Here is a 143,837-nt window from a genome sequence, read left to right as displayed (position 1 = left end):
CCTGATAGTAAAGAATTACAATAGTCCAGCCTTGAAATAACAAATGCATGGACTAGTTTCTCAGCAGCATCCCTGGATAGGATATTTCTATCTTTTGCAATATTCCACAGATGAAATAAGGAAATTCTAGAAACCTCTTTGATATGGGATTTAAATGACAGGTCCTGTCATTTTATTATCCGAGATCAATTTAATCCCTTCCGAATTAAGTGACTGATTAATCAGCTTCTTTTTCAAAGACTCTGGTCCAAAGACTATAACTTCTGTTTTTTTCTTTGTTCTGGAGCAGGAAGTTAAGAGTAGGCAACTTCTTTGATTTTATTTAATTTTCTCAGGCCACTCGTAAACCCACAGCCCGCCAAATGTTGAAAGGGCCATTACCGTTATTGCCATTACTGTTAATATACTACTCAAAAAAATTAAAGGAACACTTTGTAATCAGAGTATAGCATCAAGTTAATTAAACTTCAGAGGGACACTAATATGCTTTATTGAAACATATAACTACTAATTTCTCCTTCAAATCACAAGTTGAAAATGTAAAGAAGTTAAAGATAAAACTATGGGCTTTCTATAGAAATCTTACTTTTATTTCTGTGGGAGAAGACATCTTGTTTTGATAACATTCCTGCCTTTGTTACACTACTACAATATTTGTAAAAAGAGTTGTCACCTCTTTCCATATGATAGATACTGTCTATCATGGAGCATTAAGGTTTATAACAAAATATAGATCTCTTATTCACCAATGTCTTGGGTGAATTGGCCTCCATTATTAAACCATAGACTTGTTTAGTGGCAATGTTTAATGTGCATTTTATAATGGGATATGTGAAACAAACGCTTTTCTTTTGGTTGCCTTACTGACACTTGAACAACATCCTTTTATAAGGATGGGAATGGGACTTTATATGTTTCACTTGGATCAAACTAAGATTCTGTCTTGAAAATAACTGCAGGCTTTCTGCATTAGATTTAAAATATATAACTAGAATCTTGTGGTTTACTCAAATCCCGCCCAAGCTTCGCTTTCTAAATATCAATGAAAGATAAAGACACATTTGAACTCCATTAGATGCTGTCTGTCTGCGTGTGTGTGTGTGTGTGTGTGTGTGTGTGAGAGTGGGGGTGCGTGTGCACAACATGCATCACTGTAAATAAGTAAAATACTGTTCTGGCGAGGCTTTGTTGTTTCTTCTCTCTCAGGCTCAAATATCAGTTCCCATATGGTTCCTTAATCTGCAGGTCCCACTCAGGTCAACTCAAACAGAGCCAGGTAACACGAGCCAAACTCATAACTCAACCATCCTCCGAAGTGCATCCACAGAGACCACGACGGATGACTTTAATGCATTTGCTTCTTCTGAAAACCAATTCACTGGGAGCTATTATCATGGGGTGGCCTATCTGAAAACCATTATCTGCAAAAACAGCTGCAGCAAAGCCAGATCTTCGTGGCACGTGATAAAATACCGTCTTACTTGATGGAAAACAGTTTGAATAAGACAGTGGTCAGCTCATGTGTCTTTGACGCAGCTAACCTCCCTTATTTTTTTTTTTTTTTTACCATAAGTTTCATTAAGCCTTTCACATGTTTATTTAGCACTCTTGAAGACAGCTGGACATGGCTTGTCAAAGCCAATTCGAGAAATTAGAGCACTCTCCAGAAGGTTTGATCTTCGGCCAGATAAGGAACCCCTTCATGAGACTGGAGCCCCCCCTCAAACCCCCCCACCAACAACTCTGTGAGAAAAGCCACAGCAGGACCGGAGTGTGATAAAATGCCTCTCAGAATTATCCCATCTTATCTGGCGTGTGATCTCTAATAATTCCCATGCTTTAACATCAGTTAACTTTAGAGTTTGGATGCGTTTCCTGCAACATCACTGCAGCTGGAAAGCTTTAGCTGCCTAACCTGAGCAGTAAGGACAAGCAATTGACCTACAATTTAGCCCAAATTAGTCTTTTGAACTCTTTGGGATAAATCTGTATTTCCCTCAAATGTTTCACATTTGAACAGTGATTTTTAGCTTTCACATTTTGGCCTATTTTGTTTTGGATTGTTATTTTTGCCTTTCTCATCTGATGAAAGCATATAGACTGATCAGACTTTTGCTGCCGTTAGCACTGATTATGAATTAACACATTTCATTATATTTTTTGTAATAGGCCAAAGTTACCCTATGTAAAGGCTGTACTATTAGTTCATGAATGAACCTTTGATGTTGCATGAAGCAAAAAAAAACGGGCAAAGTATTCAAATATATTAAAAGAGCTTCATGAGGGGAAATTTCTTCAATTAGGTTTAATTAAAATTATATGTCTTCTAACTGAAAATATTTATTTTTGGCTCAAAAATGTTGATTTGTATTGTTGTTAAAATTAAAATAAAAATCCCTTAGCATAGCAAAAAAACAACTCAGGAAATTGTAGCTAAATAAAAAAAAGATAAAATAAAGCTATTATTTGGAGTATTAGGTCAATATACATTCATCATTTAGGAATTTTATATATTTTTAACTTAATTTAAGTTAAAATTATAGTTTTCTATGAAATCAGAATTAGAACTCAAGCTAAACTGATCAATTTAGCTGTAAAAGTTAGAGTATTTATTTTGAAAAAACAACAGATAAAAACTTTAATCCTATCTCATTATCACTAAAGCTATCACCTTATTGTTTTTTTAAATAATTAGTAAAAAAGAATAAAAAAAAAATTTAAAAATTAAATAGATCCAAAGGACCTATCAGAAACCATATCTGCTCCAGCACATATATCAACATTAGAATTTGTTTTAGTAGTATGTCTTTAGTACAGGGGCCACAACAGGGGCCAGGACATGGTCTACAGGGGCATTGGCCCCCGTTGGCCCCTGTCTAGAACCGTCCAAGCGCAGGGGAACAACCTCCTCAGTCTGCCAATCTAGGGGCACTGTCCCCGACCTCCACGAGATGTTGAAGAGGCCTGTCAGCCATGACAGCCCATCAACCATGCTACCATGGAGTCTTTTTGAGAACCTCTGTGACTACAGCCAAGGTGATGGGCAAATCTAGCCCAGAGCCCTCCATCTCTTCTTCCACTGTGGAAGAGGCCTAACGCATGAAGGACTCTCAGACTATTAGAAGATTCTCTGGTCTGATGAGACCAAGATTCAACTTTTTGATGTTAATGCTAGGCATTATGTGTGAAGAAAACCAGGCACTGCTTATAACCTGCCCAATACAATCCCAACAGTGAAACATGGTGGTGGCAGTATCATGCTATTGGGGTGTTTTTCAGCTGCAGGGACAGGACAACTGGTTGTGATTTAAGGAAAGATGAATGCAGCCAAGTACAGAGATATCCTGAAAGAAAACCTCTTACAGAGTGCTCAGGAACTCAGACTGGGCCAAAGGTTCTCCTTCCAACAAGACAATGACCCTAAGAAGACAGCTGAAATGACAAAAGAGTGGCTCGGGAACAACTCTGACCATTCTTTACTGGCCCAGCCAGAACCCTGACCCAATTGAGCATCTCTGGAGAGACCTGAAAATTGCTGGCCACCAATGCTCACCATCCAACCCCACAGAACTGGAGAGGATCTGCAAGGGAGAATGGCAGAGGATCCCCAAATCCAGGTGTGAAAAACTTATTGCATCATTCCCAAGAAGACTCATGGCTGCACTAGCTCAAAGGGGTGCTTCTACGCAATATACTCAATAGTAAGCAAAGGGTCTGAATACTTATGACAATGTGATCAAGATCAATGTAAAATGGCAGAATGAAAAATGAAATAATTAATTAGTAGTTCCCTATATGTACATGGATCTTATTTGATAATTAGATGATTTTTTTTTAAGGTAATTTGTTGCATTTGATTTAGGACAGAGGAGCTAAACACAAATATTTACCAAACTTTTTAGAGGTTTTTAATGTATAGAAGTACAGTAGAACGCTCAATGTTTATCTAAGATATTGAAATTCTTCACATGTATTTTAGAGGGATTTAAATGGTATGACTCATTTTGCTAGGCACTGTAAATGGTTACTTTTCCGCTCTCTCCCTCTTGACACCTTTTAAGATATTTTTTTGGGAGCAAATTGCTACACACAGCACTCTGCCTCACTTTTGACAACATATAAACCACACACGCCAGTTTCTAGTGTGAGAGTAGTTTTTCTTCAGTGCTTCCATTTTTTTTTCAGGTAATTTTGAGTTGATGTCTAAATAAGTGGAGGGAACAAGGGCTTTAAGTATTGTGAAAGTTATTGAAGCTGATGTTTATAGAAAAACACAGATTTTCATTTTTTTTTTCTCTACTAGCCTTCAAAGGATTTCAGTAATCTTAATGAAACCAATGTTTAAATAAAGACGTCTTTTAGTCTCAGGATGCATGAAGGCAGGAACAGTTTGGATGTAGCCGCCAGGAAGAGGTCGGACCTTTGAAGTAGCCTCTGGTTATTTTTCAGCTTGACAGATCAGAGCAACTGTGCTGCAATCTAAAGGGAAGTACCCTGCCGGCTCAGGTAAATGGTAACTGAGGACAGAGCTGTGACATTTGGGAAAGCCAATATGGCTACTGCTGAGTTTAGGGCCATCTGGACATTTTGCACTCCGTCCAAATACTTCAAATTGTAGCGATAAATAGTCAGAGTAAGGGGTGCACTTGCAGGAAGATTCGTGCCAGTAGTTTAGTGTCACTCATCAAATAATGCTGTACCTAAGAGAAAGTGCTTCTGAGTCATGGCTTGGTGCTGGTAAGGTGTTGATAGAAGCTATACAGACATGTCTGACCAGTCTCCACCTTTGCACCAGTAATGTGTGAGTGGATTGAGTGGAAGACATTAAGAGAATTCTTAGGACTCTACAAACCCTAAATGCACCCAGTGGAGTTCATCTTCCCCATGGGAACATTAGGTATTGAGGGATGAGACACGGTCAATTTAGCTAAGTGAGATTTGCTTCCCCACCCTGAGCCGTATACTCTCTCTAAGAAGGGCAATGTGGGAAAGGGGGAAGGTTTGACAGTGCTTGCATTTCATTTTTCAATACCCCCTGTTCTCAAAAAAAAAAAAAAAAAAAAAAAAAAAAGGGAAAAGGACCCCAAAAAATCTTTGGGGTTAAAAGGAAATCACTGAGAGCTGTTAGAAAACAACTGGTGCCAAGAGAAATCTGCTTCTCATTGGCAGACGTTTTAGGCCAGGGAGAGGGCTTACAAGGAAGAGTGCATGAACTGCTAACATTTGTGTCCCACAAGTTTGATAAATACTGCCAGCCAGAAGGCCATGATGAATAAATACTGTAAAGATCTTTAGCGTTTTGTGCATTTTTCCAGTTGGCCTTGGGTTTAAATTTGTTTTTAGTGGATTCCTTTTAACAAGATCTTCTTTTTACCAATATAATTTATATTTACCAACCTTGCAATATAATCTATACCCAAAGAACTAGATTACATTTTATGTTGCTGCCAAAAATTTATTTTTTAGATTTAATGTGCTTTGGACCAACACAGTAACAATACAGAACATGATCTATAACATGGATTTTTGCAGATATTGTTAAACTTTATGTTCTTTTAACACACCAATACGAAGTTGAACATTAAAGTAAACTGTTTGAAATCAGTTTGCTGATTTTTGTACCATTGTTAGTAACTTTCAGACCAGTTTTTTCCACAAGATTATAGAATAGTCGAGAGAAATTTAAATGTGAATGTGTGTGGGCCCTTGCTTAAAAAACCCTCCAATCATTTATCAACTCTAACCCATAAAAGTAGTCTTGGCCATAAAAAACAGCCATTGTTCTTTCATGCATTACGTTAGATAAAAAATTGTCTTATTTCCCTAAATAAATTTATGCAAGAATTAATAAAACGTTCAGCAAACTTTAAATGGAAAATTTAAAGCTTAAGGATGTACCAATTTCAGTATGAGCAAAAATAAGATGTAAATTGGACAAGATTCTCAAACAAAGCGGTCTGTCACAAGCGTTTTTATGGTTTACTGACATAGTTTATCATTATGTCGTGTTTATCTTTTGCCAGATTGTTTTTCTAGACCAGGGGTGGACATGATTTAGTGTTATTTCAACACAACAGCTTTCAGCTTTGCTGGATTCAAAGAAACTGGGAGGTATAGAGGAATGAAAGGAACTTGGGCTACAGATAAATCAGCTTTCACACAATTCATCATCTTACTCTACGTCAAGTTTTCTGCCAGACTTCTCATCTCCCAAGAAGAAAGCCCATAACACTACATCGCCACGAAGAGTAATATGAGGATATAACCTTCTGGAATTTCAGCACACAATTATTCTCCATTTTTCCTTTCTTCCGTGTAAAGCTTTATTAAGGGACCCTGACAATGCAAGGTACAAATTGAATTTGTTTAACCTAATGCAATTTTTTTTTTCTTGATGCAGTTATTTCTCTTCTGTTTTGAAAATTTTCTCTTTAAAAAGATTTAATTTTACTTTTTCTTTCAAACTGGGGTCTGTTGAAGCTAATCTAATCTGAAATGTCACATTATGACCCCCGATCATACCAAAATTATTTTAAGCAACAAACTTTTACTTGTGTAAGTAAGGGAGGAAGAGAATTTTAAGTAAATTTTAAAAATAAAAAATGCCCTGAATGGTATAAAACTGCTCAAAACAAAAAACATTGAATTACGATTCCCAAAAAAAAAAAAAAGTGTTTTGAAATTGTATTAAACTCTACTTTACGCATGATATACGAGTTTAAGTAAGCAGCTGTTTTCCTTTAGCCCTCTGTATACGTATTTCTCATGCATGGTATCTTATCTTCCCTATTTGGAAGAGAATCTTAGAGTAAAGAACTTATATCACATGCTATCTATGCTCAAAGGCAACAGGAAGTCATGGGTTATTAATTAAAGTTTCCCCTACGTGATGAACAAGACTCTTCAGTTACAGCTTTCATAAGAATTTTTTAGTGCCTAATAGGCAATTGGGATATATATGGTTTTGTTATAAAATCTTTTTTTCTTAATTCTTTTTTTTTTATTTTTATGTCAAATGGCTGTACACACACAGTATGAGATTAAGAGACTAAAATAAATGACTTTAACACCATATACACATCTTTTATATAGAATATAAGTGTATATTTGCCTTACCGTCATGGAATAAAATTTTGTCTTTTGCAATAAATATAAGAAAAACTTTACCTTCACGAGTATCTTGTAACAGCTCTCAGTTTTAAATATCAGTGGTGGGTTTTAGATCCTTTGAAAATATTAAAACAGATAATAAAAATCATCATACGACAAAAAACAACTTACCAACAGAAGGAGTTGGTTGTTGTTCCTTTTTACAGTGGTGAAAATGAATTTCCCCTTCATGATTTGTTTCTAGTGTGCATTCATGTTTCGGATCAAGCAATTTAAAAATCTACAATAAGATAACTCATGTAAACTAAATATGCAGTATTTATATAGTAATATGTGACTGTAGTCTAATAAAGAGGGTTAACAAAACAAAACAACTTTAAGCCCTCTATCTATAAAGGTTTAAATACACACCCTAATGAAATTGAGTTTTAATATGTGAAGTAGAAAACTGTTTTAAATATTGATATTTGAAATCTATACTCCTGAATTTACTTTATTAACTGTCAAAAATATTCTGACAATTTCTCTGATGATAAAAGCAGGCTGTAACATTTTTTTACACTATAGATATTGTTGATTATCTGAAATGGCAAATGTGGCAAAGAGGTAGAAGAGTTACACTTAACAGTTTTCTGTCTCTATCAACAATTGATTTCACACTATAGAAACAGACATTATGAGCAAGTATGTTTGGACAGATGTGGCTAAAAGGTCCTCAGTGTATCTGTCCAGGATAGATGAGATTAACTGATTAATTAAAGCTATAGTGGAGGATTTGCATGAATTTTTTAAAAGACCTGCCCTCTCCATTTAAAATAAAAATGCACATGCACAACCCTGTAACTGAGAGGGAACGCCTATTATTATGCACAAGCCCATTTGTCCTCATGCACGCTCTGTTTAAAAGTTGCTGTTTGCATCGCTCATACAAACTTACTTTCCAAAAGAAGTTTTGCAATTTTTTCACTATGTCCGACTCACCACTGGTAAGTAAAAATATCACCAGTAAGATTGACAATTAGGAGGACCACTTATTTTGATGATCCACCCGGAAAAAGAGCATCCTTCACTATACCTTTCATTGTACGGTTAAAACATGCACAAGCACATGTACTCGTACTCGTCGTCTCCTGCTTTATCCGGAACCGGGTCGCGGGGGCAGCAGACTAAGCAGAGACTCCCAGACTTCCCTCTCCGCAGACACCTCCTCCAGCTCTGCTGGGGGAAGCCCTAGGCGCTCCCAGGCCAGCCGAGAGACGTAGTCTCTCCAGCGTGTCCTGGGTCGTCCCCTGGGCCTCCTCCCAGTGGGACGTGCCTGGAACACCTCCCGAGGGAGGCGTCCAGGGGGCATCCGAAGAAGATATCCGAGCCACCTCAACTGACTCCTCTCGATGTGGAGGAGAACCGGCTCTACACTGAGCCTCTCCCGAATGACCGAGCTCCTCACCCTATCTCTGAGGGAGAGCCCAGCCACCCTGCGGAGGAAGCTCATTTCAGCCGCTTGTATCCGGGATCTCGTTCTTTCGGTCATGATCCAGATTTCATGACCAAGCACATGTGAATAAAGTAATTGGACTTAAGTTAGAGTATTAATACCTTAACATATTTAGAATCAAGTAAAAATGACAATTCAAGAAATTAGTTGTGGTAAAAAATACAACCAAAAAAATAAAAAAAAAGGTAGGATTTTATATTTAAATATGATATACCTAACAGATAAAGTATAAAGTTTTGTGCAAATTATTACATTGTTATTACTTAAAAAGACAATAATAAAAAAAGTGATTTCAAAATAAATGTCTCGTTAGAAACACTTCAACAAATCTAAGTTATTCAACATAAAGCATACAAAACCAAAACTTTCCCTTGCTGCTGAAAACACCCGAATTTTCCCACCATGGGACAATAAATAAGTTGCCGTACTGATAAATGTATATATGCTAGACCAGAGCAAAGTACCTCCAGTATAGGTATAAATGTTTAACTATATATAACTTTATCTGAAACTGCCACAGCAGGAGCAGCAGAACCTGCTGTGCCACATAATTAACACATCAAAGCTGCCTCTAACATAAACCCTTACTGTTTGTATGCCTATTACATTTTTGGTTGAAACATGTCTGTCCCCCTTTCGTTAAAGTTATTTACAGTGGAAAGAGTTGTAATAATGTAACTCAATTGCTGAAAATCAATACTTCATGAAATATTACTCAAGTAAAAGTATATAGCATTAAAACAAATCCTAAAAGTATAAAAGTGATCTCAAACAATAGTAGTTTTTGCTGCTAATGGTTCCAAAACTAGTTATTAGATTTAGAGGTATTCTTTTTTACACAGGGCCATGTATGTAGGATAATCCTTCCCTAGTTCATAATATGCACTTTTATGTTGTCGATAGTAGCATATCTGGAAAAAAGATATAGATTCGAGTTTAAGTTTGCTGTGTTAAATGTGACAGACATGATAACAGATTTTCAACACTTCATGGAAAGGTTGTACTCTAGGGTTACACCAATATAAATGATCAAAAATTTTACTAGAATTTTGAATCTGTTGTATTACTTCTTTTTTTTTGGGAGGGGGGGCAGATCCTAAAGAAAATTTGGAAAATATTTCTTTGAAATATGCCTTTAGTAGCAATAGCTGCAGATGTGCTACGATCTACATGTTTAACCAGAATAGAACATTTTTATGTAAGTGGTTCAAATGTTAGATAGTGGAATTATTTTCACTACTGATTCTTTTCTCCCTCTCTCTACTACTTTTTGCTGAAATGTAGACCGAGAACCATTGATTCTCCAACTTTTCAGGATCTTCACTGAGAAATCCACTCATTTTTTTTAGCTTCTAAATAATTTTTAATACAATGTCTGCATCATTTTTTCAAAACTAATTCAATCTAAACTTTTTACTTCCGCAATTAGAGGTTATCATAACTTATAATTTGTTATAATGGCATGATTGAGAGTTGAAAATGCACAAGTTCAATTTATGTTTAGACTTGAAGGACAGAGCATCAGATGATTTTGTTCACAAGACAATGAGGGACTGATGACCTACAACTTTTTAATAGGCTGCCAGATGGAACTTGTCTATAACGATTGTAAGATGAAAATTAAAGGGAAAAAAAAATCAAAATTGAAGTGTTTCAGGTTCTAACAATTTGCTAACAAACATTTGGGTAGATTTAAGCTACTTTTTTGTTGCTCCTTTTACTTGCAGGCAGACAATTTTTAGGAATAGATTTGGATGTTAAATTATTTTCCTCAATTAATGCATTAAATCTTAACCATCTATAAAGCTGAAACAGATTTCCTTTTTAAAGGGACCTTTTTGGAAGATATTCTTTTATTCATGTTGTCTCAGAAGATGGATAACAAATAATCCATGAGTAAAATGCTGAAAAATCCCGAAAGCCTTAGAAAATCGTTTCCAGCTGCACGGTAATGCAAAAACTATGATGAAGGTAATGAATGTTTTCATCAAACTGAGAGGCTTTTACTCTAAATTGTCTGAAATGGCTTGCCTTTCATTTTCTCACAATTGTCTGTTTATTGAAGACTTGGTACCTTTTTTGCTCCCCTGTGCTTAAATGCTCTTGCTTTCTGTGTTTAAATGTTGGGGAATTTGACTTGACTTTGTTTAAACAGGAAGTAATAAAGGCTCATACATTTCACCACATGTCAAGCAAGAAAGATAAAACACAATACCACAGAGAAAAAAAGACTTTAGGGTCGATTGGCTTTACAAGCTCTACTTTAAAAAAAAAAAAAGTGCGATGTATTTGTGTAAATAGAGCTAGTGACAACCGTTGCCAGGTAAGAAATTATGCATCCCTTTTCATTTATCTTCAACAAAAGGACATCTGGGGAGATAAAGGCTCGCATTTAACATACAAATTTCTGTTTTACTGCTAACAAAACATGTCACACTAAAGTCACTTAAATTAATCCAATCTGTTTTTATTTAAGAGCTTTGTTAGTGGGAAAAAGTTGGTTTATAAGTAAATCTAAATGACAAGATTATGTACACTATCATTACATTCCTCTGCCTCCTCCTTACAATTCATACTCTTGCAGAGAGAGATGTTTGAATTTAGTATTTCAGTTTTTCATCCCTGACCTTTGCCTCCTTACGTTAAGGTCAAAGGTCCTGTCTACCATCACTCAAAATACAGTAAAGGTACTTGGGGTCAGCAATAGTGTGATTGTTGGGTGGAACAGGATGTTTTTCTCAGAGTCTCACTGGGAAATGGTTTGTAATGCCACAAAGCCACTACATTGTTGAGGGATTATCACTCTGATTGTGAGCCTTATTTGTTCTATTTTTAGCCTTAAAAAGAGGCCTTTCTACTCCTTTCCAGATGTTTTTTGTGGGTAAGACTTGCATGTTCTTAACAATTGACTCCAAACGTTTGGCTCTTGTACAATCTACTTGCCATACGAACACATCTAAGCCAAGCGCTCCTTTTTCCTACTGCGTGTCTGCTAGTAATTTGAAACATAGCAGCCTTGTCAGTCAAGTGCAGTGCAAAAGGGCTCACTTTTAGGTGTTTTATGCACTGGGATGAATTTATGATGCCTTAACTGGGGTCGCAACAACAGAAATGAAAGCCCTTTGACTTTGCATTGATCTAGATTTCTGTATTTGCAGTGCCAGCAGCCAAGTTTTCCTTTGCCTTCTTGGCTATAAAACCTTCATATTGTGATTTGTTTTTGGCTGCTGATGCAAGAACACCAGCTTAATGTTTGACATGGAACACCATTGTTTAATATCGCAATGGAAGATGCCAGGAACACAGGGTTCAAACCTGATGCGATTCGGAAGGGCATGGAGCATAATTTACCGGCAATCTGAGGTTTTTAGACTCCATACAAACCTGGACTTCATAAATTTATTTTATTATCCATACTCAAGCCTTCTCGTATTTCTCCATGTCAGGATCAAAACCTCAGCATATTATTGAGATTGAATGTGATATAGCAATACAAATCGTTACATAGTTGTGATCTGGGCAAAATAAATTATGTATTAATTTGTTTTTGGGGTGGGGTTTAAGAAAAAAAAAAAAACAATTTTGCAGCTGCAAATCTTTTTGGGGATGTCTTGATCAGCTTCACATCTCTGAAACTGAGACCTTTATGTCATTAGATTAGTTTTCACAATCTTCCCCGTTACTACTAACGCATTTCCACAAGGCTATTGAAAAACTAGTTAGGAAGGGACCACCCAACAGGTTCTGCTGGAGGTGATGGTATAGAAATTGAGAGAAAGCACAAAGGAAAGCGCAGACAGACTGCAGTAAAAGGGCAGGAGATGCTTTCTTAAGAGCAGGGTCCTAAAGAGACAGGAACACATGACTCTGGCACATTCCATTATGGTGTAACCCACAGTGCCACCATGGGTCCAGATCCCATTCAGTGGTACTGCATGCTCCCATCTGGATGCACATCTTTAATAAACTGCTTTCTAAAAGGTGCATTTTTTGTGTCTGTGAAGTTTGGACAAAGCCCAGTTCTATGGAAACATATTGCATTCACCAAAGAAAAAAAATCTGACAGCTTATCTCATAATTACGAGATAAAGATCTCGTAATTATGAGATCCTGATCTGAGTGATCTCAATGTTATGAGATCTTATCTCATAATTACAAGATCTTTTCTCATAATTACGAGAAAAGATCTCATTATTATGAGAAAAGGTCTTGTAATTATGAGATAAATTTTTTCACTTTTTCCACATTTTTATAGAAATAAAAATGACAGCTAATTGTTGTGAAAAAAGAGAAAAATTCTCCCACCTAGTGTAAGCTGTGGATCTGTGCTGTTAGTCCAAATTAACCACAGAACTCTTGGCTGCTTCTCTGATTAAATATTGTCCTTAGTGAGAGTGCAAGGTGTATAGGTATGTCTTGGCCAGCTTGCAGTTGTTTTGCTTATTTAATGCACTGAACTGTAAACTTTCCCACAACCCACTGGTCTCTTTTGTGTTCTTGTATTTAAAAAAAAAAAAATTTTTATTTGTTAAATAGTCATTTTTTACAAGAATTACAAAAAATTTTCGGGGGTGGGGGGTGTTCATACCCCTTTCCCACCGGCCAGAAATCCCCTTTAAACCTGCAAACAACCCACTTTTAGTGGAAGTGAGAACGGCTCATTGCATTAACCCACGCCACACAATCTGGGAAGCAATCTGGATCAAAACTGCCTCCAAGCTCAGCCATTGTAATGGCATACAGTGGGTACACCAGACCTGGGTTGACCTGCTAATTTACATGATAAGTCACAACGTTGCACCAGACCTGTCTGATATAACAAGCCAAAACAACTCGCATTACATTTGATAAACATGGCGCAGCACGTTAAAGAGAGATTCGGAGAGGTATAAGAGCCAAATAATAAAGCAAACTACTACTGTAAGACATGGCTGCTTTTTCATTATTTACTTTTCGGATTATTGTCACACTGATGACATCATGAACACTAACCCAGTGTGATGACGTCACCAGACACTCAGCAGTTGGCACTACAAAGACCACGCAGCTTGCAAGCAGTGGTCAGACCCGCCATTTTTTGCTAATGGGAAGGGAGCCAAATGCTGGCCCACTAATTTCAGTGCAATAGAGGCTATAGCATACCTCCCTGCTCCCAGGTTGTTGTTTTTTTTCATCATTGTTTTTTCAGCGTTTATGCTGCTTCAACAAACGATAATCTATTTAAGGATTTTTCCACATCTTTACCGGGGTTGCCTATAAATGTGACCAGCACTGTATGCCTTCTTCTAGTCAAGAGGACGAGGCCTGCTAAAGAGTATTGAATAGATCAGAAGGCCCCTTACTCCTCTCATGCATATTCATCCACGTGTACGCTCACTCTCACACCCTGTGAAAGGCATTCTGGCTCTAGGTCAGGGGAGCCTTTCTAAAACCTTCAACAAAGACCTAATTATCTACCAAACAGTACAGTCACAAAGTGAGGCAAAGGACCCTGGACATGTTTGCAGAGATCTGAAAGCTTTCTCTTTTAAAGCTTTGTCTAAATTTTGCTCTATGCAGCCGCCGAGCACCACACAGAAAAAAAGAACTTCTGTCCACTTTCTTTTTACTTTTTCTGACTGGCTTGCTTTCTGACAGTCCCTGAGCACTGAAGGAAATTGTGTTCCTTAACTGGATTATTGGGAATTTTCTTTAAATGAATGGTCACCACCCACACAGCCTCTGACTATGAATATAATTTAGGAATGACCGTGTTTTGGCCAAAAGCTTTGAGACTGAAAGGAAAATGTGCCTTTCACAAGCACACTTACGGATTTGCTAGCATCATTATAGTTTATATATATATATATCTTTTTTGTGGGGGCTCAATGGACCCATGCATCATTGGGCAAAGTTATAAAGAATTCAAGCTTTCCCTTTTTTTTTTTTTTTTTGTCAAGGAGAAAGGAATTTATTATAATACTGTCACAAACTTTAAGTTTGATGTTTTCAATACAAAATAGTGCATGACATTTTTTACTCATGTTTGACAACATTTTTTTTATTTTTTTACTATTAAAGCTGCTAGTTTTGTTAGTTATACTTTCTTGAACCTTACAGCTCTAGCCATGGCTGTACAGTCGGCTGACTAAGCATAATAGAACCACTGAATGTGTCACCATTTGTACTATGTTCAGGGATCTACAAAGTCTCAATGTTCATAGATACACACATGTAATTTACACATGGACAGGACAAGATTAAAACATGCACACAACATTCAAAAATGTATTTTCAGGTCTCAGAATATACTTCTAATTCCTGGTGTACAAACTACTTCCAGTTTGGGAAATTTGCTGCATTGGAGTGTGGATTTTTGACATTTTTTCTGTTTTTACTCAAAATATTTTTAAATTATTTGCAACCAATCAGAACATACCCCACATTCAATGATTTATTTATGATCCATTCTCATAAACATGTTCAGACTGCTTTAAATGCATGTAATCACAGCTGGGCCAGTGATTTCCAGCTGTTGACAGCTCAACATTTAAGATTAGATCCAGAAAGAGTGCGGTCTAACCTTTCCAATGATGTTAAACTTGTGGAAGTTAAAAAGCAGAATATACATTTGACCATTTGATTTTTGGCCATCTCCATAATTACTTGATGAAAAATCACCATTCAAACTTTTCCTTGAGTCAGACTGGAGCCTTCTGGGAATTAACAAATGCTGTTTATTTAAACAATTTTGTATAGCTTACTGCAACATCTCTCCCAAAAATGGTTGTCAACATAAGCTTCAAAGCAACTTACTGAATAGTCATTATAACTCACAGTACAATTTTATGTAAAGAGCGCTACACTACAATATATGCGTGTATTTCTGTTGCTTTTCATTCCTGCTATTTTTTATAATTAAACGTTTTATAGTGTCATAATTAAGTGTTTTATAGTGTCATGATTCTCTTGAGCCTGTATTGAGAGCATTTCAGCGTTATCTTATTGTTTCTGATTTCCTATTCTACCTCTCAACCACTGAGCCCTCCTGTTTCTGTCTGAGGGCCGGGTTATTTTCGAGCTAATGGCGAGAGTGTTTCAGCGTTACCTTAGTGTTACAGATTACCTGAACCTGACCTGTTCTGTCTCTCGACTACTGAGCCTGCCTGTTCCCATCTGACCTGTTTGCCTGACCTGTCTTAGGACTCCTGCTGGATTCTGCCTTTTGGGTTAACTTGGAGCTGCTTTCTGTCAATGATCTGGATATCCCTTTGGATTCTCTTCGGACTTCTGATCTCCTGGTTCTGAATCCTGAGCACGTCCTCAACACCGGCTTTGGCTTTGCCCTCTGGATTATGCTGCCTTCCTTTGTCTACCCAAATCTGATCTCCTGCTTGTTATACGTCCTCTGGGACTACAGCATCTGGGACTCTATGGACTCTATAAAACCAAGTTAGTGACTCAGGCATTCATAATCATCCTCTGTCAGATTAACATGATCACTAACCCGTGTTTTCCCTCTGCAGAGGTTCCTGCCTTAGACGCCTTTGTTGTTACTACAGATCCACTGTTTTTAATGAAATAGTTTTGAATTATCCAACTGTCTCTCTCTCTTGCATACTGGGTCCCCTGTTCTAAACCGCAACACATAAGCCTTTTAAAAATAGTAAGACATCAGTATGGGGATTGGTGATTGTGTTTCTGATCAGAATACAGGTATAAATGGGCCATTACTCGAAAAAAGTTTAAGGAATTAAGAAGACAAAGCAGAATTTTGTCACTTGATTATTTACGTACATCTTTTGGTTGAGGCCTTTCCCCCAGCTTTTTTTTTTTTTTTTTACTTAGCCACTGACAGTTTCGTGGCTCCATCGATATCTTGTGTACAATTTTGAATCCTACTTGACATGTGGTTTTACTACTATCCATGTATTAATTTTGCCCTGTGCAAGTATGAAACATAGTACTATTTGCAAATGGTGTGACTCTTCTAGCTCCATAGGAGTCCTCAAGCCCCTGTCTGCACACCTGACATATTCCCACACACAAACCTTCGGTTCATGCAAAATGAAAATAATTTCTCTTGGTGAATGAAAGCAGGTGTACCTGTCAGACCTCTCTGCTTGGTTTCACCTTCAATGCACTGCCTGGCTGAGTTATACAGACACAATAGTGTCCAAGTGTGTGCTGGCATTACTGGAATTTGCACCTGTTTGAGACCCGACTCTTTCAGTCTTTCAACTTGAAATTTGTATTATCGGGTCTTACAGTTAAAAAAAAACAACAAAAACTTGAACAGTCCTCACAGCGAATGAATGTCGAAATAAATCAAACGACTGATGGTGAAAGAGCTCAGTTTATGAGGTAAAGGCTCAGAGAAATAAAAGTAGTAAGATGAGAAAGCCTAGTTCAGAAGACAGCTGCACTAGGGTCTATTTCTTGACAAATTATCTGTGGTGCTGTGTGGCCCTTTAGTTGTGTCATAAACATCTCAGTGGTTATACCCATACGTGTTCCTGATTTTCTCTTAGTAAGTGGAAACGGACTCCGGGGCACAGATTCCCTCCCTTGTGCAAATCACAAATCACACACAGCCTTGCTGCTTTCCCCGTGTCCAGGAACCCAACAAACACCCTGTTAAAAGCCACAGCCACATCTCTGTGTTTCATCTTACTGGCCATGGAAAACATGGTTTGTATTCTAATGAAAGTGGCCTGTGTGCCAAGTTTGCCATGTGGACATCAGTGCTGCTGCTAAGTTTGTGTAACAGCCATTACATGTTTATTTATTGAAACTGTGGATTTTTGTGAGGCTGTCTTGCAAGCTACTGACAGATGAAGGTTTTGCCTTCATCGTGGCCTGGAGTGATTCAGGGCCTCTAAGGAGACGACAGAATAGCCAGTCTACTCAAAGCAAATCCTCATATTCCCTCTCAACAGGCTACTGGCGGTGTCTTTTATAGGATTATTTTCAACCAGGCATTTTAAATGTAGTAGTTTACATAGCTCCTTCCGTCCCGGTGAATGCCCCCTTCTTTTTCTTCTTGTCCTTGCCTTTCACCTTCTATCCTGAGAGGATTAGAAAGTTAGGCTTCCGGAAACGGGGCAAAACCCCGTCGAGGATGAGACTGCAACAGGAAGGGTCTGGACTGTGGCTTTATGGCAACAATTACTGCTTTTTTTCTCTTGAAGTCTGCCAGTGGTCAAAGTTTTTAGCGGCCAGAAAGAGAGTTTGCTTGTATTTCATGGGGTGTATCAGAGTAAACAAACCCTTTAAAGGCAGATTTCTTTGTTTGGATTCTCTCAAGATCACTTGGACTGTGAAGTAAAGGCTGTGCAGAGAAAATTATTTGTTGAATGCTTCATTGTTTGATGTTGAGGAGAATGTTAAGTAGTTGCTCTTTGAGATGGTCAGTGATTTCCTTTTCCACTGCATTTTGTTTTTTTGTTCTTTTGCGCTTTTTCACTATTGAACTTTTGATGAGGGGGGAAGGCTATTCAAAGAGATCCAACTCAATCCTTGTTCTCTATCTGAAGATTTTAGATCCATATGTAATAATGTCCTACAAATAAGCAAGATAAGCTTTCATTTTAATGTTAAAGACTGCTATGAGGAACCTGGAAACTAATAAAGAGCAAACTTAACTTAAAGACCTGGTTATTGTTATGTAAGACTTTAACTGTGGCGACAGAGGGTTCTCCAGTGCTACGGTAATGTTTCAAGAAAATTATGAGGTTGTGTTTTACAAATTTTGTTTAGTATCCTGACTTCATGTAATTGTGGCTTGACTTGCTTGGATTGATTGTTTGGGGCTTTTTAATTATTTGCCCTGAGTTTTTCTTTTTTAAAAGGGTCTTGACTAAAACCTCATTGCCAAATATTCTGACTTAATGGAAAATAGATTTCATAGCCACTTTTAGACTTGACACAAATGGCCTTCATCAACATGTTACTGCGGTTAAATTTGGTCTGTTTAAAGTTTTTTTAAAACAAAAATGAGAAAATTATAAACAGATTAAATCATTACCATTATAAAGTTTTTATGGTTGGCATCACCACCGCTTTGAATATAATTACCAAATACAAAAAAATACTTTTAACCACAGTATTAAGGTTTTTGCCTGGCTTCCTAATGCAGCAAGATTTCAAACAATATGAGTAACCCTGATCAAATTGCTGTAATTTGGTTATATCATCATCAATGAAGGCCTTAAAAAGTATTGTTTTGTTCCATAACTTACAGAAGGAAACTGTTAAAAGTATAGTGGAGGATGTTCTTTTTTTCCGGGTGGATCATCAAAATAAGTGGTCCTCCTATTGTAATTGTCAGTCATTCTGGTGATATGTTTACGTAAGGCCGTCCAAGGTGCTCCTCCCTGTTTTCACTTACCGGTGGTAAGTCTGACAAAGCGGGAAAATTGCAAATCTTCTTTTGGAAAGCAAGCTTGTATGAGCGATGTAAACAGCAACTTTTAAACAGAGCATGCACGAGGAGAAATGGGCTCGTGCACGCTCTCGCACGCGTTTAATAGGCGTTCCCTCTCAGGAGCTGGTACAGGCTTGTGGATGTCCCTTTTTTTTGTAAAGAGGAGATGGTGGGTCTTTTAAAAAAATTCCTCCACTACACCTTTAACCACCTATGAGGTAGTTTGAAGGAAGATAATGTTAAGTTTTACATTTGTAGAATTCAGAAATATCTGGTTTGATTTTCTTACTTTTTTCTGAATTCTCAGATTTGATAGTCTACTAGCATTACCAGAAAGAAATAACAGTTGATTATTTGATATCATTGTTGGTTTCAAAATGTGGTTTTATCAGCAGTTCTGTTAATGTTGCACTAAATATAGTGATCAAAAACACAAACCACGATTCTCTATCTCTGGTTTATACTGCTATCCCCTTTCTGAATTCAGATATTGAATGAACATATTGCTTGGGGGGTAAACAGAAATGCATTCTACACTAGCCGTGTCTAACTTAAACATTTAGTCATCTTTTTTAATATTCAAAATGTATCATTATTTTGTGGGTTTTTTTTTTCGTTTGTTTCTATCACCCCCCAGTGAACTAGGTTTGTTTTTGTAATTTAGCGAAAATGTGTAGCAAAGAATTGGTAACTTTTAAGTATTTTGTGTGGAGTGTGTGTTTTCAAGCACCTCTAAATATACATGCCTTTTATCCTCTATTACATAACGTCTGTGTTAATTATTTTTTGACCTATTGTCATTTTTTCTCAAACCCCCTTCCTCTCTCTTCTTTATGACATACCTCCTCCCAGTCATCTTATAGAAATTACAGAGCCTGATCCTCAACATGCAGCATACAAGACTGTCACTCACTCATGCTGTGGCGGCATCACAAAACCTCAGCTCTGGCATGACATATTGGCACTGCCGCAGAATCACAGCTATGACAGCCCTATGTATCTCATTCAGCCGTGGAAAATGGGGCTAGTGAACCGAGAAGCCCCCCAACATTGGCCTCTGTCTGCACCTGCAAGCCCAACCGATGGCTGCTGGAGAGCTGTGGGGGGAAGTATTTGGAGGGTGAGAGTGAGACTGGGGTCAGTGAAAGCCTGGATTGAGTTTAATAGTAAAGCATGTAAGAGACAAATGAGCTACTAAATGAGAGATCCAATCAGAGTAATATTAAGTACAGGAAATCATTCAATTCAATGGCCATTAATGTCAATGTTATAAAACCACATGGTAGGCTTCTTGGCAAACTCTTTGAAGTAAGCATGCAGAGAGGAGAGTGGATGGGGGTACTACTGAACCCCTGCAGGTCATTCATAAGGTCCAGTTTCATAGACCACCTTCTGCTTTGGTGCCCATCAACAAAGGAGAAAACAGAAAAAGATTAAACCAGAAGAAGAATATGTGCTACATCCGAATGCTAGATGATAGTACAATCTTTAAAAAGGCATGAACAACCCTTTGGATGTTTACTTCACTGAAGCTTATTTAGTTTTTTTGTGTGCGCATGTAAGATGTTTACAGATGTGCCCCTCACCCTCTATGATCCAGCCTTCTTTAATCCAGTAAAGATAGCCGAGATCTTGTTCTCCTGGACAGCCTGAAGGCCCTTTAGGAAACCTCTCGGCCGTGAGAATGGGGGTTGGAGGTGTGGGGAAGGCTGCGTGTAGCTGTGCAGGAGGGACAGAGGGGATGGTCTTTGTGAATTTAGCTAATCTAATTTAAGCACTTTTTTTTTTCTCCCTAAGGGCCTAACTCATTCTCACTGCTGCCTCTGTTTCCAACATCAGTACAAGCTGGTGAAAGTTTCATGTGGTCTTGTTCAGTTTAATGTACGCCTTGGGGGAATGTGACTGTGAGCATCTACTGAAAAGGAGGCCTGTATCTTTCTGCTTTTTCATGTCTTATTTTCCAATAAAGCAACAAAGCTGATCCACATGTGAAATCTTAGGGGTATTACTGCGCAACTTTGGTCTTTCCTGTAAGACTCATCAAATGTTTTTAAGGGTGGTGCATATATGCAATCGGGATATAACCAAATACTTTTCAAAAAGATATTAGAAGGAATTAACTGTCAATCTGAATGTAATATTTTTAGATTCACGCAGAAATATTGTAGGAACTGTGATCAAAGGAAATACATTGAATTAAAGTTTTTACAACACATGCTTTTATCTTTATATGAACATATGTTAAATAACATTCTTAATACATTGGGTTTAATATGTTCCACCTTTGGATTGTCTTTATTTTTTGTCATTGTAAACCTAATACATTATGGAAAGAAAACAAGAGTGTTCTAATATTTTTTTTCTAAGATTATCTATATAAAATGCTTAACGCAGAAGTAAACCTTTTGAACTCTGTGAAATTACAGATCTTCAAAACAATTTAACTAGGCTAGAAGTGATATTTATAGGTCAGTACATTATAAGAAGTTAAAAACAGCCTTAAATCTGATTGCTTTATTAGTAAAGAATTCATCTTCAAAGACTTGAAACTCTGATTTCTTCCTCTTCCAGTATTCATCGTAGAACAGCAACAGGGGCCATTGTGTTAAAACAATGTAAACAAACCACTTAAAGGGTCTTTTCTCATGTTAGACACCTGATTAACTCACTGCTGATGCTATTGCTTATCAGAGGGAAATGACCTCATTAGCGTTTTCCTTTAAAGTCACTCCTGAATACCATCAGGTTCTCGTAATCATCTTTTAATGGATCTATGAATTACTAAGTGTTTTTACTAAATGATTAAGGAAACAGCTTTTCTCATCTAATGTTTCCCTTTTGTTTCCCACAAAACTCTCTAAAATGGACTGCATGATGAAGCAGTGATGGAGCTGGGAATAATCTATCAGACTGTGACTGCTTAACTCTGATCATCTGTCTCTCCGTCATAACCTTACTTTACTTTATTGATTTCATGGTGTCCTACTGCAGCCTTCTTTTAAACTTGAGGCAAATGGTGGGAAGGGTAGGAATGCTGCCTGGGGACTTTTAACAATTTATCACACTAAGGTGCGAGTGCTCCTGTGCCTGCAGATGTAACAGTTTAGTGCCAACAGCATTCCCACTGTGGAGCCAATGAGGTTTTTATAGCCTTTGTAACTTTCATTCTCAGGACCACATACAGGGCTGCTGCAGAGAGGTGGAAAGGTTGATAAATTAGGCGGGGGGGTGAAATAGTTTGTGTGTGTGTTCCACTCTGAGATCATCATCAAGATGATTTGGATATAGTTTGTATATCTTTTTCCTCCTCTGCATTTGAATGTGTCCCTTTTTTTTTGTTTTTCTTCAACTCTTGCTCCCCTCCCATTGCTCCTGTTTCCACTCCTCATTCTTCCTGTTGGTCTACTCTGCCTCTCGGGTTACTATGACTTGGGGGGGTTTTCTTGCTCTCAGTTCATAGTGTCCATAAGAGGTGGGGTTGGGTGTGAGTGTGTATGCGCGCGCGCGCGTGTCTCCCCCCTCTGCGCTGTCCCGTGTCCTTGTCCCTGCCTCCTGGCAGCGAGGAGCCACCCAGCAGCCGGGTTGTGATTGGGCAGGGGGAGTGGGGTTCCTGACACAAGCGTGGTGCTGCCTTCTCTGGGACGTGTTTCAACAGATGGTCGAGGTTAGAGAGTGTCATCACATCGGAGCGAGGATTAGAGGAGAGAGGTTGTCTTCCAGGAGCTGTGTGGTCCCCCTCCCCACCCGCCTCTACACTTGAAACTTAAATCCCAGCACCAGGGGCCAAACTCCTCTATCAGGAAAAGGAAGATCCTGTGAAGAACGTAGGGATAAAGGTACTACACAACTTTTCCTCTATTTTCTCATCTATTTTTTTTTAAACATTCCTCCTTTTTTAGAGAATTTAAATGATTGTATATCTGTTAACAGACAGGAGAGATTCTATAAATGGGGATCTGTAGAGGCGCTGCGCTGCGCTGTTTTCTGCAGCCAGTGGCTGTAGCGCAGCTATAGTGCGCGTATCTGTGCGCGCAGGTTTTCACTGTTTTCCCTCTGAATGACAGGAATTCCCTCCATCGCAAATTCCTCGGTCTCAAGGGATTAGAGGGCACCACATTCCATTAATGTCATTTTTTTCCCTTCCTCAATGCCGATGCATTCACCTGTTAGATTTACGCAGCTGGAATAAAGGCTAAATGACAGGCGGTTGGAAATGTTTATCTAAAAAAAAGAGTTCTTTAATGTTGGATTTGACTCATCCTGTAAATGTGAAGTCATTCTTTCATAATGAGCAGGATTAACCATATAATCATAATATCAAAGTAAATGTATTATCTAATCAGATGATTCTGATTCCCAGCCTGAAATGTTCATTATTGGGATTGGAGAGAGAAAATGGGCCATTAAATTAATTAAATGAAATTCTATTAAAAATATATAGTTATACATTCAAAAAAGGAGAATCTTGATCATGTTTTCTTGGATTCTTTACCTTTAAGCGCATTTGTTTCCCTCTAAGGCATTATATACCAAATAATGAGACAGTTTACATCTTGAAGAAAACTAGTAAATGGTATCAGATGGAAAAAGGTTGATTCTTGTTTTATATTTTATACTCAATATTCATTGTTTTTCTAGTATTTAGCATTAATATCCAGAAACTGTATCATTATATTGACTTCTTTTAGGTAGAATTTTCCCCCCCAAACTCTTCTTCGCTTCCCTTCTTTTCAGTCCTGATTAGTTTGTAAAAAAAGAAAAAAAAAGTGTGTGTGTGTGTGTGTGTGCGTATATATATATATATATATATATATATATAAGTTCACTTCTGGCAGATCATGTCAGCAAACACTAAAAAGATGTGCTGCTGGAGAGCTTTTTTCAGGGGGACTGTCAAAGGTGCGAAAAGAGGCATAAAGTTGGGGGAATGTACTACTCACTTTGGCTATTTAAGTCAAGTCAAGTGAGAAGGGTGACCTGCCAGCAGAGTGGGAATATGATGTATAGTATTTATACCCAGCTCTAGGCACCGTGCATGAGGTGTTTTGTAAATGGAGATTGTGCAGCTGTGAAAGTTTGAGAGGAGCGGAGTGTTGTATGGGTGAAAGCTGGTGTTGTGTGAAACTGTGTGTTTATCTTGGTAAACCAGCCGTAGCTACACGCGCTGCTTGATATTTGGATTTTTAAAAGTATCACCATGAGATGCTCTTGTGGTTTAAGATTCATTTTGCAAATAGTCTTGAAAGGCGCATCATTTAAAATAAAATGTAAAATGTCTCTGAAATTTCAAAGAGATCCACCTTAAAGGTATGGAACAAAATATGCCTGATTAATATTTTTTTCTTGTTTGAGTAAAAGTTTGATCGTTGTTTGAGTAAAAGTTTGAGTACTGCGTGTGGTAAAGATTTAATTGATCAAGTAAAATGTTTCTTTGTTCTTGACTGTGTTTGATCAGTCACTGGTGCATAAAAGCCCAAAGCATTTATCCCCTGACCTAGATTTCCTAAATGCTAAAATGATGGTGTGGCTCTATTCAGAGTCGGTAGCTTGTATCAGACACAATAACTGTAAAACCATTGGCTTACATTTCAGTGCATTGGCACTGTCAATGCACGTTACTGAAAGGCAACTGTGGAAAATGATGGAGAGTTCTTTTTTTTTATCTGAAACCTTTAGTCATGACAAGACTGATCTGCAAATCCAACACCTATCTCAAGTTTCACCAGGCAGTGTTTGGATTCGATGTCTGATTAGCCTTCCCAGGGCACAGAGAAGCTGCTTCAGGGGGGTTTCAAAACACAGAGCTTCCTGCCAGCTCAGAGGAGAGGAGAAGAGAGATCCTTTAAAGAGTTTTTAGCTCTGCGGAGCTACAAACAAGAGCACAAGCAGCTGCTGCAAATAATTAGATTCTGAGGGGGAAACGCGCTTGCCAAGACAAACGTTGTCCCAGTAGCAGCTTTGCCATCGTTTGGATCTACTTAGAAATGTATGTGCGTATGTGTGGGTCAATGTGCGTGGGATGGTAATAAGTGGAGTAATTTGTTCTTCTGATAAGGATGCTGAGTGACTGAGTGCAATGGAAGGAGAAGACTTGGCCGTGTATGTGGTTTTAACTGTTTCCACAAACAACAGCGGGCATGTGTCCTTTAAATGCCAGCAGCAGTGATTCAGGATTTCCTCAACGTCGAGCACCAATCCCATCGCTTATGTACCAGATTAAAGGAATTCATTCCTGTCGTCAACTAAACTTCAAAATTTCACTCGAGCTTTATTTTGTCTTTTCAAAAGGAGATTTTACAATAGCAAATTTTACATTCAGCCTCTAAAATTGTTCAGCAAAGTTGTTTGGTTGGTTGCAATAAAGCCAAATGATTTGTAGATTACTTTTGTTTTTCTTAAAGCAAAAAAAGTTTGGATGTTTGTAGTGGGAATGCAATGCATTAGTTTTGGATAATGAGAATAAAACTGTTTGGGACTAAGGCATCTTTGCTCTAGGAGTGGTTTGCATTGTGGATATTTGTTCCTGATAGACTTTCTGGTTTCAAATAAAAAAATATCACATTACAATTTTCACATTTTTTTTTAGCTAAGTTCTGTTTTACTGTAAAGTTTGTTCCTTTCCTTTTGGCTTTTCTCTTATTCATAGGTCACCAAATTAAGTCGCTGCAACTTTAGGCAGAGTTTTTACTTTGGATCCCTTTCCTGATGTAACCGGGATTTGAACTCCAGTCCCTCTATCAAAGCCACTGGCTTACCCCCCACCACAAAGGAGCACCGTCTAACAATAAAGTCTGTCTACAATAAATGTTAGACAGTACAATGGTTTGCAGATGACATTCTGTTGTTCCTGAAAGTCAGGTTTGGCTAATTTTGAAAGGGACAAATTGAATCCAGGATATGAAGTGCACTTTATTCAGGCCATCTTCTGCTTTATGTATTTAGCCACACTAAATCAGATCTTAGTAAAATACCGTTGCAAATAAACTGACATTTTCATTTAAAATATCAGAATAACAGACCTCATAACTAAAAACAAATAAAAGTAAAGAGAGGCAGCAATAACCTCTGAATAAGGCCACATTTTACCCTCTCAAGTTGACAGTTTTATAGCAAGACGTTTTTCAGATGCTTTTCTGTTGTTTGAGAAAGAATTTGCAGAGTTTTGAAATCAAAATAAAATAACCCAGAACTGGAGCAACACATTTTTTGTGTTACAGTCTGGAGTATATTTGGATCAAATACACTTAACTGGTTGATGACAGTAGCACTTTGATTAACTACATCTTTGCTTCAAAGGGTCCTGTATAACATGTCTCGCAACCTAATAAAAACGTCCATAAAACAGAATAATGGTTAGTTCATCTTAAGAATCCAATTATTTAACTATATCATGATCAGTTTAAAAGATTTTTGGTAAGTTTTCCTGTGTTGTGCCTGTTTAGTAGAAAGCATTGTATACAATTGGTCGTTCATGATGGATAAGGTAGGAGAATTTGACATTGAAATTAAATGATCAAGAGCAGTTGCATCTGATTAGAATATTTTTAAGCCAAGTACACTAGTTTAGTTGGTTACTATAACATTGTCACACTGTCTTTACTTTGAAGATATCTCATGCTTGCGTGGATGTAGAAGTGAAGAAAATGTTTGATCAAGAACATTATCTGCAACCTTCTTTGTGCCAATACTAGTTGCCAAGATGGGGTAATTGCTTTTAAAGTTCTCTGAAAACTATTTATTAAATAATCAGAATAAAATATATATAGGGAGGCTGGGGACGCTTGGAACTTTTTTTTTTCTCCAATCAGAAACATTCTATGTTGATGACATTCATACTGCAAATGCTCAGTAGGACCCTCATGTTTTCAAGGTGTCAATACATTTTTTGTGTTCTGACTTTATGAATTAATTACAACTTCCTCCGAATTCAGGGAAGTGTGGTTTCCATGCTGGATGTGCAAATCCTGGACACATAGATTTCACAGATGGAGGGGATTTTTACGCATGCCACAACTGTAAATCTGACTGATGAGGCAGAGAGGGGTTTTTTTTTTTAGATTATTATTACTTAAATCTCCATTAAAAAGCGTATATACAATTGAAAAGAAAAGTTTAGTTATTAATTAAGTCATTATTATCTTAAGATATTAATTTTTTTTTTTTTTTTTATAAAAAATAGTATCTGAAACGGTTTAAAAATGTCTTTGTTTCATTTTGTGATGTCTTTGTATGTACAGTTTCTAAAGAGGCCAAGGTAGCAGTTTAGATGATAAGTTTTATAAACAATAACATTTCTAGGAATAATTGAGATTTATTGTAAAAAAAATCTTTCCCATGTAGTCATATTCAAAGTTAGGATATACATAAATGGTTGGTGTAGGCCAAAAAAGAAAAGTGCTGCAGCTGTCCCCAATCTTCTCTTCTTTATATCTACTTTATAATCTGAAATTTTCTTTTTAGATGGTTTAATCTGTCAAAAGTTATTTTTTAATAGGTTTTGATAAAAATTCAAATTACATTTTGACTGTTAACTATTATAATCTCTGAATCAAGTTCACACTAGCTCCACAAAGCTTTGGTTTGTGTGTGTTCTATGTGCCAGAATATAAAGGGGGGAAAAAAAACTGTTCTATTTATCTCCTCAGCATAATGATAGTCTTCCTGGCCTTGACGTGATTGTATGGTAGCAGTGGCATAGATTGCAGCATCCTATCACAACTAACGACTAGTGTTTAAACAAAGAGCTTTTGGCATGCTGCAATTTCTGTACGATCAAGAAACACTGTTTAGACGAGTCTGAAACTTTCTCAGTTTCCTTCTTGATCTCATTGATCAAACTCTGCTTTTGACTTCCTGCCACTTAATGGCCTCCAAATCATACCGGCCTTGCCTTTTAAGAGCGATCCCAAAGCCATGTGTATCTGGATGTGCAGAGTCGTATAGGGGTATTTGGGTGCTGAAAATAACACCACAGTATGTTTATTCAGCCTGTCACTTGAGCGAGAAAGGTCAGGGCAAGCAAACATTGCATCCAGCTCATCTTTGGAGGGAATCCTACTCCTCCAGACCCTGATCCAGCCCTGAGCACACCATAAAAACAGTCTAAAGCACATATTTAGAGTGGCGTAGCTTCTTGTTTCTTCTTAGCTGACACGGAATAACCCTGACCCTTTTCTCAATTGGACATTACATTTTTGCAGTATTTTGATTAGTACTATTTGAGAGAAAGGAAGTGTCTTGAGGAGGAGAAAGCTTTGTCCAGAGTGGAAGGGTAAACAGCTGAAATAAAGAGGGTAAGATTAAAGAGGCAATGGTGAAGAAGGTAAAGAGTTTTACGGAGAGTCATTTCCGGTGAGCCATGTTGTGCACACACCTATACTTGCCTTGATTTAAACAGCACATAAAAACTAGACATCTCTTTTGGATACACACGTGTATATGGACAAACCTGAATAAAGCCATGTATAAAAACCCACTTTACAAAAGCTTACCTCTCTCTGTCTCCTACCTCCCAGAGGCCTGGACTGTCCTCGTGTCTCTTGTCCAATAATCCCTTCCCCAGAGAGAGGCAATCTGTTTTAGATTTGAAAGAGAAAGGAGCATGGCCTGTTTCACGTACAATTAAGCACCCGTCAGAATCCGTCCGCGTGAGCTTGGAGGGAGAAGTGCTGTTTAACATGGGGGGGGGGGGATTGTCGGGTTGTCCCTTTCATCTGCCGCCTTTCCAGAAGAGATAATGGGGAGGGATTGTGGGAGGGGGGCCGTAAAGAAGAGATGAATGTTTCCTTACCCCTCCATCCAGCTTCTCAACCTGACTAATAGAAGCCAGCATGTGTTTGTTTCAGCTTCCCTGCTCCCTTTCTTTCATTCTCCCCCTGCAGCAGAGAAACACATTCAGCCTCCACCAGCGTTTTCACTCGGGTGCTGTAAGTGTGCGTACGTGCACAACTGTTGATAAGTGTGGACTCGGCCATGTGCTTCAGCTGGACACTGGGCTGCTTGCACTCACATAATCAACCCAATTTGGCTATGTCGACATAGAGCCGGTATGTTCTTAAAAGCCGCCCTGTTTATTAGGTGTAGCATTGCCTTGCACGTTATCTTTACTTTCCTCCAGCTGACTCTGGTAGCTTAAACTGGCACTAAGTGGTATCTCTTTTACATTTTGTGATAGTGTGTTAACTACATTTAAACCTGGCTTAAATTCAAAGCATATTTAAGATTCCTATTTGATATCTTTTAGACTAATTGGGCATCATGCAGATGCTGTTCTGTACATTAATTTTTTTTGCAAAAATGTGAAACCTGGCGAAGAGTGAAGTTAATTGAATTACAAATGATGTTACTGCGTGCCTCAGAAAGCCACACACAAAGCCAGGGGCAATGGAAAGCTAAGCTCCTGGTGAACAAATTGCAGGTTATGTGTCCGTCTGTGTTGAAGTCTGACAAATGACTCATGATGTCTGTTAGTGAAACTGCAGCAACTGACGCAGAGCTCGTGATATCCAAATTTGCTCATGCATTATGTGCCTGAAGGCATCGGCAGCAGAAGCGGGACAGAGGCACAGGTGCAATTAAAAACCAATATACATTTTTATGAGTGGTATCACGTTTGGGTGACAGTCATGCAGGGTCATGTAATGCTTGGTTCTCATGGTCTATGTCTGTCTATAGTTCCTGTTGAATCTGCCCGCACATGCTCCAAACTTTGGGGGTGTTCAGTTTCATCTGCCAGCAGCAGTTCTACACCCATCAGCCACTGTCTGACTGAAGCTTTTAGGACCTGGAATGTGCAGCATGTTTAAGAATATATTTATTAGATCTATGGTAGCTTGCTTTACTATAGTGATTGTTGTTATAAATTTTTGACACCCCTAATTTAATAACCAGACTTAAAATGAATAAAGACCCATGGCCACATATGTAGTTTTAAGTGATTTTTACACAGAATAGTAAACCGTCACCCTGCTGTTTGAGTAACAGTGATAGTATAAAATGTTAGCAAGTTAGTGGGAATATCTGTCCAGGTAACTAGCCTCCAGCTGGCTGTTAAACAGACACATTATGTAGTTTATTAGCTGCATTAACAGAGATGAACTGACCATCTTTGCTTTCCACACCTTCACTGTATTTTTCCAGAAATAGTTGAAGATGTATATCTTTCTTGTACTTAAAGCGACAGTGTAGGAATCTTTCAGCTATATGAAAGCTTCCAGCATCATGTGGGAGACATACCAAAACCGGGATTTTCAAAGAAACAAAGCCCAGATAACACAGGGACGGGTAATACTTGGGTTTTAAAAACTGCATGTTTGAAAAGCCAAACAAAAAGAACCATATCTTGATGCAGGACTTCACCCATCCCTCTTTCACAAAGCTGTTTTTTCTTTATCCGCTTTTGCATTATTATTTGTTTTTTTTTTTACTTTCAGTGCATTACAAAGCAAATGTCACTGAAAAAGACAAAATTAAGAGATGATTAATGTTTTCTTTAAAAAATAAGTAAAAGAAGTTATCAAGGCGGAACAACCTGAAATTAATAACTAAGAAAAGCTACAGTTGAAATGTAGTCCTTTACATTTAGAAACTGCGTAAACGTTGATAACACACAGACATTTTTGTACATTTTGACACTGTCTAATAAAAATAAAAAAAACTGTCAGACTATCTGGCTCTAGATTAGGTCAGTTTTATTCACGGATATCTGTTACAGCCAGTCTTTAGGTTGACATGAAAATATCTTAATATCTGATAAGCACAAACTGCTGGTCAATTCTAGTTAATCAAATCATTAAAGACTTTTATGCTTAAGCAGAAGTGCATCAATAGATGCTATACATTACTTTTGAACGGTGCTGGCAATAAGGAAGACCTCCTGACATTTGTGTCTGTTGCTTAGGGGTGATATGGATTCCCACTATCTTTTTACAGGCGCATAGGCACAGCTAAGCTCACAAAGTATAACGAAAATACACTTATTTATTCCAGCATACCCTGTGTGGCACATGCAAATGTGCAGCAGACCGGAGTTCCCCTCCTATCCACAAAAGTGTTCTTACTGTTGATTTTAAAAAGACCAAAAAAACAATATCTTACATATATTCCCAGAATGACTCTTAAATGTTGAAACTCTGTGCTTTTAAAGAAGCATTACAGTCGTTGGCTTTCTAGTTTTCTTGAACTGAGCTATTGTATTTCAATGATTCCAGCTTTTTTCAACAACACTGGTTAGGTCATTTGTTATTCCTAGCATAACCTTATTGTTTAGACACATAGAACTAAACAAAATTTGTGCCTGATTTATTTCAAATACTTACTACCTAAAGACCAAGGGCACACACACATACATACACACACACACACACACACACACACACACACACACACACACACAAATAAAGCTCCTTTTCATTTCTGTAAGGACCCATTGAGGTTTTAATGATTTCCCTTCTACAGTACCTAAACCCTCTTATGATTTCAAAACAAGCCAAATTGTATTCCCACTTTGAAGTATTTAAAACTAGGATTTATTTAATTATATATAAAGATGCAAACACGATATTTATGGGGAAGGTTTGCAGCTTTGACACTACAATGAGTTTCTTACTGGGACTGAAAGAAACAATCGGGCTTAGATGAATGGCGGTGAATGCACTCACCACAGGCTCACCTTTCACTGAATCAAGACCATTCTTCCTTAATGAACACACCACACACCAGTCAGCGGGAAGCTCCAACATCTCATCTCCATCTGTACAACTTCAGTCTAGAGTACAGACTCGTGATAAAATCAATGAAGAAAACGTATCAACAGTGAAACAATGGATTTCATTTACATCAGTTAGCAGTTGTGTTGCCATAAACCTATTTGAACCAGAATTGGGGGATGTCATCTTGTACTTAGTTTACTTACTGAAAGTTTGACAGACATCTGGAATCAGATTTGGTCAAACAAGTCAGTAGAGTTAAGCGTCTGAAAACGGCAAGGTTTGGGTGTTTTTTTTTTTTTTTTTCTTTTTTCCCCAAGTTCACTCATTCAGCCAAATTAGTGCACAGAGTCACAGAGCCTCCCTTCAGTCGTTCATGTGGCTAACAGACAGGGCTTGGTAGGTACAATATGCTACCCTTGGCTTACATAGCACAGCAGGTCCTGACACAGGCACCCCTTAGTGTAAAGTGCCCCCATGAGCCCTTGTGGCAGTAGACCAACTGAATTCCATTAGATTAGAGAAATATTTGAACAAACCTCTTTACAAATTTAACACCTAATTTTTCTTCTTGGAGAGGGATCCTTCAAGCTTGACTAAAATCTTACAAGTTTAAAGCAAAAATGAAAATTTTCCTCAATTTAACCTAATTAGCAGCGTTTCAAAGCTTCTTTATTGCTACTACATATTTCTTTTTTTGCTTTCCTTCTCTCTGGTATGTCACACTGGATGAACTAAATTGTTAAAGCTTCTACTTGCTTGCACAACCTGTGCTCAAACTTTAAGTAGCGTGGAGTCTGTAAATGTTTTAGCATCTGTAGTCCCTACATTTCTAATAAAAAATTTAATTTCCCACACTCCCATGGTGTCATTAAAGATATTTGCCTACTAGATTTGAAACGACAAAAAAAAAAACATGTACTGTCTCTTCTCCACCAGGCACCCACTGCACACTTGGCGCAGAGTGTCTGTGCAAGTCATTGAATTCGACTAATCTTAGTATTGTGCCACTTTCAAATCCATTTTCTATCACGCTTACTCCCAAGTGGGGTCGCAAGGGGTGCTGGTGCCTAACTCCAGCTGTCAATGGGCGAGAGGCGGGGTCCACCCTGGACAGGTCGCCAGTCGCAAGGCCAATTAAAACCATTCAAATTTAAAATGTATTTCTCCCACAAAATATTATCCCACTGAGCAGCGTCTAGTCGGACACCTTTTTTTTTTCTTGGGATAGTTCTTCACAGATTGAAAATAGTTTCACTTAAAATAACTTTGTGTTCTTCCTGGGATTTGATATTTAGACACCCCCAGGCAATAAAATGTTGATGTTCATCCTTCAGTAATCACATCTGCTCTAAAGAGTGTTTTTGCAACATGATAGCAGGCGGTATGAGCTGCTCAGTCCTACCGGGTGGTCGCATGTAGAAAATTGGCCAACCCCACTTAAAACAAGAGGTTTTAGTTTAGGTTTTAGGAGGAGTGCCAAAATATTCTCGTGACCCAAATCATCAGTGGGAATACAACAACATTCTAAAAACCTATAAACTGTAGGTATGATAGTAATTTAAAAAAAAGGCATCAACAACAATTTTATTTGGTTCTGTCTTTAAGTGATTTTTCATACCTTTAAACACACAAGTAGGCTATATTCCTATTATTTTTTATCTTTTAGTCTTATTTCTGTTGAGGATCTTAAGACCACAATTCATGTTGATGCAAGACCTAAGGTTTGAGCATTAGTGGTATAAACTACCACTTCTTAGCAGTTCTGCCCAGTTTGTAGAGTCAAAACTGTGGTACCGTATCTTGTTTTATTTAATAATTGGAATGATTGATATTCAAAAATGGACATGCCTATTATTGGCAGAAAAAGAGAATATTTGTTAATGAATGGTTTACTGTGTAAAAAAAAACAAAAAAAAAAAAAAACATCTGTTTTTAGCTAGACTTGCATCTTGTTTTGAGAATGTGAACTCCTAAACCCCAGAAAACTCTCCAGTTTAGCTGGGTCCTCCTCTGTGGACAGATATATTATCAGCCATTGGACAAACATGCTGCGTGTCAGTTGTTCAGTGTCATTGTACTTGAACTCTTTCATGTTTCTTCTGCTGTTTTTCAGTGACAGCTGATAAATGTACAGCCTGTCACGGCTGTATGTTTAGAACCTAAGCCAGACATCACCTGTTCTCCATTGCTTGGGGGAAAAAAGTGCAGACCAATCACAGACAGATATTTTACAAGACGTAATACCTCTATACAGAACCCCTTGCATTTTCCCCTTTTAACCCCTGTGTGTGGCTATCCTCTGGTTGCTGAGGTTAGGTTAAACAAGCCACCATCAAAGCCAATTCGCCACTGGGGTTGGAAGAGGGTCAGGGCGCAGCAGAGTGTGTGGTTTAAGTCTCTTTCTGGAGGGCACAACTTCCAGCCTGACAAAAACTGGGGGCCCAGCTTGGTTATACAAGTTTTGACTTTTTAAAATTCATCAATAAGCAAAAGTGCAGATGTCTGCCTATGCATAGCAAATTACAGAGCACAGCTTTATAATATCTAAAAGTGAGACCTCTTTGCTATAGTATAGTAGGAAAGAAATGCAGCGATTATGAAAGAATGGATCAGATGGGTGTTGAGGTGTGCTAAAACTCCTAGTGTTGATGGCCATTAATCTGAAAATTGCACATATTTTTAGCATCAGGCAGCTGGGTGCCTGAAACCCCATAGTGGCCTTGTTGTTTCAGGCCTTTGAACCCCTGACCATCCATCGTCTCATATTCTAGCTATGTGGAATAGAGAATAGGTCTAATTTTAAGGGTCATTACCACTAATCCTCTAAAATGTTAAGAAAGCAGAGAAAATGTGTTTCTAGTTTTCTACCACTCTGCAGCAATAAAGACTCCTGGTCTGTTGGGTCATAGATAATGTACTTATGACTCCTTTACAAATAAGGTCATATTTAGTTTTTTTCAGCCTTTAAAAAGGTTTGGCAGCATAATAGATGTGAATGAATTAGAACCAAACTTCTTATAACTTTTGTAATTCACACCGTTTTCTAACATTTTTGTTTAGATTTCCAGTTGGGAAAGGTTAGTCCTGTATACATACAGTTGTGTTTAACACGATTTTAAAGAGTTTGACTTCAATGTAATCATTTATACTAAATTTGACTGGAGAATATTTAGGTTTTATGAGGAACTTCCAATATTTCTTTGGACTTCAGCCCTTTTTTCCACTTATCTTTTATCAGGTCCTTGCACCTGACTAGTTTCTGAAATTTATTTTAAAATTATTCTAAGAAAATCCAGCAAATACCGGATCAACGACATTGAAGTTCAGGTGTCCTCCAGTGATGTCTACTCAGGGGGGTTCAGGAGACATTTGAGGTGACTCCGGCATCTGGTTACGATGCCTCCTGGCGCCTCCCTGGTGAGGTGTTCCAGGCACCTCCCACTAGGAGGAGACCCAGAGTAGGACACAGGACATGCAGGAAGGACTATGTCTTTTGACTGGCCAGGGAATGCCTTGGTGTTCCCCCAGAGGAGCTGGCCCAAGTGGCTGGGGAGATGGATGTCTGGACCTCCTTACTGAAGCTGCTACCCCCGACCCGACCCCTTATAAGAGAAAGAGGATGGATCGATGGATGGATGGATGGACGGATGGATGGACAAAGAGTGAAGACAAAGTTTAAGGGATCTAAGGAAACCCAACAGATTTCATTAACTTGAGATTTTACTCCTCCTGGGTGAGCATGTAACCACAGTGGACAGTTGCTTGCCTTGTGTCTTTGATTTTGCCAAAGCACATCTCTTGTTGCACTGCTGTTTGGATTAGTTGGTTCAAGTGAAATTTGTAATCAGCCTGGAGAAGGTTCTTGGCAGTCATGGCAGATAATACATTTGTTTTCCAAGTCTCAGGAATTGTCTAAGAATATCAGCTGTTAGAAATATTTTTTTAAATAAAAGATAAAATTGATTTCATTATGTAAAAATTAGCTAATTTTGCTTTTAGATTTTGTGCCCTCATCCTGTTATTTGCCTGTTTTCTACTATGTCAGGATCTAAGTTTCAACCAATGGAGATATTGATTGCTTTGTAACTAACCTCATCAGCAGCACACGTTTCAACCAGAAAGCTCAACTGACCCTTTTTGAGTGGCATGAGCCATTGCTTTGTAGCACTTGAATTTAAAACTGGTTTGGGATGTGTGCTAGGATTACACTAGCTGGCTGGCTTACAGCTCATTTCCGACCTTCCACAACCTAAACCAAAACACAGCCTTGAGTTTTCTCCAGAGATGAGTTGTCTGTTGTTTCTGGGAAAGTTTCTCATATAATGTAGGAAGACTTGGACCCAAACAGCAATGGATATTGTTTTTGTGGGAAAAGGACTGTTGTCTGGATATCATTTTAGTGTCTGCATGTGTTTGTGGACTAGTTTGTGTAAGGTTGTGTCCGCTCCACCACCCTGTACTTTGGGGGGGGTGTGTTTGGCCAAATGGCGCCAATGTTTGTACAGAGCTGTCACGATAACTGGCTCCCTCAGACACAGCTCATCTAAAACAGAGATCAGAACAGTAACACACTGTTTAAACTCGGCTTATCGTGTCGAAGATCTCATGAGAGACGTGAAAGATAAACAACACCAGATCTAGGTCAGTGAAAATGACTTTTCCCACTTATTTAGACTTTTTTTTGTTTTGTTTTGTTTTTTAAACGTAATACATGTCTTTAGTGAGAAACATTTGTTTGATGCATCACTTGGCAAAGGGTGTTTATGATCTGGGTTTAACCTGTTAGCACAGGTAGTATGATGCAAAAGTCTTAAGTTATCCCTAATTTGTCTGCTCACTAGAAACCAGACACTGTTGTAATCTTTCTCTAGGCCTAAATAGTAGCAGTGTTCCTTTCATATTTGCCTTTTCACTTAAGTCTTTGCCTAGTGGTTAGAACGGTGTGCTTGTGATCTGAGAAGGTTGCAAATATCCGGTTCGATCCCCACAGCCTTCCCTCTGGGTTCCTGAGCAAAACCCTTAACCCCACGCTGCTCCCCGGGTGCCACACAATGGCAGCCATCTGCTCCCCAAGGGGATGGGTTAAATGCAAAAAGTGAATTTCAACATTATGGGACAATAAAGGGATTTACATTTTAAAATTATTACCAATCTATTTTTACTGGTCTGTTTTAATTAAATAATTTAGCTATGATCTCACTCTTCAGAGAAGTGACAGAATTGCATTTGTCCTTGACAACAGCACACAGTGGACAAACACCATCATAAGACATGTATCCCCAAATAAATGTTGACTTCAGAAACTTTACTTACTGTAAGCTCTATAGATGATGTGCTTCTTCAGTAGCTCATGTCCTAGAGACATACCGGTGTGTGTGTGTGTGTGTGTGTGTGTGTGTGTGTGTGTGTGTGTGTGTGTGTGTGTGTGCGCGTGCGCGTGCGTGCTCTGACTACAGCTGTAGTCTATACTTTATAATATCTCCCAAACCCCTGAATGAACTTCGGTTCTAAATCCTGTCAAGGCTGCAGTATTACTTTTTCTTGTTTGTTTTTTTTAGAAACGGGATTTTGGGTTAATACTAGCAGTGGACAAAAGCAATTATTGTGACACTGGAGAGAAACAACCGAAGGCAGGAAGGCATTTGAATCTATGTGGAATAAATCTAAATAATTTCACTTTGAATTGAATTACTGACATAATTTCAATGCACCTGCACACTTTTGTACAGTAATGATACATTAAATTTGTTTTCTGTGACAGCATATACCTTTGCTAAAAGAATAAAAAATAAAAAACAACGGTGAAAAGGAAATTAAGACATTGTTCAAATTACAGCAAAATAGATGTTACCTGTATTCCATTGATTTGGAAAACCTTCCTTTATAAACCACTGACATTTATACATTTGAATGGAATGGTGAGGGATAAATGAGGATAAGGTCCTGAGCTGGTCCAGGCGTCACAGACCTGCCCTTTGTCTTCAGGTTATTAACTCATAATTGGGAACAGCATGGTCCAACTCGATAGTATTGCTTGCTATTGATTTCTCATCAAGCAGTAATGGTGAACTCATTATTACAGAGCCATGCTTCATTTCCCAGCCACAATCAATATTTATTTATTTATTTTTTGTATTACCATCAATATAAATCAGTTATTTGGTTTTAGGCATGAAGCTCACTGATTTTAGGGTTAGGGCTAAATTAACATGGAAGGACTATAAAAATCATTCAGATTATGGCTGATTGGTATGCCATACATGTTCTATATACAGTTTTACTCATTTATTTTTATTTAGATATTTTCTAGAAATGTAAGCTTTCTATTCCAATTATTTTTACTTCTTTAAGTCAGGCTGAATGGTTGTTTATGGTCAAGCATGATGTTTTTAGAACCAATCAAGAGAGTGTTGATGACTCGGTGGTCATCTGTGATTGGCGACAAAGCCACTAGAGTTAATGTGGTGGAACCATCTACTCCGCCTCCTGTGCCAGAACTTCCTCCCCCCACTAAAAGTCTGTCATGCTTGACTCACCAGGAGAAGTGGTGGGGGATGTTGAGGGATGGTTAGTCAAACTGTTGAGTGACAGGTGGAAGGTAGGCTTTGATTGGCTCCCACTAAACAACAGTTGTGGGTGCTCCAGGGCATCCAGCCAATCATGTAATCTCTGTGCATTTAGTTGAAGAACAGCTCTGCAGTGAGCGAGGTTGTCTTAAGAGAGTGACCACGTTCAAGGATATTTTCAGAAAGAGAAATAGGACTCAGTGGGAATCTCTGTTGGGCATTTTTGTCTGGACCTTCACACTTTAAAGGTAGTTTAAGTTGAGCTGGTTGGTATGCTTTCTTGGACTGCTGGAGCATATTTGGACCTTCAAGAACTCATCATCAAGGAATCAGTCATACTTTGTGGCTAGACTGTTAAGTTTGCCTTAAAGATTGTCAATCTTTTCCTTGATTATTTTAAAACTAATATTTCATGCTTCCTTTTTTTCTTTCAGTCAACTTGGCCCTCAACATCTTCCAAGGTGTGAGAGAAATTCCTCGTCCATCCTCTCCCTCCTCCCATCTCTCCAGTGATCCTCCCATTAAGTCATCTTAGTTGCCTGATTCTCTTGGTCACCATGCTGATTCACTGGGTTTCCTGGATGGTTCTACTGTCTATAGACTTGATTCCAGGCACCTGGGCCTTTACCACCACGAAGGCTCAGGGGCTTAGGGGTCGCATGCAACGGGACCGCCGAAATATCCGGCCCAACATCATCCTCATCATGACCGATGACCAGGATGTTGAGTTGGGTAAGCAATGTTTGCAAAATTACATAGATTTCCCCTCTTAGCTGTCAATAGATCATTTTAACATATTTGATCTTTCACTGCTGTCTGGCTGTTATTTATGGCTAGCTGCCCTCAAGATTCATATGGCCTCACACTTAACATTAAATATTAAACACAAACTATAACCCAGCAGGGAATGGCCATCTGGTTTTCAATTTACTGAATTTTAATTACTTTTACCCCAAAAAACCTTAGCCACAAAGGAGTATGCTACATGGTAAATTAAACTCTAATTGTAAAAGGGAAATAAATGCTAAACTGTGTTTTTCCCTTTCAGGCTCCATGCAGGTAATGAATAAAACCAGAAAGATAATGGAAGAAGGCGGCATGAGTTTTATCAATGCCTTTGTCACCACGCCAATGTGTTGCCCATCACGGTCATCCATGCTGACGGGAAAGTATGTCCATAACCATAACACCTACACCAACAATGAAAACTGCTCCTCTCCATCTTGGCAAGCACAGCATGAGCCCCGCTCCTTTGCAGTCTACCTTAACAACACAGGCTACAGGACAGGTTGGTACTCCTGGATTCTGATTCCCTTAAATTTTGGATATTGTTTAGTTTTTATGGTTCTTATTTTATTATTGTTTGAATCTCATAAATGTTATTGGTAAGTGTTTAAGCTGCTCTCTGTGCAGCTCTGCTCACCACTGACCGCTCTCTAATAACATACTTGATAGTTCAACAGACAAATGGGAAGCTGCAGGAGCCAAAACAGTCTCCTGCGAAATGAATAGTCAATTTAAAGTATAAAAATATAAATATATTTTTTTTAGGCAAAGGCTTAACTTGTGTTGAAATCAAAGTATGTCCTACCTTTTGTAGGAGGGTAAACGTGCGGGTAAAACAAGATTCCATATTGTTTAAGTACTAACAGAATATATTTTAATGCATGTATGCCAATGCTGGGGGTGACTCAATGGGAATGAACTGCAACATTTTCTTAGGAGCCCAGCTTGGTCTTAAATACAATGGATTTGGCCTTAATTCTGATTTGATACTTTAGAAAAGCTAGTCAGCAGTTTTCTCATCAAATTATTCATTTTAAAGAGGGGTCGTATTGATGTAGGCAGCTTATTGCCCTCCCATTGACTGGCTGCAACACAACTTGTTGTTTTCAAGCTGATGTTTAGTTCTTGTTTTGAAGAAATTGAAGGAAAATAAAAAGCAACTCTCTCCTCTGTTCCACCCCTATGCAGCCTTCTTTGGCAAATACCTCAACGAGTACAACGGCAGCTACATCCCACCCGGGTGGCGTGAATGGGTCGGATTGATTAAAAATTCCCGCTTCTATAATTACACTGTCTGTCGGAATGGTATCAAGGAGAAACATGGTGCCGACTACGCCAAGGTATGTCCTCCCATAATTTTGCACCAATTTCTGTTCACTTTACGACCTAGAATTAAGGCTTCACTTGACAAATTCTAGGTTCTACTCTCTTATAAATACAGTGAAGATCTTAATAATGTGTGGTGTTTCAGACTCAAGGGAATTTTGTGTTAAGAATTATAGGGAATTAGAATGGATGAGTTGGTGTCTCATCTTTCTGTGGTATGCCTTTAACATGATGCACCTTTTCTTAATTTGTAGACAGTGTAAAACAGTTTGACAAATAGACAAAATTGCTTGCAATTACTACCTCTTTGGTCAGAGCTTTGTTTCTTCTTTTTTTTTAATCTTTTTTCACTGTTTCCTATTGTGCCGTTTGCAAAATTACATTACAGGAAAATACTAAAGTAAGGAATTTTCAATTTAATAGCGTTTGGTCACAGGAAAAGCTGTGGTTAATGTCCCAACTGCCTCCTGCAACCCCCGTAAAAATGTTCTAGGAGCTTTCAGTTTGTTTTCACACATCCACACTACTATGTACTTACGTTGAATAGTTCCTGATAAACAAAAAAGGATGGGTAGGTCAGTATTTGAACTGCCATTCCTCAGCCAACTTTTTGACCTAGGTGTAAAACAGAAACCATTGAGTTTACATAACATTTATATGGTCATCAGTTTGTGGTTTAGAACCAAATGGACTTCATATTTGGGATTTACTGCTCACACCCACAACCTGGCAACGCTTCTCTTTTTAGGGCATTGAGGGAATCAAAACAGGATGGCTCGCCTATAAAGGTGACTCACTGCATGTTCATCCTTGGTAGTTTGAATCATTTACACCCCATCTGAGTTTCTGCCTCTTGGAAAAGGAGTTCATTTAAGTTGAGCTGTCCTGGTGGGAATGTTTGCTTTGTCAATGTTTCCTGTGGATTTCTTTTATTCAGATTTCATGATAGTGGAACAACAGCCATAAAAACAGACGGGCTCCCCAGCCAGATGTGGCACGCTGATCTCATAAGGGCTTACACAAGTCTTGCTTTGTACCCCTCCTGTGCAAATCTTGTAAAATTTTGTGCAATAACACTCTCCTGCATTGATTGTCCTGGTTGGTACCGAGGAGTACTGCTAACAAATTCCTTCTATGTGACTGCCAGCCCCAAATGGGAAGAGGGATAATCAACACCCGTGTGACTATTTTATTGCTCTTGGCTAGGCCTTCTTCATGACACCCTCACTTCCTGTTGACCTGCTCGAGCCCTTTAGCACCAAGGGCTCAGATTCTAGTATTTGGCAGTGTTGAAGGGCAATGGCAATGCTTATTCCATGTGCATCTAATCATCATCCTCTATAGGCATGTGTAGCTGCCAGGATTTAAACACTGGACTGACTATAAAATTAGACTAATGAAAAGAAGGTACTTCTGACATGTCAAGGAAATTTCCTTTTAATCTTTCTTCTTAGCTGAGTGGTCTCCTTTTTTGGAACCATGTTAGGCAACAACTGCAGCATGACAAAACTGCAGGTAAGACTGTTAGTTGTCTATTGGAATCTCTGCTAATCCTATTTTATTTTAGCTCAGGGTGTTGCCGAAAGTAGAGGTAAAAATAAGACTGGACTCCACCCTAACTGGAATAAAGGTTCTAGTAAAATGGCACACCTTTGACTTGTTTGTGTTACAATTTCAGATTTTGAAGCTCTTCAATACGTACGTTTCCTCTCTTTCAGCATCTTCTGTCAATATATTTACTTTTTTTTTGTTGTTGTCCTTAACCACATTTTATAAGTGTAGGTAGGTGTTCCTATTTAGTTGAAAAAAGGATAGAAATTTCATTCAAATAATCACCTCTCCCAAACACCACCCCCCTCCATCTTTTTTTCCAAAATTCATTGTGATACTTGTAGTTGTGTCTACAAAAGCATGGAACTTTGACATGAAAAACATGTAGAACTCTATGATAGATGTTTCTTAAGAATTTTCACAGGTAATCATTTAAAGGCATGACTGAAATAGAAATGGAATAAAATGAAATTAAAAGGCAAGGAGAAGTGAACTGGATGGAGCAAAAACAACCTAAGTAGAAGCAGAATGAAAAGCCCAGAGTGGAATGGAGGGTGGTAGCTGTCATAACAACATACCATTGAAAAGCACCAAGCTTCGCTCACCATCAAGTGGTGTCACATTTGATAGCGCAGAGATTCACTGATGAGGCAGCGGCCCGTATGCAGTGTACACATGCTCACACAGACTCCAGCCCACATACTTACTCATTTACACACACACAGGCAGGCTGCCAGCTGTTGACTCGACAGATTGGTGCTGTACTGCACTCAATGGCCCCACTTCATATCCCTACTGCCTCCTTTTAATTTATTTGAAAGTGACTGGACCAGGAAAAGCAACATGTCATGTTGATTGAACTGCAAATGAGATTTATAAAAGCTTGTGCTGTTTAGAATTTTGCATCAATCCCCCCCTTTATTTTCTAGAATATGCTTCTATCCTTGTTGCACCTGGTAACCTTACTGGCTTTTCTTTTTTTTCAAGGATTATTTCACAGATCTGATCACCAATGACAGCATCAGCTTTTTCCGCATGTCGAAGAAGGTATACCCCCATCGTCCCGTGATGATGGTCATCAGCCATGCTGCACCTCATGGTCCAGAAGACTCAGCCCCACAATATGCTGAGCTTTTCTCCAATGCTTCACAGCACATGTAAGTAATGCTTACCCTCGTATATCAATTACTGCACTAAACAAGGCCACTTCAGATCTTATTTCTCAAAACTCTGATTAATCAAAGCTCTTTAAAAGCCCAGTCCACCCTAACAGATATTTTAGCAAACGTTCTAATGCATTGGGACCTCTTTTTTTTAGTGGGTTAAATAGCTCAGTTTTTAAAGTAGATGTCTTCTTTTTTTAAATAATTGGCAGGGGTTTTGAGAAATGATGATACATTGGTCTAATTTTACATTTTCCTTTCTATGCATGACACCACAACATCAGTTGCAATTGTTTTCAGTGCTTTTCTTCTACTCTTACTTTGTCTGGACTCTGTTGCTATTTAACTTTCAACACATGCAGAGAACGTTAATGACCTAAAGTAAATAATAAACAATGTTTGATTAAACATGGATTGTAATTGTTTAAACCTAATTGTAATGTCACAGTTGAGACCAAAGAAGGATCAGTATGGAGTTTCCAAAGGCTTGATGGTGTTTGGGCTCCACTTAAAATCATGAAAACTGTCCTCTATCATTAAATAGTGGAATAAATAATTCAATTTGAATTAAGCAATTTCCCAAATCATTAGATGGTTTATTATAGAGGGCAAATAAACTAAGTATATTTGTGTAAATATTTACTGCACCTATGGTTGTCAACTGCTTGATCAGAAAATTGCAACTAACAGTCTTACCTGAAACATGAGATGATTGTTGTCACTTATATAGAAGCAAACTCAAGAAAAAAAGGCTTTAATCAGCATACTGTCTGTAGAACATTTTGCCATGCCAACCATGTTCCTTTTTTGTGTTTTCATTTTTGTTTATGTCAACACTGTTGAGGTGGGTGGGGTATTTCTACCTATCTTGGAAATGTTCCTGATCAGATGAGTGTATTTATTTCCAAGTGGAGATAAAAATAAGCAATTATGTGGGTGGTAGGAATTTTATAGCAGTGTTTCCTCAGATATAGATGGGATTCCGTGATGTCTGCAGCATCATGTTTGCCTAATTGCCTCTCAGAGTTTTCTCTTTAACACCTTGTGGCTATTTTACATAATGAGCTATGTCTGCCATTATGACGGCAGGAGAGCCTTCAATCTATCGGAGATGACAGGTTGCTTTGGAAGTCTCACAAGTGGAGATGTGGAAGGCTTGAAATCAAAATGATTTATCACTGGAGAACACCAGTGGGGAATACCAGTGGAGCAGATCAGGGACACCATGTTCGTGCCAAGTCAGCAACTCCTTGGTTTAGTCCAGGCTATGCAATGATCCCTGTCTCAGTGGCCCTTTGGCCTACCTTTTTAAAGTTGGAAGATCTAAATTTCCTGAAGATTAATACAATTTCCTGTCCCTTTCTTTCTCCTCTCTGTTTGCCTTACTCTCACTTTGTGTTCCTACTTTACCCACATTTATCTTGCCACAGATATCTCTGTGTGTGTGTCACTCTGTTTACCTCTCTCTCCATATTTCCACCCCTTGTCATCTTGTTGTCTACCCCCACGGTTATCCCAAAAGAACTTCCTGACCTTGTCCATATCAATCAGTCGTCTCTTCCCGTAGCTCCTGGGATGTAAGGAATGCATTGTGTGCTTCGGAACACCCTTTGTGACCGCATTAATTTATTTTTAGCGGGTGCCTCCTTGTGATGGGGTGGAGCTCAGGGGTCACGGGTGACTGAAAAGGTTGTCCCAGTGATTGTGTGTAGGTGTTGTGTATGTGGTAAGGTTGCTATGGAGACCACAGGTGGTTTACGTGGGGTGGGTGTTTGTTGACTTTCTGTTTTCATTAGACGAGGCAAATCATTCTTTCCATTCTTGGGAATTCTTTTGAACAAAAATAATAATTTTTGACATCGTTCCAGTTCGGTTTGCCTTAAAGGAATCATGCCCCTCTCCACAAATGCAGAGGTATTTAATGCTTGCAGCAGATGCATGATCCAGCCAATGTGTTTTGATCTCACGGTTGGGAACAGACTGCGTGGCAGTAAAGGAGGAACTGCCTCGTAAATCAAACTAGTGTCTGTACTTCTGACAGCTGCAATAGTAGTGGAGGGTTCAACGTTAATGTTATTAACATTCCTCACTTAAGGTGTTGTTGCCTAATTCTTTAGATGTAGCCAAGTTGAGACCCATTTAAATACAAGACATGTAATGTGGTTTCTGAATTGCACGTTTTGTAATGGCAGGGAGGGACAGAAAATTTAATCATAGAACAAATTGCTCTACTAAGACGGCCCCAATCTTCTTGTTGGATGTGTACAATTTAGTTTTTCCACAAAATTGGCCCACCGTATTTTATATGAATTTACACCCCTAAATCCATTTCAGCCACATTATACCCATACATTTCATTGGATTTTATTGGAATTATGTTTGATAAACAAATATCTAATTCTGAGGTGCAAAAAGAGCAAAAACATTTTTTGTTGTTTGTTTTTCCTTATGAAATTGGAAATGATTTTATCAGTTTTTTTATTCACCATTCATGACTCAGCTCATTGTAGAACAACATTTATGTCAATTAACAGCATCATATCTTTCTGGATTAAAACACACATTTTGTGCTAATTTATTTTCACAAAATTGATACAACCTCAATCATATTCAATGGAGAAAACATGGGATCAATATTTACGTTTCAGCACAGATTATGCTTTGCATTTTGATCTGGATCTTTGTAACACATGAAAATACTTCTACTCCATTGTAGCTCTGGCTGTATTATTGGGAGGTATTTCCTGCTAGGAAGGGAATCTCTACTATAAACTCAAATTTTAATTAATTTTTTGGCCTTCAACAGATTTTCATCCTGTTTTGCCCTTTATTTAGCTTTTTATCTGATGTGTTTTATCCTGTTTCAAACTGGTAAACTGTATCTATTTATTAGATGACAGAGGTGCTATCATACTGTAAAGTGATGGTAAATGAGCTGAATACCAATATTTTAGACACTAGATTACTTGTAAATTAATTTAAATCTGTGTAGTTAAATTCTTTCAACTACAAAGTTATAAGTAATTTTCTTGATCCATCAAATAAAATCCAATTAAGACATATGAAAGTGTGTGGTAGTAATGTAATGAAATGCGATAACCTATGAGCAAGGCACTGTATTTATGTGCCTTTGGTGGCAGGTGTGACCTCCCCTGCAGATTTACTTCAATCCACTGACCTCTGCATTCCTGGTTCCCTGGTGCTCAGGGCCCCATACCTTGGTGGCCCATTGCCCAGAGACAAGCCTCTTTGTGGGGCTTATTATACTGCCTGCTAAGTGGGTGAAGAGTTCACCCATCTCACAAAGCAGGCCCAAGGAGAGGAGGACAGAAAGCAGCTCAGCCAGTGAGAGCATGGGGGCCCTCATAACTGAGCTTCATTAAGTATAAGAGATTTTATATTCAGGATTGATACTTCAGAGGTGAAAACATACAAAAGTAGAACAAATTAATCAAACAGTAGACTGTACTTTAAGGTTTCTTTTTATGCATCCGCTTATATCGATGTGCTTTATCATTCTTTCTTCCTAACTTAATGCTTAACCCATAACAAATATTTGCATCTTTTACTAAATAAATCTTAGCAACGCTCACTCTTTGCTTTTTATCCCATCCTGTTATGCACTGCCCCTTCAAATGGCCTTGACTTATGGAGTTCTTGCTCCAGAACTTGTTGTAAACTTGACTTTGGGGCCTATTATTTTCATAAGCATGTGCCAGCCCTCAAATGACCCATCTGTGCCAAGAGCGCAGTGGAGTAAGGAGACTATCGTCTCTGTGTGAGAGGAGAGATGTTCATAGGAGGGTGTGGAAAAACTGGGATGGTGAAGGCTGCAGAAGTGCGAAGACATTTCCGTCAACAAACAGCGTGTCAACCCATGCGTGTCGACACAGTGGACGACTGTGGCACCTGTTGCTTAACAGGAGTGTGTGAAAAGCTGCAGACAGGTGTTTGTTGGCATCACTAAATATTCCCTTACTGGTCCTGTGTCGATACCTGCTTAATTTTTAATGTAAGGTGGTAGTTGGTTATTTACACGGTATTCTTTGTAAAAAAAATTCTCTTGTGTGTTCTCCCAGTACCCCCAGCTATAACTACGCCCCAAATATGGACAAACATTGGATCATGCAGTACACAGGGCCCATGAAACCGATCCACATGGAGTTCACAAACTTTCTGCATCGGAAAAGGTTGCAGACACTTCTGTCTGTGGACGACTCTGTCCAGAAGGTGAGTGTGATTCTTAACCGTTCGTCAGAAACATGGCTTCCTCTCACCATCTCTTCTTTACAGATTTATGAAATGCTGGAGGAAACCGGAGAACTGGAGAACACCTATATAATCTACACAGCAGACCACGGCTACCATATTGGTCAGTTTGGGTTAGTCAAGGGAAAATCAATGCCGTATGATTTTGATATCCGGGTGCCATTCTTCCTAAGAGGACCAAATGTGGATCCAGGGGCCATGTGAGTACCACGGTTTTTCTCTTTTTCTTTAAACCTCAAGATATTTTGGTTTCAGAAACTGTTGCTCTAATACTGTAAACTCTGTGTTTACGTACTGGTTCAGAAACCCACATGTGGTCCTGAATATCGACCTAGCTCCCACTATTCTTCACATTGCTGGCCTCGACACCCCCCCAGACATGGATGGAAAGTCCATTCTTAAATTGCTGGAACAGGAGCGGACTGGCAACAGGTTTGTACGCATCAATCATGCCGTGCTGTAATGGCCGTTTAAAAGGCAGATATACAGTTTGCATGATCTACGTAGCTATTCTCTTCATCGGTCATTACCTACTAAATGTAAATTTTCGCAGCATGGATGACTGCATTAGCTGTGGCTGAACACAAAAGCTAACAATTTGGAGGATTTTTGTTTGTTTGTTTTTGCTTTTTTCTTGCCTAAGGGATTTTTCTTTCCAAGCCGCTGTGGTCTCAGTTTAAGATTTCTTCAGAATTTGTTTGCAAACTCAATTATGTGTTTCTCTTCAAAATCCACGGTACTAACAGCATGCAATATTAGGGCGAAAATAGCTGTCCAGTACAAAGCCTCTTTTGTTGATAGAACTGCACCAAATGGCTTCAAGAAATGCAGAAAACTTGAGAGAATTAACCCCCAAAAGCCTGCGCGGTTCAGCTTTCACAAAATCCTGCTTAGCTATGTGTTCAAATGGCTGCTGCTGATGAATATTTAAAAAAAAAAAACAACAACAAAAAAAACTGTCTGTTAACTTTTATCTACTTCTTTTTAACAGATTTAAACCAAACCGGAAACCCAAAGCTTGGAGAGATACATTCCTGGTGGAGCGAGGGTAAGCTGTGGTCTTTGAGTCCTGTCCCGTCTCTACCACAGGCACATTGTGTGTCAAATAAAGCTAACAATGTGATTAAATAAAAAAGGCTTGGTAGATGTTCCAATATTCCAAAGCAATACATCTGCTTCTCTGGGTTATCTATTAGCAATTTCCTGACCACAATCTTTTTGGAAGGCAACAACGTGGAGTCGCTGGGTTTTTATGGTTAATCCTGACAGTTCATGCAGGGGGTGATGACTTGTATGTGTATAATGCACTGGATTGTTTCCATGAAAACAAATAACAGCTTTTTGCTAAAGTTTCCATTACTCTTAAATTTTTTTTTTGCATTTTCTCACGTTGCAGCTATTAAATGTATATCATTTGTGGAACTGTGTGGTGGGAGAAAAATGGTTACTTTTGTCTATGTGTTTATCTGTGCAGCATCCTGGGTGCTGCTGCCCATCTGCAGTGGTTCCCCCCTGCATAGGTCACCAACCTTGCAGAAAATGATAGATTTTTTTTTACAGAATGTATTTTTATTAATTTTTTTAAGAAATCTGAAAAGTATTAAAAGCATTTCTGTGCTTTGATCAGTGCTTCAAGGTTTTTGGGATGTTTATACTTTTTTTTCACTGGAGATGGGAATTTCTGATCATCCTTTATTCCTTTTTTTTTTGAGCTAATTAGATGTTTAGGTTCGTATTGCATTTTAGGTACCCTTTAGCTCACCTTTAGCTTGTTCCATTGAGCAGGTTTTCTGCTAATAACAAGAGCGTTCCCAAAGCGTGATGCTTCCACCAATACGTTTCACTGGGCAGGAAAGTGCATTCTGGGTAAGTGCAGAATGTGGGTAAAGCAGTTTTCCTGCTCCTATATTTTTTATGCTTGACTAGAGAGTCAAGGAGTATTTTGTCTGCTCTTAATTGAAAAGCAGAAATTTTTCCCACATTTCTAGAAATTGTATAGTCCCTACATGTCGTTTGTCGGTGTTTAAAGCATTACCATTGCTGAGGAAGATCAAATTTCGACTTTTTTCCACTTTTAAAAGGTTTGCATTTAAATCTACCAACAACAGAGATGGACTATTTAACAAAATACAGTCAAAATATGTCTGTTTGTGGATTTTTTTTGTAATTTCTTACAAAAAGAAATGCATTCAACTAAACCCCGCAAACATACTCTCTCCGTATCATGAAACACAACAGTAATACACTTAAGCGAATGCAAATACATCCATTGTATGTACATAAGCAATGGAACTAGAAGTCTAACTGACACTAACAGCATCTGAAATATTAACTCTAATAAACTTGAACCTCACTTAATTTCCATAAATTCAAATTGGGCTATAAACACTGTATTCAGTGTATTTTATGTCATCTAACCATTGCAGACACAGCACAATCCTGTGCGCTGCTGATTTAAAGGGACGGAAACACTGGGCAGGCAGCAAGGTAGAAGCGACTGCAGCAACAGTGTTGTGTTGTAAATTATACATTTAGTATTGGCAGGTCACGTCGTATTATCTGTAGGGACAGGTAAGGGGGTCCAAAATCTGGGTACAGATGTGTTCCTATGGAAACCAATGTCTATGGCAAGAAAGCTTTATTGGTTCCATCTGACTAAATTCTCTTCTCTTCTTACTTGCGGCCATGTATTACTAGTTGGCAAATTGACTTTTGCATGGCCTTTTTGATTTATTTTTTTTCATATTCGGTGAAGTAACTTTGCCACAAAGCTATGACTATTCTTTATCTAACCCTCACTCCATCAATAGTGATTTGATGAAAACAATGCCTTGCATTGTGCATTCAGAGACAAACGTCTTTATTAGGCTACTTTTTGCCATTTTTAATGAATTTTAGTCTTAGAGAGTCTGCATTTAGTTTTGTTGAGATACATGGAGGGGGTGTATGTACAGAGCTGCGGTGACCTTTATCTTTTTTATTTTCTTTTTTTAAGCCATTCCATTAATCCCCCCACTGTTTGTGAAGGCTGCCTACTGGAATACTTGTAGCTAAAGGCTGAGATTAACCTTGCTCTGTAAGAGTAAGCTCACAGTAGCTGCTGTTTTCTGTGAGGCTCTGTTCATGTGACGCGCTCCATGATTCAACACCCTCACATGACCTTACAGTACTACCACAGACAGCTGGAGCTGACTGAAATCTCATCATCTGCATAACGCAGTCGTCCGGGGAGTGACTTCAACAACTGTTTGCTCTCTAATCACCCCAGGGTGAATTTAAGAGACGAAAGCCAAGCTTGTGTGGGAAAGCTGGCTGTTCTTTCCATGGAGTGTTTTGGAGAAAATTGACAAGAAACTAGTGGTAACTTTTTCAGCAATGGGTTCTTGTCATTGTCGTTCTGTCCTACTGCCCAGAAAATGTTGGCTGGAAATCTGGTTTATTGAAAAAGGTGCTGTTTGCATTGGAGATGGCTGAGGCTAAGCTTTATACATACGGATTTAGGTGGACCTAATCCCCAAGTCTAGACTCTCTAGCACATGGAGTCAAGAGTGTTTTACTCTCTAGAAGCAGAGAGAGTGGCAAGATTGTTCAGATGTTGTATTAAGACCCCTTCAACTTATAAAGTTTTGAAAAGCTCCAAAATTCAAGGCATCTTATTTTTTTCAAGAGGGAAGTAGTTTTAAAGCATGCTCTGTGGAATTAGCTTTTTATCATATCCAAGTCAGTATGAGTATGGTTATGGGAAGTAGTTTTCTTGGATTTTATTCTAAATGCTATTATTCTGATTATTACTACTATCGTGCTTTGTTCTGTTCAGACTTCCTTGTATCTTCCATCAATTCCAGGAAGATTTGCTTATTTGTAGCAGCTTGAATAAAACGTAAATATTTCCTGGCACGGGAACATTTTTTTGTAACACTTTAGTAAATATTGAAAATGGTTCTTCTATAAACTTCAGCAGCAACATGTTTTTTGTTGTCAGCACAGCTTGTTTTTGCTTGGTGCATTCCGTGCCTGGGAAGAGATTAGATTTAGTGTTTTCTTACCAGCCAGTTATTCGTCAGGCTATGGGGTTATTTTAAGCTTAAAAAGAACAACTTCTGGCAACAATGAATTTCTCTGTTGATCTCATTTGCAGGAATTGAAAACTGAATAGCTTTCTTGAACCTTGAAGTTTAACATATTGTAACTTTCCTTTTTTTTCCAGGCCAAAGGGTTTTAGCAAAGTTAAATTTAACCTAAAAACAAATGCCATTTGATTAAAAAGACTGAATTTCTGTTAAATTCAGTCCTTCAAAAAGGCTCTGAAACTTTTCATATGTTATTTAATTTTTTTTTAAAGCTGGATTTAAGATGCAAAAAGAAGGGAAGCTTGCATTCAGCTAACTTTGTATAAGCAGGATTGCATCACCCATTTTAGATTTGACAAGTCTTAAGGTGCCTTCACACCAATTGTGAATAATGTGAATGGGGCAAGTGGCTTAGATGTTGTCACTATTTAAAGGTACAAGCAGATTAAAAGTTTAAGATGTGAAGGACAGAACCTGGGCTCATACAGTGAAGCAAAACTGCAAATGGTAGGGTAAATTTGCCAGTAGACTGAAGTGAAAATTCCCTCAACATCAACAATCTGAACTCAAGTCAGTTTGCTTGAGAAAGATCAGTCTGAAACTGGTTTTGACTTAGTTTGAAGGAGCACAGCAGAGACAATAAAAACAGAGGGTGAAATGTCTTTCGATGAGGGACAGTAGGTCCTCGTACTGAGCTCTGGACAGGCAGAGGTACTGCTGGAAGCGACCATCACAGAGCTCCAGTTTCTAGAGCAGGCGGTGGTCCTGACTTAGCAGAGAGCACCTCTGGATCTCATGGATCCCCGTTAAGTAGAGCATTTTGACTTGCTTGGTAAACTGAGGTCTGTCATTTGTGGTCAGTAAACTTACCAAGAAGAACAATAGAAGAAGTGAGCTGGGTGAAACTTCACCATGTTGCAAATTCTTTGCAAGAGAAGCAAGATGTCAGGCGACAAATGGGAGGGAAGCGAGACACAAAATGTGCATTGTTTGGTTCGAACACCTTCATAGTTGTAAGTTCTAAAATGGAGCGGATATGAGTTGCGCCAGATGGCTACTGAAAGAGAAATTTCCTTTAGCTTGCCGTCCAACCAGATGAAAACCTCTTTGTTTCCTCCTGATCTGTGGAACATGTAGTTAACAAACCCAAAATAGGTTACTGTTCTAAAATGTCCAGACTACTGAGAAACCTGTGGAAGTTGTCTTAGCCTGAACATGTATGTAATTTGGAAATGGAAAATTTGTAGAAACCCTGGACAGTACTCACTTTTATGGTTCTCTTTTACAGTAAGATGCTGCGGAAAAAGGACGACTCTACGAGCACTCAACACACCAACAGCCTCCCAAAATACAAGAAGGTCAGAGAAACGTGCCAGCTGGCTGAACTCCAGACGCCATGCGAGCAGCCAGGACAGGTGAAGCAATGCATCAAGAACTTGCTACAAATAATAAGAAAGAATGGTTTAGAGACTTGAAACTCCACTGTTGTCCAGCAGAGACCTTTTTCTCAATCTTTATGGGCCTTTTTTTTTGTCTTTCCGTGAATATCTGCCGGCCCCTCTTGAAGCAGCTACTAATAAGTGCATCACTTGTTTATAATTGGTCTGTTTTGCTTCGTTTTGTGGTCCATTAATTGGTAGGGGCTTGCTTTTCATCTTGTGGCCATTCATTTTCTGGCAGACCAAGCAGCCAGATGGTACAGTAAGTGGCCCTGGAACAGACAGACCAGAGAAATACAAATTGTTACAAATTTCAGGTACTGTTTAAAGGACGGGCAGACTTTCTGAGGAGCCAACTAATTTGAACCAGATCCGCTTTATGACCACATAAATGTGTGTATGTAACAATCACTTAATAAAGGCAGTGATGGAGCAGCTAGGGCTGAGCTCTGGAGCGTGTGGGTGCAACATTTCAGCTGTATGTAATAAACCTTTTTCAATTTTTCTGTGTTGTAGAGGTTAATGGCAGGTTTGAGTCACCGCACCGCTTGCCGCTCGCGCCTCAGGTTGCATTATCATTCTTTCTGTTCCAAACAAAATAAAACCAGGAAGCATCCTGTGGAGTAAATCTTGGATTGCAAACCCAGATGGCTGTAAAATAACATTAGATGCAAGCCAAAAAGTCACTAACTCTGTCGGCAAATCGGACTCGCTCTCGTCCTCCTTCGTTTCTCTTCATCTTCTGCTTGCCTGCTGCTACACACGCACATGTTGCATAGCCTGCTCAGTGAAAGCCCTCACAGCGGGACGGATAAAGAAAGACGGATTGTTTTCGTCCCCTGGCAACATTACGTGCTTCTCCCTCGCATCTTTTCTGACATGACCGTTCCGCTGGCCCCCTGTAAGCTCCTCCAGAAGAAACCTGATCTACCTTACATGTCTTTGTTTAGGCCCTTGTTCCCACACTACACAGAGATCCTCTGCGCTGCACTCTACAGACGTCTGGGTCCAGTTTTATCCAAGGTCCAAGAGTGCTTTCAGCAATCACACTTTACAGCTTTATTTCCTGGCTGGAATGCGTGTTAGTAAAGGTGGAGCTGATGTAGCCAAATGTGTGGGAGTTTATTTACACAATTACGTAGCTGACGCACGGACACGGCCGGTGTCAGGGTGATTGGGGTTGCCTCTTTGTCTAACAGGCACCAGACAGGCCTAATTCATCTCATGTGGTGGTCTTGGTTTATCTTTGTTACGGTACAAGGATGCCAATATCAACAAATACAGAGGAATACAAAAACCCTCTTAAATTGTTGCAGATTGTTAAAAATCTGAAATTTTACAATGAAAAGTGAAACGGATTGTATTAAATGAGTTTTTCCTCTTTGGATGTTGACAGAAATGGCACTGTGTGGAGGAGATAACGGGGAAGTGGAGGATCCAGAAGTGTAAAGGTGGCTCTAAGGAAGGATCCAGGAAGCGGGTTCGCAGCCTGAGACCTCCCAGCAGCTACGACAACAGGGAAATGGTGTGCGACTGTGACGACCCTTTATACAAACCATCCAGGGCTGATCGGCGTTCCCAACGGCGCTTCTCTTCAGGACAGCGTAAGCATTACATACTTTTTCTCCAGTTTGAATAAATCAAAGGGACATATTATCATGTTGATAATCAAGCACATGTATTAAGGATGTTTAATTGAGTAGTTTAGATTGAAATTAACCTTCTTTGTTACACTTAAATCGCTGTTATTACTGCTTTAGTAGATCTGGAAACGAAACTCTATAAATTCAGGACTTAATTTTCTTGCTTTTAAAATGATTGTTTGGGCTTTAAAATGAATCAGATGCTTCTGAGGCCAACATCCCGTTATGGGCCTGGTTTGTTCTTTTGCATGCAAGTTCTGCACATTGCATTTGATAGATATGGTGCCCTCTAGTGTTCCTTGAACAAAATCTAAGCTATGTCTAAATTACTCATTTTCAACTTACTAATTATTTTAATAAAGTTCTACTTTGTGATCTCTTTACAATGTGTCTTTACAGCACCCAGTTTGCAGGTGTTGGTTATCATTTGCTTTCTCAAAGCAGAACAATGCCTTCAGAAACACACAGACTTATTCGTTGACCAGCTCTAATTAGAAAGCTAGATATTCAGCTCTAAACTGCGTTTTTGTTCCTCTAATACAGATAATGCACACTCATGTATTAATAAAAAAAAATGTATTTTAGCATTGATGGAAGAAAAAAACAAACAAAAAAACAACCATGCTTGTTGCAAACTGAAAAAAAAAACTTTTGTTTCCAAAAATCGAATAAAACCAAAACCGTTTTAAAGATTGAATGCTCAAAGTAAAGCAGTTTGATTTAGGCTGCAATGGATGAGGTATAACAGGTTTGGAGCTAAAGATGACCGCTGCCCTGGGTCCCGGCTTAACTCCAATTTCTCGGTTCTTGTCAGGTTTTCACCCCCGCTTTGTCCACACTCGGCCTGCTCGATCACTGTCTGTGGAGTTCGAGGGCCAGATATACGACATTGACCTGCAAGCGGATGACCAGTCCGGCATACGCCGCCGCAGCATCTCAAAGCGGCACTACGACTCTGAGGACCCCAATTACGAATTTGGATCCGATGACGGTTCAGAGGAAATGCTGGCGGATGATACCAATGCGGTGGGATACCCAAACTCTTTGAAAGTTACCCACAAGTAAGCCTTGTTTATACTGTTAGGGGATTTCAAATTGATGTAACTTGCTTTAATACAGTTGTTGACACATTTTCAGATGTTACATCCTGATGAATGACAGCGTTCACTGTGAGAGGGAGATCTACCAATCCTCCAGAGCCTGGAAAGATCATAAGAGTTATATTGATCAGGAGGTGAGCTCTTTTTTTTTGGGTTTGTTTTATCTCATACCGACCGGCAATGACAGGCTGTATAAAAAAACTGGTTACCTTTTTTTCCCCTCTTAGATTGAAGCCCTTCAAGACAAAATCAAGAACCTTAGAGAAGTCAGAGGCCATCTGAAAAGGACAAGACCAGATGATTGCGATTGTGGAAAAAGGTTTGTGGAATATTTTATCTTGCTTAAAAATGACCTGTTGCAAATATTAATATTGTTGAATCTGTAAATTAAGGCAGTCCTCATCTTTAGTGCCACCTGAGTGCATTTTCTCTGACGTTCTTACTCTCCTCTGCTTGTAAATCCAGCTTATTTAACAAAGGCATCAGAAACAAGGGAGAAAGACTGAAGGGCAGGAATGATCAGCTCCATCCATTCAAGTGAGTTTCAATTATTAGTTTGCAGTTGATATTAAAACAAAAAGGGAAACTTGTTTTACCAGGTTGTAGATGACTTCATCCAGTGTGTTTGTATTTGATATAATTTATGACTCTCCTGTTTGTGAACCATCATCCTCTTTCTTAAGTTTATTAAAAGTTTGGTCCCTGAATGGAATTTAAATCACAAAGCATGTTTTACTGTGGATAGATTTGTGTATGTCTGTGTTTGAGTGTGTCTGGGATGAATCGAGTTGCATGGAAAAAATAAAATGATTCAAAGGAGGAGAAATCAGTCTGTCCTTCAGAGCGATCAACTTTCACAGCGAATCTCCTGGATGGTGATTACGCCGATACTAAGCAGCTGTTTCCAGCAGCGTCTGTTTTGTGTAAGGCGGTGAGGAGGAGATGGAAGGATGATGGGATGTCATTTTGGACAGACTTGGCTAAACTGAGCACTTAAACACAAGCCTAAACAGGCTGTGCCTCGTGGAAGTCCACTCTGGATCTTCCATCACTGTGGTTACTGGCACCAGCAGAGGTTAGAGTCGGAGTCATGGTTGCATCATAATTTTAAAAAATGATGTCATGTTATGTTGAACAGGGAGACCACACACGACACCGATGGGAAAGCCCAGCTGTATAACGAGATCAGACGCAGGAAGAAGGAAAGGAAAGAGAAGAAGCGACAGAGGAAGGGAGACGACTGCAGCCTGCCAGGCCTCACTTGCTTTACTCATAACAATGACCACTGGCAGACAGCTCCATTCTGGACATGTGTGTATAGATTTATACCACATTTATGGCTTTTACTCATTCTGCATCTAACTTTTCCTATGTTCTGGTGAAACTTGCCAGCCTGAGTATGATGATGGTGTTAATTATCTCGCAGTGGGTGGATTCTGTGCTTGCACCAGCTCCAACAACAACACCTACTGGTGCCTAAGAACCATCAACGAGACCCACAACACACTCTTCTGCGAGTTCTCCACCGGCTTCCTGGAATACTTTGATCTGAACAGTGACCCATACCAGGTGGGTAAAGATACGTCTTTAATCTGTGTGTCTATTTATTCATTGTGATTGGCTCACTTATATATTTCCAAGAGGGTAAAAAATATATATTGGTTTAAACTAGATTAGTTATGGCTCATCTCAAAAGCTTAATCACTCTTAAAATAAACGAGGAGTTTGCTTACTTTGAAGACCTTGACACGGCTGAGTAGTTGTTGTTTTTTTGTATACATTTTAAGGCAAGTTTTTTTATATTGCTATATTGTCATGAAGTCATATTGTGCTTTGGCTGGTTCCAAAAAAAAAGAGGCTTATAGACACAATTAAAATTGTTTTGCAGCTGACCAACGCGGTGTACGCTGTGGATCGGGACGTCCTGAACACACTCCACGCACAACTCATGGAGATGAGGAGTTGTCAAGGGCACAAACAGTGCAATCCCCGACCTAAAGGCTTGGATACGGGTAAGAAAATGAATTTGTTCATGTCATACATGTTGTTTATGAGGGCATACAGAGATTTTTAGATAAATGGACTCATAGAGGGGCTGTAGTGGTAGCTGTTACCCCACCAGCAATAACAGATAGCTGTTATACGATTTATTTGGTCATACCCTTCTGTTACGGGTCCCTTTGATTTCATATGGTGTGCATTTGAACATTCTTGCATGCTGCATGTGTTTAAAAACGATCTATTTAACGATAGGTGACCTATTTCAGGAGAAAGCCACAAATTCGCCACAGAGATTTGCATTTGACATCTAAGTCACTCTTACACCAAAACTTCTCTTTCAGCCCTGGATCTTTCCTGCAGTGTCCCCACCCCCTATAATATATGTATATACGCAGTAACAGTTTGTGATTAAGTTTACGGCTGTTCATTTTGGCTGTCTTTGTCTCTTCCTGTCTCACTGTGTGTGTTAAAGATTTTAGCATGCATACTGTCACTGGGTCACCGATCTCTGTGGTGGAGGTGTACGCTACGTAATGTTACAGTGATGTAAACCTGCTGTGTTTGCGTGTGGCATTACTGCCTACGATGTTTATGACCACAGGGTAAAACCTTCAAGTCTGTAATTAGCAGCTGCAGAATGCAGTCAAAGAGCAGCCAAAATGTGGTCCAGAAACTTGATTTTTGTTTCACTATTGGCACGCTGGACTTGTGAAAAGCACGCCAACACGTGTCAAAAATAGCCCGAAGGCTCTCAATCCAGTTGGCTGCCATTCCTTGAATGAATCGCTTGTTCTGTAAAGCAGTAAACCGACTGGTGTCACATCTGCAGATGGTTTTGTTGCTGAAATACATGATTAAAGGTTTATTGTTGGAGGGAATTAATTCGGCAGGACATGAATGACTAAAATGTGACCTGACCTACAAAATCTTTCTATTGGTTTCTTATTTCTTCACCTTTTAAATCCAGTTTACCTTATACCAACTTTGCCTCCATGTTTTCCTTTTTTTCACATCTAATTCTCTTTTTCTCCCCTTAGTTATCCGGTGTTTGCTTTTCACTGTAGTATTTAGCAGCGATGCATGAAGGACAGCCTTAGTGTGACTGATGTTTCCCTCCTACATCCCTTTGAATCAAGACATTAACAATCCATTGCTGTTATTTTTTTCCAATCAGGAGGTAAAGATGGAGGAAGCTATGAGCCACACAGGTACCCGAAAAAGTTTTGTTCCTCTTCAGCAGCTTTTTTTTTTTTTTCTCCCCCCTTTAACACCTGCATGGGCAGAATTTGCCTCATTCCCACTAATATGTCCATCCGTGGGGGGCTGATGGTTCACCTGTGGCTGCATGCTGGGAACATGCTAACAAATCGTAACAGAGCTTAAATCCGTCTTCCTCTGAGCACACAGTCTGTATGTATCTTCATCTGCCATCAATGTGCAGTCCACCTGAGACATGCAAGATCATCTCTGTTTCATATTGTTACACATTTGCTTCAAAGTATAAAACATGTTCGAGCTTTTCATAGCATAGCATGGTCATAGAAAAGCAAACGTCCAAAGCTGTAGAGTGCATGACACTGTTACTCCCTCATACATCTTTATGTTAAGAGGTAGGAGTAGGTTGACACTTTGGGAAATAAGCACTGGAGACATTATTGCTACTTTCCTTTTGGTGTTTTACAAAATAACTGGATATGAGAGGAATGTCAATCCCCAGACAGTTAAACCAGTGCAGCACCCAAAATGTTAAACTATTCTTCTAAGCCGTCATATTTCATGCATTTTCACCCATATCCACGTAAAGAAAGCTTCACCCCATTCTTTGGTTGTGTAACATCTGAAGATGCACTGAAAATTTGCCTATTGACCAATTTTTTGAACAATGAATGCAACTTCTGTAAACTGCACCAAGTAACATAGACTACCCTTTTCTGTAGGGAGGTTATGAATGACGAAGGCTTCAGGTTGGACATTTTTAATGGTTAAAGTGAAACTTTAATCCTAAAATCAAGCTATTTCAATCACTTTTATGGCTGCCACAAATTGGCAGGCCGTGAACATTTAAAAACAGATGCTGAGGTGCAGAGGTTGAGGAGTCAATAGCAAATCGCGTTCAAACTTTACTTGGTGTGCAGATTTACACCAAAATAGGGCATAAGGTGCTTCATAGAATGGGTTTCCATGGCAGCTGCATCCAAGTCACACATTACTAAATAAAAAGCGAAACACTTAATTTGTTTAAATGATTCCAACACTGGAATACTTTCTGGCAATCCAACTTATCAGTCAGTTTGGCACCTATGCTTCATCCTTCGTAATACGTTCACATGCCAAGACAATTTACTGTGGGAACAGTGTGTGAAGGTAGCCTCATGTTTCATTTTTATGTGACCAAAGTAAATCAATCAGGATCCTTAAAGACATGGATGTAAGATTTTGGTGTGGAGGAGCTTGACTGGCTTGCAAGGAGTTCTAAACTTCTGATTGAGTCTGATCTCATGAAAGGTACTTTTATAGACATGTTTAGAAAATGTTCCAAAAAAAAAAAACAATTCCCAGCTCTTGTGGAAAGCCACTCTAAGCAGTTTTTATATAGTTGCAAAGGGAAGTTCAAATTAGATACCATTATATCTTTTTTATTATGGCAGACAACATGTATGTATAATCAAATCGGCCCAAATCAAACCAATCGTATTGGCGGTGTTATAATTCAGCAACACAATGAAACTCAATGATGGATATAATACAATTAAATAGGGCTTTAACGAATGATTATTTAGCAATTCATAGTAGAAGTGTTGAAACTTTTCGCGAACTTTCAGAAATCTTCATTTACTGGAATATACAAACATGAACTTCTGTTTCAAAAGTAATTGTACTTTTACTTTGCTGGATAATGTTATACCTCAAATAAAATCAGAAGTAGATCCATAGTATCAGCAGGTTAAAGCTTCTATATACGGTAACTTTATCATACAATTTTGCTCAGTGCATCTCCAGTAACTTCACAGCCACAGCAGCCGTAATTCAATGTCACTTTAGAATTGAACCCTTTTTGCCTTTTGACCCTTCTGACACCTGCTTACCAGGCGACAGCAGCATCGAAAATGGTCAAAGAGGAGATCGAGCCTTTCTCTTATGTGAGTCCCTCAGTTTATGTCCAACCATCTCTTCCTGCAGTAGTTACAGGAAAGCCAGTTTCAAAGGGGCGCTGATGATGCAGATATTCCTTTTTTTTTTCTTTGCTTGTACACCAATCTATTTGCATTTAGAGTTTGCTTTTGCTGTAAATTTATTTTTCTTCTATGGCCTTTTTTCTTTTTTTTACTTTATCTCCTTAACTGGGATTACACTGCTCAGCAGTTTGTGTTCCTTCTCTCACAACTGATTTTATTCCAGGTATCCTCTCCTCATATCTCATTTTAATGCAGGCCTGTTTTTTAGCTATGATGTAAGATTCGGTGCCGTGCCGAGGTATCCATGCCTCTTGAACCTTTAGGCATTATGTCATGTTACAAAAACTCAGAATTCGACATATTTTATTCGGATTTGAGAAAACAAGACAAAGGGGTGAATACTGAGGTAGAAGCTAAATGAGGCATTTTTCTTTTTTCAAAGTTTCATGTACTGCATTTGAGTCGATAATCAGAAGATTCACTTTTCCTGCAATTACTACTAAAAGTCTAGTGGCATCTATCTACCGTTTTGCACGTCTAGAGACTATCCATTGGGTAGAGGACAAGTCAAATTGGACGTATCGCCTTTTTGTATTTTCAAATCCTTTAACAAAATATCAATTGGATGTATGCATTTATATTTAGGGTCATATTTGAAACACCTGGTTATACTTGTTTTTATTTAGAGGCACCAGAGTTAAGGGGAGGGGGATACTAATGGTTGGCAAACTTTAAAGATTTCTTTTTCTATCAATTAAATAAATGCTCCTTTTCCTTCTATCTCACCATTATCTGCTACTTCTATTCTGCTCTGTCACATCCCAGTAAAATCCATTGAGGCGTTTTCCATGGATGTAACATGAACAAATATAAACCAGTTAAAGGGGTCTATGTGTGTCTAAAGCAGTGCTTTTAATGTGGAGCTTAGTCTGTGTTAGGTTATTAAATACATCTTTTATCTGGACTTTCATGTTTGCAATGTTTGCGGCTTGAGCTGAGTTAGTGGTGTTTTAAGCTTGTGCTGCTTGGAAATGAGCTTTCTGCTTGGTGCCACAAACCCTTTACTGTTTGCTGCTGTAGTCAGAACCAGAAGCTGGGCATGACTGCATGCTGTCTGCATAAACTTAAAGAAGAGCACCTCCTTTTTTCTGCTCCTGAAAGTCTTCTCTCTGCTCTTATTTTAGCAGCACACAGCCAGTATGGGAAGGACGACAGGGTTAAGCTGCCCAACTTGACAGATGAGGAGGTGAACTGGCAGGAACTGGAGGATTTGTATAGCATAAACGAAAGCCTGTATGAATGTAGGCCAGACTACAGACCCAGCCCAGATAACTGGGCCAACTTCCAGAAGGATGTTGATAAAATGTTTGCACTGCGACACGTTTTGAAACAATTCAACCAAACCCGAAAGCTTGACGACTCCACCCTGCCGGAGCTGGGCTCTGGGGCCGGGGGTGGAAGCCTTGAAGAGGCCAGCGGAGAAGAGCTGGCCTCCACCGGCGACATCTGGTCATTTCTGGCTACAGAGACTCGACTCGCCACCCCCGATCCCAGCATAAAGCCGCCAGCACCTTCAAAACCAGAATGGAAACTGGAATCTGTTGTGAACGACCTTCCTGAGAGCCTGGTAAGCAGACTCAGGGAGGCTGATTTGTCGTCGTCGGTTCCCCGCAGAGCCAAGGACAACCCGAGTCACACCTGGACGCAGCAGCTGGAGGAGCTGGAGGATGAAATGTTTAGCGGGAACGGACCAACCGAGTTGGAGACGCGACACGATACTCTCATGCGTACGCACAACAGCCTCCGTGCCCAGTTAGACCCCAGCCGGCAGGTTCCAGGCCGCAGCCTGGACCCTGAAGACGAGGACATTTTCCAGGCTCAAGGCTATCTCCCTCTGTCCTCACAGACTCTGAGGCCAGAGGTGCAGAGCAGCTCCACACAAAGCCCAGCAACCACCTCCCCCACACAGACTAGCACAGCCTACAGAGTCGGGGTGGTCCTCAAAGCCCTGCCCCAGTCCCCTCTGCCCCTCAGCTTGGACTATGAAGGCAGCGGCTCTGTGACCGAGACCTCCAATAAGACCCTCTGAGGCAGGCGGGTGGTCCAATCTACCTGCCAGAGATCTACTACAGACACTAGTTAGAAGATGAGCTGTGCAGGAGGAACAGCCAAGCCGGTCTGCATCAGTCAAGTCAGATTTATACGACGAGACGTAAAGTTATTTTTTTACTGGTGTCAACATTTATTAGTCAACAGTGTTACTAATAAATGCGTGTATGATAAATATATATAAAAGCCTTAATGCAGCCAAACTGAAGCTGGTTATTTCCAAACAGAAAGGCTGAACTTTGTTTATGGATATTTAATTTTTCTGTTTGTTTTGTTTCTGTAAATCCAGTGGGTGGTGAAACCATCTCAGCAGCTGAATGGATGATTACAGAGTAACTCTGCGGTCTTTTGGCCCAATCACAGGCTTCTCTGACATCTTTGTTTGCCCAAATCACGGCTCACCTCATCAATATATACATTTGTTTCCATTATGCCCTCAGAGTTTATGAATCAAAACAAAACTGGACAGAAAAACAACAAAATGTGGATATGTGATGTCTGCTGTAGGCGTTTCCCTCCTTCTGCAGGGCAGTAAATTCAGTTTAGACAATCATGAAACGACTCATTTTAGATTATCATAGTGCCAATACCCCAGATACTTTCCTTTTTTTTTTTTTTGTGGTTTGCACTCTGACGATCCTCATGCCTTTTCTTGCCAGTCGGATTTATTACAAAACAATGATCGATTACATGATCGCCAAGAGGTCCAGATGTCACTAATTACTAATGTGGAGCAGGATTCAGATCTCTGACCATCTAGGGCTACAACCCCCTACACCTTTACTGGTAACTCTTTGTAAAAGGTGTTTAGTAGGTAAACTTTAAAATAAATGGTAATAAATCAATATTTAGTTGCATTAGCAGAATCTCAACCTTAAATGATAAAGATCCAGCGGCTCACTTTGGTGTGTTTTAATTTAACTCTTATAATGACCCACTTTTCTGTCAGAGGTCACTAAATTTACACTTAAAATGGCCTTGAAATTTAAAGGTCATGATTCTCTGCCCTCCGAAGAGGATCCTGGGGCCTTTGGAAAGGCAAAAGGGTCCATAGCATCACAGATCCTTCACTGTGCTTAACACTAGTAGGGTGGGTCCACATATATTTAGCTTTTGTTGAAACCAAACGCAGCAGGATGCGTAGATGTTGCTAAAGCTAACCTTATCTTATCTGATCACCATGCCGCTCCAGTTGAGATCCCAGTAGCATTTATAATGGTGGTTTTTAAAAGTCTTCTTGCCACATTTGTTTTAACTTTTTTCTTTACCTGTTATTATTGGCAGGATAATTTCATGCAGCCCTTTTTATTTTCTAAATCCTTACTCTGTATAGGATCATGTTTTGCCCAAGAAGCTATTTTCATGCGGCCATATCCTGCCTTCCAGTTCAGTTTTACCTGCATGTTTTCTATTCCCATTTAGTGGTCTGTGCCACATTTGGTCTAATGCACTCTACCTTTCATTAAATTGATATATAATTACCTTTAAATTCATTTCATACTGAATAAATATACTCGAATTGAAGAGTTTTTTTTTTTCTACATTACACAAATGTTGAGGCTGCTTTATATGTGCAAAGGGGAATGTTTAAATTGTACCTTTTTTTTTTTTTTTTTTTAACTGTGCGCTTTTATACGACGGTAGTTTCAGTCTAAAGTTTTGCAAACTCCTTTAAATAATGTCCAAGATGTATTTCAGCTTTAAATCTTACTCTGCAAAATGTCATTTTGCCTTCTTTTGCTTCTTTACCAAGTGTGGTTTCAGGAAAACCATGACCTGATGACGAAATAAACAGTTATCATTTGAAACACTGACTCGTCCATTTTCTATGAGCTGCACAACATATTGAGTTCAAACAAACCTTTATTCTTTTTGTTCTCAAGTTTAATGACTATGATCAAGTATTGAAGGCATTTGTAAACCAAGCGTTCACAAACATCAATTAGACTTCTGCTGCTGGGGGAGCAAAGAAAACAGATTCAGGTTTTTGTTCAGAAAATTCAACCTTTGGTCCAAATGATGAAAAGAGGGACGGTGCATTAAAGCCAAACTCCAGGGTGTGCATGAAGCCTTGTGTGGGTAGTCCAGATGTTAGTTCAGAGAGCAGGGCACTGAAGCTGGAGGTGGTCTCTGGAAGTCAGACCTCTGCAAACTCATCTGCAGGATTTTCTACTCTTCTTTCCTGAATTGTTGTGAATCCAGGTTTGCATTACCTGGGAGGAAAATTTGGAGATTGGAGGAACAGTAGACAGTCTTTACTTTCATATATATCTATATAGATATATAGGACAAGCTTTTCTGATATTTTTCTTTATTTGGATGATTTTGTTCAATGTCTCTCAGCTTTTGTTTTTTTTTTTGGCTTTGTTGGTACAATGTCATGGATTATTAATACATATCTAGCTATAGGTGAGCTCTATTATATGCATTGTTTTTTTTTATTATTTACACAATGATCACACATAAATACTATTAAGGAATTGCGCCACAGTAATACTGAAATGAGCCTCCATTAAACCTTTTATAAAACAAACACCAAGACCATGAGCTTTGGTCAAATCCTTATTTTGTCTTAGAGAACACACTATGAAAATACAATAATTGCTTTTAAACACCCTGGTACGTTCCAAAAAAAGAAAAAAATATAAGTCTGGTTTTCAAAATAATTAAATTTTTCTTTTGGCTAAACAGAAACGAAAAAGGAAAACTTCTTTCTTTTCTTTCATAGATCTGAACAGAGTTTCTTATCGTATATGTTGACAGTTAAAACCCACGTTTGACAGGTTAGGTTATTTTATTTAGGTTTTTATGTGAAAGAGCAGCACAAATCAGCACATAATTAGAAAAGGACAAATTGTTTAAAGAGAAAAGTATAATTGCTGATTTATTTGACTAAGCGGTTCCAAAAGATCAGAGATTATTTACAAGCTGCAGTAAGGTCTGGCTACTATGTGATTCCAACTCCTGAATTTGCTTTGATTCTACTGTACCTCTGTCTGTTTGAGGTTTTCATCCTGCTTGAGCCTGAACCACCCTGAGCTTTTCTACAACAATATTCTTTTTTTTTTTTTTTCCCAAGATTGCCCTGAATTTCACTCCATCCATCTCCCAGTCATGTCTGACCAGGTTCCATATCTTATGCTGCTATCACCATGTTCAACCACAGGGATTTTCTATTAGGATCATGTGTAGTTTTTCTCTAAATGTCAGGTTTTACATGTATGGATTCTTCTGACTGGTGCTGTCTTTTTAGCCAGCCTGTAAGTTTAGGTAAATGACCTCAGTAGGTTTGCAGCTGTGCCTCTTTGCTGTTTCAAATGGCAAATTAAACTGTGCTCTCTTTAACCTTAAACCTGACCTGCCTCCTGCTGTACCATACCATACAAACTTTATTTATGAAGCACTTTAAACACCGGACAGCACCAAAGGTCTGTACACAATCATAAAAGTCTTCATTATCTACTTTGTTCACTTATATTCCCAAACAATTTTCTTCAAGAAGCAACTAGATTTGTACTTGTTTAATTTTGGACGATTGCAGTAAATAATCTGCATATATTTCATTTACATTTGTTTAAAAAAAATTAAAAATTAAAACCACTACTGTCTAATTCAAATGTATGCAGTTCTTTGCATTGCTCTGTTACATAAAACTCAACAACAAAAATTTGTTGTAAAGTGTGAAAAGTTCCTGGGCCAGCTTGAACCAAACTATCAGAAAAGACTCGCATTAATCCATTTTACCTTTGAATTAAAAAATCACATCTATTGTTTTCTAGACAGCTAGGTTTAGAGACAAGCTTTTTTTTTAATATTATTATTTTGGCAATCATGAATTCCTGAACATACTGAAGATCTGAACACTTTTTCCCCCTCAATAGCTCTTCGCAAAACTCATTTTGTCCACTAGATGGCACCAAACAACAACAGACTCCTTTTCCCTATCTGGATTTTTAGCCATGCTCTTCTGCACTAAATCTGTAAAAGTCTACACAGCTAAATCTGTACATCTGATGACTGCTGGAATGGATGAGTATAAGTACAAAGCCAAAAAAGTAATGCCAATTTTTTTTTTTTTTAAACCCATCTTCACATCTTTAGGATTTTCAGTAGCTTCAGCACGTTTTTAGATGTTTTTTTGTTCCTTTAGTTTTCTGCTGAGATTATATAATTTAGTGACAAACATGGTTTAGTTGGCAAAGACAATATTACATTTTTTTTCTGCAGCCAACATTGACCCTGACAGCCAGACATGTGACCTGGACTGGCTTAAACAGCCTTAGAGGCACTGTTACGGGAAATAACTAACAAAAAATAAAGAATTGTGAACAGAAATACAAATCCTAATTCCAATATAACTGTAGATGTGTAATCCCCCTTAGACAAGACAGAGGAAACAGCTCTGGTAGTAAAATGAAGGTTTTTGTAAAGTAGGATTGAGAGGAAAGGAACAGGATGCTGCTTTTTGCATAGTACAGTGTGTTGTGCTTTAGACGCAGTGTTGATGACTCTTGTGCCTATACAGACATTGTTTTGTCTGTAGCACCAGTTTAATGTTCTTACATCGTCCATCCGTTGTGGCTGCAGATGATGATATGCTGAGGTTATCATGAATCTATGACCAGCCCTTTAGGTACGGTGGGTACACTTGTCGGTGCTTTGTAAAGTAGACGCCATGTTGTGCAGAGACACAAATAGGAAGGCACACGTCGCAACGTACCTCCCCTTTCTCAGACATGGGCCGAGCCTCTGTGGTGGCGTGGTAGTAAGACAGCAGGAGGTATTGCTTTGAGGCCGTTACCAGGGCAGCTTAGGCTGCTGTGGCCACGGTCGAGCAGCATCGCCGCCGGCATGTCAGGCCGGGGCGGGATGAACACTGGGCAGGAGCGGGTACGGGCATGGCTCTTCCGGCCGCCGGCGTGACAGACGAGCTCACTGACTGTACCCAGAGGAGGCAGGTGCTGGCGCCAGCGCTCGGCCTGCGCCTCTTTGTGCTTGATCGAGTACCAGGTGAGAAAGATGAAGATGAAGCCGACAAACTTCAGGCTGGCGGCCAGGCCGAAGTAGACGAAACGAAACGAGGTGACGTCGTACTCCCAGCAGGAGCCATGCACGCCACAGTCCTGCTGCCACAGCATGCAGGTGGTGTCGATCACGGCGCCGAAGTAGATGGGCGTGGGTATATAGGCTGAGGAAGGAGAATCATGGATTAATAACTGAAACCTGAAAAAAATATACTTAAAAGTAGTCAAATAAAGCTTTTCTTTCTTACATAAACACTTTTTTCCAAAATGCATCTGCAAGATTATATTCCATCAGCTGACCATCTGTGTGGCCATTCATCACTGTTTCGTAAACTTAACTCAAAATGTATTTTATGCAGACAAGTCGAAGGCTGAAAAGCTAAAACTCTGATTTTTTTTGTTGAAAAAGCAAATAACCATAACAATTTAAAGTAATTCAATTACAATTTTATGTACTAATATCTTGCAGCCCTTTATTAAAGTTACCAAATTTACTCATGCAGTATTATTTCAACCACAAGGTGGCACCATTTAGCTTACCTGAAGTCACACCCTGACAGTCCTTTCTAATGATATAAAGCCTTAAATGTATCTTTGATCACCTCAGTATATTCAAGTAAAAATAATGTAACTTTGAATAAGTACATTTACTTTTTTAGTTAAGGAAATATTTTTTATAAATTTTACAGGAATCAAATTGATTTATATTTTAATAATTTAAGTTAGATTTTTGCTCGGGGTTAAGATGAACTTCTTTTAAGTAATGGGTGTCTTTCTGTTTTGTTCCCCCCTTTACATGTTGCAGAGTCTCTTTTGACTTCTGATCTAGGCTTACTCTTGGAGAACTTTAGCAGTAAGTATACACAAGAACCTTTTACATCAATAATAAGCATATAAAAGTCTGCACAATTTTTACACATTTTGTCACCAACAAACAATGATCACCTCGCTGATTAAACATATTAACATTCGTTAGGTCCTTTGCATTTATCATTTATGGTTGAATATTGAAGTGTTGAGAGCAGAATATCAGAAGGAACCTCAGATACAAATAATGAAATTCACCTGTGATTTATAAAAGGAAACTGCTTGNGCCGAAGTAGACGAAACGAAACGAGGTGACGTCGTACTCCCAGCAGGAGCCATGCACGCCACAGTCCTGCTGCCAAAGCATGCAGGTGGTGTCGATCACGGCGCCGAAGTAGATGGGCGTGGGTATATAGGCTGAGGAAGGAGAATCATGGATTAATAACTGAAACCTGAAAAAAATATACTTAAAAGTAGTCAAATAAAGCTTTTCTTTCTTACATAAACACTTTTTTCCAAAATGCATCTGCAAGATTATATTCCATCAGCTGACCATCTGTGTGGCCATTCATCACTGTTTCGTAAACTTAACTCAAAATGTATTTTATGCAGACAAGTCGAAGGCTGAAAAGCTAAAACTCTGATTTTTTTTGTTGAAAAAGCAAATAACCATAACAATTTAAAGTAATTCAATTACAATTTTATGTACGAATATCTTGCAGCCCTTTATTAAAGTTACCAAATTTACTCATGCAGTATTATTTCAACCACAAGGTGGCACCATTTAGCTTACCTGAAGTCACACCCTGACAGTCCTTTCTAATGATATAAAGCCTTAAATGTATCTTTGATCACCTCAGTATATTCAAGTAAAAATAATGTAACTTTGAATAAGTACATTTACTTTTTTAGTTAAGGAAATATTTTTTATAAATTTTACAGGAATCAAATTGATTTATATTTTAATAATTTAAGTTAGATTTTTGCTCGGGGTTAAGATGAACTTCTTTTAAGTAATGGGTGTCTTTCTGTTTTGTTCCCCCCTTTACATGTTGCAGAGTCTCTTTTGACTTCTGATCTAGGCTTACTCTTGGAGAACTTTAGCAGTAAGTATACACAAGAACCTTTTACATCAATAATAAGCATATAAAAGTCTGCACAATTTTTGCACGTTTTCTCACCAACAAACAATGATCACCTCGCTGATTAAACATATTAACATTCGTTAGGTCCTTTGCATTTATCATTTATGGTTGAATATTGAAGTGTTGAGAGCAGAATATCAGAAGGAACCTCAGATACAAATAATGAAATTCACCTGTGATTTATAAAAGGAAACTGCTTGGTGGTGTGTGTGTACCTGTCTAGCCATCAGAGTGAGGACCATTTTTTCCAATTTCACCATTAAATTGAGGATCAGTTTTTGCAAAGTGAGGACATTTTACCGGTCCTCACATGCTATTTTGCTAATGGTTAGGTTTAGGGCTAAGGTGTCAATTGGTTAGGGTGAGGTATGCATTAGTAATTGTTAGGTTTAGGGTTAGTTTTAGGATTATGGCATAGAAAGGGTGGAAAATTACTGAAAATCAATGGGAGTCAACACATGGTCCTCACTACGATGGCAGAACGAGTATGCGCATGTGTGTGTGTGCAAGCTTTTTTTTAATGTACACTATTTTTTGTTTTAGAGCATACATGCAGCTCTAGTATGGATCCTATCATATGGTTTATTAAATAGATCCCAGGTGGGTTTTTCGGATGAATATTTAAGGATGAATATTTGGAAAACCAACTCTTTGTGAAAAAGTACAGTAAAGTACTGTCATGCTGTGGGTTTGGAAAGAATTGTTGGAAAGTATTTCTTCAGGAAGTCTTAAGAATACCAGGAGATTAAATTAAAATAAAGTAGGACTTTCAGTTAAAAAAAGATCCCGGGTTTAGGTCCAAATAGATAAAGGTGAGGTCCATTGGGCACAAGCTTAAATTTGATCAATTGCCATCTAAGCCTTTAGACCCAAATCCTGTGGATGAGCTGAAGAGAAGAGAGAGGACTGAATTTTCAACAAATAGTGAGCAAAGAGGAAAGGTCAAAGATTCTTCCCTTTGTATGTTCTGACCTTATAAAATGCTATTGACATTTAGGCAGATTTTTTTTCTCTGACAAAGTGTACTCAGATATCTGTAAATATTATAATTTGTAATAATATTGCTGCAATGAAATAGGATTAAATCTGATGGTTCAGAAAAAAAATAAGGTAAACTAGATTCTTATTGCCAGAATACTTCCTGTTAATTGCATTAGCTCATCTAAAATGTCTTGTAAGGCTGTTCCCCCCCATCTGTACTCATAACGTGCAGAGGTTTATGACATGAAAACAGGTTTATGACAAGATGTGGCAGCTTTTATATTCACATGGTTATACAAAGCTGATCAGAGACATGCTGCAACATAACTGCCACCCCCAGGGGGCTTTTATACATCTACCAACACAAGTTAAGAGACATTCAGTCGAAAGCTGCATTCCTGCTCTCTAACATTGCAGAATGGTAGTCAGAGAAAAAATGTGTTAACAAAATGTTTTTATAACCACCTAAAGCAGCTCTGAGGGCCATTTCGATCTAATTAGTAGGAAAACATTTTTTCCCTAAAATGTGCTATTAGTGTGAGGTGGGAAATAACAGAGGTGTTGGTTACATACCAAGAGTTCGGAGCAAAACAAACTGCATCCCGAGAGCAAAAGGCCTCTCCTGTTCATCAACAGACCTGCAGGAAAGATCGACAGGATATAAAGACAGGAAGTTGTATCCCAGATGATCAAAGAACCGCCGCCAGAGACGGCATCTCACCTGAGCGTCACTATGATGGCTGAGGGTTGGGCACACGCGGTAATGAGTGTGACAATAAAGAGAAAGATGAGGAAGGGGATGAGTGTGTTACAGGTCCGATCACACTTCCCGGAAAGTGCGTAGCCGTTCTCGTTCAGGTACGTTTTGACGATCACCAGCTGGAGCTGGTTGACCTGGCCACCATTCGACGGAGTGATGACCTGCCGGCTCTGAACGCAGCCGCAGTCTGTGTAGTTCCTGATCTGTGGTCAGACAATAGGATGTTTTGGTTCTCACTCTCATACAGGGGGAGGCTACTGTTGGCCTAAGCGTTAAAAAAAGAAAGCATCCCTTTTTTATGGGTATGAGATGTAAAAATGTGTAGGCCCTCACCCCAGTGCTGTCATTGCCGACGGTGCTGCATCCGGCCAGGCAGGGGTTGAAATAGGTGATGCCGTCGGAGCCACAGACCGGTGCGTACTCATGGATTTTGCAGCCACAGTTTACATTGCAACTGCCTGTCAGGTTCCTGTGGGTCATGGTCAGCGTAGGACTGCAGAGACAAACGGAGAGAACAACTTATACTCACAGGATCGGAAGCAGAGATCGTTTATGGTACTGATGGTATGAAAAACATTAGTGGGGTAGACATCAATCCTGGCTGGTTTGTATTTATATTTTGGATTTTAGCAAAAAGGATGATTTATTTTTTAAATCTTTCTGTTTAACAGGAAATTCCATTTTCAGGTAGAAATCTTCAGTTATTCAGTAGAGATTTTATCTACATCTCAAAAAAACGGATAACGTGAACAGTGAACGCCACACGCAAAGCCCTACCATAGGCTGACAACAGTCTTCAGCATTGATGCTGCTACAAAGTGGAAAAACAGTTTGATTTCAGCTTCTAATCCCTTCTACGAGTCCATGTGCCCTTGGTCAAGTGGCCTTTCTACCTGCATATTTTGGTTATTAATTAGTAATCAGTGCTTTAAATGGTTGGTATGATAATTGCACCACAGAACTATGAAAGTGTAGTGTAAATTTAGATCATACTTTGTCAGTAAAAAAGAGTTTTTTTTTTATGTCAGTGTATTTTTTAAAGCACATTGATATCAGAAGCCATTTAAAATAACTGTTAACTGTGTTATTTTTTTGTTTTTTTGCATATCTGGACATTCATTCAAGGTGTGAAACATCAAGAGAGAAGCAGAAAACCTAAACATATTACAGCTGAAAAGCTGTTTAATCCGTTAAGTTCACTAAGTTCTCTCTTTTCCAGCTCCTGTTTGAAAAGCAGAGCAGACGGATCAACAAGGTGAAATATGCTGTCCAGCTCTGAGGACACTGTGTGAACAGATCCTTTAACTGAAACAGGACGTTGGCTTAGTCCAAACCAGACGCAGCGAAGCGAAGCCCTGGTTTTCTTTGGTAAGCTTCATGCTGGGCAATGCGGAACAGGCCAGGACAGATCTTAACAACACAATAGCTGATGAGAACAAAAAGGAAAACTTCTAAACCTATTATATTAAAATGATGTTTCTAACACCTCATATGCTGCTAAATTAAATGAATACGTTGCAATATTTTTGGTCATTACAAGTAATATTTTTAGACAAGACAAGAAATCCACTTGAATAAGAACATTTTACTTTTTGTTGCATCTGAAATAAGTATATCGCCTCTTTTAAATCCTCAAAAGATATAAAAAAAGCAGAAATCTAACATCTGATTTAAGTACAGAAATGTTAAAAGAAATAGTTATGCAGAGAACAGCCTTGATATCAGGTTGCTAAGTAATCTAAATTATTCTCTGAAAAGAGCTGAAAAAATTTGTAACAGTTTTGAGGTGATAAAAAACATTGAAAAGTCGCTGATTCAAGAAGCAACGGCTAAAATTACAAAAATAAGCACTGAGAAATTAATTAAGCGAGTAATACGTTAAAACAACTAAAAAAATGTCCAAACTACATAATAAAAAAAAAAGAAGAAAAGCAATAAAGTGAAAAGGGAATTTAAAAAAATGAAATAATTTGAAATTTAAATACATAGACCCGGAAGTAAAACAGCAAATATGTGAATTGACAATGTGGACATTGAAAAAACAAAATCAAATTATTCACGTAAAAATAACGTATAAAAAAGACATCTAAAGAAAAAATATTTGTTACACTACAAATCAGAACCGACAAAATATTTTAAACAGTTCAAGTAAGAATCATCTACATAATAAATACCTAGAACAAAAATAGATTTATTTTTAAAAAGTAAGATTTGGAGTAACAAAAAAAGAAAAAGTCTAAAGTAACAAGAAAATACATCCAACTATAGAAAACATATTTTGTTCTAAATGCTCAAGTATGAAGCATCTAGCACACACTGCAAAATAATGTAAATCTAATTAAGTAATTTTTTTCTTAAAATAAGTCATTTTTTTCTTTAATTGAGGGGGTAAGTGAGACATTTTGCTAATGAAACAAGATAATTTCCACTTAAAATAAGAAAAAAAAGAACAGCATTGTCTTATTTCAAGTGCATATTATCTACTTAACTTATTCTAAGAATAAAAATACTCATTCTATTGGCATACGATCTTATTTTCCTGCTTTACATTAAGAGTAAATTCACTTAATTTAAGACATTTTCACTTATTTTTTAGATCATATTTGTAGTGTATAAATACCTAAAACTTAAAATAACTGAAGTAGTAAAAAAAAATATTGTGTAAAAAAAATAAAATGAAAGACATGATACAAAATAACTAAAGTTTATGGAAAAAAGTAAAACTTGGGGTTAAAAAAATAAAATTAGACAGCTAAAGTTAGTAAAAACTGGAAACCAGCATAGACATGACTTAGTAGATACATTAAAATGAGATGCAGGTAAGTAAAAGCAATAACATACATAATAAAAAGGGATCTAGGTACCAATCCAAAAATCCACAAAGTAAAAACTGCTAAATAATGCAGAGGTGAGAGGGAGTCAGGAGAGCAGCTCTCCATCTTTCTGAACTACCACAGGCAGCGAAGAAAGAATGGAACTCGTCTTCCAGCAGCAAAGGTCTAATAAACATACCTATAGTCTGTTACAGCTTTTCATAGGACTATTAACACATAACCATATCCTGCTGCTGTGGACGTTGCACACTGCATGAAAACAACTGTTTAAGGACGTTATGTAACCCTACATGCCTTTTGGCTCTGCCATTTTTCATCAGCCTGTAAGCGAAGCAGAGCCATGTCTGGACTCCAGCTCAGAAACAAAGGGGACATTTGCTGAAATATCCCTTCCATCTGTTTTACTCACGACTACTGACCAGCGCTGCTAATAATAAGGGACGCCGACAGCTTTGAGCGAACCGACCCACAGAAAATACACCCTTTGAATGGATTCACAGTTGCTTTCTAGTTAATTAGCATTTTTAATAACACAATATTAAGCAAGCTTGATAAAAAACAAAATTAAAATTAAGTGTTCCTTCCTTGGCAGACATAACAATGACACTAGCCAAACCAGTTAAACAAAAATAATTCTCAGCAGCTGCACCTGTTACAAAAAAGTCTGAAACTAAAAAATGCACAGAATTATTCAATCACACAGTGTTCAGAAAGTGCATTTTCCACTATTCTGCACTTTAGATGGCTGTATCGTTACTTATGAAAATGATTATTGTATCCGGATACAACGTTTCAGCATCGATACTTTTTTGAGTATCGATACTTTTGACAACCCTATAGTATAGTAAAGAATTATTTATGAATCTGGCAAAATTAAGTCGCATATAATCTTTTTTATATTATTGTATTTCTTCAGCTGGAAGTCATATTAATCAATTAGTGTGATCTAGCCAGAGTCCTGACTATAGTGTGTTTTGGGAATATTTAGAGGGAGCCACAGATTGGCAATGAGGGCCACCAACCTAAAGTGTTGGAGCTCATTACCAACAGACATCCAGAAATCTGGGCTTTGACTGCCTTTACGGTAATCAAATGTTTTTTTTTAAGTTATTACTGAGAAGGGTTAGAAAAACTTTCACATGAAATTGTTCATTAAGATGTAAAAAAAAAAAAAAAATGGAATTTTCTTTTTTTTTTGATCTGGTAATGCTGGAATGAAAGCCTTGTAGCTTTTTGCCTCCTTCCAACATTTGGGATAATATCATAGTGGAGACTAAAAGTGATGGGTGATGATTCAAAAAAAAAAAATCTCCATGTATTAATTTCTCCATGTATTCTTTCAGATTCAAGGTCAGGAAGTGAAAAGTGCCTCCATGTTTCTCTGCTCCGGGGCTGACACACTGCATAGCTGCCGTTAGTTCTGCCGCCAACAGCGCGTTCAGAAATAGAGGTGACAAAGTGATTCATCGAGACACGAGAGCAGATGCAAGTGTTTCTAATTATTCATTAACACTGCAAACACAATGCCATAACACATGAGGATGATGGTACGGCGGCAGCATCACGAGCCCACACCTTCCACTGATTCATCCTCATATGCATCACATTGATGACATGATTCACACTGTTTATTTCACACAGAACCTGGAGCTATCCCTGAATTTGTGCACCTTATGTGTTTGAAGTTTAATCATGTAATTTACCACAATATGTTGGGATGTTTTTCCAAATATCACTTCTTTACCTTAATTTTAAAAATAAAATATCAAATTTTATTACCAATATATGACTGATTTTTCTTTTACAGAAGGGAGAAAAGAAGATTGTGTGATTAAAAACACAAACTGCACAAATTTCAAGGGGTGCATATCTGTTCTGCAGGGCATAGACCAGTATTAGGGATGCTGAGTGTTCCCTCACCCATTGGTGTAGGGGATGTTAATGCCTCCTAAATTGATGCTCTCACAGCCTACGATGAACAGCGTTGAGAAGCAGAGCAGGGACACTCCGCTGCAGATCATGGCCAGCTTTGCCGACTCCCTCGCGCCCAGCTTCAGCTTCTTGATGATGTAACCTCCCAGGACGATGCCCACGCCGGCGCTAGGCACGATAATTAAACCTGCCAGACATCAGAGAGTGGATGCAAGCCATGAGATGGTGGAAAGGGTTGCAGGAAATATTACGATTGAGATAATGACTGTGAAGCTTTGAGCTTAATACCAGCAGTATTTTACCATGTGAGTCTTTGACATAAAACAGTGCTGTGGCAAAATGTTTGCTTGAAATAGAAATGTAACCCCCTGTTAAACTATGAATGAGTGAACAGAACCAGTGTTACTGGAAAACTGTAGGATGTCAGTGAGCTATTTTAGGCTGTGACATGCGCTTTAAGGCAACTAAAGCCAGGCAAAGCGACAGCAAGAGAAAAGCAACACTACTAGGAAGATGCAGGGAGCATTAAATGCCATCATGCAGGAATTCCAGCCTTCAAGTGAGGCCACAGGCTTTCTCACAGAGGACACGGAAACTGGGTCGGTCAGAGTAAGAGGTCCTCTCAGACAAAATATCAGCAGAGACGTTTTAAGGGTACAAAGAAATGTCATCTGGCTGCTCCCTTTAGTCGGTGTGTGTGTGAGAGGAGAGGAGACAAAGAAGGAGCATGCTCAGTGACAGCCAGTCAACGGATTGGGGTGAGTTATCATCCTGTAAAGTGCATGTTTCTGTGCTAAAACCATCTGCTTTCTGCAGGAATACACATTCACACTGTAGGCTCACATATTTACAGTAACATGTACTGCAAAGCCCATACACACACCCACAAGCTGTCCTATGTAGCATAACATACTGCATCAGGGTCTTAGGCATTTTATCTGGATTAAAAGATTTGCTGACATTAATGTAACAGAACTGTTTATTTTTGTTTTGTTTGTTTGTTTCAACTGATCTTTTAAATATGTGATAGTGTTTGCATTACAAATATTCTCAACCTCATGACCAGACAAGTATTTCACACACAAAGAGTACAAAAAAAATAAAATAAAAAAAACATTGCAAAGTCAGCTTAACTATCAGAAAAGAGTAGCAGTTGGGCTTTCCAGCCACGGAGAGCATGTTTTGAATGTTACATTTCAGTAATTGTTTTTGTGGCTAAAGAGCTGTGAGAATTACAGGTTCTGAAGCAGTAAGGAATTCCCACATCATACTGCATTCACCTCTGTGTTTGTCAGATGTACGGTAACCACAGCTTTCTATAAGTTATACTTCTATGTTCACCTGGGTTAATAATGACTTTAAAGACAGAGTAAAGGTTGCATATTTGGTGTCGATTTCTTGCTAGTTGGATTCCTCTGCCGGAAACAAACCTGTGATGCCAGTGGGGACATGTTTGTTGTTCTTCTCAGTAGATTTTTTTCTTTTTATATCACTGTCATTTTTTCTTAAAATAAGTCCATTTTTTCTTGAATTGAGGGGGTAAGTGAGACATTTTGCCAATGAAACGAGACAATTTCCACTTAAAATAAGAAAAAGAACGGCCTTGTCTTATTACAAGTGCATATTATCTAATAAACTTATTCTAAGAGTAAAAATACTCATTCCGTTGGAAAACGATCTTATTTTCCTGCTTTAAATTAAGAGTAAATTCACTTAATTTAAGACATTTTCACTTATTTCTAGATCATTTTTGCAGTGTATGGAAGATTGTTTTTCTTTTGATAGAGGTTCCCAATGGTTTAAATTACTAGTTTAATTTAAATAATCCAGATTTGATTCTTTTGGTTTGATGTTTAAATAACTAAGCATTTGTAGTTTGAATTTTAATATTTCCATCTTTACCCCTTCAGGTCCCCATTCTTCGATGATCCTGGCCAATAACTATTTGGAGCCCTGACTATAACAAAATCCTTATCAAAACATCAGATACTAACTATAAAAGACATCCACATATTAACAGAGAACTGCTAAAAGCTTCAGTAAGTGTTTTGCTATTTTTTGGTTTTCAGTTCTTGAAAACGTTAAATCTGGATTATACACTGCACCATCATTATAAGCCTTTAATTCAGATTTGACTGAATTGAATTTAAAGCAAATATGGACGGCAATAAAAGCTGGTTCCCATCATCTCAGCATCTTAACACCTGGGTTTCAGCGGATGTCCAATTCTACCATTAACAGAATGGCCTCTTCCATCTTCTTATCTCCAACTATCATAGCATCCCAGCAGCTTGGCAGCGTTTGGGTAGTCATAGCAACCTCTACACCCAGTTACCCTTACCCTATGTATCCTGGCAACAGTCAGATGAATTGAAGCAGACGTATTGTGTGTAGCTCTCTGTCTGTGTTAAAGCTGCCTTAAGTCAACCAGAATGCCTGGACCCACACAAACAGAGAACCACTGACTTTTTTTTGCTTTAAAGCCATAATTAAGTTTCCAATCAGTCCTTACTGTAATAATCCAGCATGCAGATTATTTGTGTATTCGCAACGCCAGCTCAGCTGAGGGATTAGACCAATTTTTATGTTTCCATACTCCACCCCACATGCTATGTGAAAACTGAAGGCAGTGCAAAAGGTCGACTCTGTGATGTTTCACTGTAAAAAAGGAACAAAATAAACAGAAGACATTTTGAAATACCTGTGTAGATGCTGGCACTGGAGGCGGGAATGCCAAACTGCGACTCGATAAATTTGGGGATGAAGGTAATAAAGGCCGTGACGATGGCACACTCTGCTGTGTAGGACAAGCTGACGAACAGAAAGGTCATGTTGCTGAGGATTCTCAGAGCAGCTTTGGGAAGGTCTGGAGGTGAAACGCAAGAGAAGAAAAAGTACCTTGTTAGCTTCAGACACTAATTAAGCAGAGTCAGCGAGTTTTCCTTATCCTCTCCTTAAAACCATTAAAAACAGCTGGATAAGGACAAGGAGTTGGAATTTTTTTTTTTACCTCTGTAACATTGACAGAACTTACATAATCAAAACAATGGTCTTTAAAAAAAAAAAAAAAACGTGTGTATTTTTTCCTTTATTCAGAAAATGCATTCAGCCATGTCTCATTAGTTTGGATCAGAATTGGTTTCATGGATGACTAACGAAGGATAAACAGGAGTAGAACACATCAATTCATTCCAGTGTATAAAGGGAAAAAATGGGTTCTCCCTTTTCATCTGTTTGGATGCTAGAAGTTGTCTTCAGACACTTTCTTTAAACTTAAAGAAAAGAGAGATAGCTATCCAAGAGTATTCATAATCCTTACTTCTTAACTTGTCTGTATATGTAATATTGGAAATCCATGTGGCTAAGCAACACAGCTATTGTGAAGTCAAAGGAAAATGTCACATAGTTTTTTATGTGAATGACCTAATCTACCTTTATCAGCATCATGCAGGGGACACCTACACATGAGTCATCTCTCCTCTGATTTAAACAGGCATAGAAGCAACAGAAAACATAATTGATGCAGAACATAAGTTATACTCTATAACTTATGAACAACAGATTGATTATGACAAACATATATGTATATATATGTTTGTCATAATCAATCAACACATATACACATATACATAGACACAAATATAAACAGTATATATACATATACACACACATACATATATATATATATATATACACATATATATATATATATATATATATATATATATATACGTATATACATACATACACATATCCAAAATCAATGCCATGATTTAAATTTTTCATTTTTTTTTTATTTATCATTACTTTTGTCAATTTCAATTTATTTTATTGGAAGCTGATTCTTCTCTGTCTTTAATGGAATGATATGTAAACAACTGTATATATACACCAGGTAATCAGATCAGGCAGTAAGTTGTAGAGAAATGTAAAGCAGAGCTGGGTTTTAAAATAACACCTAATTATCTCAGAGCATCATTAAAACTATCATCTGAATATGGAAACTGAGTCTGGAATAACTGTAAACCTACTGGCATATCTATCTTCCTGAAAAGTTTTGCAAAGCGCTCCGCCAAAAGTATTTGCCTGTTTAAATTACATTATACAAGTAGCAGTTCAATACTACACACCTCTGCAAAAACATAGCAGAAAGAAGTAAATGATCCTGGATCTACACCCGTATTTGTTGGGAAACATCCTTACGTTTGTGAAGCTTCGTGAATTTTATCCTGTGAAGAAAACGCCCCACTGTCCTCACTGGAAGGGGGAATATGTCATCAATAAAAATATAAAGTTTGGTAAAGACAGAATGATCTGGTTATGTAAAATGTGCTGAGGGAAAACTGCACTTAAATTAAGTAGAGATTGTTCATTCAAAAACAGCACATACATAATTTATTCATACATCTTATCTTATTGTGTTGATGCTGTAATTACTGAAACAGGGATTTAACACTGAATTTTAACCTGTTTTTTCTTATGTTTGATAAACCAGGATGGATTTAATGGAAAAGCATGAAATGTCAGAGAAAGAGAGAATGAAGGGTACAAGAAATGAAGGATGAGTGAGAAAGCAAGGAAACAAAGAATAAGAGAAAGAAAGGAAAGTGCTGCAGGATAGATGAGAGAAAATGAACAAATTTAAAACATTTTGACAAATACGGGATTAAATGAGAAAAAAAGATTAAAGAAAGAAAAACGACAGAAGAAAGGAAAAGTCAAAGAACAGAAACCAGACAAAAATGGACAACAAAGTATAGAAATACATACAAAGAAAGGAATAAAGCACAGATACAGGAATTAAACAGAGAAGGTGGTAGGCAGCAGGGAAAAACAAAGAGTGAGGAAGGAAGGAATGTTGAGAGAGGGATGGATGAGAAGATTGATACACAGCCTTTAGGTCTTAAACTCTGGAAATATTAAAATTTGCTGGACTTTTATTTTTCCATACTCATCTAGAACTGAAAAAAGTCAAATTCTAGACTTTTCCAGACTGAACAGAAACTCTGAGAGTCCAGCTCTTCTTATAAAAACGACGACAACTATATCTAGCGGGCTAATGTAGCAGCTGAAAGAGTGGCGTTGCATTTCTGAACGAAGCCGTGAGGTAATTAATCACTTAGTGAAACCTGGATATGATGCACTGTGTCAGCAGTCATTTCTGCCATGCATCGCAAACCTTTCAAGGGAAAATTGCTTTCACATAGCAGCAGATCAAGGGCTGGAAAATTCCACCATCAAGAATTTGTCCCTCTCATGTGCATTATAGAAAACATTTGGTGTTAGCATATTTTCAGTGTTTGCTTGTGAAGTGAAGGGCGAAGAAAAGGGGGGTGGGGGGCATATATTTCTCAGAAAATGCTGAATTTGTGCAACAAACAAACAAGCACACCTCAACAGAAGGACACGTACTGTACTAAAATACATTTGGGATCTGCCGGAGTGTGCGAAACTGATCGCAGTTTGCACAGCATCGCCAAACATCCTGCTGAGGCAAATGAATCCACAACTGAGTGAAAGGCGGCGTGGTGGAGCTGTGACTCGTCCCCGGCCTACGCTGGGTGCAGCACCAAGACAAAGCGCTGTTTTGACTGCCCCAGCTGTGCACATAAGCATTAATTTGAGAGTAAGGAGCTATACTAAGTACATGTTTGAGTTTGCAAAGAATTGCTGCGAGTGATGGCAAACACGAGCGCTGAGCTCCATCAGAGCCTATGTACTGCTGAGTGTAAGTCCTAAGGGAGCTCATTTAAAAGAGAAACCGAACAAGAGCAAAAAATGAGAAAGGAATCTGGGAAACACTTGAGCAGGACGGAGCTTATCTGGGGAAAACCGGGTGTTTCCTGGCTGGATGGGGACATTCAAAGAAACATTTTCAAGAAAACCCAGTGTTTACCACCACTGCATTCTGACACATCCCGTTTACACAGTCCTCTATTGTCGATCAATACAATCTTTACGAGAGATCTCAATAAAGCTTCCATTATTGGATAAGATGTCTAAGCCCCAACATTGATTGGATTATAGCCTGTTTGTTCATCAACACCTAACAGTTCATTTATGGCACAAAGTCAGGAGTCCTGAACTTTTAAACAGTTCATGCTTCAGCTACAGATTTTTTATGTAATTTGATAGGATTCTAAGTGATAGACCAAAAATTTAATGTTTTATTGAGAAGTGGAACTAAAAGGATGCATGGTTTTATATATTGGTTGCAGACAAAAAGTCTGAAAGACCCTGATAGTTTTATTATTTGTCTCTCTGGGCCCAATTCATTTAACTGTCATTTCAGCTGCAGTTCTTTGGTGTCTCCTGTTACCAGCTTTACACGTGCTTTCTGACATTTCCGTTTTCATTTTGAATAAACATTATTTTTTCAACATTGCCACATATTCCTAGTTTTAATCAGCCTTAAAGCTGATTAAACCATTATATCAAATGAATGCCTTAATCTAACTATGTTTAGGGTCATTGTGTTGTTTGGTGAAGAACATTAACCTTTTCCTGCAAGTCTATTCATGCTGCCACCAAAATGCTTCACTGTGGGACTGTATGTTGGGGTAGTTGTCTACTTTAAAGAGAATTTTATGTGAGAGCAAAAAGATTTACATTTGACATCAAGGCAGCGTTTTTAATAAAACTAAATTAGCTGGGTGTGGGAATGATAATTGTTCATAGATTTTCCCACCTGAAGTGAGAATTCCTGCAGCTCTTCCAGGGTTCTTAGGAGCTTTTCTGATTGTTCTACTTGCTCACACCTTTAAAATATGTCTTGGTAGGTTTGCGCATAAACCAAAGTGTTTCCATTTTCAGATGATAGACAGGACAGTGATATGTGTACAGCCTGAAATTGTCTAAGAACCTGTGTGTATCTACATCTCTACTATAAGTAAGATCCTACTAACATTCCAGAACTTCAGAGTTTCCTCACCTTTGATTTCTTTTCCAAATCCCATAGAGGAGGACACATTTTGGCTTTTGCTACTGGACTTTTCCTTCATCACATCATCATCACTGGACGCATCACCTGGCGAGTTCATCATTTTCTTCTTTTTTCTCTTCTTGTGGCGTGGAGGCAGCTTTTTGGGGAAGGCGAACATGGGGAAAATGACAAGAAGCATGGCTATGGAACAGAGGAGGAAGCCGCTCCACCTTAGAGGAAATAAGATGGGATACAAAAGGTGAACAGTTTTTCATTGCAGTGTGTTTAAATCCAGAGTGGCAGCTTTCGAGTGTAAATGCATGTTTACCAATTGCCAACGAAGCGAGGGTCATTCTGGTCAATGTTCACCACAGTTTTCGGGTCAACATAGAAGCCAATAAGGACGCCTCCCAGCAAGTAGCCTGCTGCAGGACCCAGTGCTCCCATAACATACATGATGGCTAAAAGAGACACATATAGAAATAACAATAAAGATATGACATATCAATTTCATTTATAACTGTTACCTGGTTATGCTAACAGTACACTCTCCAATGTGGCAGGTACAGGGTTAAAAAATACTCAAAGTCCCTGAATTCTATAATCAGCTAGTTCATTATCTGCTTTTAGAGGAAACACTGTATTTTCAGTTATGTCTTTGTTGGGTAATACAGCTAGTCTGAAAGAGCAATGGAAAAATGGAAATCTAAATAAGTAATTTTTCCTTAGAATAAGTGCATATTTTCTTGGACTGAGGAGGTAAAAGAGACCTCTTGCCAATGGAAAGAGACAATTTACACTTAAAATAAGATAACACAATTGCATTGTCTTATTTCAAGTACATATTATCTAATTATCTTATTTTAAGAGTAAAAATGCTCCTTCAATTGGCAAACTCTCTCATTTCCCTACTCAAATTAAAGGTAAATACACTTAATAAAAATGTCTTTTACTTATTTCTAGATTGTTCTTTTTCCAGTGAGGCATAGCTAAAACCAAAGGGAACTTTAGCATATCATAGTGGGTTGCTTTGCTTTATCAAGTCAAAGAGCCCAGATTTTTGTCATATTTTGCAAATTCAGCTAAAGGAAGTGCCTTGTAATTGGAAGTTAATGCATACAGTATTTAAGGATGTTCATTATGCTGACTCAACTAGTTATTTTTATCACTGTTTTTATGAGTATTTTGAATTCTCTTCAATTCTCTTAATCATCCATCCATTTTTCGTCACAGGTATCCCAAAGGGGTCGCTGGTGCCTTCCTCCAGCTGTCTACGGGAGATAGGCACAGTGGACAGGTCGCCAGTCCATCGCAGGGCAACACAGAGACAAACAGGACAAACAACCATTTACGCACACACTCGCACCTAAGGAGAATTTACTGTAGGGAAGCCAATTAACCTAACTGTCATGTTTTTGGACTTTGGGAGGAAGCCGGAGTACCCGGAGAGAACCCACGTATGCTCAGGGAGAGCATGCAAACTCCATGCAGAAAGAATCGAAGAATCGAACCCGGAACCTTCTTGGTGAAAGGCAGCAGTGCTACCCACTGTCCACTGACCAGCTCCTCATAATCACATTGTATGTTTTAAAACAATCGTCTAATTCCATTTTACATGAAAACTGTGTAAATCTCCATCACACACACACAGAGCCTCATGTATACAGAGTTATGGCATCTCTGGTCATAATATCTGTAACCAATAATCAACTGCAAAAAAGCTGCCAAGGGTTCTTTTATGATTACAATTAATGAATGAGTGGTTTAATATGTCAGAGTGTTAACCTTTTCCTCTAGTATATTGAGACAGACACAGTTGTCAGGTAAACATTTGGAAAAGAGTAAAGACAATGTAAAAATCTGCTTGGGATATAAACTGAGTTGCTTTATTTTAGGGCTGCAACTAACAATTATTTTGAGAATCGATTAATCTGTCAATTATTTTTTCGATTAATAATCGGATAACAAAAGGTTCCTTATAGTAGACTTTTTTGCAAAATTAAACCAGGTGAAACTAAAACTTTTCTACTTGAGGATAGTTGGATAGAGCAGATTTGCAGATCAAAAAGATTTTTATCTTAAATGCAAAATGTTTAGAAATTTTTTTTTTTTGCAATTTTGATATAATTACTGTCCTAAATGGGTCACTCTGTCAGCTTAAGGCACATTTTAGTCTCTATACTCCAGTTAACGATTAATCGATTAATATATTAGTTTACTATTGTTTCAATGATCGATTAATTTTGATTAATCTGATTTATTTCCCTACTTTATCCTATATTTCCATTTGTGTTTTAATTGTCCCTCCATCCTATAATCTGCAGCAGAGATGATTAATGATAAAAAGATGGATTTCTCATCAACCAGAATGCTATGGATTTGTATTTTCTTTACTTCTATTGCAAATGTAAGCTTTTCTCAACTTCTTAAAATAGAAATTTCATATCAGTCTATCCATAAATAAACAACAAAATTTCACACACTAAAAATAGTCATTGAATCTCTGGTTGTTGCATCTGTAATAGACTTTTCCAACAGATTTAGACAGACAAAGGTTTTTTGGATCACAGTCAACTGGTATAATTAAGACTGCTACTTCAGTGACCTACTGTTCCACATGACAGTTTCATTCAAACGTCTGGAGAGTTGTTTTATCAGCTCTGAATCATCATTCACCTGATCTGGGAGCACAGGGATCGTTCCGCTACCTTCAGAGATCATTTCCCACAGTTTTTAAAGCATGTGGGACCACTGACCCAGAGGCTCCGGAGATTTGATCTTAACCAGAAGAGCATACCTGCAGAAACCGCAGCGCAATTATCAAGTGAAGCATTAACTCCTTGGAGGTCTCAGAACCTGTGCTAAGTGAGCCAAATACCTTGCCATGTGCCACAGGGGGAGAGAAGGGAAAACTAATTAACTTTAGATCACCTTAGCTGGGCAGGTGGAAAAATCTCCAGCGAGAGGGGAGGTAGGGGGCACGTCAAAGCTGGAATCAAAAGGCAAACCTATAATTACATCACAAGGAAGCAGAAAGTTTGGGACGTGCATGACAAAAACGAATAGATTATCACTTTCAGAAAATTGTTGTTTTTGTGCACATATGCTTCTAAATGCTTCAGTCTCACCCACACACAAACAAAGGAGTTATATTTTCCACTTAGAAAATAACTGCAAACCACAGGCTACTGCCACTTGCCTCCCACAGTTACACACACATACCCCAACGAAACGCTGTTTCTCAGTTTCTTTTTGATAAGGGTTACTTTCCCAGATGGCAGCATGTTAGTGCATGTGTCTGGGTCCCCGCATTTGTGTCCAAAACAGCACTTAAATGTCTAATCTCCCCTGAGACAAAAAGGAACACATCCTCTCAGACACATTATATAAGAAGCACAAGCCTACACACATGCCTGCACTTTTTTTTTCTCCAACAACTTAGTTTTCTTAAGCTTGAAATAGAAACTCTCCTCCGCCATCTGAACACTTCTACCATCACATCTTTAACTTTACAAGCTCCCTGGCCTCTTTTCTCCCGTAGATGTGACCATTGAAGAGGAGAATTCATTATGCTCTCTAGCAGAAAGGGCTCCAACAAAGCACAAAGAACTATCAAATCTAATTAGATCACTACTTCCATGAATACAGGAGGGTAAAAAGTGTAGAACAAAAAAAAACTTATCAGCCAAAAACAGAGAAACACACACAAGTATGCACCATAGAGGAAAACAATAGGCAACAAAGACATAATGCATAAATACACAAAGTAATGAAAGAATGAAATATGTTCAAATGGTGCAATTTAAATATTTCATTGACTAAATTCTTTTCTTCAAATCCCTGAAACAGCAGGTTCCCAATCCCTCTTTCCCTTCTTTCCTCCACTTATCTGATATTATCTTCTTCAACTCCTTTCATGGTGCCATTTCTCATATCCTGCTGCCTTGAGACTCAATTCACTGCAGCAGTGAAAGCCCTCACATAGTAACAGGATATTACCTCCCAGAGACAATAAACGATAAATTACAGCAGGCAAGGACAACTATAGGTCGGCTCTTATTATCTCCATCTTTGAAATTAGAAATAAGCTCCACTAAACTTAAGCAAGTGAATCGAGCTTTAGTGGTTAGTAGTGAATTTAATCTTGATAAAAGGTGGATATATATTATAGCTGACTAGACTTTAGCTGTACATTTAAATATGATGATGAATAAGAGGATGAGCATTTAACTCATTGAAATTATATAACAGGGACTTTTTTTGGCCTAAAATGTAATTAAATTGCTCTTTCTTTAAAATATATACAGCTTTTTCAACAGATATCAAAGTAGTTTGTCCATTTTTTTTAAATTTATGCAATTATTAAAGCACCCCCTCTAAATTCATTGGTGGTTTTGGGCATTTATTACCAGGAATAATGTAAATAAAATATTTCATAAATAGCTAGCCTGGAGTTAGCTGCCTAACAGATGAAAAAATATTTCCAATCTGGTAAATAATTGTTCTTTTACACAAAGGAAAAATAATTTGTAGCCTTCTTAATTAATTCTCAAGGGCAATATGCAGCAGATGGATACCTGGGAGAAGAAGTGATTTTAGTTTCCCCCTTTTTGCATCTAAAATTACTTTCAACTGTAGGAAATATAAGATTTCATAAGTGAAGGAGGCCTAATTTTTTTCAAAACCTTTGGTATGTCTTGATAAAGTAAAACAGACAACTCCTAGTTGCAAGCTGCATCAAGACAAGAAGGAATCAGCTGTTTGACATATCTAACAAGCTTCAATCTGATTCAGTGTTTCTCATTTGCATTGTTTTTAAATGTTTTCCTCCTTTATTTCATAGGTGTTCCTAGGCGATGCAGGATATATGGTCAGTTCAGCTTGCTCTGGTCTACCTCCTGAGGAAACATGTCTGGAACATCTCCAGAGGGAGGTATCTACAGATGGGCCACCTCAGCTGATTGCTCTCAGTGGAGGAGCAGCAGCTCTACTCCAAGCCCCTTCCTACCTCCTCACCCCATCTCGTTAATAGCACCTGGCATACTGTATATACGTGTATGAAATCAGTAATTCACAATAATCAAAAGGTTAGATGTTTTTTGTGAAAGTATGGCAACTTCTCCAGGGTTTTACTCTGCCTCTCGCCTGATCCCAACTGGATTAGGCCCCAGTTGAAACAGATAGATATTATAGCATTAAATAGTTGCCGTATATATGGTTGATTTTCTACAAGGTCATGTGAATTTTGCAGATAGCAATATTGCTGCAGCCAGAATGGCCTGGTCCATTAAACCTGACCTGATTTCACACAAAATAAAATCAAAGCGACAAAGTAAGGTGAACGTTTTTTTACAGCATAGGGCAGCCCTTAATAACTTCCTTTGCTAAAAAGCCATAAACCAACATCAGTTCTACACATTTTGGCCTGTATAACATACACCAGGTGCATCAGCCGAGTCGGTTGCCAGGCAGAGGTTAAGCACAACGTATGGTCCTTTGATTGCCCTCCAAACTACATCCCTCTAGAGATGGACAGATTTTATGCCCTCCGATGTGATTACATAACTCTGTCTTGCCGCTGCATCCATCATGTTAACAACGTTCTGCCCCACTGAAGGACAAAAGGGGGTTATAAACCTTGCACTGTCCTGCCCGCTTGGCAGAGAGGGAGAATAGTTGGGGATCATAGGGTTTAGGTTTGGTGAGCCGTGTTTGGGCTTGAAGGGGTAGCAGGGCTGCAGAGCTGACCAACTGACGAATACGCTGGCACAGCAGTAGTGTGAGCTTTGATACACAAAACAATCATATTTCACAGGGCAACAGGGGTGCATTCCACAGAAAATAAAAAAATAAAACGCATGGCGCCCACAGGCTGGCTTGAATTACACAAAAGACCTTCTTGGAGGACAAAACCAAGACTTTTTATGGCTTTTTGCACATTTGCAGGTAATGGACCTATTTTACAAGAACGGCATCTAAATCATCTTTACAGCCATTATGTGGAGAACAATTACTTCCCAACAATGTGCTGTTCCTTATAGATGCATTGAAAGATTTAAACAGTGAAGTTATTTAGTATTGAAAAGAAACAGAATAGAATATTTCAAAGATCAAAATAAGATATCACTGAGACTGCACATTTATTCATCTCTAATAATGTAACAAATGCCTACCACATATAGAAGAGGAAGCTGCACAACAAAAACGTCGCCAATGTGATTAATAGAGGGTGTTTCAGGGAATCGCTGAGTCCACTTTTCAGTGTCATGGATTAATGTAGCAGTGTCAGGCTGTAACACATAATATCAATATGCCAAGAAACCCGAACAGTTAAATCAAGATTTTAAAAAAGATGCAGAGAACATTATAAATGGTTAGCTGGAAGAAATGAGGTAGACCTGCAGTCTGTGGTGACTGATCCTGCTGTGTTACCGAGTGATAAAGCTTGCTCAGCAGCAGTGCTCTTACATCTAACCTTCAGGGACCAGCTCTGCTTTGTTGTCTCTGCTTCGCCTCCTCCGCACTCTGAAAGAGCTCTGGTGCCACAAGCAGCGCTGACTCACTCTGAGCTCCTCTCAATGAATGACAGCAAAAGCAAAGGTAAATAAAAACGAAAAAGAATGAACAAACTGAAATAATTGGTAGAATTGTCTTTCAAGTAAAAAATCTACTATACTTTTATTTTTTTACTGCTATTCTGGCTTTTTTAGGCAGATGCCAGGTTGTCAAAATAGGCTTTAAATTTAACATTTTAGGCTGACTTACAGCAAAATTATTTCATTCTCGGTACAACAACAAATTGCTGACTTTCTATTCTCATTAACCATCAACACAAAAGCAGATCCAGTGCAAGAAATAAATACCAGACTAAAGATGTGACGTCAGACAAGTTTTTTCAAGATTAGATGTGATACACTAACCCAAGAAGACACAAACATTTTAAAAGTGAAAGAAACCTGATGAACAGCTCAGTCAGGATGGATGGAAAGCATCTAAACAGCATTTTCCAAGTCTTGCTATAAATACAGGGATTTAGTTCAGGGTTTGGACTGAACCTTTGTAATGCATGAAAAGCTTTTGCTCCAAATAATTTATTGCAGCCCCGGCTTCATGTTTAGAGTCCAACTGTTGTTTTGTTTTGTTTTTTCCCCCACAAGGTTATCATGCATTTATTCCTCCAACTAACAACTAACTCTGACTTGCTGCTCTGTTGCTGCACAAGAAAAGTATAATACTGTGGAGAGTTTCTTTTTTACACCGTTTAAAATCTAGGTCAAAATATTTTGTTTTTTAAAAGACCAGAGAACTTTATTGTAATAGTTTTCACAGTCCCCCTTAAAACACTGCTGCCCGTGTTCTCACTAGAACTAAGGTAGAGTACATCCACCTGGTTCTGAAGTCCTTCAACAGGCTCCCTGTAGCCCAAAAAGTAGACCTTAAAATCATTCTGTTAGTCTATAAATCACTTAATGGATCAGAACCTCAATCCATAACAGATGTGTTGTCAGTTCATCAACCTCCCAGACCACTCAGGTCTTCTAGTTCCAGCCTACTCTGTACACCAAGAACTAGAACCAAACATGGAGGAACAGCATTTAGTTCCTATGCTCCACTTATCTGGAACAAGCTTCCAGAAAACTGTAAATTTGCTGAAAGCCTGAGTTCTTTTAAGTCAAAGATAACGATGCATTTTTAGAGCTGCCTTTCACAGTTAAATTGTTGATTGAGGAATTCATAGTTTCAGGTTTTGTTCCAATTGTTTTATGCTCTTCTCTACCTGCTTTTATCATGTTTTTTAAATTGCTTTTATTCTGCTTTTTTGTGTTGCAATTGTTTTATTTCTTTTTTTTATGTTCTTGATTTTATTCTGCTTTTATTTTTCTATTATTATTTTCTATTATTCTATACCGCCTAAACCACCTTTAATTGCCCATGTACTGTTGTGTTATACAAATAAACTTCCCTTGCCTTGCCATACTTAATTTTACCAATCATTTCATTTCAGTGATGGACAGATTTTTACAGTAAATGACTGAAATGCTACGTTCCAGACTGCACACAATAGAGGCAGCTAGTTTACATGCAAAGTCTATGGTTGATGCGCATCACGGCGCGTTTCGAGCAGCAGGAGCATCCTGACGCGTTGTAACAGCTAAAGTAGCGCTTTATGAGCTTCTGAGCATCTGAGCCATGGGACGCACTTCACAAGCAGCGGCTGGAGTTGGAAAAATGTAACTTTTGCTGCTCAAGACGCCATATCTACCATTCAGAGAAGCTGATCTGGGAGCTGGCAGGGGGGACAGACACATCACTGCTGAGTTAGAACACCATGATCCCTGAAACTGTTCATTAATGCCTAAATTAATGTAAAATGTTGTAATAAGCCTATTTCCTGCCTCCTCAGATAATGCCCTGACTGGGCTAAGATTAATGGATTTATTTTCCTGGTATTGTGACTTCTGGACACCGGTTATTAGAAGGTATATTATTTACTGATACCAATCTGAAGGGAGCGTAGTACAAAAGCTTGCCTGATTTTTATTAAGTTAGGACTGAACATTATGCTTCCACCAATTATGTGATATTCACAATGAGATTTGTAGTTAAATGTCAATAAATCAAAGGTACAACGCTTTTATAGACACTGATGAAAGCATTAGTTTATTTTAGCGTCTATACATCTTTCCTTTCGCCAGCCTTCAACACGCTTTGCAGAGGCTCGATGCTGGCTCTGTAATAACTCTCCTCTCTTTAGTTGCAGACTTTGTTTTAATGAATGGTGTACTGCTCCACCTGCCTATTAGCCCACAAAGCCAAGTCAGCCTTTAAACAAGCAGGCAGCAATGCAGTGACCTCAAACTTATCTTTAGGGTATTATAAAAGGAGGTAATTACTGAGAAAAGATGCCATCACATTATTTCCAGAAAATTACACAAGAGCAATAACACTATGATGTACAGTATGCAGCGTTATATACTGCCAATTCATTCCGCTTCAGGATATCAATACATTTTACACCATCTCTATGACAGAGACAATTCCTGTATGCTTTTCTCAGTTTTATACAATGCAATAAGATCAACCATATGAGACATGGCAGCATAAACTTTAGGACTTGCTCCACTGGAGAATTAGCCCAAAGCCTAAAGCTCTTTTCAGAGCATAGCCCTGAGGTGACAGCTATATGATAAATGACCCATGCGGCTAATGGTGCTAGAAAGAGAGCAGAAGTCCTCATTGTATCCTAGTTTTCTGGGCATAACTGTAGCCATGGGACCTTCCCTCACCCTTCCATGCACATGAGAGGGGAGAAAAATGAAAGGTGATAAAACGGGAGAGTGACAGCATTGTCATGATAAATTGCTGACATAGCAGTGTCTTCTTACAAGTTCTAACCTTGTTCTTTGACTCAGAGGGCACAAAAACACACACAGAATCACACAAAAGGCAAAAGCACAGTGACAAAAAAAGCTCCAAACTGCTACAGATTACCTTTTAGTATGTGGCTTTGTATATAAAAAGAAATTAATTGAAATTTCTTTTTTTGGTAGTCTTCTTTAGATGTGAGTACTACAAAGTTTGACAAGCATTCCCGGTTTACTTCCACCACCAAGTTAATTCTGCTACTAACTTCTGTTTGAATAAAATCTAGCAATAAAATCTAACACAAGGCTTAGACAATTAAAGGTAGGTTGAGATCAAGACACCAACATAATACTCTACATTAAGTACATTCAGCCTAGAAAGAATTCATAGATAAATTCCATATAGTTGTCAAAAGGGTAGTTTTCTTAATCCACTGTAATCACGTAATTGACAAAATCCACCGTCAAACATGTTTTCAACTGAATCATCAACAAGTTCTAGTTCTTTATAGAATTTCTCCCTATGAAAAAATAATCGAGTTATATGTATCTTTAGACACTAATAATTAAACTAGGCAAGCATGCATATTTGTATAGAAATTTCAGAAGAAAGACGATTCAAAGAGCTGTATATGAGAAAAAAAGTATATGTTTTGGTAATAGGAATAATTAAAGAAAAGGAAATGTGAATAATTAAGATTACTCAAAAAAGACAACATGACTGATAAAAAAATATAATCTGAACTGAAAAAGTTACTATAGTCAAAGGTAACTCTAAACAATTATGTTTTGAATCCTGCAATAAAGCTATTTAAGATTTCAGTGCTTTTACAGTTTTCTGGGGGTTCATTCCAGATTAGGAGCATAAGAACTGAGAGTTGCTTCTCCAAGTTTGATTCTGGGTATGCAGAGTAAGCTGGAACCAGGAGTCTCCAACGTATTTTAGAGCCAAATGATTCAATGATTTACAGACTAACAGAGTATACTCAAATTAGAGCTAGTGTAACGATTTCAGAACTGGGATGATGTGCTCCACTTTCTTATTTTTAGTGATGACGAGCGGCAGCAGAATGCTGGATCAACTGCAGCTTTCTAATTGATTCCTTAGGTAGAAGTGAATACAGTGGCTGCGTTTCCATTACAAATGTGTGCCAAGCTATTAAAGTATTGCGCCACATGTCATTCAACCTCTGGTTTTCATTAATAATTGGCAATCTTTTCACTCCTTTCAGTCTGACTTACTGATTACTCCAAAGCCAGTTAATAATTACAAGTCTTTTGAGCATTTAATCCTTAGTTTGCCTCTGTCAAAATTGCAAAGCAACAACCCTCATCTTTTTGTAACTATGTATCATTCACCAGGTCCTTACTCAGAATGTTTAGATGGGTTTTCCGAGTTCCTGTTTGATTTGGTGTTGAATACTGACAGGGTCCTCATAGTAGGGGATTTTAAAATCCATGGTGACACTGAAGGTGATAGCTTAATTGCCAATTTAATACATTCTTAGACGCCATTGGCTTTGTTCAAAATGTGAGTAGTCCTACACATTCTCATCTTCATACTTAGACCTTGTACTGACATATGGCACTGAATAACAGTATTTCCTCACAACCCTGTCCTCCCTGACCACTTTTTGAAAACCTTAAGAATTATTTTAACAGTTTCCCTTCCCCAAAAGGTTTCACTTTAGCAGATCATTATCAATGCATTTATCAATTTCAAAGAATCTGTTTCAATTTCTCTCTCCTCTGTGTTGCTGAACAGTGCTGCAGAGGACAAAAGTTTAGTTCACAGGTTAATGATTTTGTGAATGGGGTTGCTAGTTATCTGCATACTGCCTTAGGTAGCCCCCTTTTTAAAAGAAAAACTTGAAAAACAGAAAGCTGGCTCCCTGTTTAATGCAGAGCTGCACACTCTGAAGCAAAATGTTACTAAACTGGAGAGAAAATGGCGCGGTACATGCCAACTGGAATCCTACCTAGTCTGGAATAAAAGTTTACTGCTGTTTAGGTGGCCCTCTGTAAAGCAAGAGCAGCGTATCTTTCCTAATTAATAAAGGAGAATAAGAATAACCCTAGATATATTTTTAATACAGTTGCCAAACTTACTCTGAGCCATAGCTCTGTTGAGCCGTCCATCCCACCTACTCTTAGCAGTAATGATTTTATAGGGTTCTTCTTAAAAATAAGATTGATTCATTTAAAAATAAGATCATTAGCACTGCTCTAAATATGATTGGTTTATCTCTGAAAGGTGAAGCAGCATCTAAGGTAGTCATAGAATCTGAACCGAGTTTAGACTGCTTTGATCCTGTTGAAGTTTCAGAGTTAGCAAAACTATTTTCATCATCTAAGCCATCAACTTGTAAGTTAGATCCAGTTCCAACCAGGTTATTTATGAAAGTATTCCCTTCTTTGATCTTCTCCATTTTTTAAGTGATTAATCTATCCCTGTTCCAGGGATATATACCTCAGGCTTTTAAGGTAGCCGTAATTTAGCTTAATTTATGTGTGTGTCTCTGATTTGATATCATAAGACAGTTTTCTTAGACCCACAGTGATGTACAGAGTTCAACTGGGGCAACCTTTAGACATACCAAACCGTTGGGACCATTCAAAAGCAGGGTAAGGAGACAGTATACAATACTACTTTAAATAAAATTGTAGGTCACATCTCACGAGAGTGGACTAAGACAGGATGGGAGGAAGCATTTATTGCAAAATGTACAGCAAGGACTCCTCATCCTGTTGGTCCAGGTGATAAAGAACCCTGACTATTGCTTTATAGGGGCATGTAAGAAATGCATGAACAATAGAGCACTCTTGACTCATCAATCAAATATTGTGCCACACAAGACTGCCATTGTACCCATTTACAATCAGTAAATGCAGTAGAATTGCATTAAAATGGTATGGCTATTCATAAGGGGCATTAAGAACATGATCAGCAACTGAGGACTGTCCTCTATGTCCCAACCTCTCCTAAAATAAAACAACAAGCTAAGTGACTTTCTGTTATTGTGCTTTTGGTTTAACATTTTGTATTTATCACAGCATATAACACATCCAAACCATACAATGGTTTATTTTTTCCTTTTAGACAGAGGTACACTTTATGCAGGGGTCCCCTCCATACACACACTTTGTTCAAATCAAATATTTAGGAAAAAAGAAGTGAACGAAGGGGTCTCTGTATTTTTAGCTTCTCCCTAGTTACAGAAGACAGCCTGAGGTAACAGTGAGCCAGTGAAGCAGCATCAATACCACAAGCAATGTACTTTTCCTTCTTCACTGGTTCCAGATCCAAGAAAAACGATATGCTGTGCAATGCAAATATCAAGCATTTAAACTAGCGAATCAGCTGCTTCACTAAGAGGATGATGTAGTAAGAGCGTTTTCTCCAGAGAGATCTGTTCCGTCCACTATTCATCTTTAGTGTGCACTAGAAAGGTCATATTAAAATCTAAATCAATGTTTTCTCTGATTATTTTGCTGTTGTAAGGCTCATTAAGTTGCACTGACAGCAGAACAAGGCAGGTATGTTGCTGTCAGAAATGTGATCAGCAGGAATTTATTCAGGGAGCCAAAAGTAGCGAGAGCCATCAAAGGCAAAGACTCCAAATCAACAGTAAACAAGGAGATGGAGGAAACCCCAGGCAATGCAGTGGTGCATACAGACCCCAATTGTCTGATGGGTAACAACCACTATTAAGGTAATTTTAATAAATATTCTGGAAATTAAATTTGGTTATCTGATTGACCCCTTACAGAAATGCCTTTAACCCTCTCCAGGTAGATGTTGCAGATTTGCAACAGCTAAATGCTACTTAGCTAATTACTCCACATCCATATTTAAAAAACTTTTGTTACTCAGAAGTACAACAGAAGGACTTAGTTGTGCATTTGCAACAGTTTCTCTCCAGCTCACTTTTAACATGGCTGAGTCCTTGGTGTCACTGAAATAGATTTTCTAAGCACTAATTTCATGTAAGTATCACCAATTTCCATTATTTTGAAATCAATACTACATAAGACGAATCATGATTGTGTATAGATATGACATATGCCAATTAGTAGATTTGATCTCCTCTGGGTTTTTCACCAGAGGCATCTCAATTTCAATGTTGTGGATTTGCAACGTGTGCCCAAACAGGTACCAATGGATGCTACATGCTTTATTTACTAGTTTGCCTATATTTTGAGCAACAGTTTAACAGAAACGGCCTTCATAAAAGGTTTTGAGATGTCGGTGGAGAAAAAGTTTGAGAAAAAGTTTTTTGTGAGAGAAATTTTTTTTTTCGCATTTTGTTTTGTTTAATTTTTTGTTTGTGACATTCAAATAAAGTTAACGTTCATATCAGATTCAGTCTTCAGTGTTAATTTACCACTCTGGGCCACTGTTGCAAATCTGCAACATCCAAGAATTCAATGCATGTGAAGGTCTCTCTCAAAAAAAGTCTACCCCATATGATAATTTTCTCCAAATATCAGATTTTTCCTGCAACTACAACTTAATTTGAGCCTGAGAGGGTTAATTTAGTTTTAGTGGAATACTGAAGGTAACAAATGTGCAGACTAATTTCTTCTTTCGTAAACCAATCTTTTTTTGATTCCCTTTTATTTTATAACATGAATGGAAATCACCACACTTCCTGTGTAAATTAACAGATACAAATGTCCAACTGCACAAAACTTAGATCAGATTGTCAAATCTGAGACAGACAGATTTATACGTATGTTTATTTGCCTTTTTCGCAATGCATAATAAGATATTTGAGAATAAGAATAAATTTAACAGTAGCCAAGTGGTCATCACAATCAGCTGTTGCTTGAGAAGAAGAGAATTATCTTTTCTGTTCATGTAAAATTAAAGAAATATCATTAGACAAGACACAAACATGGCTGGATAGCCTTTGGCATCTGTTGCAAGGCCATTATTTTCCATTTGTTTTTTTTAGGTGTTAACAGACTCATCCATCATCAATAGAAATAACCCTAACAATTTCTAAAGGCAACATAATTCAGAAACAGCCAGCACATCATCTTTCCAGACATCTGTGATGAACAAAACAATTTTCAAATGTAATATTTCTCTGTTTTTGTATATTTAATAAAATATTAGAATCTTCGGTTTATTTTAAAAAATAAGTTTATTTAAGTCGGTTTATTTAAAAAAAAAAACACAAGTTTAGCAAGTTGTTTGCATTTCCAGTTTAACTACTTTCAAAACTAATAACAATAACTAATCGTTCCTAAAAGAAATGAAGAATAATAAAAAAAGACAGGTGAAAGTAGCCTCTTCATATTTTGAGCTTTCAGCACCAATGCCTGGTGGACAGCAGTGATGTGGTATCGACAAAAAGAGTTAAGCCTTTTTTTTATATAATTCATTTTAATTGTTGATTATTTTTTATATAATTCATTTTAATTGTTGATTATTATGGAAAATGTTGCACTTATCTATATAAAAAGAGAACTTTATTAATGATAACTGCTGCAGTTTTTCTGTTAAAAAAATCCAATTTGTTACAAGCTTCTCTCCTAACTGATCCAATTGGGATTACAATTGTGCACAGAGAAGTGAAAAGTGATGCAACAACCCATTGTCCCCAACCTCAAAATATTGCAATATTGCAAGAATTTCTCCAAAACAGAAATGCTCGTAGATTATATGTCAATATTATTTTCATTACTGATAGGCCAAATATGTTGACAAGTGCAATAAATCATCTGTAATAACTTCAATAGGTTGGTGGTACTGGTGGTAATTACATTTAAATGTACTCCTCCCAGTATTTTACATGCTCTGATCATCACCATATTTTCTGCATATTCATAAAGGCAAACATGCTAAATGAACTGTCACAGCTAATTTGCTATTTATGGAAGCAAATACGGCTACACCTGGTTGGTAGATTAGCTGTTTCAAGTATGCACATGGTAGCTTTGGTAGATCACGAACTATAAGTACATTATTGTAAATTTCTGTTGACCAATGATTGTCAAAGCTGATAATAAGTAACCCAGGGGTGTGCATAAATTGAACTATGACCACCTCCTCCTCAGATAGCCCTTGTACCCCATTTTTTATGATTCATACAGATAAATCCTTGAGGGCAGCATTGGTTTAATGAAGCCCCATAGTCAAACAAATATATAAAAAGATTAAAATTATGTTCATATTTTAAGAATGTTCTATTATCTAATGAAACTTGAAATCAAAATAAGGTTTTGCATTTAACATATACTTCAACAATGGAGTTACTTTTATGCCAAATAATTGTAGAAATGCTTTTTTTCCCCTTTATGCCTCCTCTGTTTCGACTTGCTACAGTACACGTCCTAGTGGCTCCTAGAAGCGTTTCACTTACTGCCACATTTAGTAAATCTCTTTATTTAATTTGTCTAATCCATGATCTTTAGAGGATTTCTAGCTAATCCCACTTTCTCCAGAACAAACAGACTTTTTGTGTTAAACTAAATGCTTATGGTTGAAATATCCGTTTCAGCCCTCTTTTTGCAGTAAGGAAAATGATAATAAATGTGAGCGAGTAAAGCTTCGAGACAGATTTAAGGCCCAGGCTGGGCAACACATGTTGAGCTGTATTTTTCCACTCACCTTCTTGTGTAGCTGACAAGTCAAAGAGCTATTCTAAGGTTAGGATTAATCATCAGATTTTAGGGATTAAAGATACAATAGGTTTTAGAGACCTTTTAGTGAGAGAGCTGGCCTTTATGTTATGGAGAAAAACTTTCTGGCCATACCTTATCATCCTGAAGGACATTTTCATGTTTCCCTTTTGTTCCATTTTGGCAAAAAGATCACCACTAAAGGAGTGCTGCACTGAAACCCTGGGAGCCAATCTCCTTTCTTTTGGGCTTTCTGTGCATATTTAATGTTCCAGAATAAGAGAGGCTGGCAGATAAGCTTTCAGCTGATGAGTTGCCATGAAAGAGGCATGTGGGCCTGGGGTATCCTTGGTGGCTGCAAGTCGGAATCCATTAGAACAGCTTGGGTTTTAGTTGCCACAAGCTTGCACCTGCAGCTTCTCAAACCCTCCTTAACAGCACAGAAGGCAGGGCAATCTTGTTCTTGGTGGGTGTGTGTCTTTTTAGCTCTAGCCAGAAATGTGCTATTCCAAGACTATCCTTCACCATGTTTGCTGACTTTTGTTAGTATGAAAAATAAACCGAAAATCGAGCAGTTCCCCTAATTGGTTGAATCTAAATCAAAAGGTTTTGAATAGTCATCAAGTCTTGTTCTCAGAGAGAGTTTGACATTTCTAATTTGTCTTTTTCTTTAGCAATGATAAGGAATTCTAACAGTGGACAAAAGGATAGATGAACATTTATTAAGCTAAAATATGTGCTACACATGACCACTGAAAAATATCTATTTTCTTTAAACATATAAGGTCATACAGTCATACATACATCTGTTTGTGTCAAAATAGTCCACTATACAGATTAGATCATTTGCACATTAAATCTGTCTCAAAGTGTTGTTTTCTCCTCACCACACACTCCACCTCGCAAAGCATGATGGGATTTGCTGTCACAGCGGCCCGCTTTCCCCATAGGCTGTAACTACCCAACAGAGCAACTAATAACAAAGATGGCGCAGGCACCGCGCATGGGAGAAGGAGTAACGTGACCAACAGCAATTGAGGGCAGACTTTCAGGTAATGAAAGCTTGTATGAGAAGAACAACTTTTATTTTTTTAGCTTAGTGACTCGTTTTTTTAAAAGCAGGCTGTCAGGAAAGGGGGTATGAGAGGAGGAGAGACATGCGGCAAAGGACCATAGGTCACCTTCAAACCCAGGTCGGTGGCGTCGAGGAATCAGGCCTCCATACATGAGTCGTGTGCGCTAACCACTGCGCCACCTACACAACCGAAAACAGCAACTTTTAAACCGTGCGTGCACAAGGAGAAATGGGCTAGTGCATGCTCTCGCACAAGTTTCCTCGGCGTTCCCTCTCAGGAGTGGACACAATGCATTTTTCTTAAAGTGGAGAGGGCAGGTTTTGTTTTTTTTTTATTCACAACAGTCCTCCACAATACCTTTAAATGAAGGCTGGACAGTTATTATTAATGAACCGCAAAAAGAAATCAGATTATTTATCTGAATTCGAGAAAAATCCATAGAAACCGAACGGCTCAGCTGTAGCCTCAAAAGCAGTGACGTCACACCAGATGATCGGCGCTCGCCTGACAGGAGCTTAACAGATCATATTTTATTTTGACACATTTTTTTTGCTGTTCTCTACTATAAAATGGAGATGTGTAGCAATCTCCTGCTCTCTAGAGGTTAGTGGAATCTTTGACTGCCCAAATGGTCGTCATATGACAAGGCATCCAGTCAATAACTAATAAATTAATCTATCAATAATTTTTTTGATTAATCTTTTAATAATCGGATAGCAAAGGTTCCATAAAGAAGATTCTTTACAGAATTAAACCAGGTAAAACAAAAACTTTTTGACTTGTGGAGTTCTGGATAGATCATATTGACAGAAGAAACTGTTCTTTTCTATATCTTAAATGAAAAATATTGATTTTTTTCAAATTTTTGGTATAATTACTATTCTAAGTAGGTAGCTCTGTCAACTAAAAGCATTACTTCAATAACCATTTTATCACAATTAATCTGATTGTTTCAGCTCTACATGCAAAAACTTAACTGGCAAAAGAGCATTTTCTTTTTTTAAAAACTGATTTATTTTAAACAACTGTTTTATTTTTAATTATTAGTAGCTGAATATCTAAAGACTTTCGTATTGAAAGTAATCAATTTGCACTTTTAATTAAATGTTTCATCCCATCGTTAAAATAAGATACAAAAAGAAACCATCAGCTTCCCAAGTCCAAGTGTAACAGAAACCAGTAACCTGACAAAATATTTGACAGCAGTGCACTAATAGAGAAGCCGAGATGATTGAACTGCTACATAAAGCAGAGCTGTATCATTTATCTTATCATACTTATCACACATAGCATATCATTTATTACACAAAAATGTCCTGTACTTATACAACCCTTTATCAATTCTGAGAACCTTACATCCTTTTACAAAAAAAAAAAGTCATTTACCCAATTACCCACACACCCACCATGCATGGATGTCCACAGCTCACTGACCACCAACATTAGTCAAGGCCAGTAAACAAAGAGATGTTTGGACACAGTATCTAGTAGGACGTTATATTTCAAATGCTATGCTTGGATAGTCTGCGTTTCGACAATACATATGGCCTGTTTGATACTTTATTTGCAATTGATGCTCACACCTAAAACATATTTTTTTTGTCACAAAAACGCTCAAGCAAATAAAAAGTGCAGGAAGGCAGGAAAATTCTGGGCTGACCAACTTGTTCTCAACATAAAACTAAAGCAAGAATGGCTCATAATAACACCAGGGAGTCCAAATACTAGGATTTGATTTTAACTTGTTACGTATTTAAGTTTGAAAAGTAAATGTACTTTTAAAGAGTAGTTTAACTGCACCATACTTCTTTTTTTTCATTTGAGTGATATTATAAAGTCTTATACCCATCATAATTACGGAGAATGAAGAATAACCTTATATAAACAAAAAAGTACCAGAAACACACCCAACATTTGTTTAAGTTAGACTTTTTTTTTTTATTTTGCTCACACTGATACTTCAATGTTATTTTATATCTTATGAGCCTGCTGTGTTGTTTAGAGATCCAGAATATATATTAAAATATTGTCACTGAAAGTACAATATCTTCTGGCATAAATACATCAGCTACTTAAAGTATCAGTCTCAAAAGTTTTATTTTGAAGAGATTCTTTGAAAAAAAAGCGTGTCTTCTTCTCGATTTTTTTTTTTGTAATTATGTATTTATAGCAGTTCTAAAATATGTTGAATTGTGAATTTAAGACGGAGACAAAAAACAAACGTGATTCCATGTACTCTGGGTAATCTGGAAAAAAAATGTTATGTCCTTATGTTACTCTGACATCCCTTTATTACAGTTATAACATTGACTTTAATACTAAAGACAGAGAAGAGATGCAGCATTTTTTATATCATCCTTTCTAATTGCTGCTGTACCAACCCCACACTAAACCGTGACAAAATGTAGCAGTACCTACTTAAGGCTGACCTCTGTGTTCTGAGAAAAATAGCATTAGGCATCAAGGCATAGCATTTTATGTTTGAATTAATTTGCTTTCTGTGAAGTGCCATTTATATTTTCTGACTGTTCTTAAGTAACATCTGAAGGTCGAGCTTAAAGTAAATCTTTGAATTTCTTTTAATTGTCAACCAATCAGAACAATAACAAATCAACACATCCTTCCCAAAGAATTTAGATAACCTACAACCCAATGTTACATCCAGATATGTGCAGAAACTTTACATCTGAGGCTATGAATCTCTCTCGCTCTGCAGCTTTTGTACCTGGCAAACATGAATGCAGACACAGATGTTCAAACAATATTGCAGGAAACCAGAATTACACAAGGAAACATTGAGCGCATCTACAAACCAAGAATAACTCCCACAGTTTAAACACCAAAGAGCAGGTGCACCCCACCCCCTAACCCAGTTGTTTGGTCCCCCTCCTCTTTCACACCTACTTCAACTGGCTTATGACAACTTCTAAACAGACCACATGAGGAACCTAAGTACAGCAAATGTATGCCTCACTCAACTCCTATCTGAATTGTGGACACTTAAAACACTTTGGTGATATCAAAGGAACAAATGTGATGATAAATAATGCAGGTTACATAACCTAGAAAAGCTTAAAGCCACATTGAAGAGCAGAGAGCCAAACCTCATGCCCATCTCTGCTCTGCCTGGGCTTCATTTACATTTTGACCTTATGTTGCAGTATTTCCTACAGCTTCAACGCATGCGAATACATGCATGCAAGGCCAAAACAATGGTCCCTCAGGGTTAGGTCAAACAGTGTTTACAGCCATCCATCTCTGTGAATCAGAGGTTACGCATGTTAAGGAAGCTCAGTGCAGAGAGCTTTGTAGTGGAAGCAAGAAGCCTAGTGCTTATATGTGTGGATTTGTATGATTTCTGCAAAAAGACAAGTTTTAACTACATCCTGAACATGTTTATTTTAACCGATATTTACATACAATTCATAAATATCTCTCAACAGCAGTTCTTCCTGGCAGGCAGGTCATCTGTGGCATCAAGGTCAAGGAGAACAACAGCCGGACAACTATTCTGTGGGCTTAATACTGAAATGAAAAAAAATCCCCTCCATCTCTTACAGAAAAAAAACAGCCTAAAGGGTGCATCAGCATAGGAAATAGACTAAAGCGAGCTGATAAGAGGCGCAAGTAGACAGAAGGAGAATCTAAAGCCAAATGGAAAGATGTCAAAGTTGATTCTCTTCAGCGTGTTGGACAGCAAGACCTGACACACGTCAGATCTGTTGCCAAAGCACCATAGCAGCAGTAGTCCTGATACTCATCACAGAACATACTGATCCCATAGCAAGAGATAAGCAGGCAGTAATTAAAGACAGATATTCGTTTCTTGACTGGACACAACAGGCCAGGGAGGTTGGGTGTGTGCTCTGGAGGCTAATGAGCACAAACAGATTAAAGGACGTGAAATCTCTTCAGCCTGCAAACATGAAAGCATTCCTTTGTGCCCGGTTTGATAGTCACTTTAAACAAAGCCTGTCATTATCATGTTTTATATTTTAGGAGACAAATATTTCAGAAACAAAACGTTTGGAAAAATGTCCTTTGGACACTGTCAATAATGGGGAAGCAGCTCCTTTTGTCTCTTTGTATGTATTAAAATAAAAACAAGGTGAATGCAAAGAAATAAAGAAGCCGGTACAAAGCAGGTACAGACATTATCCCTAGATCATAGAAGAAGATGGAAATTATAAAGTTCTGGGATAATTTACGTTTCTCAATCTAAAATCAACAAAAGGCAGTGACTAAATATTAACTGCTTCAGTTGCATTTCTTTTATAGATGTTTGAAGAAAAGTTTAAGTAATTATTCAGTAGTCAGACTTAGGGTTGGCTGTTCTGACTTTTTGTTGTTTTAATGAATTCCACCCAAAAATAATTTTCCTTCATAATGACAAATAAACATTGAAGCATATAAACCATGCATATTTTATTCACAATTTTGGTTTCAATTTTAAGTCTGTGGTACTCAAAACTTCAGCGTAAAACAATTCATTCTTGTTTATTTTGTACAAATATTAAACTGAACAACCAAAAAATATGTTATAGAATTGTAGCGATTTAATTTGATCGATTTATCTCTGCAAAAACTAATTTATATTTATATCCTTTCGCAGCAGAAGAGTCGCTTGATTAGTGACTCGCCTCTCAGGGGCGTAAAACACTGCTAAATACAGAGACACGGCTGTAACGTTGGCAACAGCGGTTCAGCCACGGAAAGAGGTGAAAGAAGGAGTAAGCTGATAACATAACAATCAAAAAATAAAAAAATTAAAAATAAAAGCTGAGTAAAAAAGAAAAAATTTTTTTGCTTATTTTTAATTGCCAGAATTTTTTTAAACAATCACGCTTCAAGGCAATTACCTCCAACCTGACACTTAAAAAATGTTTGACTGTGGACCTTTATCAGTGGTGAGAATGAGTGTCCATTACCTGATTTGCTATGGTTAATTTATTCAACCAGCTAAGTGAGCTTCTAGGATTTTCTAATTAGAATCAAACTTTATATTTACTATGAGAAATCAGAAGACAAAAACAGACAGAATCTATGACACTAATAGTGGCGTATGAATCATCACTACCAGAACAAAAGCTTCCCATTTTAAACCTGAAAATAAAAGGTCTACTGGTAATATAAAAACAAAACACTTAATGCACTATCCTGTAGATCTCATATGTCAAAACAACTAAGCTACAGCACCTAAAACATTATTCATTATGATGTAATAACTGATGTCCACTTTTATGGCTAAGATCTCTGCCCTCAGAACAGAACACACCCCTGACTGTTCTTCCTCACCTCTAATATCTTCTTCCCTCTGCAGTGACACGTTTTAAAAGCACATGCTGTCACTGGTGGCGAGGGAGATAAGAACCAAAGAGGTCAGCGGTTCATGCAGGGAGTCATAGTAATTGTACAGTAGTGGCCAGAGCGGCCTGTCCCTCAACACACGGTTACAAAAGGTTGTCTGCTGCTGAGTAACCCTGACTGCACTCTTGGAAAGGGAGCGGTGATATTCAAGCCGCCTGTGAGAAGAAGCCAAAGGGGCAGTGATGAAACGGGAACGGCTTGCCGTCTATAAATGTGCAAGATTGTTTGACGGGGCCATACTTTTAATCCGAGACTGAAAGGCGATCTTCTATCTAGATGGGACAGAGAGGGGGCAGTAGAGACACATACCCCAGGAATGTGTGTTTGCATATGTGCTTAGTTCTACATTAGCTTTGGCTGCAGCAACACAGGATAATACACACAGATTGAGGAGATTGACTTAAGCCATGGCAAAGCCAAACACAGATTTAACTTTAAAGCAGCACTCCAGTAGTGTTTTTTCCCCCCTTCAGTACGAAGCTGAACACGTTGCACACACTTTAGGAGAACTCTGAGAGCAAATGTTCTTTCTAAATTTGTCCACATAAAACACACCCCTTGTGTCCATGTGAGCTTGTCTGAGTGCACAAAGAACTGCTCTTTAGAACCTCTCGACGGATGTTAAATCTGTCCCACTTTTTTTTTTTTCCATCCTTCTTTCTTTGCAGCTTCTGCAAGACCTGTGTGTTAAACACTGGCTGCATCCTTAGCCCTTCATGAGTGCCTAATAGAAATTAATAATGCAAAAAGCTCCCAACACAGGCCTGCAACTTTTCTAAACCGACTGCATGTTAAGGGCAACCAAGAGGGATTTATTTTTTACCGTGCAAAAGGGTATGCAGCTCTGCAGAAAAAGAAACTGCAATGTCTAGATGGCAAAAGGTTAATGCATCAACACATTTTAACCACACATTGGATGCATGTTGGACACCTCTTATGAACTTCCAGGCAAATTTAAGGTGAGAATCTCACAGTCCCAACTCCTACAGCATTCCAATACTGAGAACGGCTAGTCAGCACCATTTATATGTAAATCTCAACTACCTCTTATTACCTCAGGTTGCTGGCAGTGTCAGGAGGCTGGAATAAATCTGGGACTAGAAAATGAGAAACGTGTTTATTGATTAGTGAAATCTTGGAGACGTCAAGCGGCTGTTGTGGAAATAAATGACCAACAAGCTGAAGCAGTTCCATACCAACACAAGATAGTAAGGTACAGGGTCCTCTTTTTTAGGCAAATCAGCTATCTGATGCCTTATTTAATAAATAATAATAGAACTTTATTGATCTAACATTGGAGATATTTGCCTCTGCATTTAAACCATCCCCCTGGGGAGCAGTGGGCTGCGATTGTGCGGCTCCAGGGGAGCAGTGTGGGGTTAAGGTCCCTGCTCAGGGACCCAGAGTGGCAGTCTGTGGGGATCAAAACCGGGTACTTCAACCTTCTCAGAGCACAAGCACACTGCTCTAACCACTAGGCCAACACATAGATTAGAGCATCATTGTCAAGAGGACAACTGTAGATCTGGGGGTTGGTTTAGTAACGTTGTCCTGCTGGAAAATGTATTTCTAACCTCTTTTCAATTCTTTCAAAGCCTCCAAGTGATTTTCTTTCTCCAAGCATTTACCTCTGTCAGCCTTCCTATCAACACTAACCAGCTTCCTTATCCGTGCTGAAGAAAAGCATCCCTCCACCATGTTTCACTTTGGTGCTGGTGTTGTCAACATGATGGGCGCTTATGGTTTAAATTACTTTAACTGCTTGTAGGCCTTTTTTAGTCTCATCAGTAACCTCCTTCAACATCACTTAGTGTCCAGTCTTAAGATATCATTTAATAAACCAACATATCTCAACAGAACAGATTATAAGGTTGAATGGTATACAACTTTATCTTGTTCCACCAGTGTTATAAACATTACTTAAAAACAACAAACTAGTTATAGTTAAAAGCTACTCCTCTCAAAAAGTAAATGGGTTAGTAACTCAGTTACTGAACAACGTTACTACACAGAGCACAGTGATCACACAGTTACGATTATGATTTAAATGTTGTTTAAAGCCGGGCGTACACTGTTTTGGTACTGATCTAGGTATTCAGTAATTCACTATGTGAACACAAAGCTAAGTTAATTTGAAATTACACACCCTCCATTTTCATATCTAGTCGGATCTACTCTGGTCCAACAACTAAGGGTTAAAACATACTAATACTAAAAGAATAACGAAAATATAATACTTGCAAACACACATAAGAGAGGTCTTTAAAATGTACTGAGTTAATTTTCTTATTTAGAGATTTTCTTGTGTTTTTAAACTTCTGGAAAACTTCTAAAGTCTCCATGTAAAAAAAATAATTGTACATCATACAAGTTAGTTCTCTATATCACTAAGAAAGACAACTGCGCTGAATTGTTTGATAGTGAGCTATTAAGAGGAGCTTCATCAGCTCAGTAACTGATGTAGATAAAGTCTTTGTTCCTGAACATAACGAGCAAATCACAGGAACATTTATCCCTGGACATGAGAGACTGCTTCCAGTTTCATAGAGTTACAGCTGAATCTGTAGTGCTTCGCCACCTCCTCTACCCTCAATGATGCAGCAATCAACGCAATACCACAATACTCTCCTCACTGGATTTCATTGACATACATCACTGTAAGGGGAGCTAAAAAACAAAAATACATGGCAAATCCTCTGGGGTTTTTTTATTACAAGAAACTTGAAAATCTGTCACCCATTTATTTTACTTTTACAACAATGCACCCTTTTTTTGTAAAATCCCCCCACAAATAACTCCCCTTTATGTTACAAAATGTGATGAATTTCAAGCGGTATGGAAAAGTTTTGCAAGGTACTATTTCTACAGCAGTGTGAGTCAGGGGGCTTTGTGCCTCTCCTGGGACGCTGGAGGTACCCCCCCTCACTGTAAACCGCATTGTCCTAGAAAAGCAAGCAGCTCCTCCCCTCTGGAAAGCTGCAAACAGAGGTGAGCTTTACATTCACAGGGTTTGAACAGAGAATCTAGTATATAGGAGGAGAACATGCCTTGGTATCAAGCATTTGGAAAAAAAAATAGGAACTTGGTTTGAGCATTTTTTACGGTTTTAACGAGGGACAGATTCAGCTTTACTAAAGCTAAAACCCAGTCAAAATATGGCTCAAAAAGCAGATAAAAAAAAATAACATGACTGATGTTACCATGGTTATAAGAGTGTCTGCAACACAAACCAAGGACATTTTTTCCTTCACCTATCTTCTCCCTCTACTGCCATGTGAGAACAAATCTCTGTTTTCCAAAACACTGCTTTACTGCAAGGAAGTGGCTGATCCCTCTGCGGGTCCCCTGATACCATGGCCAAGGTCATGGCAGTAAGTGCAGCCCTGGCTGGGTGAGGGGCATATCTGTAAGCATTGATGCATTACCTAGGGAGGACCTTACTAAGGTGAGAGCAGGAAAAGAATGTGTTGAAGGATCTTTTCTCCTTGTTTAGTGTTGCTTCAATAACTATGCTGCACTGTGTCCCTGTGATGAAAGGGTCCAATCGATACAGTCTCAAAGGTAGGCAGCAGATGAGCTCCATGGGGCTGCAAGGCTCCTATAAGGCGTCTGACAATCCTGTGTAACCATTTTAATGCCTTATGCAAACCTCAACATAAAAATACACAAACTTAAACAAATACAGAAAGATTTCAGAATAGAGCAGCTAAGTCTGCATTTATTCCTTTGTAGAAAAACCTTCATCAGTATTTGGCCCATTTCTCAACCTGGGAGAAATTTGAGTGTTTTGTATATAACGAAAAATCTTGGCTTTCTTTTGTGCAAATTAGTTGGAGCTTTAGGTCATTCTTAATTTAAAAATTTTGCTTAAGATTGTAAAAATATTCAGTAGGGATGCATCAAAATTAACATTATTGGCCAAAACTGAAAAAAAAAAATTAGGAAACCAAGGAAGGAAACCGAAACGCCAAAATAAATTATTGTAAAAAACTAGAACCATAGCATTTTTGGCTATGATGTTAACCTAACCCACTCAAAAAACTCATTTTTTTTAACTCAAGGCATTTCAATAAATCAATTACAAAAGTATCAAAATATCTATTTACCACTGACATCTTTTTGTAATGTGCTTTGCCTTAGCAGAATCACTGGGAAACCTTCTTGCCTTTTGAAACACATCCGCCATAGACGTCAGTTTCCTTTTCCATGTTGCATGATGGGGATGTTTGGATTTCTATGGCATTCATTTTGTGCCACTGATCTGAGCGTGCAGTGAGAACGACATGCAACATTTAAACTCGCAACCCTTCACTAAAAACCTGTCTGTCGTGCGCTCAACTCTGACAAACTCTGCTCCGATCGCTCCACAACGTTTCAGCATGCTGGCTGTGCCGTTTGCTTGCAATCCTTTTACCCCCCATGCTGGATGTATAGTTTGTCGCATCATCACAAGTTTCGGCTGTGATGTTTTGCTGTTAAATGTCAATAGGCTGAAAACTGAAAATGCACTTTTCAGTCATTTTCGGCAGAACATTTTCTGAGGCCGAATTTTCAGTGCATATTTAGCTCCAGACTTTGAATACCCCATACTAACAAATTAACATGCTTTGACCTAACACCATCATTCCCTGTCAAATTTAGTACCTTGTGTTCATCTGTCACAATGAATCTCTAGTTGTAATGTCAATTAATGTGGGGAATTTTAGGGGAAGCAAAACTGCTGTGCAGTTGGAGATAGTTCAGTTAAAGTGAATAAAAAATATACAATTATTATGTCACTAAATCCTATACATATTGTGGATATTCTTTTTTTATTTTATTTTTTTTTCTTTTCTCCACATGCCAAAAATGCAACGACAAACATTGAATAAAAAGACTGAAAAACGGTGATTACTTCTGCAGTCTGTGTCTTCTCCATGAACAATGAGAGGTATGCGATAAGCAGCTCAACTATCTTAATCCAATGAGGCCACTAAGGTTCCAGCATACCAATCACATATATGGGGACTATGTGACAAAATGCCTGAATGGTTTGGTGATGAGCGCAACATCATGGATAAAGGGAAAACAACCTGATAACATGTAAAACAAAGCAGAGCCCTCTCAGTTCTTGTTAAATGGAAAGGCACGTTTAATTCCAGCTGTCAGCCTTTCCTAAGATCACACCGTGACTATGAACACACTCATAAGAGGACATGACACGCCAGCTGTTCATAAGCAACTCTGGTTTGCACATTATCCTGCAGCCAGCAGCATTTCTCAGAGCTGCATAGAGGTTGCTTTACACTGATATTAAATCTGAAGGACAAAAGCTTTATATCGGCATGCATGCTTGTACCTTACTAGTCAATAAGATAGTTATAAGTTGCCTTTAAACTTAATCATAAAGCATTAAATTCATTTTCCCATCAAATTCATTTTGATGGGAAGGAAGGAAGGAAGGAAGGAAGGAAGGAAGGAAGGAAGGAAGGAAGGAAGGAAGGAAGGAAGGAAGGAGGCTTATTTTGGAAAAAATAATAAAATAAAATTGTTTTTCAATAATCCACTCTTTAGGCGTCCATAGCGGCGAATGACAGTTCCTCACTTTTTGTTCTTTAATGTGTTCTAATAAATGAAAAACTAGCTCACTGTACGACACCTTTGGATACACATATTTAGTGTGATAAATTTACACTGTTGTGAAACATTACTATTTTACTGTATGTTTCACACCTTAAATGTCGTTGCCCTTTTAATAAGTTCACATCCCAGAGAGGATGATTCTATTAAATTTTTTTAACGCAATATCTGTCTGTTGTTTTTTTTATTATGAAACTTAGGTGAGGAAAAAAACAAAACAATTGGACATAAGATGGATGCTTTCCTTCTTATCTAACCCTTGAGAAGCCTCCACTCTTTTCCAAGCAGTAAATAATCCGTACAATAAAACACTTGCTTCAATTTCTTCAATTGCATGTTACAATATGAACAAGAAAAACTGGGTTACAGAATGACTTCTCTATATTATCTGCATTGAATTCACATGGCTTACCCAAGTACAAAGAAGCATTTTCTTTCTTCACGTTATCATCCAGGTAGGTGGGCCCCAAGGTGTAGATAGGTGTTGACCCCATGCCAATGAGTATCTGGGCACAAATGAACAGAGCCACGTACAGGTTGTGCTCATTTCCCTCCTGATCTCGCGGGCAAGAGGCCACCTCCAGTTCCCCCCTGCTACTGTTCTCGCTTTGGCAGAGGCCTTCGTGGCCAGCCGAGGAGTTCATCTCCTGGATCTGGTAAGGCGGGGAGATAAAATGAGGCAGGGAGAACAATGCCGCCCCTATGGCTATCACGACACCCCCCACGGCCAGCCAGCGCGGCCTCTGACCCCTGCCGCCGAAGTACGAGATGAAGACTACCACCAGCAGGCTGCCGATGTCGAAGCAGCTGACCAACAGGCCGGACTCTGAGCTTCGCAGGCTGTAGCGCTTCTCAATGGTTGTGATGACACTGCTCAGGTAGCCTGAAACCATCAGGGACTGGATGAAGGTCAGGTAGCACATGCAGAACAAGAAGCAACGTGAGTCACTGAGGATCACCCGCACACACTTCCTGGCTGGGATCCAGAGAAACCGACTGAGAGAGAAAGAGAGTTTTCTGCCTCTGGACCCCGATGACCTGTGGCCCTCCACCGGCATGGCGCTGCTTAGCCCCACCATGCTGGACACTGAGGGGGAAAAGTCCATCCATGAGGAAGGGGACTCCGCTTGGCTGGATTCTGGAGTCTTCAGCTGAAACGCCAGGCTGTCCTCCACAGCCAAGCAGGTGCAGTTTGCGCCGACCTGCAGAGCCTGCGCAGAGGAGCTGCCACCATGTTCGCACGGCCCATTCAGGATCGGTAAACTTTTGGACTTGAAGCAGTTTTCCGTGGACACGTAATGGTCCTGGAGCTCGCGGATGTCCATGGTCTCCGACAGCTCGCTCCCCGTCTCATCTTGGTCGGATGACGTCATGGCACAGCTGGAGCTGGACCCCAGTGTCTGTGCTAAGAGGTCCATCAGTAAACAGCGCACATGTGGAGATGTTGCAGGGCTGTGAGGTGGAATGTAGACTGCCCAGCCAATAGGACTAAGGCAGACTCAACCGCTTTGTTTACACTCATGGTTTATTCCACATTTCTGATCCCAAAGCCTCTCAGGAAGCTAAACCTTGGGACTCGGACCTCCTTTGGAACCCCCCAATGGTTACGAAGATCTTCTTGATTGATGACGATAGAGCAACACCTTCTTTTCAAAAGCTGAGATTTTATTTTCGTTCAGCTCCAGCTACCCTGTTAATATTAACCGTGCATGTTACCAGTAAGAAAACGATGATGTCACATGTTGATGTTGACTTTTATGGCTCTTTGTTAGACAGCAGCTTGGCTTAAATATGTCCTCTGTCACAAAGCTGTGCAGCATCCTACAAAAAAATAAATAAAACATTAATAAATATAAAGACTTGTGAAGATGGCACGCCTATAAAGCTATAAAATCAAGCAATTGTTATTTACGGTTTTATTGGATATTTAATAGAAACATATTGCTGTCAAATTTTACATTAAAAAAATATATAAAAAAATAAACAAAAGAATAATCTGCAAAAAAAATTAAAAATAAATGTCAGCTTTGTATGTTCACGTTGTGAAAATAGATATTTTTCTACTTAATTAGAGTATTTATATAGGGGGGAGAACAAAAGACCACACTGTACACGCACGTCTCAGACACCACTTTGTGGATTAAATTAACGCAAATTCAACCCGAGCCTCATTAATGACAACAAATATTCGACATTAAATATAAATGGAGATAAATAAGGATGTGACACGAGCTGAAGGTTGTTATACTCACCATAGACTGAGAGGAGCGAGGTAGCCTGTTGTTCCCTGCTCAGCAGCCACACACTGAATGGAAGCAGCTTGATGCGCAGAGCGGCTGCTGCTGCCCAGAGGAGGAGGGGGCGGTGCCTTCACGGACTGTCGGAAATTCTAACTCTAGCTAATTACTGTGTGTAATTCAAGATACGATAAGGAATATCTTTATTGTTCCACACCATGTGGAAAATTCGTCTGTGATAGTGGCTAAATCCAGCATATATTTATACACACACGAGACAAAAATTGGGCAACTGTCAGGATTTGGTTGAGGTTAGAGGACCCAAATGCAGAAGCAGGGAGGTAGAGGTGAGTTTCTTGAAGGTTTAATTGAATGCTCACAAACAACTGAGGCAGGAATTCAAAAATCCAACATGAAAATGTAAAACAAAGCAGAACCATGGAGACATCAGAGGAAAATAATCATGAGGAGACGAGGTAAGACGAGGAACCAGCACTGACGAACTGCACAAGGAGAGTATATAAGGGAGACTGAACAAAGAGAGGACTAACGAGCAGATTGTGAGCAGGTGTGAAGAGAGGAGTCTAGAAAGGAACCAGGGAAAAGGAGACCAACACAAGAGGGCAACAAATAAAAACCTAAGAACTCAAACATTTCCAGAAAACACAACAAAATAAGAATTAAACCAATAATACCTCCGGAGAACCAACAGGCTAAAGAACAGCTTTTTCTCCAGAGCTGTCTCTTTACTGAACTCTAACCCTCATAGATAGACTCTACTCCCCTTCCTCACACCTACCACCATTTTGCTATTCTGTTTATTACAAGACTGTAATGTTCACCTTCGCTCCTGACTGTTACTATTGTAACAACTGTTTACATGCATCTTGCACTACTCACCTTGACTGAATATTGATTTGCACTGCCGACTGTTTATTCACAGTACCAATTGTTTACATATACATTTGCAATAACGTACTTTAACTGTAATATGCAATTATCTTCCACTGCACTTTAATTCAGATAGCTTCTGTCCAAACTTTATTTATTCATTTTATAGTAAAATCCATCTGTATATATGCTATTGTACATAACTGTAAAAACCTTTTTTTATAGTAATATCCACCTGTATATTATATTCGGTAGATTTCCAGCTGTAAATTTAGTTCATAACACTAGTTATCTGTATATTATATTCATCTATTAGTAAGATTCTGTTTATAACTTATTCAGTAGAAACCCATGTCCTGTATTTATGGAACCATTATTTATCCTGCACTTGCTGCTATTGGTTAGACCTAAACTGCATTCCGTTGCCTCGTACCTGTACCTGTGTAATGACAATAAAGTTGAATCTAATCTAATCTAAAATTAGAAAACATGCAGCAAAGTAAAACTGAATTTTCAAAAGAAAACAACAGAACCAAGACCATGACAGCAACATTTAAAAAATGAAGTTTTAGCCTTCAGCGGGGGTTAAAAATGTATATAATTATTTCTCAGAAAGAAAAAAGTACTTTACAGTTATGAATAATAAATATTCATATTCAAATGAAAGATATACATATTTCAAGCTAAATAGATGGAAAAGAAAAAAACAGCAGCAGGGTTGATAGATATATATAATATTAACAGTACAAATAGATTTTTGATCTTCTTTACACTTATTGATCTTTACACTTACTGGGCGTGTTTGGAGCAGCAACGTTTCTAAAGTCTAACAGCAGATAAAACAGCTTCAGCTTTATGTTAAAGATCTGTCCTATGACTTCACGCAGAAAGAGCAGGAAAGAACTGGAAAATGTTCTTATTTGACAAAACATGCTGAAGACAAAAAACAAAACAAACAAAAAAAATTTATAGTTTTGTCAAGATAATTCATCTTTATCAATATATGAATAAACTTGAGGCAAGGGCTCTAAAACAAACAATGGGAGGATATTAAGGATAAGATTTTGACTTTAGTTTTGTCAGATGTTGTAGTTACAAAGTTTACCAAAGGCAGCAACCAGCCCAAAAAATATTCAGATATTAGTGAAAAATCTTTAAGTGGGGATCTGTTGCTCCCCAGTTAAACTTTGAGATCTGAATCATATTAATGACAAGAATCTCTTATGCAAGCAGCTTTTACCATAAATATTCACAAACTAATTGGAGAATTTACATATGTTCTTAGCTGTTAACAATATGTTAAATGGACTACCAGAAATTGTACCAAAAAGATTTATTGACCTGTTATAAACAACAAATTATTACATTTAGCACATATAACCTACTGGGTGCAGTGACTATGGGAGATGACCAATCTGCAACTTAAGCTGCAGATTTTTAATATTACTTTCACCTATGACCCCCCCAGATTTGTTTCATAAAGTATTGCCACTTGGGACAGTTAAAAACTTCAGGATGCCAACAAAAAAATTACAACCAACAGCTGACTTTGAAAGATGTTGAACACTATATGCAGTGTTCTATATTTTTGAATATATAAGGAAGGCCTACTAATAAAACAGTTTAACTGTAATAAATTCTAGTAAAATATGCTGGGCGAACCCCAACCATCTGTTGATGCTGTCATTAAGGCAGGTGCGTTCGCTGATGCGTGGAAAATTCAGCTTCATGAAACCAGCAAACCTCCCACACTAGCAGGTGCCACAGTAGTGGTGGTGGCCAAGGTTAATCCAGGGATGGCTCCACAAAGATAGATAAATGAATGACCTACCGATGTGAGTTGGAGCCAACAGCTAAGAGGCATTTTTATTTCATAAATCTGCTTTGTTTGTTTTTTTGTTTTTTTCTATGCCACTTCTCTATTAAGGTTAGGTTTTTACATAGAGCAGCTCTGCAACATTTTCTAAAAATAAAGTTATTTTCTTGCATCTTTTCTTTCACCAAGTACTTTTTTGTTATTATCTAAGCTTTGTTGTTTGATTTTTAACATTTCATCTTATTTCATTTCCGCTTTTTTATATGATTTTTTTTTTTTGCTGCTTTCCTTACTCAAACAAAACAATTATAATAATAAATTATTTAATAATCCAACTATTATGTTTCCATTAAGAAAACTTCTTCATCTACAATACAGCCTTCACATGGTAACAAAGAACAGACCCCTATCTTACAGCTAGATCTTAATGTTTTGTTAACCCGATATTGAAAAAAAAAACAATTTCTGGGCCGTTACAAGATAGGCAAGTAAACAGGAACATCATGCATCTTGTCCTTTAATACAGAAGGACTTCCACTGTGTCATTACTCTTATCAGAAGAGAAAAAAAACAAACCCTTCTCTAAATGCACCGCTGCAGTTTATCAGTTCTTTAGGCGCAAATTACAGGAAACCTTTGCCTGGAAATACTAGCATGCATATCGGCCCATATGGTGGGTATGTTCTGTCATATGGACAGCTGGGACCCCTGCTGACATAGCGGTGGCTGGGGTCAGTGGTCCCATGAAGCCTCAAGTGGACAATAGCAATCAGATTTAGAGCAGATGAAATTGGTTTACCCTTGTCAACTGTTTTTTTTAAGAAATATTGCCCAAAGAGGCACTCTTTTTACGATATAAACCATTCATATTAGCAATTTCATAGAAAAAATATACAGTAGAATAGCCAACATGTGTTCTGAGTCGACAAAGAAGAGATTGTAGTGATTATAAGGATTCTACAAATAAGCTTTTCTGTTTTGGGTGATGATTTATCTGTCAGTCATCACTGACTGACAGTTAAATCCCCTCCCTTCTGTCCCTTCGTGTCTCTAGAGTTCATATATTTAAATCAGGAATGTGAAAACCCCTTCAGCATCACCTAGTCTTAAAAAAGAAGTAAACTTTCATTTTAATCACGTCATTTGCCATTTCAGGTTGGCTGGAAGCAGCTTTTTAAAGGTGACTGATTTCATCCCAAACATAATGTGAAACCTGACCATTTCAATAAAAACCACCACAAATCGAAACACATGAAACACATGTACAATACCATTACATGAATGGAAACTGGCTTGTATTTATATAGCTCTTTTTACAGTCAGGAGACTTGACCAAAGGGTTTCACACTCACACTGATGGCGGTGACCCACATTGTAGTCACAGCTGCCCTGGGGCTCCCTGACAGAAGGAAGGCTGCCCTACACAGGGGCCACAGGGCCCTCTGGCCGCCATCTGTAGGAAGTACGGGTGAAGTGACTTGCCCAAGGACAAGAGACTGAAAGGTGGTGCTGGGACTTGAACCAACTTGAACCACCTTTTTCTCTCCAGCAGACCAGATATCTGCAGTGGTTCAAATATACAGCAGGCCCTCTGGCTGCTGCTTTTATTAAAGTACTAAACTGTAATAAAGCCGACGTGGGAAACAAAAGGATCCTAACTAAATTAACATCTCTGTTAGATAATGTCTCTCACCCCATGCACGAAGCTGTTGCAGAACTGGAGAGCTCCTGCAGTGACAGACGGCTGCACCCTAAATGCACCAGGGAGCGTTATCACATATCCTTCCTCCCAGCAGCTGAAAGACTCTATAACCACCACTGTTTCCAACAACCTCGATAAGTTGTTACATTCATGCTGATTTTGCTCAGTTTCTACCGTAGTCAGTTTAATGACATGCTGCTGTCATTTTGCACATCTTTGATGTTGCTGCTATTTTAAAATATTGTTACTGTAAAAATATCCACAGCTGTATATTGGTTATTTATTCTCCAGGTGCACGGTTTCTATATTGTTAAAACACTTACACAGTACAATATTTTATTATTTATTTTTTAACTCTTCACTATTATGTTATTGTTATACATTTTTCTAAGGTCCATATTCATGTGACCATTTTTTAGTCTCTTTGCTGCTGTAAACACCAGAATTTCCCTATTGTGGGAGAATAAAGGGATTTTCTATTTCTATTTCCATTTCTATTTTTAACGTGTCCCAATAGACTGTATTTGAAATATCAGAACAAAGGGGATTGAGTAAAAACATGTGCACAAAAATAAGAACTTCTTAAAACTTTGCACAACTTTAGAGTTACTTATTTTTCTTGTTGCTTTGCTTTATTCTATCACATAATTTTCCCTCAAAACCATTAAAGCTTGGTTTTTTTAAAATGTGTTGGTTTGAAAGGGCTATAACATACTGTGCCATAGAACCTTTTATGAGCCTTAGAGTGTCTTTTAATCCTCAGTTATTGGAATAAAAAAAAACATCTCAAGGCTTTTGTTGTGTTTGTTCAGCAGGTTGTCATCTTTGATGATCAGTACAGAGGGGACTCATCAATACAATGAGATGCGTCAGCATCCAGGGACATGAACAATTTAATTACAATATCTAACACTCCATCACTGCTGTAGTGATGTAAAAAAAAAAACTGCCTTGCAAAATACCTGTAGAGTTTATAACCACAGCTTCATTTATTTAGCTGTGGCTACATTTATTCCACCAAGCAGTAGATATTCTAATAAGGGCTTCATAGTTTACGGTACAATTATGAGGTAAAATCTGCCTCTAGCTCATTATTAACATAAATGAAATTTCCCGTGAAGGGATAAGTAAATTAAACGACTAAAGACTGAAGAGGCAATGAAACAGTTTGTCCAAATTGACAAGAGCTGGAGATCAAAATAATATATTTATTATTATTATTATTATTTTGTGATCATGATGAAAGTTGATTGTCTCCTTTTTTGAACTTCATGCAGCGATAAATTCACAACCAGGGTTTTTTTTTCATGATCAAGTTTTAAATAACAAGAAACAGAACTTAAAAATGAGCTTCTTGCCTAGAAGGATCTGCACAAATTAATGTGGTGCAGCCCAACCATCATTTGCTGCTAGGGTAAATACAACACTGCCCTCTGGTGTCCAATTTCATATAATATAACTAAAATCTCAAAATTACATTGAATGATGTTTTGTAAAGGTGACCAGTAGGTGGCGCTCTGTGGCTACTATTGAATTGATCAACACCATAGATTATAGTAAAGATGCATAATGATAGCGTTCACAGGAGGGACAGGTCCATTTGGATTGCTATATAGTTTTCCATTGCTTAACAGGCAGAAAATAAAGAGAGGAACTTTCTAAGAGAACAATGATTTCTTTACTTTCTAGAAATTCATAAGTTTAAATACTTCAAAAATACTCAAACATACTTCATATTCAATACATTTTTATAATATTTAAAAGGTTTTTGTTACTTTTTTTTGTGCATGATTTCAACTGACCAAGAGAAACATTATAAACATTAATCACACATTGGCTGATTTTCTGACGCCTTTTTTCTATCGATTATATGTGAAAATACAACATTTAAGTTGAGAATATTACATCAGACCAATATTTTTTGATAACAACAGTGTTTTATACCTGCACAAAGGTTTTATTTAAGAAGGTAAATGAATCATCAAAAGAATGCCTTATATAACTTATTAAATAGAAGTTATGACTAAAAACATAAAGATGGCAATGGAAATCTGGGATTAAGCCTATAATTTGTGGAGTCATGACCTGGGTTCTGAAGAAACCAGCCTTGGAGCACCATGCTCACTGTGCAGAACGGGGAAGACAGCTTGATGTTTTGGGGTCATTTTACTATGAATAGGACACAGAATATTATATTAAAAGGAATTACACGTAAGAAGTTAAGACATCAGCCAGGAAGTATAAGTTTGGACAATGACCTGATCAAACTGGCTAATTGGTGACAAAGTTTAAAGGGTTAAAGATTTCAGACTAAGAAAAAGGCTGCATGAAGTTTATTAACTTCGATAGTTTCCTTAAATTTATCACATCACTGCATTTATGTTAAGATGTAAAGTAACGAAGATAATCAGACATTTGCAGATTTAGCAAATCAGTTGAATATAGAAAGTGGGAAATCTTATGAACACAGCATCATGCCTTCTTTAGTTCTAGAGTTGACGTTGTTCCTGGCAGATTGAAACAAGGGACACAAATGATGTCCTGTTAACCGAGACTTTTTTCCTATATGAACACTTTCATTATGACTTGATTTCGGTGTCTAGAGTTAGCTCAAAAAGTCAATGGATGTTTAACAGGTAGTTAGACAACCAACACTCTGAGGATATACTCTATTAAATAGAGTCTATTTAACTTCTAGAACAATCCCTCAGTGATAGGGCATGTTCTAATACAATTAAGTACAGTTTGACTGATAATATATTTAAGGTGATCCTCCTAATGAGCCGGGCTTGTCTTTGTAAAAAACTTGAACAGAGCTGAAAAAGGAGATTTGGACTAACATGGCCTAAAAACCCAGCTCAATTACTTAGTTCTGTTTGGAGGAGTTGGACAAAATTAGAATAAACTGAGTAGCTTACAAATGGGTGCCTAAGAACATTTATAGCAAATAAACCAAGTAAAAGAGCAAATTGTCATCAAATAAGAAAACTCCCATTTTCATCATTACAGCGGGTGAAAATAAGTATTGAACATGCTACAATTTTTCTCAGTAAATATATTTCTAGAGATTCTTTTGACCTAACATTTTCACCAGATGTTGATAACAATCCATGCAATCCACACATACACAGAAATCAAACCATCGATGTCCACAAATTAAGGTATATGTAATAATGTGGAATGACACAGGCAAAAAGTATTGAACACACTTGCTGAAATTTATTTAATACTTTGTACAAAAGCCTTTGTTGCCGACGACAGCTTCAAGACACCTCCTGTATGGAGAAATTAGTCGCATGCATCACTCTGGTGTGATTTTGGCACATTCTTTCACACAGTTTTCAAAATGTAAAGGTTTCGAGGGCTACTTCTATGAACTCTAATCTTTAGTTCTTTCCATTTCTATTGGATTCAAGTCAGGTGAGTGGATGGGCCCTTCTTGCAGCTTTAATATCTTTCTTTGAAACCAGTTGAGAGTTTCTTTGGCTGTGTGTTTGGAGTCATTGTCTTGCTGAAATGTCCACCTACGTTTCATCTTGATCATCCTGGTAGATGGCAGCAGATTTTTATCAAGAATGTCTCTCTACATTTTCCCCTTGTCCTTCCTTCAATTACTTTTAGTGTGCCAGTGCCATATCCCCAAAAACAGTCCCACACCATGATGTTTCCACCTCCAAACTTCACTGTTGGTGTTTTTGGGGTGATATGCGGTGCCATTTGACCTCCAAACATGATGTGTATTATTGTATCTAAAGAGTTAAATTTTTTCTGACTATATTCTCCCAGTATTTCACAGGCATGTCTAAATGTTGAGGAGCAAACTTTAATTGAGTTTCAACATGCTTTATCTTAATTAATGGAGTCTTACGTGGCGATCTTGCATACAGGCCATGGCGGTTGAATGCATTACTTATTGTTTTTTTAAGTGTACCTGCTAATTCCAGGTCTTTTTGAAGCGCTCCACAAGTGGTCTTTGAGTCTTGGACAACAATTCAGATAATTATTTTCACTCCTCTGTCAGTAATCTTGTGAGGAGCACCTGTTTAGGATCAGTTTATAGTGAAATGATCTGTGAAATGATTCTACTTCCAGATTATGGCCCAAACGGTGCTCACTGGAACATTAAGAAGTTTAGAAATCCTTCTGATACCAACGCTATCATTATGATTTGCAACAATAAGGTTGCAAATGTCTTGAGAAAGCTCTTTACTTTTAGCCATCATGAGATGGTTCTTGTGTGATACCAGAGACACCTTTTTATAGGCCATCATTTGGGACTGAACCAGCTGATATTAATTTGAACGGATTAGAGGATTGCTTTCTAATTAATGAGATATTTCAGCTGGTTTCAATGCTTCTCGTGCCTTTTTGCACCTCCCTTTCTTCACATATTCAATATTTTATCCCTGTGCCATTCCACATTATTACACATAAATTAATTTTTGGACATCAGTGGTTTGATTTCTTTGTATGAGTGGATTGCGTGGATTCTTACCAACATTTGGTAAAAATGTCATGTCCATATATTTACTCAAATATATTTACTGTGAAAAATGGTGGCATCTTCAATACTTATTTTACCTGATGTATATGCAACCCATTCAACACATATGACAGCCTTGAAATTCCCCTCCCCTTCATAACACAGTCTTCCTGTTAAGCATTGTCATATGATCGACATTACAGGAATTACTAACGAAGCTCTGTGTCCTCCAGATAATATAACATAGACACATGTTGGTGAATATACCGTGATGACCCATCCCCCACCATCCATATCTCAGCCTGATTCCTGTAGGCTCTGCAGCCTTGACCGTTATATCCATCCCATGTAAAATACGGGAAAATGTTAACATGGCAGATATTGAGGTGTTTGCATCTGTAACTGGAAATCCAGTGTGATGATGATGATGGTGATGATGCTCCTTCCTAGACATCAACTCTCTTTATTTTTAGAAACTGTTGCTGTTGTAATTTACTGGAAATATGCAGGGATAATGGGATATTTGCATGGTTTTAAAAAGACATATAGGATGAATCTTTGCTTGAGCTATAACCCTCGGAGGCCTAGTTTTCTGACAACCTGGCTGAGGAGGAGGTTATCTTTGTTCTTTCCTCCTAAGTGAACATTCTGGTAGCTGGAGCTAAACCTCTTATTAGTTTAACCATTCAGAGTTGGCTTGTAGCTGGAATCTCTGCAGCTGATGCATTTGAATGGAACAAGTGGATCAGGACAGAATGGTGGTATAGTAATTGAGAGCAAAACAGGGCGAGGGACCCAAAATAAAGACCCCTGGTAAAGTGTAAGTCTGTCGAAGGCCCCATGGTGTGCAGAGCAATCTTAGCAGATTGGTCTCCATCCTTATGCTAAAATCCTCTCTCCCCCTTTCCTCTTCCTTCCTTCATTCTCCTCTGGGCCCTCAGGTCACCCAGTGAGCATGCTCAAGCACAGGTCTCTCCATGACAAAGGCAGGCCGAATGTCCCTTTCCTAATAAATCATGGGGACATTAACAAATATGTGCCTTGCGAAGAAAAGAGCCCAACAGCTCCCATCCCTGTGGGGATCTTTAACTCTGATAGCATACAGCTTTGATTAGGGGGGGACAATAACACCGTGATGGCTGAAAGTTCACCCCTGTGGTGTGGATACTTAAAAAAAAAAAAAAAATCAGTATTCATTTACCTGGAAAAATTTAAATATCAATGTTTTAAAGCCTAGACAAAATTAAGGCTTAAAGTGTTAAATTAAAATGAGACCATAATGTTCTGCAAATTATTTATATTTAAGGACTCCTTCAAGGTATAAAGAAAAAGAGGTTTAAAAAAGCTATAAGAAATGTATATCTTACTATTTTGTTCTCATATTTAGGTATACATCTTGATTATTTCTCTCCAAGCAAATTACAGGGCTAATCTGAAAGAATCTAAACCCATTGGGGTATTAAAGATGCTGTTAGCTCAAAATCAACATCATCTTCCTCTTCACTACTGCAGACAAGATGAACAGATCAGTAACACAAGATGCAAGTTTTATTTTAAATGAGAAAGCAATAGCAGGGGTTGTTTCTCAGAAGTGAAGTGGTTAGGATTGCTTGCACCAAGCAGTACTTCAAATTACGGCTATCACTGTCTTTGTATGTTTTTTGCTGTTTTTGAACTCGTAATGTGGAGCTTGAAAACACACACAAAGACCCAAATAACTATCTTGTGGTCAGTGGCTTCGCTTCAATTCTGTTGTGAACAGATTGGGGGAAACCAGAAAAATGTGTCTGAAAAATGTAAATCAAATTTAACCATGAGAAAAGCTTTCTTGTTGATTTCTTTACCTTGTAAGTAACAAAAAAAAACAAAAAAACATGAAGCATGCGAGGGGGTTATAATTACCGAGGAACAAAGCTGTTTCCTTTTTAATTGATAAAAAGCTTTTCATATTTTTCTGTGTTGATCAGCAGTTAACGGTTCTTATTGAAAGATTTGGTAAGTAGTTTTCCACTTTTAATAAAAAGAAGTTCATGTTGATGCAGGTTTAAAAAAAACATTTTTTTCTTTATTAAAAAGTTTACATTTATGTAAAAAAAAAAAAACAGATTTCTACCTTGAAATCTGCACAAAAAACACATTTTAAAAACAAATGAAAGTATAGCAGACTGGAAATAAGTGTCCTATTTGATTAGAATACAGTCCCTGAATATCTGTGTTGTTTCTGTGTAGACCTGTGTATAGTGCTTAGTCTTGTCCAAGGTTGTCTTGGAAAAGAGTTTGTACATCTGAGAGGAATGCTTTGGGTAAAATGAAGGTTAGTTAACAAAGAAAGTGACACTAAAATTCTGTCTGGCATCTCTCAACAAAATATGACGACCCCTTTCTGTTCTGATATGCCTCCTAACTTACAAAAAATTATCTGAAGAGGTTCATGAATGATTCATATTTGTGGTCCATGTCCTCTGGTCGCCCTGCTAATCTTTGAAAGATAAGACAACCGGTGAAATCATGTGAGCATTAATGTATGATAAACCACTACCATGCAGCATTTGGTGGATATTTACACGGAAAAACAGTAAAACAGGAAAGAGGTTGGAGTCTGATGTACTAATTACAACCGTGTGTGAAACATGCTGAGAATAGAATATATGTATAGCACTTTGGTGAAAATAAAAACACAAACAAATAAAAATGTTTTTTTATTTATTATGTGAAATACTCAAATTTTTTTATTTTAATTTTGTTGTATTCAGTTCAATGGAGTTTATTTATATAGCGCCAATTCACAACACATTTCATCTCAATGCACTTTACAGAGACAATTATTCGCATAATTTAGTTATGTAATTTAGTTTGTTATTATCCAAACTGTAAAAACATAAAGGTACCACCCTCCTAGGCTGGATTTTTACAAATAACAACTTTAAACTGAAAGGATGAACATTTTAAGTAGTATACTCATCAGCTCCATCATTGCAGAAAACAGATTAGGGTTTTAGAGGGTCATTAGAGACCCTACAGTTTACTGTAAACAGTCCCTATAAAACAAATGGAAATGGACTATAGCTTCAGGGCTTTGTCCTCCTTCAGGAGCATCCACACAGCACTCACAGAGTTAAAGGAGGTACTGGGAAACATTTCATATTCATAGGAGACTACTGCCACCACGTGAATGAAATAATTGGCCTTTAGTGGACTTAAGCTGCAAGCTATAGTATGTGTTTTAGCCCTAAGGCCTCAAACTTTCTGCCTGAGTGTATGTTTAGAGGGAAGACATTAGCCTGAAATGGTAGTTTCTCTCTGAACACCTGAAGTAACATCCAAGTATTTTGGGGTAAAGGCGATGGAAAGGGTCTCTTTGTTCTTTCTCAGGTTTTTTCAGATTAAATGAATACCAAAAGTTTATTTCTTATTCGTTATTTTGAAAACACGCATCAGCTCCGAGGTTTTGAAAGGCCAGAGGGTGCTGGACTGGGTGCCTTCTTAGCCCCTGAAGAGGATCCTTTTGCTGAGCTCATCCCACTAATTACCTCACCAGTACACTGTAGAAGGAGCACTCCTGCTAATCAGGATGAACTGAAAACAAGGCTGGACAGGAAAAAAAAAAGAGGGAAACATGGATGAACCAGAGATGAAAGGATGGACAGCCTTTCAGTGGAAATGAGTGGCTCAATTTTAAAGCCTTGCTGTTTTAAAAGCTTGGATGGTTTCAGAAAAATCTTTCACTATGCAAAACATGTGCAATTCCTTCAGAAACTCTTATTAATAAAAATATAAAGAAGCAGCCACAAACTCCTGATGTTTATAATCTGCAATTATTTCTTAAAACAATGTGCACTTACATTATATACTTTTTATGATATCATTATGATATAATATCTTATGACCAGCTATTGCATCAAGTTAGAAAAATAAAAATTTCTAAGAATGCTCTTAAATCAAAATTTGACAGGTGCCATTTTCTACGCATGATATTATGCTATTTCTTTATATCCAAAACAGTCAAAGAAATATACCTTCTGCATATCTGGGACCGCATAGACTGACCAGAGGACACACAAAAAAGAAACTGTTGATTGTAAATAAAAAATCACTGTAAATTTCAGGGTTAAGTCGACAAAGAAGGTCAGCTATCCAGACATGAACTAAAGCAATAACACTCAGACTCAAACATACTTTAACACTGATGAAAAAATGGAAATGAGAAATGTAAGACACAAAGGTGATTACACAATTGAAAATAACATCGTAATAAAAAAAACAAACACATTCAAATGTCAATGAAAGCAGCAGCAGGATTTAAATTAAGCGAACGGCAAAGGCAACATGCCTCTGAAATGGCAGAGAACATGATGCCAGCCAGCAAAGGTATTAGTTCGCTCTAGATTACCAAATGATTTAGTAACAAAAAAAAGGTAAATAAACTTGAATAAGGTTTTTGCCATTAAATAATTGCCAAATTCTGAATTTTCTATTTATTTTAAAAATAATAGAAATTTAGCTATATAACAAATTTGTGACAATATTTATAACAGTCAATGATAACATACATCATTAGGAATCAGTTGTAATGGAAACAAGAGCTTTCCAAAGGTTCCTAGATGTAGGTCTGCATTGAATGTTTCATAACTGGCACTGAGGGAATGCACGTTATCTTGGCTGTTCTCATAGTTGGAATAATTGGCAACAAGGGGTTAATCTGACCAGTACTATGTGATTATGCACAAGTTAAAACCATACATAAAGTAAAGATATAAAAAAATTATTGTCCCTCCTGAGAGAACTTTAACAGCTTCACATTGGCTGGCAAATAGATGCTCACAATTACAAATAAAAAAGGTTTAAAAAAAAAAGGTTTTATTTCAAGGTATAGTTAAGGATTTTTGTGAATTTTGGAAAAGACCCACCCCCTTCACTTTAAAAAAATCCACATGGCGAACCCCGCACCGGCTCCTAAGAGGGAATGCCTATTAAACGCGTGCAAGAGCATGCACAAGCCCATTTCTCATCAAGCATGCTCTGTTTAAATTTGCTGTTTGCATCACTCACATAGCTTACTTTTCAAAAGAAGATTTGCACTTTTTCCACCATGTCAGACTCATCACCAGTAAGTTAAAATGGGGACAAGCACGTTGGACTGCCTTATGTAAACATATCACCAGAATGATTGACATTTAGGAGGATCACTTATTTCTATGATCCACCCGGAAAAAGAACATCCTCCACTATACCTTTAAGGATGCACAATACTACCACAAATATCAGACATTGGTCATTCACCAATAGTGACTGTAACTATTAGTGAACGACCGACTGTTCACCAAAAGTCACTGATAAGGAAAACTTACCAAAAAGGAAATGTTTTTGTGACAAACAGGTGAAGATAATCCCTGCAGAAGAGGGTCGTGTGCATTGGTGCATGAGTCTGCCACAGAAGAAAGTCACTGGTAATGATGCTCTTTGCAATAACTGCACAGGACAAGAGGGAAGAAATTAAACAGTGTCTGAAAGTGGATCTTAGGTAATAAATATCGGTATCAACCAGCTGAGTTGTAAAATTTTGGCGTATCAGCAGATTACAGTATTGTGCATCTTAGTAAGAAAACTAAGAAGTGCAGGAAATTCTTCTACCCCCAATTTTCTCATTTTAGATCTTTGAATTGTAACTTTATTATCTTGTGTTGAATGAGTCCTCTTCCCTTTTGACATATAATAGGAGGATTTTCCCAAAAAATCTCCATACGTAGCCAAACAGAAAAGTGTCAACTGATCTATAAGATCTAGCTTTGTGAAAAGACTTGATTTTGTTCTTGGCGTCACCACATGTGGTTAAACACATATAGGGAATGAACAGCAGTCACCAAAACCCTTTATTTCAAACAGAAACTCAAAGCACATCGAAATCGCTAAAACAAACAGTTTTTGAAATGGCTGCCTTGGAGCTGGGCTCATTTAAGGTAAGTTCTAATAAAGCGGTTCAACTTTAATAAGACAAAATGTTTCTCGGGTTCATAGAATCCAAATCATTGAAAATGAAGGAAAATACTTTAGCACCTCGGTTTTAATCTGTGACAGAAAAGAAATCAGTAGCGCTCATGGCAACAGGCAGCATGTAGGCGACATCATCATTGGTGGATAACCTAAAGAGAAAAGGAACAACCTCGAACATATAGGGCCCTCCAAAGCCACTGGCAACTCTGGTAGAAATATGACTAAGCCTTTCAAATAAATTCATTTTCTACAGAAGTGTGATGTCACTCAAAATAAATCTCACCTTCCAGTAAAGTCATTTAACTAAGGCAAAATAAGAAACAGTTGGTTTAAAGAAGCAATTATTGACACTAATTTATATTTAATACGTTGTTGTTTGCCAGGTATAGAAATATGCAGGGATCCTAAAAATCCTAAAAAATCAAGTTATATAGTCTCTTTCCTTCTGTCTTTAAAACGGAAAGAAAACAATTAGAGGGAGAACTAGATGGGTTTTTTTTCTTTCCGAGAACTCCTAAAGGACAAAAAGGTAATTTTCCTTTAAGTTTCAAATTTTCTTTTAGTTAATTTGTGTGTTGTTTTTTTACTGTTTTTTTTTTTTTTATATACCTGATGTCTATTTTAGTTTTTTTTTCTATTTTAATTTAAATTGTATTGTCAGTTGGTATATGTACAACATTTTAGTGACCTTCCTTATTCTAAAGCGTTTTACAAATAAAGGTTGCAGTAAAAAACAAAACAAAAAAAACACCCAGAAGAATTCTACAAAACTAGGACAGTTTTACCAAAGAGAGAGTTTAAATTTGCTACAAAAAGAAAACATTTTAAAAAACGTTTTAATTTTTTTAAATTATTTTACAATTTGTATTGCTTTAATTAGAAACAAAATAAAGTATAAAGATCTGATGTGTCTTTACAATAAAAAAGCAGGGAAATGATAAGCTTTGTTCACAGCAACAAGTTTAAATGTCTCTTATTTTCACAGCATTGTAGGAACTTCAAATTGTGTCTCATAGTTGTCTTTAGTTCTTTTGTCTCTTATGTCAGTGACCACACACAAACTTCCCCATCCTTTCAGTGATCCAACTCTTCAGACACACCTGCTAACAGAGCAGTTCCCTCTGCTCCTGATGCTCAAACACACACAGATACGCACAGAGAACTGGTGTTAATTACTGCATCTTTCTCTTTGTCCTCTCCGTAATCCTTGACATCCTATTGTTGGTCACACGTGCCCACTCCTTCATTATTCTCAGCCTCCCTGGCCCCTATAAAACCACCCCTGAACCTCTCCTGGAAGAAGCAAGGGGCAAAAGTGTGCTGCACCACAAAAGGGAACAGAGAGAGGGATGCAATTAGCCCCTGTTGACAGTCAGGCCCGACGTAGGCCGGGAAGCATGGCACACAATGGGACAAAGTTTCATACAAGACCTTAATGCAAACAGAGGAGTGTGCAGCTTTTGTGTTTGGAGCTGGTCTAATCAAGGGCCTTTTTGTGACTGAGGAACAAGTGGTGATTCGTTTTACTTATTAGTTAGTCATTAATTGGGGAGCGTTACTGCAGAGGCATCAGGGGAGATGGTGATTTATACAAGCTGGATGAAAAAAAGAAATCATCAGCACGGTGAGCCTTTAATTGAATCCCTTGCTAGTCATTCAGAGATCGCTCTGTCAATGATTACACAGAGATCAATGAACACAGGGCAATTAGGATCTGGGATGAAATGAACACAAAGTGTTTTTTTTTTGCCGTAAAGTGCTCAGAACAAAATATTTTTAACAAATTCTCCCATCTCTACTTAAACCTTCCAGTGCTCTCTCATATGTTATTGTTTAGTGTGCCAGCTCCAATGGTTTCCACCTCTGATGAGTCTCTCCTGCAGGGCCCCACATCAATGATCGGCAGGCTTAAATCCACTCTGTTGCTGTTCTGAATCGATCCTGTGATCTAGCCATCAGATAAGCTAACAGATCTATGAAGGAGGCCTCCAGTAATTGAGTTGCTTTGCCACTGTTGGGGTTTTCAGTTCAAAACACAAATACCTTAAACCTAGAGCGTGCTCCACTGCAGGATCCTCGCATCTCTCAGTGTTGCCTTTTCATGTGCCCTGGGAAATGTCATCCCTGCGCTAATTAAGAACTGTAAAGCGGGATGGGATTGCAGTTGTTGGTTTGAGCCCCAGAGGGGGATCAGCATTCAGGGTGTCCAGTGTAGTGTGTGATTAGAGAGAGAGATGGGAGGGAAGCTTCAGCCGACACAAAAAGCTGCCAATACAAACATAACATGAAGTTAAATCATTCACATCAACATAGAGGATAAGATAAATAAGATATGTTAATCTCACCATGAAGGTGCATCATTCCTTGAAGAAGTTGGTGAAAGTCTGATAGGGGGATAGACAGTGTCTGGGAATGGAAAAAGTGTGAGAATCAGAAAATACATAAAAACATAAATCTTAATGGATTCCTGAAACTATTATAACTTAAGGGTGTTAATAAATATCTATGTAACACTGTGCATATAACATGAAATCATATCTTAAGTCTAATGAAGTGGCATATTTAACCTTTCGATTACTGTGAATATTTTAAGCAGATAAACAATAAGGAGATCTATCAACAATAAGAAGAAAGTTTTAATCAAACATTTCAGCAAAACTGATGCTGATACCCAGCTATAAGCAAGTTGGAATCATCCGACACACAAATATCACCAGTGAGTCATGCTGGCAGTGGGATCATGCTGTTTTCCACAAAGATTTTTCAAATGTCACCCAAGCAAGAACAGGAACCAGACCGGTCATATTTTGAATTTTTTGTAAGGTTATAATCCCCTGCTTCAAGTCAAATATCCTGTTTTTATTTATTTTGGACCAAATAAACAAAGAGGGAGTCGAAATATTTTCACTTTTCAGGTTTCACGTGTGTTTGTTTTTTTTTCCAGTCAAATATTTCTGATTACCAACAAAATTTTAATGATAAACGCAGACAACAAAAATAAATATGAAACATCATTTTCAAAATAAGACTTCAATGAATCGAGAACATCTATCTAAACTCGCCTGTAGCCTATCCAAACCAATAAAAAAATAACATAAGCCTCCATGAACATAACTGGTTGTTCAAGCATGATATTTTTCACCTCGGACCTAAAACTAATTAAATACACATTCCAACAATTCAAAAGCAATTTCATTCATTGTGAATTGCACAATCATCAAACTGTCTGCTTCAGTGACACAGTGATAGTATTTTATTCCACCCAAACCTGATGATAAAAGTAGCATGTTGAGCTGATATATTCCCATATGCATGCTGCAGAGGGCTGCAGTGCATTATGCCCTCGCAGATAGAGCCAAACCAGTGGAAACGTTTGGGACACTCGCCTCCTTCAGCTATCATTTAAACTATAGAGTTAGCAGCTACACAGGAGTACACAGAGGTGGGGTGTCATTGTGCTGCAGCTGCTTACAACCTGAGCACTTTCTCTGAAGAAATCTATTTTTCACAATGTGCTTATACAATTGGAATGGTATGGCAGGAAAACTTCAGTGGTTTTGGAATTGTTAATACCAGAGTATATCCTAAACCTGGAATCAGGCCCATTCCTAGTCCAGAGAGCTAAAAGATTCTGTGTGCCAAGTAGTGGCTGCTGTTACTGCAATCCAACAAAAAGAACCTAATGAGCTCATCATTTCAGTCTCACAGGGCACCTCTGTTTTGGCTGTAAAATATCGAGAACGATTATGGCGATTGTTGGTGACTTCCACCTGTGTGTGTCTCATTAGAAGCACCATGGCGTTGGGTTATTCTTTTTGTTGCTGTTGTTGTTTATGTGTGTCTGTAGGAGCCTGGATGAATTGTCTATTTTCAGGTTATTGGTTGGACCGTCTATCTGGTTGTATTTCAGCAGCTGATTAACTTTGCCCTGATTAATGTTAGACTGATGCAAGGAAAAAGAAAAAAAAGACAGAGTGATGACTGTAACCCTGTCATCCCTCAGGTACTGTCTTCATAAATCTGTACTTTATAAATGGAGTGCAGAGGTTCTCTATCTTGCATGAAGACAAACTCTGTAGACCCCTGGCTCCTCTTCTCTCTCCTCTCCTTCACGTTCCCTCTTCCTTTAATTACCGTGTTCATGCTTGGCGGGCACCGAGGACTTGATTAAGCCTGCCGTGTGCAGTTCCAGTCTCTACCCTGCTGATGAATGAGTCCAAAGCTTATTAACTTACTCGTTTAGATCAATAGGGTGCCGGGCCTGAACACAGCAAGGACAGAAGAGGAAACTGCTGTATTGCTGGCCTCCATCCTGACAGCTGGGTGGAAATCAACAAACACAATGATTAGAGTGTGTGACTAATGCTAGACAGGGATTTACTGAATAGCCTCCGATTACAGAAGCAAGAGAGCTTTTTTCTTAGCATGCATGTAAAGTTTGAATAAAGGTGAATAGCTTATAAAAAGTGGTGGTATTTGTCTCTTTTTATTTTAAAAATTTCTTAATAAGAATAATCACTTAAGTAGAAAAAATGGTGAAGCTGGTGGTAAAACTAATTTCTGACTACTCAGCAGGGCAAAGTATTTGGCAGATACGGATGATAGATTGACTCTACAGTGCGAATATTTCAGTAATAGAACAAACTTTGCTTGCCAAAAACTTTAAAATGGGAAGAAGCAGCAGTAGATGAGTTTGGGTGTGTATGCATGAGGAAAGTGGTAAGCCCTTTTCACCTAAAGGGAGGGAGCCTCTTAGCACCACCATAGCCTTTGTTAATCAGAGGCTTATCATCACAGTTGTTTTGGGCTGAAGTAGAGCACCCAGCATGTGAGAAATCTAAGCAGCAATTAAAAGATTTTGTTTAAAGGCGAAATCCCAACCGGTCATTTCTGTAAAAGATACCTTTCTGCATCTTGGAGCCAGAATAAAATACATTTTCCTGATTGTACTAAATGAGTTTGGGTATTTAGTTTGTTTTAATGTAAAACATGTAAGTTCCGCAGTGTTGTGGTGTGTCTATAGGACAACAACAAAAAAAAAAAAAAAAACTGAGGGTGTAACAAGGACAACGAAAAACAGAGACAAGAAGAAACTAACTAATTAACTAAAACTGTTTTGATTTTTAGCACTCCTTAATGACCCTGGTTGTATAATGCAAAGCCTTATGAGCTGCTACAGCAGGTATAGCTGCAGGAAAAGGTGGACTCAGTGCAGGATTGTATATAATGAGCCCTGCTTCCACTCTGCTGGATGCTGTGCAGAGGATGTGTGATTGCAGGGGTGGGCCGCTCTGCTGGGAAGAGCCCTCAAAGTTGATGCCTGTACCATTAACATGACTCTGTTTCAGAAAAATTGATCTGCTGCTGCTGGAGCTTCCATAGCCAATATGGCAGACACATGGGTCTAAAATGGTTAAAGGAGGTGTGCTAACACCACAGTACAACGAAGGACTGCTTGGTTTTTATTGGATCCTTACATAGATAAATATAAGGATCTATGAGTCTGATTTTACCTTGATTCTTATGACATGAATGACTTCATTGACTTCAATTTTGCTCTATAAAAATATGGCAGAATTCTAGATTTATCTAACATGATGGAATATAAAACGCTAACTTTGGTCTTACTTTAAGCAGTTGCAAAGAACTTTCAGTTTTAGTTTATTCTGGGTCCCCAGTGGGAAAAGGCTGTATTCTTTTGCCTGAAGGAAGACAGCATTTCCCATGAGGACCAGCACATAACATGGCAAAATCCTGATTTTCCCCGTCCCCTGCAGTTGGATTGAACTGCATTTCCGTTTCCAGTGGCGGTGTAAAAGATGAGTAGCGATGACGTCACGATCTTAGCACTGATGACTGGCATGATTACTCATTTAATTCACATGCCTAGCTCTGCCCAGTTCTCATTACCTTTCATATGATCCACCTCCTTCATCCTATTTAACCAGCCTTGAACCAGTCATCAGTGACAGATTATTCGAGCCTAGTGATGGCCAAATTAAGCCTCATAAAGCATAGAAGCTTTCGATCCTAATGCTTTGTCTAAAGGTTCATTACCAGAAATAATCCTTCTAAAATGTTGTCTTTCTGCTGCAATTATTTTACATGATGCCGTGGACTGCTGTCTATTTATATTCTGGAAAACTTTACATCTAAATTGTGTTTTTCTGTGACTCCTTGAGATCCTTTATAGTTAGCCGCCCACAAAAATTCATTCTTCCAACAGCATTCAGTTTGTTTCTCCAATGTGAGAATGTCATTGCTTATCAAACAACTAAATTTCAAATTTCTAGTGGGTAACTATTTGGGTGTTAGTTATTTTTATCAAAAAGTAGGTCTTTTTCACAGTGTCTGGTTTGGAACGGTTTCTTCATCATTATTTAGACAGTTTAAACAATATATTATTAAATTGATAATTTCGTTGAGATAGATAAATAAGGTTCTAATAATTTTAGGTAAAAATGTCATACTCAGGCTGGTGTCTGTTATTTGTGTATTGATGAGGTGTTATTACTGTAGACCAGCTCCACACAACACAACAGACACTTCACCTGAAAAACTAGACAAACTTATATGTCCAATGACACAAAGTAATTGCTAGTGATGAAATCTTCATTAATTACTGTGCAACACACTTTATTAAACCATGTTTCGAGCAGTAATTTCAAAGTCTCCCTTTATTCAGCCAAATCCACTCTTCTCTCAGATAATTCTGTTATGATGCTCTCAGATGCTATCTCCACTATTGTACAAACAAACTACCTACAACAACCCACGGAGCAGCATGTTTTATTGCGCTTTTATTCTGAAATCTGACATGCAAAATGAAGCAGTGACGTGATAACAGTAATACTAGGCATTGTTTGTTACTGGTCACATGGTTTGACGACACAAGCATCAAAGTGGGGCTTCATTAGATGAGCCCTTTTTTTACTCGGCACACGCTTCAGAGCATGGCTTCAGATCTCCCATCACAATTCGAGCCTTTGGTTAGAGTTCACTTGCATACCTGATTGTTTCTGATTGTCTGATCCTGACCCGTTCTGCCTCTGAGCCTGCTTGTCCCCATTCTGATTTTAATGCTGATCCGTTTGCCTAACCTGTCCTCAGACTCCTGCTGCATTCTGCCTGTGTAACGAACCTGGAACTGACTCCTGACACCGTCCTGGATTTCCCTTTGGTTCCTCTGATCTCCTGGCTCTATATCCTGAGCTCATCCTCAACACCGGTTTTAGCTTTGCCCTCTGAAAACCCCTATCTTCCTTTGTCTGTTCGGTTCTGTTGTCTGCCTGTTCTCCGGCCTCCGAGACTTCCAATGTCTGGGACTCTCTGGGCAGCTTCTGCCGTGCCTTGTTGGCAGCTGACCGGCTGGAAACAACATCACCCTCTCGGCAAGGACTGAACTTTAAGACTAGGTTATTGAGTCACGTTCATTATCACCCTCTGCCAGATGGACATGGTTACTTACGTATTGTCTTCTGCTGCAGAGGTTCATGCCTTAGAAGTTCTTTACATTTCCATCTTAAATAAACATTTTGTGAAACCTAACTGTCTCTCTGCCTCAAAAAACTGTGTCCTTTTGTTCTGAGACTGACAGACGAGGTAATGAATCTAATTTTGGTGAAACAATGTGAGATGATGATGTTGAAAATAAGAAATGTTTAACTGTGGTTAATGTCCGTATTCCTGCACCACTTTATCATTCCCTTCCACACCCACCCTGCCACCTCCACCCAACACGTCAATGATTGATGTGATGGCAAATAAATCTATCCTTATGTTTGATAATTTCGCAGTAAACACACCAATAGATCCCAACAGGAAGATAATGCAATGCCTGAATATCACCCTGCACAATTTGCATGAATATACAGTCTCTTAGGTTGCATCGACTTCCGTCTTTATAACGAAAGGGGAAGGAGTGAAGTTATATATGCCGTAAAGCAATGTGTTTGTGTGGCAGGATTACTGCCACCCTCCTCAAAGTTGCTTAGTGCCGGTGATACAGAGATATAGACCCGCTACGGCCATGACAGAGGTATCATTCAAGTAGTTGTAAGTCGACATATAATCACAAAAGTTATAGTTGAAATCTTGGTTTAACATGCAGTTACATCTAAAAGCGACCTCAACTGATTCAAACTCTGGTCACCAGCAAAAAGCCTGAAGCTACATTAGGAATAGGATTTAGAAATGATTCCAAATTCATGAGGATCCAACTAACAGGGTAATATTTATTTCAGACTTTCATTATAAAAACATTTGGAAAATCTTGGGTCACCTAAATATAATAAGATAATTCTACATCAACCTTCTGTGTGTTGCAAAGCTTGGAGGGGGTTGAATCATGCTGCGGTGCTGCTTTCCTACCATATATTGCAGATATGCGTATCAAAAATAAAGAATGTATTTAATCCCAAAAATTATTGTATTTTATTTCACCTGATTTATGTATCCTACAGCACAAATTAAAGTTAGAAAAGGACAAAATAACTTGCCTTAAACTGGTTAGCTCTAAATATTTTAATAAAATAAAAGTTGAAACACATGTCACCCTAGGTATCTGCCAGTATGTCCAAAAAGTTAAGACCACCAATGATTTTCAGCATCAAATATTAATAAAGAGTAGACATTGAACCATTTTTTGTATATTTCATATGTTTATAGCAAGAGCATCATCATTTGAGGTGTATCATTGAGTTGGTTAAATAAATGCATGCTGCAGTATGCTGTAGATGCTTGGACAAATTTAGAACAATACAATTACTTTGTGATGTAAAACCCTGGTTGTTTTTTTTATAGAACAATTGATGTTTTGTAATAATGCATTCTTTAAAAATGATTAAAGGCATGATTAGTGGAAAAGATTCATGCTGTAGTGCATATTTCAACCTCATTAGATTGTTTTTTTCCCATCAGAAATGTAGTCTGGATAAATTCTTGCTGCCCTCTGCAGTTTTCTTCTCATGAAAAGCACTTTGTCAAAGATATAGACCGACTCTTACCGTATCTTGAGCCATCTCTGTGACTTCTATTACGCATGTCAATTACAGCTGCATCAATAAGCAGAGATGTATAGTTTATGTCTCACCATTTTTTTTTTCTGTCGTCCAACTAAAACAAACCAATTTATTTCACCAAACAGTAATTATGCAGTTGCATTACTGAAATGTCTATTGCTATGAGGGAATGGATAATGCCTCAATAAAGATTTTTTGCCTCTCCTAATTAATTGTTCTGGTGTTATTGGATGAATCAATGACCATCAAGAGATTGTCTGTGGCCAAGATGAATCTCATGTGTTGGAGATTGTTAGAAAAGTATAAACAGATCAATCGAGTTCCACTTTATATCCTTAGAAATAGCTTAGGTATCTGTTCTGACTGATGTCAGAGTGTGTGTGGGGCCGACGTTCCGCCATGAAACCAGAGCCGTAACGCAAGCCCATTTAGCATATGGCATTTTTTACCACGGAGAGGTAAACACAGTGGGGAGGCCAGGAGAGTAGTAAAACACACTGTTCAGGATGGATCTCCCTGTGGACCCACACACAAGGCGAACACACACAGAGGACACAAAGCAATGACAAGACGAGGTCATTTTGCTCAATAATGGCGGGTCTTAAAAATTGGTGCAAGTCCTCTTTCTGTTTAAACAGGGAGTGATACTTCAGATCACGGTATATTCTCAATTCTTTCCAGAAATGCAAGATTTCTTTTCACTCTTCAGGTCACCTGATGCATTCAAATCTGTCACAACACTAAAGGATGTTGATATCAGCTGTCAACCTTTAACCCTAATTGGGCTTTTTTTTAAGTGACAATCTTAACAGATCAATAAAGCCCCCTGGAATCAGATTACAAAGAGTGTCCATGACCACACGTCAAGAGAACGCTGCAATCCAACCCTGGAAGATCTGGAACAGGTAAGAGAGATAAAAAACGTACTCAAGGTACATCTAGTGTACATCTAGGTTTTTACTGTTTGTTACAACGTAGAAAATAACTCAAGATGTTTCTCTTTTGTTTTTCATAACATGTTTATCAACCATAAATAATTGAATTGAAAATGGATTCAGCCCCATAAGACAAAACATTAAAACTGCAAGTCTTTATGGAAATCCACCTAGCTGCTGAAACCCAGGCACACTGAAAAGACAGCATCCATAAACAGACAATTTAAAGAGTTGCAGGTTCTCAATTAGACTAAGGTCTAGGCTTTATTGGAGTTTTCACAATGGTCATGGTTTTCATCCATAAATAGCATTTTACCACCTTGCAAGCAAGATGGATTGTCCCGAGATCTGTGAAGTTCACAAACACCCGAAAATATATCTTTCAAGAAGCATTTCAATGCATAAGCCTTGATACAGAAGGGTTTCGGACCAATGAAATGCAGTGATGTGTGTGACATCCATGCATCAACCAGAGGTGGAAGGTTGAAGCTAAACAATAAATTCTTTTAGCTGGAATACCATCTTTTCTTTTGAAAATGAGCAAAAGACAATGTTCCTGTCGACCAGAACTGGTAATAGTTTGATTTATCAGTTAACTCTGCAAGTAGTGAAACAAATCAGGAATGTGATACATCACAGATGTTACTGAAAACTAAAAGCTAAAAACTCTACATGGGAGGCAGAGGCAGGTGCCTTTTGGTAATTTACCCAATCAGCTTGAAGAATTGTATTGAATGTCCTTCCCCTTTTGCGAACGACTTCTATGGGAGCATTTTTAGATGCATACTGTGTAGAATTCAACTTGAGCTACATGGATACATCTCGCTCATGCCAGGTTAGCATTTTAGATGGTGGCCAAAGATTCCTGGGTAGCAAACTGTAAATCCATTGGCTCTTTATTATGATGCCTTCATGAAGAGATTTTCACTGTGTACAACTAACAGATGTCTTCTTCAGCTAGAAAGGCTCCTGCCTGACTATTTGCCAGTTCAGCCAAACATTTATCTATTGGATGGTTTGCAAGAAATGAACATTTTGGTAAGGATGAATCCCTTTGTGAAGCCCTAAAATTGCTGCTTGATTAAGTGGATGGTGAATCTCTCTGCAAAAGTTCTTTGTTTGCTCTAGAGCTCTTAGTAGATGCAAAGGAACAGTACTGGAAGAGAACTTAGATGCCGGGAAGCAGCACTAAGTTGATGCTAGGCTAGAAAGAAGCCATAAAGGCCTGTTAGGGTACATTAGGTGGAGGAGAGGGTCATAAGGGTTCATGAATGTTTCAACAGGACAGGGGCATTTGTCTTCCTGCACTGCTGTCAAAAAGCCATCATGACTCAGTGTTTGGGGGTGGAGCAAACAGCTGCGGTTGAATTGCAGAGATACATGGGCGAGCAAAGTGCAGATACAGCACCTCACATGAGCATCAGTACTTCTAACTGTGGCCGAGCACTCAGTGCCCTTGTCTTCTTTCAGTTTTTATCTCTGTAATTCTTTGTGGATGTTCAATTCAGATATTCTCGCTTTGGTTTTAGCTGTACTGATGTTTGGAGTAGTCATCGAGCATCAAGTGCTTAAAGGATTATTCTGCCTGGAGGTATCTCTACAGAAACATCTGAACACTGAGGTCCTTTGACCCTCAATGACCTTTTGGGAGTTGCTGGAGGTCAGGGTCAGTTGTCTGAGAAACAATAAGGTGAAGTTTGGCCAGTCTGACTACATAATCACTTTTGAAAAGAAATAAAGCAATAAACGAGAACTGAGGAAGAAATCAAAGTCAATATTTCAACCTCAGGTTTTTACATATATTCTTTCTGGAGTCTACCTTTTGATTTGCACTTGTGTTTTATGCAGGCTACAGAAAAATTATTTTAGGACCAAAGGTGATGTCAAACAGTGTGGGATGGAGCACTTACAGAAAAAGTAACAAAAATTATAAAACCATAATTCACAGCTTAAGTTGTCTTTTATGTTCTTTATTATATGGTTAGCATTAATAGAATGGTACGCAATGATGTATTTCATAAAGTCTGCTCTGGGTGAGTTTACTGCTGCATGAGTTCAATAAAATGTGGTACAAATAACTTTGTGTAGCAGAAGCTCCTTTTAAAACCACAAAAAGGCCAAATCTACCAATCTACACTGCAAAAACAATCTTAAAATGGGTAAAAAAAGTCTTAAAATAAGGGTATTTAACCTTAATAAAATGATCTACCCATGGAATGAATATGTTTAGGCTTAAAATTCCTATTTTAAATGTATATTGCCTTATCCCATAGGCAAAGTGTCTTACTTACTGTACCTGCTCAATTCAAGAAAAAATAACTTAATATAAGAAAAATAATATACTCAAAATATAGTTTCCCTTATATAATTATATAATCGAATATAAATAGTTCTCACACCTTTTGGGCTTCCTTCAACTTCAGTCTTGTTAGGATGAAAATTAAGTGCTTAGGTTTGAAGTTGTTCACTTATAGGAACATTTTGAACTTTAACAGTGTCTGTTGTTACAGCAACTTGTAAACCTTTAGTGATGCTACATACCTTCAAATTGATTTTTAGCACGATCACATAGTATCATAATCTTCAGATGTTATAGACCACACAATCTTTGACGGCCTGTTAATGTAGGGAAAGACTAACTGAAGACCTGAGTAGAGTAAAGGAAAAGAATGGAGGGTTGATAGATAAATCACCTTTAGAGGTACAAGTTTTAATATTTATTTCCCTCCCATCTGCCTAGAATCTGCAAACAAAGTAGATTAAACAAAGGAAAAAACTTCCAATAAATGGTAGAAGTCTATTCCCCTCGAAGATTAAAAAAAAAATCTAGATATTTGAAGATATTAGAATATTTAGAGTATCCTTCTTTAGACCGAGCCCCTCTAAGTTTTCATCTAAATGGATAGATTAGTTAGGATTAACTGGACAAACAGCAGACATCTTTAGAAGCAGAAAGGTCACCTTGTGTGTGCATAGATGTGCTTGTGGCAGGACTACAGTGACTGTCCATATGTTGTTAATCCTTCCCTCAGGAGTAGAAGACAATTTTCTTTTTTCGTTACAGCAACAAAGTCGGTCTCCTTATGTTATTTCACAAACCTTACACTAATTAATCTTAAGAGGCTGAAGTTTGGAAATCTGGTAAAATATTTGACTTTCTAAACTCTTCCTTACTAATATCTAAAAAAAAAAAAAAAAAAAAACTCTAAAAAAAGATTTGAATATAAGCCGTTTCTTTTTGTTCAAATTGAAACTTTAGCCAGTATCTTCAACTTATTATGAAACATCCCATATTTTTGTCTACCTTATATCAAAAATCTTTTAACTTATATTTAAAAATGGACCTATTTTAGATCAATTAAGGTGTTTATAGACATGCTCTGTCTAATCAGAAGCCAAAGTAATCACTGCATTTCACTGTTTTGTTTTTAAGAAACATTTAAATTGCCTACAATGATATAATAGATGATGCAATATTTGTAGGGGATTCAAAACATCAATTTAACCTATGTAAAATACTGAAATAAAACAAAGCCTATTTGTAATTCAGCAAACCAGTTCAGCAAAATTCAGTAAATCCTATTTTCTTTATGTTTTGTTTCCAACAGGCATGATTTTAACTTAAAAGCCAAATCATTTGCTTAAATTGCACCTTTGAAGCAAGGAATATATTGGGAGTGGCCTGAAACCCTTTTACGCTACAATAAAAACTTCCTTGGAGGTACTTAAGGATTCAGTTTAAGAAGTTACATCATTTGGAAACATGAGAGGCTTTAAACCCCACAATTTGACAGAACATCACAAGAAAGCAGAAAGCAGTGAAGTAAGAGCTTTTCTCCTCACTACCCTACTGCCAGCTCCATAACTCAGAAAAAAAGAAAAACAGTTGGGAGGATACAAAAGCCTTGCGCATAAAGACACAAACAACACATAGGGAACTATTGTAAAGCATGATGCATGGGGAGCAGAAGCCTATAACACTTTCTAACACCTCGCATAACAATGGCAGATGTCAGCCTACGAGCAGATCTGTTTCTCTGAGCCATGTTACAGATGAACTACAACCCTGATATTATCAAAGGGAAACCAGCACTGGATGGATGGAAATATACAGGTAGACTGTAGAATTTATAACAGGCTGCTGTGGGGTGCTGTTAGAGGGAGGGGGAGGATGTGGCCACGTGTGTGTCTGCAAATATGTTGCCCCATGGGAGCATCCAGCAACCTCACACCACCCCCCACTGAGAAGGATAGGGCCATCTGCCCACCTCTTCCATCAATCCAACCAAGAAGATACACACACTCCAAAGCAATATGGAGAGGCTTTGTAGGCTGTTTGATCTGCCTTTCATTCTGCTGCTGAGCCTCTCTGCAGGCCTTCTGCTGTACTCTCCTCAACCGCAGTTGAGATCACCTCCGACTGACCTGACGCATGCTTCACAAGGATGCAAGCTGATAATCCTTATTCCTTCACTCAGAGGGGGGATTGTGTCGGATCTATTCAAACACAAATGACTTAACTTACATGTTCCTTTCAAGGTAGATCCTAATATGCTCAATGCCAGGATTTAAAATGAGATAAAGTAAATGGAGGTGCTTCTAACACAGTCAAATGCTAGTTTGAGTAAGATTCAGCTCTAATTCTTGATTTAAATTTAATAGGGAACTTAAATAACTGTGAAGATGATGGTGATGTACCGAACAACCCTGATGCACGGGGGTCAGCTGAAGGAGCACTTTCACTAACATCTGCTTTCCCTTAGTGCACACAGGTACACAAAAACTGCATAAAAACCACAATAAATGTTAATTTACATGACAAATCTGAAAAGTGCAGCATGCATCTGTAAGCTTAATTTTTAATATGATAACCCTACATAAGATGTGGTGTAGTCAGCTGTTTTTTTTTCCAGAAGTCTTCCAATCGTTCATACCTTTGTGTACTTTGATAAATCTGTGTATAAGTCAGCTTGATTTGTTAGAGAACAGTAGTGAACCAAATTCCTCATGAAAACAGAGAAACATAGCAGGTCAGGAGGAAAAAATATGGAAGTTTAAATCTGGGTTGAGTTACAGATATAATATCACAAGCTTTTAAAGGTCTAAATTCAATCTGTTGTCCATAAACAGAAAAAGTATGGCTCCATGTCCATAAGTACTAACTAGTAGTAACTAAGTAGTAACTAACAAGCCTGACTAAGAGAGATAGTAACACTGGAGGAGCGACAGAAATCCCCATCTCAGGTGGCAGAACAAGCTTATGCTGACAACTATTAGTTATATCCTTATCAAATCTAGTGCTTTATAGAATACTGGCTAAAGAAAGATGCCCAAAAACAGCCACCAAGGTGATTTTCACAATATGCTACTTTGAGCAGTTT

The 143,837-nt window shown here is 38.1% G+C and overlaps 2 protein-coding genes across 7 annotated transcripts; one reads left to right on the top strand and one right to left on the bottom strand.

Annotated features, from left to right (window-relative positions):
* The first annotated feature begins 22,544 nt into the window (after positions 1–22,544).
* On the top strand, positions 22,545–64,494 carry sulf1 (sulfatase 1). Of its 6 annotated transcripts, none has more exons than XM_015388114.1 (21): positions 22,545–22,846; positions 38,721–39,018; positions 39,335–39,574; positions 40,261–40,412; positions 42,937–43,106; positions 47,192–47,342; positions 47,406–47,581; positions 47,685–47,813; positions 48,373–48,429; positions 52,740–52,866; positions 54,287–54,494; positions 55,348–55,594; positions 55,671–55,767; positions 55,861–55,952; positions 56,099–56,170; positions 56,772–56,944; positions 57,060–57,202; positions 57,522–57,645; positions 58,809–58,842; positions 60,724–60,774; positions 61,998–62,256. In XM_015388114.1, the coding sequence occupies exons 2-21, from the start codon at positions 38,844–38,846 to the stop codon at positions 62,029–62,031; spliced, it is 2,652 nt and encodes an 883-aa protein (XP_015243600.1). In that variant the 5' UTR covers positions 22,545–22,846; positions 38,721–38,843; the 3' UTR covers positions 62,032–62,256. The 6 variants fall into 6 exon arrangements, with proteins under 6 accessions (XP_015243600.1, XP_015243599.1, XP_015243597.1 ...); XM_015388113.1 differs by having other exon boundaries at positions 61,995–62,256; XM_015388116.1 differs by lacking the exon at positions 60,724–60,774 and having other exon boundaries at positions 22,546–22,846.
* Positions 64,495–64,518: 24 nt separating this feature from the next.
* On the bottom strand, positions 64,519–113,714 carry slco5a1 (solute carrier organic anion transporter family member 5A1). The gene is made up of 10 exons (XM_015388117.1): positions 113,634–113,714; positions 111,794–113,202; positions 83,653–83,785; positions 83,334–83,554; positions 79,104–79,268; positions 76,391–76,589; positions 71,970–72,129; positions 71,598–71,839; positions 71,450–71,514; positions 64,519–68,107 (listed from the first exon to the last, which is right to left on the bottom strand). Exons 2-10 carry the CDS (start codon positions 112,797–112,799, stop codon positions 67,650–67,652), a joined length of 2,649 nt encoding a protein of 882 aa, XP_015243603.1. The 5' UTR covers positions 112,800–113,202; positions 113,634–113,714; the 3' UTR covers positions 64,519–67,649.
* Positions 113,715–143,837: the final 30,123 nt, after the last annotated feature.

Source organism: Cyprinodon variegatus, unplaced genomic scaffold (genome assembly GCF_000732505.1).
Source record: "Cyprinodon variegatus isolate N-32 unplaced genomic scaffold, C_variegatus-1.0 Scaffold414, whole genome shotgun sequence".
Classification (NCBI taxonomy): Eukaryota; Metazoa; Chordata; class Actinopteri; order Cyprinodontiformes; family Cyprinodontidae; genus Cyprinodon; species Cyprinodon variegatus.
This window is presented reverse-complemented; position numbering and strand designations above follow the sequence as displayed.

Bases quoted from the DNA above. Each gene is read 5' to 3' on its own strand.
- slco5a1 (XM_015388117.1), bottom strand. From the start codon at position 112,799: ATGGACCTCTTAGCACAGACACTGGGGTCCAGCTCCAGCTGTGCCATG. The intron at 76,590-79,103 runs GTATTTCAAAAT...GATGTCTGGCAG, and splicing joins CAGTGCCAGCATCTACACAG to GTTTAATTATCGTGCCTAGC. The intron at 71,840-71,969 runs GTGAGGGCCTAC...GTCTGACCACAG, and splicing joins TCGGCAATGACAGCACTGGG to ATCAGGAACTACACAGACTG.
- sulf1 (XM_015388112.1), top strand. From the start codon at position 38,844: ATGCTGATTCACTGGGTTTCCTGGATGGTTCTACTGTCTATAGACTTG. The intron at 55,595-55,670 runs GTAAGCCTTGTT...ACACATTTTCAG, and splicing joins TCTTTGAAAGTTACCCACAA to ATGTTACATCCTGATGAATG. The intron at 55,953-56,098 runs GTTTGTGGAATA...TTGTAAATCCAG, and splicing joins GATTGCGATTGTGGAAAAAG to CTTATTTAACAAAGGCATCA.